We start from the raw sequence: 144,179 nt of genomic DNA, 5'->3' as shown, positions 1-144,179 counted from the left end.
AGTTATAGTTTAAACATAAGCATAACTATAACTGCTGAAATTCTCTGATTTTGTGTGGGCAAAACTTGAACCTAACTATAACATCCTTGTAACCTTATACATTTGAAATTCACAAACTCTAAATAATTTCATTTCATATATGGTAAATTTGCATTCATACAATGCCATAACATAAATTAAGGTAATGCAGTAAGGCACCTTTTGTGTTTTGCCATTGGAAGTAAAAATGGAAATAAAAAATTATTGCACATCCTTCAAAGTTAATTAACGATGTGTGGCATGGAAATCTAAAATCGTCAAACACATTACAAAATTATTTAACATGTTGAATGCCACACTCCTTGCATTGCTGAATTCATATTTAACACACAAAGAAAACAGCATCAACGTACAAACGCGCCGTATATGTCACTTAGAACCTGCTAGGTCATTACCAATTTACATATACTGGTCATCAATCACAAAATATACCTTAATAATCAGTTCACTTCCCCATGTAAAATAAAATACTGCTGTCCTAGTGGACAATATTAGGCAAGCGTGGTAAAGGTATATGTGTGGTAATAATCTGCGTGATAAAGGCACGCGTGATAAAGGGATATGCGTAGTATTGGTCACGCTGTAAAGACATGCATGGTAATGGCATGCGTGGTTCTGTCATACACCTGGAAACCTTTTGCAAGTAGCCTGGTTTCGACATTAATGAAATAGGGTGGGAAAAAGCGCAGAGGAGAGTTACGAGGTTTCAGGACAACATGAATGGTAACAGCCCGGATAGAACATGGTAACAATGCCAATTTGAACACCTCTTTGTACATTTCTAAGATGGGTTGTAAAAGCAGTGACATCTACTTAAAAAAACTCCACGGGGAACCCATTTGTGACTGGTGTCTCGCCTGCCTACGTGGAAGCTAGCACCTCACTCGATTTTTCACACGCTTGGGGCGTTTTGAGTTACTCTCGAACCACTGCAGTTAAACAGGGAATCAGCAGCTGTGCCAAAAAGGAGCTATCCGATTCCTGGTTGGAGGTAATCTTCTAATATATAGCGGTCTGTAAACGTTTCTATTAAAGCAAGAGATCGTCACAACGTAACTCTCAGTGCTTGGAAGCTGCATATCTGGGTTAGTCTTATCAAACAAAGACCCATCCTACAAATCCACTGTAACCTATTAAAATCAAAATATTAACACACCAATTATTGCTAAGTATTCATCAGAAAACTTCAGTTCTCTTTAGTTACTTGTGTACCTTTATCGAGTTTCTATAGGTGCAAAAATAGCATAATTGTGGAGATAGTGCAGATGACTGTGAAAACAAGGGAAGGTGAGAGATTTTTGTATACAATGTGGAAATACAACAGTGTGCAATAAATCTGATCTTCCAACATAGATAATCGAATAGGGCCAGTAAGTTAAATCACTAGCATCACTTTTATGAGAAAATCAAAACAGATCAAAGGACTTCATGTAGATATTTTGACCCAGTACCATACTGAAATAGTCCCACAGAACCTTTGTCCTTTTCATTGGTACGTATACCCGAGTCCTGGCAGTCTTGTAAGGTGGATCTTTGTTTTATGAAAACAAACACAGTAATGTAGATTCAAAGCACTTGGGGTTATGTTATGACCAATCTTGCTAGAACAGATACATTTTCAGACTATTACAGATAGTTACATACTACAAGATTATCACCAGGAATTGAATAGTCTCCCTCCCACTGGATCTCTGTTCCTTCATTAATGTGAACAGATGTGTTAGCCATTCTATCTTGGTTCGCAAACGAATACAACTGCTCGCCACACTTGTTCCCCCGTGTTTTAGGCGCCTCCATGTGATGTCAACCATGGGGTGTGGGCGGTCTCATAGGCACGCATCTTGTTTATGTACTGTTACTTCAAGGAGGTGTAATGTGTTTAGGTCGCCCTCACGCCTTCCTCTTAAGAACAATCACTCTCTCTTTTAGTGTTATTCTCTCCACTTCCCTGACATGCTCTTTAGCCTTTAAGTAGGACCTAGTGCTTACCCTACTTAGTTTTATAAGCCTCCCACAGAGTACATCGTTTGGCTCTTCAACTTGTGGTCAGAGTAAAATTACAAGTGTCCCATCTAAGACCCAGCCCACATCCATGCACAAAATTCCCAGAGTTCTGTGTTGTATATGGCTCAACTTCAACTCCAAGGGAAAGTGATCAGAAATGTCACAGGATGTGTATCTCTTGTACATCTGATTCAGTATCAATCAGTGATTTTTAAAGCACGGCTAATCACCTGTCGGGTCTCAAGGCGCTGTGATGGAGCAAGCTGCACAATCAAAGAGCCAGGTCCTGAGGTCCTTCCTGAACTACTTCAGTGATGCGGTCTGCATGAGCTTAAGAGGTACTGTGTTCCATGTCTGGCTGCGAGGTAGGAGAAGGGTCTTTCTCCTGCTGTGCTTTGTGGATCTTGGGAACGAATGCAAGGGCGAGCTGGGAAGAACGGAGATATCTGATGGGTACATAGTAGGCGAGGCGGTGGTTGAGGTATGCCAGTCCTATGTTGTGTAGTGCCTTGTAGGTGTGAATCAGGAGTTTGTAAGCGATGTGCTTGTTGACTGGGAGCGAGTGTAGGTCTCCGAGGTGGAAGGAGATATGGCTGTGTCAGGGGATGTCCAGGATCAGTCTGGCTGCTGCATTCTAGGTTCTTTGTAGTCTTGATTGTAGTTTCTTGGTGATGCCGGCATAGAGTGCATTGCCGTAGTCCAGTTTACTAGTGACAAGTGCAAGGGTGACTGTCATCCTCGTGTCCGAGGGGATCCACTTGAAAATCTTTCGCAGGAGTAGGAGGATGTGGAAGCATGACGAGATGGCGTTGACTTGGTGGGTCATGGATAGAGAGGCGTCCAGGATGATGCCCAGATTGCGTGTCTGTTTCATGGGAGCAGGGGCGTTTCCCAATGCAGTGGGTCACCAGGAGCCATTCCAGGCAGAAGGGGTGGAGACGATTACGAGGATCTCTGTCTTGTCAGAGTTGAGTTTGAGGCAGCTGGCTTCCATCCAGGTGGCAACTGCTCTCAAGCATTTGTGAACATTTCTCTAGTCCTTTGCAGAGTCATCGGACAGGGAGAGAATCAGTTGGTTATCGTCAGCATAGGAGACCATGTTTAGCCTGTGTTGTTTGATGATCTTGGCTTGCGGGGTCATCTAGATGTTGAAAAGCATCGGGCTGAGTGATGATCCTTGGGCACTCAGCAGTATGGGTCTTTGAGTTCTGACGTGAACAGCAGCAGTCTGACACTCTGTGTTCTTCCGATGAGGAAGGATCTGATCCAATCCAGTGCTTTATCTCGAGAGAGAGAGAGAGAAAGAGGGAGAGCGGGAAGAGTCCCTCAAGCAATCAAAATAGGTGCATAAATCTGCCTCACACATCTGCAAACTAAGTATATTTATGGGGAATCCTCTATGTAGTGACATGCCAATCTCTCTGGAGCCTTCCATGAAACCTGTGTGGTGCACACAAATAAAACTATATCTATAATTAAAAATATATATATTTATAGTTTTAGCGCCCTGCAAACAGACTGTTGTTCTACAGCAAGAGCACATGAGGGATCCAATGCTTTGCATATTGTAGAACTGCCCCATACTTACTTCAGGCCATTAAGCTACTGTGCAAGTTGATGGGAAGAACAAAAGTTTTGTGAGTGTTTCTACGTGCAGAAAAAGGGAAATATGGAGCCTGGTTAAAAAACAAAAAACAAAAAAAAAAAAAAACACACACAGAAGAGCTCTGAATAGGGTTTAGTATACTGACATTTCGAGATGGAGATAATCTATCTTTTAAGGGATATTTTGCAGTGAGGTGAGTGGCTTTTAAAGTTGGATCGGATAGATACATTTTCCACACTAACAATTGCAGAAGAAAGTTACCCTTTCCTGCAATTCAGACGTAAGGGTCAGTTTTAGCAGTTCACAGGTTTGCCATTTGGCTGGTTATCAGCACCATAGTGTTTTACAAAGGTTCGGAGACAGGTAATAGCTTTATTCAGAGAGAGATGTGCGAGGTTGATTATTTATCTGGACGACATTATAATAAAGTCACACAATGGAGAGGAGTTGGAAGCGATTGTTTTAGCTAGGCCTATGCTACTAAATTTGGGTTTCTTGATAAATGTGAAGTAGTTAATCACGGAGCCGAAGAGGACTTTGGAGCTCTTAGCATTTAAGATACACAGTGCAGGCAAGTTTGAAACTGCCAGGGAGAAAAGTTAAAAAGATAAAACAGAAAGGGCCATCAGTTGTTGACAAGAGATATGATATATCCGAGTGTTGACAAGAGTGATTGATTTGCTGTCATCAATTTAATTGAAGTTTCCAGGTCCTCTGCATTACACAGTGTTGCTTCCGAAAAGGCACGTGGTACAGAGAGACAAAGTGGTGATGTAGAAGTGAAAGAGGAGCTTTGATGGTGATTAGAAAATTTAGAACCATGGAAGGGTCATGCTCTGTTTGGAACAAGCCTAAATTCTGTGCCTGCGACTGATGCAAGCTTCATGGATTGGGAACCCATATATAAGTCAAGAGGCAGACGAAGAGCAGAAGAGCTCAGCACATAAACTGCTTATAAATGAAAGCAGATTTCTTAGCATTATAGAGCTTTGGAGAGAAACTCAGTCTAGTTTCATACTGAAAACATGTTCGCTGTACCTTATATAAGTCACCTGGATGGAAGCAGATTACGGGAATTGTTGCAAATAGCATAGGAACTTTGATATTGATTGGAGTAACAAAAAAAAAAAAACAGCTCTAAAAATCAGAGCATATTGAGGGATAAGGCAGCAGATTGGAATTCAAAATATTTACAGTTTCTTCAGCGAATCCAGGAGAATAGGGGCCTAATGATGGTAGATCCCTCATCATCGACTTTGACAACCCTTAAGAGTTATTGCAATTTGGGGGGGTGAGGGGCATAGCCAACCAAGTTGGCCGAGTGGACATGATCCGTTAAGGCTCTGCTGCAGGGCTGCAGAGAAAATGAAGAAACTGAACCCAACATGAAATAATCACCACCCCAATGCAAAGCGGAAGCTGTGGATGACGGAGTGCAGCCAACAAAACGATCACCACTGCATATACCAATGGGTGAGTGAGAAAAAGAGCGACAGAAGAAACAAGCCAGAGCGGAGAAACCTTCCCACTAGCAGACTTGTTGGCCGAAGCAACGTGCCGCAACAGCATTCTGCTGGGCCCCTTACAACCCCGAATCTAGCAGGGAATATACCTCAAGGTAAGCGGGCTGGCGGAGACTTAAGAGCCACCGGGGCCATCCGTATATGACCTGAACTTTTCTGGGGAGCGCAGGGAAAAGGGAGGAGGCTACACCTGCCTTTACTCGCTGGATGCTAGCTGAGGATTGCACTATGGTGCATTGAGAGACAGTGGTTTGGGGGAGGCGCCGCTCCTTAGGCAGGGTGGGGTCGACCGGCCCAATCACACTTTTGTGAATAGACTGCGATGCCTGACTTAATAATGGTGGCTCCCCTGCATGGCTGGGAGAAGGGGCCTCGGCACTAGCGCACAGCAGAACAAAGCAATAAAGGGGGATGCATGAGCTGGTGGCAACAAGCTTGCACCCAAAATCAAGCGCTCAGCACAATCACTGAATACTGTTGCTTGCTGCCAGGAACTAGCACTGCAACACTGGAGAAGCAGGGAAGGCCCCTTTCACAGCTACCCACCCTAAGTTGAAAACATGGGGGCAGACCGCTTCCCCACAGCTCATGGTCATCACAGGTGGCACAGATGGTGGTGATGTACCAGGGAACCAAAACAGTTCGCACACATGCAAAAATAGCTTAACCAAGGCTGCAGTTTGGGGTCCATGAATCATCCTAAGCATATGCTGTTTGGCAGTGCCTACCAGTGCCAATGACTGAAAAGCAGGGACACCTCCTCCAGTACATTTCCTACTTAGCACACATTGCAAGCACCGCCAGGCACTAATGCAATTTCAAACCTTGAAGGAATATATCAAATCGCCTGTCAGAACATAGGATTCCCCACCTGACAATAGTCTCATCTTTTACAGCAGGCAGTGGCTGGGGTAATTCACTGTTGCCTTTATACCTCAGAAAGAATCTCAACATAATAAGGTATCGAGCCACTACACTCCTAAAGTGGCTAGAGGCGAGTCCCTTGAGGCAGGCACAACAATAAAATGGACGTCACTAAGGATGAACTTTTCTCCTCCTTATGCAACTTCACAATTGGGAATATCTACACTGAAATTTGAAGATTTACAAAACAGATCAGAGGGTTAATATTCACATTTACAACCTAGAGGGCGTTGAAGGTCCAGATTTGAACATTTTGCTATAGGCCTCTTCACCAAACTACTGGGCAATGAACAGAGGACTGTCAAGCTGGACAGAGTACACTGTGGGCCCTCTGGCTCCTGGATGGATGAAGCAACTCCAAAGTGTGTGTGTGCAAAGCGGAAGCTGTGGATGACGGAGTGCAGCCAACAAAACGATCACCACTGCATATACCAATGGGTGAGTGAGAAAAAGAGCGACAGAAGAAACAAGCCAGAGCGGAGAAACCTTCCCACTAGCAGACTTGTTGGCCGAAGCAACGTGCCGCAACAGCATTCTGCTGGGCCCCTTACAACCCCGAATCTAGCAGGGAATATACCTCAAGGTAAGCGGGCTGGCGGAGACTTAAGAGCCACCGGGGCCATCCGTATATGACCTGAACTTTTCTGGGGAGCGCAGGGAAAAGGGAGGAGGCTACACCTGCCTTTACTCGCTGGATGCTAGCTGAGGATTGCACTATGGTGCATTGAGAGACAGTGGTTTGGGGGAGGCGCCGCTCCTTAGGCAGGGTGGGGTCGTCCGGCCCAATCACACTTTTGTGAATAGACTGCGATGCCTGACTTAATAATGGTGGCTCTCCTGCATGGCTGGGAGAAGGGGCCTCGGCACTAGCGCACAGCAGAACAAAGCAACAAAGGGGGATGCATGAGCTGGTGGCAACAAGCTTGCACCCAAAATCAAGCGCTCAGCACAATCACTGAATACTGTTGCTTGCTGCCAGGAACTAGCACTGCAACACTGGAGAAGCAGGGAAGGCCCCTTTCACAGCTACCCACCCTAAGTTGAAAACATGGGGGCAGACCGCTTCCCCACAGCTCATGGTCATCACAGGTGGCACAGATGGTGGTGATGTACCAGGGAACCAAAACAGTTCGCACACATGCAAAAATAGCTTAACCAAGGCTGCAGTTTGGGGTCCATGAATCATCCTAAGCATATGCTGTTTGGCAGGGCCTACCAGTGCCAATGACTGAAAAGCAGGGACACCTCCTCCAGTACATTTCCTACTTAGCACACATTGCAAGCACCGCCAGGCACTAATGCAATTTCAAACCTTGAAGGAATATATCAAATCGCCTGTCAGAACATAGGATTCCCCACCTGACAATAGTCTCATCTTTTACAGCAGGCAGTGGCTGGGGTAATTCACTGTTGCCTTTATACCTCAGAAAGAATCTCAACATAATAAGGTATCGAGCCACTACACTCCTAAAGTGGCTAGAGGCGAGTCCCTTGAGGCAGGCACAACAATAAAATGGACGTCACTAAGGATGAACTTTTCTCCTCCTTATGCAACTTCACAATTGGGAATATCTACACTGAAATTTGAAGATTTACAAAACAGATCAGAGGGTTAATATTCACATTTACAACCTAGAGGAGGGCGTTGAAGGTCCAGATTTGAACATTTTGCTATAGGCCTCTTCACCAAACTACTGGGCAATGAACAGAGGACTGTCAAGCTGGACAGAGTACACTGTGGGCCCTCTGGCTCCTGGATGGATGAAGCAACTCCAAAGTGTGCTGGAGAAGCTCCACTCCTTCAAAGTAAAGGATGCTATTTTGCAGGCAGCCAGGAAAAAAGGAAGTTTCTTCCCAAGTCTCCACCTGTTCCCTCTTTCAGAACACTGGACCAATAACTCTGGCCCATCCTGAACAATTCCACCTAATAACAGATAAACTGTGTTGTGAACGCATCCAATATAAATGGACATTCCCCTTTGTGCTGGCCTTTGATTAAAAGAACAAAACCCACCACTGCACGGACCTACCGGATGCAGCAACCCTACTGGAGAGAACCTGGGGTGCCAAAGAACCAGTTGAAGGTCCGACCACGATCGTCAACGCAAAGATGAGGCAATGGCTCCCTCAACAGTGCCCAAGAAATCAGAGGAAAAGATAAGCCACTGTCACTTGCTGCTCTTTTGAGCTGGGACACTTCCACTTGAAACCCTAAGAGACAATTTTTTGATAATAAACAGTGGGTTGCGTTTGAGAGTGAATGTGAGGGGGGGTGGGGGCTTCAGCTGTGATAAAGGGTAAGAGCGTTCTGCAGAGGAGGGGTTCAACAGTGACCCTACCTATCGGCAAGGTCAGTTTGCTTTGTTAACATTATGCTTCTGTTAGAATGCATTCGCAGGATTTGACCTAAACAGCCGAAGATCTGATGGTTTTGAAAGTATTTTCACCAAGTTGGAGATATCATATGTTAATCTCGGTTCAATGTTTTTCATTATTTATCTCTTTTGCTGCATGGGGAAGGGAGTTGCGGGAGTAAGGGGTGGAAGACAGCAATGGGAGGGATGGCACTTTTTGTGGGGTTTGGGACTGGCAGTGGGGAGAGGACTTATTCTGCGTGAGACCCGGGGACTGACAATAGAGAATATTCAGTTAAGATTGTTATGGTGATTACCACGTTCACATGGAACATCAAAGGTCTTAATTCACTGCGAGGCGCCACAAGATGTGGAAATATCTGCATGACCAAAGACATGATGTGATTAGGGTGACCACCCGTCCGTAAATTTCACGGACTGTCCGTAATTTCAACCTGCCGTCCGTTTTCCGTGATGAAAGTCTTCACGGACAGCATTTATCCGTAATTTTAGCCTTTCACCTAAAGGACAAGGGAGGCAGGGCGAAATTACGGGCAGATCAGTTTCCCCAGCTGGGCTGGAATGCAGGGAGTCTCCTGTGCTCTGAGGGAGGGGCAGACAGATAAGAATAAGACCTTCTTGCCAAGGGGTCGCCTTCCTTAAAGACATGCAAATGTGCCCAAATGGTAAATCGGCAAATACAAAGGGGCTTGAAAACCTGCATTGACTTTACTAAAAGGAGTCACTTGAAGTTTTCTGGTGGCAAAGGTATTTCTTTTAGAGAGGTATTGTAAGAGAGTGTTATAAAAAAAATTAATACTAGGTATAAACTGTATATTATTCAAATCTTTATTTGAGAAGCACTTTTTTTTATTTAACCGAAATGTATTTGCGCATTTTGTAGCAGACTTTATTATGATGTAATTGTATTTTTCACAGTTCTTTCAGGTACCTCAGTACCTCATAGTACTAACAGATATTGGCAAAGCCAATAGGTCTCATCTACAAAAGAGTTATTGGCTTTTCTAATGTGTTTTAGCCATTAGCAATGTTGTACACCAGAGTAGCTGCTGTTCAGCATGGCTTAAAGTTAGTGGCATAGTTGTGTGGAGTGGAGTAGAGTGGCATAGGAGCAGTGGTGTAGAGCCAAGTGGTGCAAAGTACAGTGGGGTACAGTGCAGTTGTTTAGAGTGCAGTGGCATGGAGTGGCGTGGGACAGAGTAGAGTGGCATAGATTGCAGTGGAGTAGAGTGGCATACAATGAAGTAGCAGAGAGAGCAGTAGTGTAGAGTGGTGCAGTGGCATAGATTGCAGAGTAGACTCACGTTGCAGGGAGTGCAGTGGCGTAGTGTAGAGTGGTGCAGAGTAGAGCAAAGTGCTGTAGAGTGGAGTGATGCAGAGTAGAGTGGCATAGAGTGCAGTGGCATAGAATGCAGTAGTACATAGTACACTGGTGTATAGTACAGCGGTGGAGAGTGGAATGCTGCAGAGTAGAGTGTCAGTGCAGTGATGTAGAGTGGAGTAGAGTGGCACAGAGAGCAGTGGCGTTGAGTACAGTGGTACAGAGTAGAGGGCAGTTGCGTACAGTGCAGTTGTTTAGAGTGCATTGGCGCAGAGTGCAGTGGCATATAGTGGCATGGGGTAGAGTTATATAGAGTGCAGTGGAGTAGTGTGGCATACAATAGAGGAGCAGAGAGTGCCGTAATGCAGAGTGGTGCAGTGTCATAGAGTGCAGAGAAGACTCATGTGGCATTGCAGTGGTGTAGATTGGTGCAGAGTGGAGTATTGTAGAGTGGTGTAGAGTATAGTGCCTAGAGTGCAGTGGCATAGAGTAGAGTGGTGTAGAGTTGCAGAGTAGAGTGTCAGTGCAGTGGTGTACAGGTTCTGGCAAGGCAAGAGAAAGCCGTGCATGATAACCCTGAATGGTGATCCGTAGAATGGTCAGTAGGAAACAATAAGCAGTGCATTAAGCCTTTCTTAAAAGTCTTTACTGGTAAACCCCATCTCATGCAGGGAGGTGGGCAGAAAGCCAGCGAGCCACCCATTGGACCTGTGCAGCTGAATAATAGCATTCTAAGTCCAAAAGACCTAATCCACCCGCAGTCACAGTTAGCTTTAGAGTGGAAAGAGCTCCTGATGGCGCCGCAGTGACCAAATCAGATGTGTGGCATGTCTGAAGAAAGAATGAAGGACGAGCAGAGGAAGGTTTGCAAAATATTACTATCTTTGGGGTAGCACACCATCTTCACTAGTGCCACATGGCCTCTACAGAAAGCAGAAGAGAAGACCAAAAAGCAAACTGGGCTTGGAGGGACCGTTCGCTCTGCCGAGATTTTCTTCCGGGAAATCAGTGGGAGAATGGTAGATATTAATCACTAGGTATCAAAAAGGTAACTGGTTCCCAGTTCAATCTGAGATCTAAATGTATATAAAGGCAAAAACAGTGCCATATGTCAAAGAAACACTAATTACATTTTAAAATTTGTAAATTGTGTTTGTGCAATTTACATCCCAAATATTTTGAAGATTCTATGTGTACTTGCCACTTAGGGATAACCCAGATCTCTAGTTTGGCTTTTGCTCAATTTCAAAACCATATAAAGACATGGACAAAGCGGGCAATTGCCTTGCACAACCTTGCAAGAGGTCTGGCCCCTGCTCACCCTTCAAAAGCACTAACAGCGGACCATTGCACCATAGGAGTTTGCCAAGGTGGATGGGTGTTGCTTGTTCAACCACTTGACAGTGCCCCTTCTGTTTCGCTCCTGTGTGCAGAGACAACTCTCCAGGTACCCAATACCTTTGAATAGTCTTGGTGGACCCATCTTGTCTGATTTTAGGAATAGTCCCACCTTGTACTTCTCTTCCTTATTTAACCAGTTCTTGGCAACAACCCTTTGAATTACTTGCCGTGGATCTCCCATTTGCTCTCGATTTCATCCTCCTCTTTTATTATTATCTTTCATTGGTAGTCCGGGCTCCCATTTCTGAGATAAATGTAGAGTCCCGGACATACACTCTAGTGCTGTGAGACCACAGACAAGTTATGGGTACATCACATCCTGACATTAGGTGTGAGACTGTCGCCCACACTATCTGCCCTGCCTTGTTAAGTTGAAAGTCCATGGGCGGTTGGGGTAAGCCAGATGTTTTTGTTCAATTTGTTTAAACTAGCATAAGGTTAATTACTTTAATGTTTCCCACACTGTTTGCCAGGGGTTTTAAAATGTTCAGAAACATAATCAAAATTATGCTGTTACTTTCTCTTCAGGAAAGATCGGGTAGATTTGGGTAGGGGTGATGGCCTTGCCGCAGTACTGAAGGGCATTCATTTACTACTGAACAAGGACGTAATGTAATACCTGAATGTAGCATACCAGGAGGCAATCACAAAAAGACCACAGTGAATAAATAGTGCTATGTTAAAAAAGAGTAAATAAATGCACTGACAACATAGTGAGGCATGGCCTCTCTTGCGTGTGTCTGTAAAACAGACGTTTGTTCTTGAATTTTTGTCCTGAATCTTGACCCTTTGTCCTGAATTTTTTACAGTCCTGTCCAGAATTTGCCTCAATGCCAGGTGGTCACCCTAGATGTGATGGCATTGCAGGATACACACCAGCGACAAAATGAGGACCATAGATTGTGTCACAAATCACACCCCGTAATGTTTAAGTCCTCTGCTCACACTAAACCCTATCACCATCTCAGACCATGCCCTGGTAGCACAGACACTAGAATGGGACACTCAGACACCTAAATCTCGGCAGTGGCTCTTCCCAGGAGCTCTCACTAGATACCACCTCTTCACAGATAACATTCTTAAAACCATTAGAGACCTATTTAATCTAAATGACCAGAAAGATATCATCTTATCAAATAACTGGGACTCGTTTAAAGCTGTAATCTGGGGGGAAATGCGCAGCTCTTTTATCTACTCTAAATAAACAGACAGCCCGCAATAGATTAGACCGAGAGGCTGAACTGCGGATAACAGAATCAGCTCATAAACAGCATCCAACTTTTGCACTACAACGGAAAGTAATGACCCTCAGAGACAAACTTAATTCAATCTACATGAACAGAGTGGAGTTCCCGCTTTAACGCCTTAAACAACCTTAAACACACCACCTATGAGCAAGGTAATAAAGTAGGCTCCCATCTGGTGAGACAACTTAGAGTCAAGCTGGAGAAAGATTATATAGGGAACATTTGTAGGAGTCTGGACCTCTAGCAGATACAGAACGAGAAAGACAGGATATTTGGACAGTTCTATAAACAGCTTTATACAGCAGTCAGTGAATGAGGAAGCACAATCAGCCTATTTAGTTGGAGTAGAGTTCCTGCAGGTAACTGAAGCCAAAAACAAAATTTTAGAGGACTCAGTATGAGACAACCAAGTCCAAGCAGCCATTAGTGCCCTGAAACTTCATAAGTAGCCAGGACCAGACGGGTTGGCAACCCAATTTTACAAAACTTTTTGTGCCAAGTTCTTTCAACACCGGACTATGCTATTTAACAATATCCCTGACGCAAAGTCAGTCACTCCTATGAGCACTGGTAAAAGTTTCCCCGAAATCAAAAAAAGACCCCGCCCGCATGTGGCTATGAGCCTACAGCCCTCCTCAATTTAGATTCTTAGAATCTAAGATTCTAGCCACCAGATTAGACAATATCATGCCCGAGCTAATCCACCCAGCACAATCTGGCTTTATCAAGGGTAGACAAATGCATGACAACCTGCTAAGGGTAATCCACTTGGTCCAAAAAGCCACAAAGAAACGCATGCCAGCAATCCTCTTGCCGCTGGACGTTGAGAAGCCTTTCAGCTGAGTCGATTGGCCATTCCTTTTCTTTACCCTGAAATGATTCGACTTCTGTAACTGATTCAGACATGGTGAAGGCCAACTACGCTCAAGCGTGGTCCCAGGTGTTGGTGACTAGAGCAAGTTTGGCTCCCTTGGTCTAGGGAGTGAGACAAGACAGGGATGACCCCTTTCCTAGTTATTATTTGCTCCAGTGGCTAAAATTCGATCCACTCCCTCTATCCACGGCCTTCTCTTTGCTTCCACAGAACAAAAAATCTCCCTTTTTGCGGACGATATACTGTTATCGCTCAGTTCCCCATGGTCCTGCCTAGAAACTCTCCAAGCAGTGCTCCAATCATATGAAAGGTGGCAGGATTTCGAATAAACGTAAACAAGTTGTTCTTGTTAAACCTGACCTTCTGTACACAAGAAATGAAGGAGTTCGAACTTGACCCTCTCTACACAAGAAACACAGCAGTTAATACAAGTTGTCCCATTTCAATGGGCTAAAAAGGAGATAGGCAATCTGCCATTAAAATCACTCCAAAGATTTCGGATGCCTTCCAGGAGAACTATCGCCAACTCTGACAAAACCTAAAGGCTGATTTCAAGAGATGGGCACCCTTATACATTTCATGGCTGGGATGGAGCCACGCGTTTAAAATGATGATATTACCCAAAGTACTATATCTTTCTCAAGGTCTTCCCATCAAACTATAACAAGATTTCTTGCTCTTTCTTCATTCTGTAATAATGCTTAATTTGGCAAGGGCGTAGAGCACGCCTATCCTACAGAGTCCTAAGGCCACCAAGAGACGTGGGATGCTTAGCTCTACCAGATTTTCATCTATATTACAAGGCAGCCCAAGTTCGAGTGATTGTTGAATGGTCACAGCAGGAGTCAGACAAACACTGGCTTCACATGGAGACAGAGGTATCTGGTAGATATATCTGGGATTTACAGTTGAAGCCCAAGATAGGCTTTAAAAGGGCAATCTATCTTAGCACCCCAGCTACCACTACCCTACAAGTACGGGACGAGGTTACTAGAAACGATGGGTGGACCACATTCCCATGGCCATACACCCCAATTCACTATAATCCAGCATTTACGCCAGCAATCAAACTGGGGCCCTTCGATTTATGGACAGAGTGGGTTGCCTCACTATCTCAGATCTCTTTCATGGCTGGGACATTTAAACTTTCAAGAATTGCCAATGGGACTTCAATCTTCCAGACACAAAACGGTATCACTATACACAGTTAAAACATTGAGTAATACATCCAACCATCAGAGACAGTCACTAGAGAGCTTGGGGATGTATCTGGTATAATTATTCTTTAACGTTCTACAGTATGACCTTTCCGCAACCTCTACATGTTGCTTTTTGGGAGCAAGCTCTAGGAGAAACAATCCCTGAGGCACGATGGCGTAAGCTTTGGAGAGACATCCCCAGATTTAAGTTGCTCATTAGGTATGAGGGAAGCACACTACTAACTGCTCTATGATTGGTACCTTTACCCTACCAAGCTAAAACAAAAAACACCTCTTTCCAGACACATCAGATCTTTGCTGGACGGGATACGGATTGTTGGGAGACTTGTCATATCTGGTGTGACTGCCCAACAATTCGCCCATTCTGGTCTGAAATTCTGGCCTAGATTTAAGACATTCTGGGATACCCCATCCCAAACACTCCGGGGTTTACCCTACTCGACTTGTACAATGACTCCCTTCAACACCATTAGCATCTGCACAGAAGAACAAGCATTTGAAATGCAATAGGTCTCACATGTGCTTGAGTTAGAGCTACTGGTGTTGTAAATGCATAACCAGACTTTTCTTGCTGCATAAATTGATCAAACCTGTGGCATAGTTTGGTCCTCTCTGCCACATACTTCCAGTGCCCTGCATGTAACTAAAGCACTTCCATTTACCTTCTTCATCTATCTGCAGCAAAAAAATGAAAATATTGCCATTATTTATTATATTTTGTATTTTATTATTTCGTGCCTCCCCAACCTAGTGTGGGACCCAGAGATACCTAAACAGAAAAATGTTTTGTAAAACGAATGCCCAGCAAACCATTAAGAGGCGCGTTTCCAAGTGCAGTTATAGTAAGTAGCAGCTTGACTGTAATGCTCAGGACAACCCCTAGAGGACGCCATAATAAAAAATAGCATTTGTAAGAAACATCGTCATGTAACCATAAAGTCAGACCCTAGAGAGCATAACAACATGAAAACAGACTGACAAAAAGTAATGCAATGTAACCATATAGGTAACCCGTAGAGGGCACAGTGGCTTACATATTTTCAAGCCTAGCAGGCTTACTACAATACTATCACAAAAAAAGCCCTAAAATCGCAAACAGCTTCCATCTGTAAAACAAAAGTTCCAGCCATGAGAGAGAGAGCTCAAAAAGACATTAAATGGTGAGAGAGGTTGCTATTTTGGCCCCCCTCAACCTAGTGTGGAGACCCAAAGATGACCTAGACAGAAAGAGCATGTCGTGCTGCACGGTTTAGGGGTGATCCCACTGTCGTAGGACCACCACAGGCTGGGGCAAAAATGGTTTAAAAAAAAAAATGCCCTGCTATGCATTATGGGGTGAGTTTCTCCTAGTGGAATGAATATTGTAGTATCAGCTATCCTGCTGTGCCGGAAGAGCCGCTTTGAGGATTTCTGTGTTTTTCTGTTTTAAATACTATATTTTTCAACTGATAAATCCATACATAAGTGGTACTCCTGTAAAGCGATCCTCAGATCGAGGTTGCACTATATGAATCTTCACCTCCTCATTTATAGCGCTCTACTGATCCAGTCTGCGCTATATGAACCTGCAGACACCACAAAGAAACATCGGCATGCCCAGAACGACAACGAGGAAGAAACAACATGCAGCGCGAAGTGGCCAGCCAAAAGAAAATGTAGTGCGCCACACTAAAGTATATGGTGTCTTACAATAATCCATATACGAGGGTTAGTCTCCAAGATGGTAACAAAGCAACCTCAAGATGGGACAAACGTAAAGCATTTACCTACGAAATCAAGGGAATTTTGAAAAGCAGGTCAAGTAACAAATAAAAGTGATGTGTGTGAGATGGGCGTGGTGTAAGCCCACAGATATAGATTACAACATGTTGAGAGACAACGCTTGTGCGCTGCCTAGGCTCAACCTAAAAAGGAGGCACCCTCCCAATCCCAATGGCATGGAAGGCTTTGGCAAGCAGTCACAATGGAGAGGATGGCTGACATTCGAGAATCACAAAAACTGACTACACATGGGGCCTTGTGGTGCAATATATATCCAAAGGTTTGCCCTTGTATGCTTGCCCCACCCGTACAAGGACACTCCATCTCTTTCAGATATAGAGGGCCTCACTAGCGGCATGCGGCCTGCAAACCGGGTATGTAATTGATCCTGAGACCCGGTCCTTCCCTACAACCTGAAATCCACAATCTAACATGATTATCTGCTACACCAAACTCACGCACCACTGTTCACAGGGTTTTGTTGGGCAGGGGCTTTGGGGAGGTTAACGGTAGTGACATTTAAAATAATGAGCAATGTACAAATTATGTCTTAGGCACACTGCATGTCTGTGTGATGTAACACTGTCAACAATTATTATCATTGTCTCATTTTTCTATGCTCAATGTAACCCCCACCCCAACAAAAAAAAAAAAGTTATTACAATTGGTGCTTTGGTAGTGGAATGCCAGTTAGGACTGTAACAGGGGCATGGGCTATTTGGCTTTCTCCATTCAGGATGAGACAGATTTTGTTGGTGAGAGTCAAGTACACCGTATGGCATTAGTCACTCCAATCTGCATGTCTCAGCCATAGTTTCGAGATTTGACAGAACTGATGGAGGAAGAGCTGTGTTTAATCAAAGCAGTGAAAGGACTTTCAATAAGTGAGGATAAAGAGGAGCATCCTTTGGCAGACGGAAGCCTGAACCTTGTGGTCTGGAAAATATCTAAAGACTAAAGCAGTTTGACGGCCCTTTTCAAGTCTCTTGTGGGAGTTATCTGCTCCAGGTACCAAGAAAAAAATATAAAGGCAGCACGAAGAGTGTAGGTACATTAGGGTTTGGAAAGAGATTTGGAAGCTCTGAAGACCTTTGTGGTTCGGTTAGTCATTCTTTTACAGGGAGTTATATGGTTAGGGGTGTAGTGGATGCATACTGTACTACCTGGATAAGATATAATATTTACATACATTTGTATACAAACCGGTCATGATGGGACAAGCTTATGGCTTTCAAAATTTTACAAAAGCAATAGAAAGAGTAAATGGATTCACAAAAAGTAAAAAAAAAAAAAGACAATAGGCATATTTCCAAGGAATTGCTTCCTTCTTGAAAAGGTATGCAAACTTTACACTGAACTGCCATCAGCGTTTGTAAATGTGGATCACAGGACAACTTTCAATACTGCTCAGGCCAGTTTTGCAAGACTGGTATACTGTATTATGGCATTGATAGAGATTCTATGTCAGGTCTGGAGGAGAGGATTATGCTTTAATGTCCTCATTTTATTCAACCAGCAGCCAAGCCAAGTTGAACAAAGACTTAGGGCCAGATGTAGCAAAGGGTTTTTCCCATTCTGTGTCAATGGGAAAATGTGTTCGTACATATGGCCCTTAATTGATCCATCAGTACTTGGGTGTCGCTATTGTCTCCTCTTTATTCGCTGTTCCCGCACCCGAGCTAAGTGCCTTGGCCTTCGTGCCTATAATTCTTTTTATACTTTGCTGCTTGACTGTGTGATTTTTGTGTATTCCTTTAGGTGAGGTTGGCCCCAGTAAATTAAGGGTGAGTGAGGTGTCATAGGGGACATCTCCCTGTCAGCCGTGCTCTACTACTCACACTTTGGCAAGTCTGGGGCACGGCGGTGAGGTCCCTGTCGATAGCCCTGTGAGGCTCAAAGCTTTGGCTGGGAGATTCCCACCCCATTCATACCCTCTATACACTGCCTGGTGACTCGGGTCTAGCCCCATCCACTGGTATCCCCAGTAGGAGCGCCTCCCCCCGACTAACCCTGCAGCAAGAAGTGCCATGAGTGGCACGGAGGAGACCTATGTGGAGGAAGAGCAGGTGAATGCATCTATCTGGGCGGCTGTGAAGCAGGCAGTGGTCCCCCTGGAGCAGAAGCTCATGCAGTTCACGGAAAACTGCGCCAGCTCTGCTCTCCCTCAGGCAGGAAGACACCTCGGGGCCTACGCCCTCACTACCTCCAGGGAAAACCACCCCTCCTGCACAGCCTAACCCCAAACGAAATGGGGCCCCTGATTCTGGCATCGACATGGACGCCTTCATGGCACATTCCCTTCTGACTGGGTCTGACGATGCAGTATCTGCAGCCCCTGGGACGCAACCCCATCCCCTCCAGACCCTACCCCCCCCCCCCCCCCCCCATCCCAGCTACAGATTCCCCATCCTCAGACAGGAACCAGGACATTAGGGTCACATCCCTGGCACCCTTCCGCACAAGCCCACGAGCCTCAGGCGGACGTCCAGCCCCAACAGTCATCTGACATGCTGGACCCAACATCCTCGCTCGGCTGAGTGGAGCCCAGCGGACAATGTGGCAACTTACATCACGGCACGGCTGCGCAAGCCGCTTGATAATTTTTTTTCTTTTTTTAAATAAAAGTCCACAACCCGCTACGGGCAGAATGCCCCAGCCCATCTCTAGCTGACAAAATAGACATCACCCCGGAGGTCATCAAGCGCATGGCCACCTTTCACAGCAAATTCATACACTAACCTAAAAAACGGACAAATCGATCCTGGCGTGCCCACCAGGACAAACTCCTGGACGTGTCAGGCCCTCTGATGCGCATTTTAGACATTGCAGAGGACGTCAAGGTCTCTGGTATCCTCATCTCCCCAGATGTCCTGTCCGTGAGGGCCCAGAGAGTCCTTATCTTTCTGGGCAACGCCAATTATGCCATCTCGACAGAGTGGCGCTGGTCACTACTTATAAAGATAGACCCTAAGCTAAGGGACCTCGTCAACTCAGAGGCAGCTCTGGTCGCGCAGGGAGGTCTTCTTGGGGACCCATTTGTGTGCAAGTTGGGAAAGGTTTGTGCAAACCTTTACGTTGCCGTACAAGGCCCAGAACTCCATCAAGCGGATCTTCAACCCCCAGGGTTTCCCTGGAGTGGGTCGAGGCAGGGGGTGCTCGGTCAGCCACTTGCAACCACCAGCCCCTGGCAGGGGCTCCACTCCAAAGAGAGGACAATGACAAGACCCCTCCAAGTTCAGGTCCTTCTACCCGACTACCCCAGGCACAGAGGATCTCTGAGCAACTACAGGGGCAAAGGTGCTCCCAGTTCCCAAGGTGAGTGTACCTCTAATGTTCCATCAAAAGCTGGGGGGACAGGCTGGGGGGGGGGGGGGGGGGGGAGGTTTCTGTCCAACTGACAGTCTTGCCTCCCATGCATCGGTACTCCAAACAGTACAAGGTTTCTGCACAGAATTTTTCAGCTCACCAACTCAACGCAAACATCTCCCCCCCTCCCCTCCCGCCGTCCCTTAGTGTTTTCTACCAGAGACATGGCTCTTGTCGAAGCAGAAATAGACAAACTCTTGCACAAAGGTGCGATTGTAGAGCCTCCCCATCCCACTGGCTTTATCAGCAATATATTTGTGGTGGACAAACGCAATGGCAGTCAACAGTCAGTAATCAACCTGAAGGAATTCAACGAGTGGCTGATCTATCGCAACTTCGAGAGGGAGGGGAGCTACCTTCTCCAGGACATTCTTCAACCCAACAATTGGACGGTGCGTCTGGACATGAAGGACACCTATCTAATGATCCCAATCTTCAAACCCCCCCCCAACTGCCGCTTCCCCCCCAATTAAAGTGGGGGGGGGTCGAACATTCAAGTTCACTTTGCTCCAATTAGGCCTATCTTCCACACCCTGGTGCTTCACCAAGGTGATGCGGCCTGTGGTGGAATTTCTCCAGGCGCGGAGTCCGCCTCATAGTCTGCCTGGACAACCTTCTCTGTATGGGTCAGTGTCCCAAACTCCTGGAGTCACATCTGCGATTGGCAATAACCCTCCTGGAATCGCTCAGATTCACCATCAATGACCAAAAATCCATTCTCACCCACTCTCAGTCCCTGGTGTTCTTGGGATTCATGGTGGACTCAGTTCAAGCCACGCTAAGCCTTCCTTCGTGGAAAGTCAACAAAATTAAACTTGAAGGGCGGAGTGTTGTGTCCTTTTGAAGATGGACAATGTAGTGGCTGTGCGGTACATAAATCACCTGGGAGGCACTTCCTCCAGAGCTCTTTCAGATCAAGCAAGGTCCTACTGGGGCCATTATCTGGAGAATCAGATTTCCGTGATAGCAGAACACCTACCGGGACAGCCCAACCAGCTGGCCGACTGGCACTCCAGGCACCTGAGGGCGCTGCAGGTTCTTCAGGGGTCCTCTCTCGATAGATTTCTTTGCCTCCCGGCTGGATTATCAACTCCCAAGGTATTTCAGTTTGAGATCGGAACCAGGAGCAATTTCTATGGATGCATTCTTGCAGAACTAGCAACTGGATCAGGGGTATGCGTTTCCACCCCATTCGTCATGATCATACCCAGTCAGCCCAGGTAAGGAGATAGCAGGCAAGATGGTGTTGGTGACACCAATCTGGAAATCGCAAGCTTGGTATCTGGTTCTACTAGAATTTTCTTCGGGTTTTCCAGTCTCTCTACCCATCTGTCCGGGTCTCCTCCGGGACCACAACTGGACTCCTCACACTCTGGTGACGACAGGGGCTCTTTCACATATACCATGGAGGATTAACAGGAATGCTGGAAAGTACCAGGAATTTCAAAACAAGCTGCCTTGCTCCTCTCTAAAGCAAGGGCTGACAGCATCATTAAGCTATATCGGTCAACATGGTCTTGTTGGTTGGGCTGGTGTCATAGCAGACACTTGGATCAGGTGGGGTCCAATGTGGTCCACATCTTGAATTTGTTGGCGTCTTTGGGCAGAGGAGGGCCTAGCATACCAGTCAATAAATACCTTCAGGTCCGCGATATCCATGGGCCATGCACTGGCCGGGGATCATCCAGTAGGGGGAACATCCCCCAGCACAGAAACTGATGAGGAGTATCCGTCTATCGCATCCACCAACAAGGATGTCAACAACGTTTTAAACCTGTTTCTGTCTTGGCAGGGCAACAATCACCTGTCTAGGAAGGAACTGTCAACCAAGCTGGCTACATTGTTATGTTTAGTGTCCTGCAGACAGGTCTCACACGTACAGGCTCTGGACATTACAGGTAGATAATTTACCCCCCCCCCCCCCCCCCAAAAGGGGTTAAGGTTCACATTTCTAGGAGAACAAAACTGTAGTTTCTTATCCTTCCTTTCCAGATTCCCTGAAACTATGTGTGGTACATTGCATCACGGCCTATGAAGCTACGACAGACAAGGTCCACCCACATGGGGAGTCCCAATTACTGATTGCTCTTTGAAAACCCTTCCGGGCAGTGCCCTCCCCCAACATCGCTAGATGGGCTCCTTGGGCGATGCAAGAGGCCAGCATCGATGCCAAGATTTTTGGAGGTCACTCGGTCAGAGTAGCTATGGCCTCCAAAGCATTTTGGCTTGGAGCTCGCTTGTAGGACATCCTCAATGTGGCGGACTGGTCATCGAACTCTACATTTAAGAGATTCTGCTTCAAACCATTCCTCACTATGGCGTCGCTGGTGATGGGGAAGCTTTAAACTAGCGTAGTCCTCGCCTCCGGTCCGGACGTAGAATGAAAAATGATTGTAACGTTAAGCTTCAATTTTATGAAGGACACAGAGGCGAGGATTAACCCACCCTTTATGGCAAGCACATAGTCCCTCCCTCGGATTTCCCATCTTAAAGGTAGAAATTACCTGTAATAGATTTTGAGTATTGGTTAATACTGGCTTTCATGTGTTTGCTCATGTTGCATAATTTATGACTCATATGTAGTTGTTGAAGACAATGATGGATGCAGAGTCATTCGTTGTGTGGTTTTAATCGAGGGATCCGACGGTTCCAAGCAAAAATGAAGACTGATTTTAGTCGATCTCGTCGCAGGAAGAAAGAAGAAGACAACAGCAACAGGAGACTTTGTTGACATGAAGGAGGTTGATTGGTTATTGAGATAGTCATTCCCCTCTCTCTCCCTCCTCCCCCCCCAACCCCCCCATGTACTGATGGGAAATGAAGTCTTTGTTGTTAAACTTGACTTGGCTGCTGGTTGAGTAAAGTAAAGCTTAGTCCTCAGCTCTGTGTCCTTAATATAATTAAAACCTTTCATTACGATAGCTAGGAAATAATTCATTCTTCAGCCATTTTGATACATGCCCACTCTCCGCCTCCAACAGTCATATTTCAGCAATTGTTTTAATCTCTGGCTGTGCATCACAGTTGTTTACTTCAGAAATACGTTTGTAAAAACATGTTGCTTGTTTGACAGATATCCTCGTTCATAATGATTTGCCTAAAATGCATTGTTTTGGGGATAAATGTAGCTGAAATGCTTTCAGAAGTATGACTTTGCTTTTATTACTAGTACTGCTAAGAGAGTAGAAATCTAAAGGTCAAACCTCACCCACCAACACCCTTAAGTGTTCCATCAAATGTATGACACTGCTAAATGTGCCTGTGAATTAGAAAGTGTTTTGTACCATTTTGGTCATATAAGATAAGTAAAGATTCATTCGGACATACGAAATCGTGGCACAGCACTCTAGACCAAGTTAATTATTATAACAAGACACTCTTTCACACTTACAAGTTATCACCCGCTCAAAGCATACAATTTGCAGCAGCATTGACAAACTGTACTAGAATTAACAAATAAACTGTTTTAATTATATGAATAGGTCATAAATAATATAACTACATTGTACATAACAAAGCTTAAGGAGACAGACCTAGCCCTCAAATACTTACATTTGTTGTAACTTATACATTTTAAATTGAACATGGTTTCTGTGCAGCTCCGGTTAAAACGTGTCCTAGCATTTTGTAAAATACCCTTAAATGTAAATAGTTTCACAGTCTTCTTTTTGTTGTAGCTTTCAAATGTTGTGTTGCTCCCGATATCCAGGTGGGAGGAACAGTGCATGACTTTCCTTAGAAGGCCAATTCCTCTGGGAAACAGATGCTAGGTATATAATTTTCAATGTGCCTTAGTTTTCTCAGTGATGCATAATTATTCAATTGTATTAGAGCAAAAGTAATTTTCATTGTGATGTATTTTCTCTCTTACCATAGGATATTGTAATGTAATGTAATATCGGTTTCACACCATGTCGACAGTGCCAATGCTCCATTTGAAAAACAATACAATATGCAGTTTTTGAGATGTTTGCCAGGGAGCTTTACCCTTTACAGTCTGCTCTTTGGTGTGTTTTAATGAAGCAATACTAAGATTTGTACGGACCGGGCTTTGTTCTCTTCTGAGGTAGATATTGTCAGAGCTTCTGCTAATGCATTAATTTTGTCTTGTGCTAGACCATATCTGGTTCTGGCTATTTAATTAGCACAGAAACAGAGCTGTATGCTAATTCTCATTAGCTTGCGTTTTCAGAATTTACTGCCATTTTGATCTGAACTAACAGCTTTTGTGAGACCAAATTAACGCCAACAGCACTAAGCAACACTAGCAGTGAAAATGAGTGGTGGGCACATGCACTTTTTTTTTTTTTTTTTTAATTAAAAAGAATTAGGCATTACGTGCTATTCTAGAGCCACACCTTTCCTGGGGCTACAAGGAAGTAGGATCAGCATGGACTGGTCAGTTGGTTCAAAAGCTACGGTACCCCTGGGATTACTGTGACAACCAGGAATATTCCCAACATCCCAGTGTCCCTCCCTGGCACCAGATAACTTCATCTTTGGTGAGGTTAACTAGAGCAGGCTAGTTTAAGCCCCAAATGAATGATCAACTTTGGCACAGAAATGTTTTTATTTTAACACGGTAATACAAAAAGCTGTATGGGACCAAAAGTGCATCACTTCTGGTACCACTAATTTCTAAGTACACGAAACACTAACTAACCTGTCCGTCCCTATCTCGATTTTAGAGATTAGCACGTACAGCATCTGAGAAGTTGCTGAAGTCAAGAGATGTGAAGATCAATTTGTTGTGGTATTGCCACCCCAAACATTCCCCCAGGTTACTCAAGTTAAAAACGGCATTTTTGTTGCAGGCTGCATTCTTGTTATAGAGAAAAAAGGCAAACTATTGTACTCAGACGTGTTTATTATAAGACTTCAGAGATCATTTCTCAAGTCAAGGCAATGAGTTATTGTGTTAGCCAATAGATTTTTTCCATCTACGAGATAAAAGGATGCACCTGTCACATCCCTGTATACGACCTTTCTAAGAATTCAAGATACCCACCTTCATAGAAGCAAAACAGGTACATGCAATATAAATATGATACCTAAACTTAAAGGCCGCCCACTCTCTGCTACACACATCACAAAATTATGGTTGTCAATTCTAATATGGACTATTCAATACTAGTGATGGCCTAGCAGTTTGGGTTGGACTGCTATTTTTGGTGGGACGAACTGCTTTGCAATAGGCTGATCCCCACTAGCAATGGCACAGAAAGTGTCTCCGAGGAGGAGAAACGCACAGCAGATGATGAGGGCATAAGGTATTTCCAATCGACTTTGTATATTTAATCAAGTATCAATAAACCATTTAAATGAAGTGATTAAAAATCTATTAAAACAATGCATAGTAAATAAGCAAGAATGAATAAAACACACTGCTAAAACATAGCTTTATTTAATTAAAAAAACATAACATTAGATACTACGTATGTACATATTTCACATCTACCAACGTTAGGGTCAATGTGTTGCCAGTGAAAGTAAAATGTTGTGCCTCAAAGACAGTGTACAGATGGGCTCAAAACGGCCAATAAATGGGAGACTCCATATGGATCATCATGTACGCATTTTGGCGAAAGGGGGTCATCCATCATCTTCGAGATTGCAAATCCGTATTCAGAGTAACTAAAACGACCAGCTTCATCCACACCACAGTACCATGCCCCAAGAAAAGGAATAAAGACATTGTACTGGATGGGCAGACTTATCTTCGATGCGGTTTGCATCTCTAGGCTTTGGCCTGAAGATTGATCAGACATATTTGTTGCACAAATGTGTTTTTTGCTTTTCATTCCTGTCGGTCAATACATCGATATGTAGTGCAGAACGTGCACTGAAAGGTTTCCGGAACTGGGTAGGTCGATGTATCGCAGTGACAGACAAGTAAAGTCAACTGTGTCACCTTATGAAGTTTAAAAAAAAATATTTTTTTTTTAAAAAAACACACACAACGCACTCAAGAACTTCGAAGACGCTCCAAATTCACAATGTATGTACGGTGAACAAGATGGCAAACAAACTCATAGCTTACTGCTTCTGCGTTTTGTTTTGCAGCTCCAACTCTGCTAGTAGGCATCAGAAATTCCAGCCGTTTGGCCAAAGTTCAACAGGAACGTGAGAGGGACAGAAAAATCAGCAGAACCACGGGATGCAGGATCTAGATGATGATATAACTTCCATGACGCAGAACAGTTTTCTTCAGCCTCAGGCAACACAGTATTTTTCCCCCAATGTCAATACATGTGGGTCGAGGGATCATAGCTTCTCCACCTACCCAAACGAGACCTGTTTAAACAAAGGCAACACTAGCATCAAATCCTGGAATTTGCAGTTCTCTTTTCTGAAGTCCTGAATCACACAGAAATACCCAAACAGGATAAAAAAAATTGAAAATGAATTTGAACATGAGTTGTGGGGTAGCCACCCACACTTAGAAATCTTAGAACACCATGGCCTTTATCATGGCACAGTGCCTGGCAAGTAATAAACCCAACATTTTAGCAAATATAAATTGACTTCTACCTTTTCGTTTTGCTACTTCGCTTTAGAAAACACTCGATTGGGTTACGAAATAATTACACTCCGAGTAATAGGTTGGAGGAAAAATAGAGTCCTCTTTGACGCATTGTTTACCAAAGCATTGGTGTCCTTGATGCTTCCACATGCCACCACCGGAGGTGGCTTAACCAGTGATAAAAATAGGATAACTTTAAACTGAACAAAACGATTATTCCACTTTGACAAGTATCTCACCTCGTCCACAATGATACAATGGCACAATTAAAAAAAAAAAATCCTTAAATATACAGTTAATTAATTTAGAATTACTAGTGCCATGAAGTGCATGTTTCAGGGCTTTACATACTCATGATTAATTACATGCATTTACATTGATGAATAGCCTCTCTCCAAATGGCTACTGTGCCCAAAAATGTAGTACTGCTTCACAAAAAGAAATTAGTCATTTAATTTGAATAAAAATCGGGACATATTTGTCAAAATATTAGGCATGTATGGATGTGCTAGTGTTACCTTGTTACAGAATGTAGTTACGAGTTCAGATTTTGAGAGTTTTCATTATTCAGCTTAAGAGGTTCCTCTTCTTTGGTCAATCTCAGGTTTTCTTCCTTGAGACGTTCTATTTCACGTTCTAACTCTTGCACTCGGCGCTGGTCTGCAGAAGCCCTCCGGAATTGCTCCTCACTCAACTTTAACAAGCGGTTCTCTTCCTCCTTTGCAGACAAACACCTCTCCAGTTCCAGGTACTCCTTGATCAGTTCCTGCTTGGTCATGTCCTCTAGGCTCTCAGTGTGATACCTTTCATAGGTCTCAGAGAAATCCTTCTTTAAGAACTCTCCTCCGCCATCCAGGTCATCACTGGACATTCCCTCCCCTTCTTCATCAATAAAGTCATCCTCGCTGGTGTCCTCCCTCCTGATAGCAGCTTTTCTAGGTGTGCCATCCCCAGTCTTCAAATCAGGTTCTTTCAAATCATGGTCCTCCATCAGGAACTGAGTGGTATTGTAAGGAGCAATGGGTTGACCCTTTGCAAACATTTCTTCTCGAATCCTTGATGCCCGTAGAGACTCCCTTTCTTCAAGTTGCTTCTTCTCTTCCCATGTCAGCTCTACATAGGGTCGCCAGCGCCTCATTTTCCGATGAGCTCTTCTCCTGCGTTTGCGTTTTGATCTCCCCTCATGACAGTTGTCACCTTCGCTCAAGCTTTCATTTGGCTTAGGGTCTACAGAAGCAGGAAGGCAAGGTCCCCCATTCGGACAGGCCAGCTCAGCAATGTTAGATAGCTTTGGTTGGAATCCTTTCCCAGGTCTGGAATGACTCGCTGGTTCTTGGTCACAGGAAAGTCTGTCATTGGGTCCATGGTCTTGCGGGTGTGCCATAGCAAAAGGACAATCTATGCTGGTACAAGTCAAAGGATGAAAAGGACACAGGCTAGTGGTACATAGGAGTAAAAAGAGAAAGAAAAGTCAATCAATACTAATTAAAGAATAGTTTTGTACAGTATCAACACCAATAGAACAACAAGACATCATACTTGTCATCAGTTAAGATATATATATATATATATAATAATACGTTTATTTTTATAGAACATGTTCAACTGTTGGGGTATTTTTTGTGGTGAACAACAGATGTTTGTCATCCAACGTAGCAGTACTCACTTGCTCCATACTGCAGAAGAGATATAGAAAGATCCTGGAGATCGTGGCAAGATTAGCAGATTGACTTGTTGCTGGAGAAATGTATCAAATGGGGATCCAATTTGAGGCTGTCTGGAATACGGGTATGTGGGAGATTTCCAGGACTCAGCAAATATTAAAACTACCAAATAATGATAAAAGGCTATAAGGATTTTTAGACGCCTAGGTTAGGGACCATGTTTGGGTAATATCTGGCTTTCTCCCATCTTATGTTTACCCGCTGAAGAATGGATTATTATTTTAATTCTTAATCATATAATTTATAGCATAGCACAGATGCCAAGTCATTATAAAATAGCAATGTTTGTGCTCTCATGTGAAGGGCTGTTCCAGGTAGGGCTTCTCTATATTATGTATTTCTGACATGCTCATCCAGTTCTAAGCAAGCCTACTGCACCTACAAATAACTTGTCTGCTAATTCTTATTTTTGGCAAACGTTTTAGTTACCTGTGGGCACTTGGGAAATCAGCGGAGGGAGATTTCCCAAAATATCAGGGTCTCATGACATAGTTCTGCTACGGGCCAAGTACCTCATAAAATTGGCCACACAACCTAAACTAGAAAGTGTTCCAAATTCTCCTCAGAGCCACAAAATGTGTCGCCTTTTTCAATCTAAGGTTTGTTATGCTCATAGAAGTTGCAAGGCATAATACCTGCTTCATTAGTAATAATTTCTGAGTCTTTGTATACAATGGTCCCACCCATAGGGATTCCCATCAATAGTGGGCAAATTCACATCCATAATGGGGACAGACCTGGTCTATACAACTAAGGTGGTTTAATTCTGAATTGAAATTTGGAACTATTTTGCACTGCCAGGACCAATGCATCAGTTGCATATAAACCAAAGAAAGTGTTATGAAGTGGGTACCTAGAGATGCCACATGAATGTCAGACATGAGTTAGTAGGTGGTAATGACTCAGTTGGGTAAACGCAGCTCCCAGGACCAACCCTGCCCACTTAAGGGATTTTTTAAGATGGGAAACGTCTTTAGCCACACTAAGCATTGCCTCTGAGGGTGAGTTTGGGCAGCGTATTATGGCAATCCTACTGTCCTCGCACTTCAAACACCAAGATCCGATTTCAGGCATCCGTTGTAAGTATAGCAAACCCAGAGACAGAAGTCTGCTAGGAAAAAAGCAGGATTCGTCATCAACCAGACCGTGTATATTCACACAATAACTGTTGTAACATCCTGTTCTCTCCTTTTCATCTATCTCAGTACTTATCCAGTAGGATTTGACACTGTGCTTTCAAGAAGGATGCCCACACACATGATCCTGCATATTCTGCCAATTAGGAATATGCCAGTTCAACAATAATTAAGGAGGGGGCTCAGGCACTTTACTACTCATACAGTTCTAAAGCCAGCAAAAATACAGGGTCTAGCAAAAGTTAAATAATCCAGGGTGACCATGAAGAAAAGGCAGGTTTCCTGCATACAGGTATAAGACCATGCATCATTAAACTTGCTGTCCTTGTTTTGAAAAGGGGTTCCCACACTGTCACAGCTATAAAGTTCAAGCCAGCACGTCAATATGCAAAAAGGTTATCATAATCTATTCAGATATATGGATGTAGGAAGAACTCGCTATCGGGGGCTAAACATCTAACGAATTTCTACTTGCAATGTACCAAACCAGGTTGGGAGTTGTCAATGGTTGATACTTGACCCAATCTTCCTAACTATCTCAAACCTCCGAAGATCGACCAGAATTACGAAGATAATCCATACCACTGATGGCCTATTTAGAAATGAATCCTTTCAGATTTAATCTCTAATGAAGTAAAGAGATCAAATCACTCCGCCTGAAAAGCATTATGCCCCCAGCATAGTGACCATCAGAAAGAAAGAGACACAGTTTATCAGGTCCGTTAAGTTGTTAAGGGAGCATGAATACTCCCCCACAAGGCTATTTTTGAATGTGAAATAAAGTTAGCTCCATGTTGGTAGACTAAGAAGGATCTTAGCAACGTAAAGAGACTGTGCAGATCATTTAGGGTTTGGTAAAGGGTGTGCTTCCTCATACATTTTTAAGTCTCCCACCCTACCAGCCCTCATTAAACTGCTGTTATATGATATATATATATTATATACACACACACCCCACCAAGAAAGGATGATCCCATTATGCTCTTATGGCTTATACAGTTTGATCTAGAGAGATTCCCTTGCCCCTCCCAGGATAGGGCTGGGTGAGGGGGCAAACAGAACAGACTAAAAGCAGCCATCACGGTCTCCAAATACTCCTTAGCCATGCCCTGGCAGGTAGCCCAATGCTGTCTGGATATTTTTCCGTAACAGATATACAGCTTCTTCCTCTTACAATGCAGTTCGTGGACAGAAACGCATTGTGAGGAAGGAACTGTGTGTCTGTGCTACAGAAAGCAGCCAGATGCCGATTTTTTTTTTTGCCTAAAAATAAAATGTAAACAGACACTAAACACAAACACACACAGAGCTGGGTCATCGATGTAGAGTACACGTTGGTGTGTCTGTGCACTCAAAAGGAAGCAGAAGGGGCACTCAGATCCGGTTTGGGATTGTTTTCCTTATCCCTAAGAAAACTGACATTGCCTATTTTTGCGTTTTTTACCCGCTTGCAATTTTTCAGAATCCACAATATAGTACACCAATACGTCCGACAGACTACTCCTGTCGCAGTGATGTACACTGTTTGCAGTTTGTTCAAAGTTCCACTATGCCCAGCACCAACAATTAAGCCGTAATTGTTTCTTTCACGGTGTAGGATCAAGCACAATTTGATAAATGAAAAATCAAATAACAGAGAATTTAGGTGAATGGAATATAAGCATTTTTAAAATGTACCAAAGAATCGGAGTTTAATAAAGTTCATTTGTACCACTCCGAATTACCCAAGATTCGAGGTGATTTGGATGAAGTATATTCAAAATGTTTTTAATGGCACGGACATACAATAGGAAGCCTCAAATCAAGAGGAATTCAAAATACAAAACCAAATGACCTATCACACTTACTGGTAAAAATGTGATGAGCAAATAAGTAGCCCAACTATGTGTTTTGCCTATTTATAAAACTGTAACATTGTTACTGACCCAGTGTGCTATGAAGGTGTATCCTTTTACCTAGGATACTGCTTACTTCACGCTCAAATCTATCCTTTTGTTGAAAAGGAGAGCCCCTTCATAAATGGCCAATACTAGGCCATTGTGCCTTTTTCTCTCAAACAATGCATTACAATTTAACTATCAACTTTACCATCTCAGTTCGGTTTTCTGAAGAAAAAAAACTCCTTATTTGGCAACTGCATTTTAGTAGAGAATAGTTTCTTCATTAGAATACAGTAAATGTTATTCATCAAAATATTTCAGTTTCAACCATTAAGAAATCCACATAGGAAATTCATTTTCAGATCACTTTAATAATCTTGAAAATGATGCTTAAAGCCATTAATAAAGTACCACAAATAAAATGTGTTACTAGTAGGAGGGTATATCCCCTTGGCAATTAAATGTTAGTGTGCAATATCTAGAGGGTAGCGTTAACGCTGGTGTGAAAAGATCCCAGGTTCTACTGCACACCAAGTGGATAAACAAGTCATTCCTGTTCTATACCTGATTTACCAAGCGTAGTGATGCTGAGCAAACAGTTAATGAGACCCTATACAGGAAACAGATCTGACGAGAAGACCAACAGCAATTGTTACAGAAAACAAATGAGCAAATTGAGTACAACCATTTGATATACGGTAGGCAATCTTTAGGCTGCTACCTTTGCTTTTTCATGACTTGTGTAAACTGTACCTTTCAGGACACTGCTGCAGTGTGAGGTCTGGGCCACTAAGATTAGTTCCACCTCTGCAGTATGAACTTGTAAGGTCTCTTTAACAGAGCGGTAGCTTCTCTGCCAGATCGTGCACAATATAGCTTTTCTGGGAGTCAGTCTTGCCATCTGAGACTTATGAGATTTATGTACATAGAACAAGCTAGTAAATTCAAAATTTCCTGTAGAGGCCATGGTTGTAATGGACAGAGGGAAAGCACTGCTTTGTTACCTAAAAGTGGCTATTCCAAATTGGTCAAGGATTAGATATGGTTATTCAGTCACTCAGCAGAAGTGATTTCTCCAAGCATGGGGCAAGGAAAAGACGTTCAACAATCCCTTTCCAAACATCAAATCTGATTTGGCCAACAATGGAAGATAACATGGACGTGGGTGCTTGAGGTCAGGAAGGGATGCCTTATCCTAGAAGACAAAGGCGATCATCCATTTCATTATTTATTTACACAAAGCCTCCCTGTCATCTAGCGGGCTTTTAGCTTTTGGGTGTGGCAGAAAGGGTGATCAAACTCCCATTTCTCCGCACCCCCAGACCAAAACCTAGTAAAATAGGAGTACGGAACAGCATTTTTGGTTACAATTTCCTAAATATTTGCTTTAACATAAATTGGCGTAAAGCAGTTCAGTTTGTTTGGGAACATATTTTGAAATGCATATTTTTAGAGCTCTGCACGGCTGTCTTATTAGGGTAACATTTTATATGAGCATTAGCTTGAAATGACTCCAAATAAACCAAGTAGTTGATGCAACTGTCAGTAGGGAAACGAAGTTCTGTCCTCCCCCCCACCCCCCCTCCAGAGTTTCATGAGAGGAGCCAGACACTCCGGGACCTTATCCAGCACAGAGAAACACTACCCAGCACTACATCCCTTACATAAAAAGGCAGAAGGCTCATAACAGTCACAGATACTGAGTGCAAAAGCAAACCGTTGGCCATCTTAAATGAGTAACCTTTTCATTTTAATGCAATTGTAATATTTTCCACTAAACTTTAAGCAACTGCTATATTTACTTACTGAAATAACACTCACTATATTGCATACTCCCAAAACGAAAACAAATGTTTAATTCTAAATGAACAAAATAATTGTAGACACTAAATCATTTAAAAGGACTGTGTAAGCTAGAACTGCCCAGGAGCAGAATGTAATATTTTTACTTAATGTAGTTAAGGAGAAAACAACTAATTAGTAGTGGTCCAGATCTTTTTTGCTTAATGACTACCAGCTTGCAGTTGGCAGGATGTAGGGCATTATGAAAGACCTACAGTGCTCCAATTTGGGGATGAAGAAGCATTGCTGCTGGAGATCTACAGAAGACCGCTCCTGTTTTAGCCTGCCTCTTTCTCAGGTGCTGCTATCTGGGGATGTTGGTGGCACGACGACGTAAGTATGAAGTGGTAATTAGGGAAGGGTGGCTTGGAATAATAAATAGTACATATCACAACTAAGTGTTTAGTTTTCTGGTTTATGAGCTCCAAAAATTATAATTTCCACCTAAAGGATCTCTCACTTTGTTGAGTCAGTGAGCAGGTGCAATCCCACCATCTCATTTAATGCTACAGAATGGTGCTTTTAAGAGGTTGCATACAACCTTCACAAAAGTTCGGTCAGATGCGACTGTACTATACGCAGGTAGGGATGATACCTCGCCAAGAGAGGCTGCTTAATATCCTGACAGCGATGGCTTGTTTGCTGGAAGCAGAGAAGCCTTTGATATAGGAGGGGAACAATGTCTGCTGCTCTGAGTGATGAGGGGCTCAGTGTTACGTGGGAAACCCTGAGATATTTCAACCAATAGCACTGCATTCTGCAGTTTGCAAGTTCACAGGTAACTCATACTCACAGGATGTTTAACAGGTGCAAACAATGTGTCAAAATTATTGCTTCATCTTGCTGTGTTCTAATGTGACTTAAATAACATACTCCAAGAGTATATAAAACCTGGTCAGCTAATTTGTCATATCACATCAACAACCTTTCATTCTACCACTAGAGGCAAAGTCTCTGCATTGACGATAGGGGATAGAATAAAACTGAGCCTGAACTCCATCTTATCCACGCTAGCCGGTACAGTGCACACTGGTGAAAGTGTAAAACGCTACCTATTTTCAGGAGGGATGACGTCTTTAACTGGATAGTTAAAACACTACTCGACAAGGAGCTCATACTTTGACCGGGACAGAGCGACGCCTTCTCAGCACTTATAATGAAACATCCTGGGCACCTGTCAGCAGGGTTACTTTTAATAAGACAGTCCATCTCCCGACTGAAATGGAATCTCTCAAGGGATGTTTTAGATAGAATGGTACAGTCCGAAACTTTTGCTGTATGGATGCTATGAATTTAGACTGTTAGCGGCATGACTTCTTAATAAAGATGGTAGTTTAATAGAAAAGTACCATAGCTTCTCTGCAAGGCAGCTAGCTATACTAGAAAGCATGTAAGACATGCAGCCGTTTACAGACTCAGACTAATATCTTATTGGACACGGAGTGCGGATGCTTTTGTACACTGTAAGGTGTGATGGGCACGGCTCTTATGTTTAGAAGACATCAGTAAATGAAGAAACTCACAGCAGTGCAAGGTTCTTGAACACAGAGCAGGTACGGTACAGGGAGAAGTAAGGCTTCGGGCATAGAAGCGTCAACACAAGCAGCGGCAGGCTAAGCTTAAATCCATGACGTGTGCACGTAATTAGATTTCTATGCCCTTCATATGTACCTCCAATTTTGAATAATTTATAACTGCAGAACTACAGGAAGCAGAATCCACCTTAAAGGCAATGGCTGGGTGAGGTATCGTGAATGAGACGATATCAGGTGTTGAGATTTTAGAAACATTTGCAAGCCTATAGTATAGAAAACAGTTAAGCATGGTGGAGTGAACCACAATGTTATAAACACAATGATCTAGTTCCCCCACCCCCCCATGTCAAACCTGGGCATTTTTGTCTGTCTTTTTATTTATTTTCATTTTGGTACGAGCACCCCCTACACCCCCCCCATTATAAAAAGGAGTACAAGTATCATACAAAGAATAAGGATAATATAAAAAATAAAAATACTATTTTAAAAATGACAAATGTTATGGAGTTATTTTTATACTGAAACAAAAACTCCTGCCAAGCTGAAGAACTGATTCAGTGTGTTGCCAGAGTAAACAAAGTACTTACTGTTGCCAGATACAGGAAATGGAGCCACAGCTCTCAGGCCCATCCTAGAACAGGAATGCTCAGCAAGTGCTCTCCAGCACCAATAAAATAATATAAGCAACATAAATCAGCATTCCAGCAGCATTACAGGTATTATGGAAAATCAAAAGTTCTGTCCAAAAAATATGAGCTTGACATTTTCAGAAAATAAACACATTTTGCTCCCTAATCACAAACTTTTCAATTGTGGTTAAACAAACGAAACCCCCAAAACAAGAGCTTGTCAAGTTTAGAAACTAATCTGGGCCATCAAACACCTCTCAATATCAGCATTTTATTGAGTAAACCCATTCCCCTAGAATATCACCTGTCAATTTATTCATTTACTCACTCATACTACTGCCTCACAGGAATTAATTCTCACTCACATGGTGTTGTGACCAATCATATGCAGGAGATGCTCTATATGTACCTTTGGTAGTCACCAAACGTCAGGATGCCCTCCTTTTCCCAGAGCGTCGATGTGACAAGGGAAACAAAATATGTAGCAACAGAATAGCTACAACATACAGAGGACCACCTAATGTCTGAGAGGCCTATGCGGTGTGAGGTGTTATCAAACGTCAGAGGGTGAGGCTGTGGCTACCAAATACCAGGAGTAGCAGCCAGCAGATGACGGATAATTGTCAACAGATACATACACAGTCTCTTCCAGATCTTCACTTACAAATCATTTACGCACAGACACACATTCATTCTTCTGTCCTCCTTTCACCAATCTCTATTCCATTGGTATCACAGTCTGTTTAAGACACATGGTACTTACGTATACTGCACAGAAACAGCTGCATCCTCATTCACCACACTAGGGCAACAGACCAGGGTGGTAGAACAGGATTTAGCGGTATGAAGACTTGGGATACAAGTGTATTGCTAGGAGGAGTCAGCCCCATCTACATAGTACCCTATACATATTTCGGCTCCTGGGGAGCAGAATAGGAGCTAAACATTCTCACAAATTTGACCCCAAGAAAAGCTGAAAACAGATCAGCAACAGAAAGGCTGCACACTGGGAAGGCTTCCCACTCTAATGTGTTATTTCCCTGGTGTCAAATTTCTGTTTCAGCTCCCTGGAAGAGATGTAGGGCACACCGGGGGAAACTCCCCCAATGATCTCGTAGAGGAACTCAAAGTGGTGTTGAGCTAAAGATGTAGCCAATAGTCGGAAGTCCTTCCGGCCTTTTTTCATCTCCCTGGCATTTAGTAGCACAGATCAGAGACAAATCCTTACATCTTCACGCTCAGGTGTGTAGAAATAGGTTTATCCATTTAAAGATGGGGTACGCAGCCCAGTTTCAGGAGGGACCTTCCACAACTACATTATATATTTTACTCCGGTGTCTAGTGGTTGTTTCACATCAAGGCAGGTTGTGGGTGGAACATCTCCGACTATACCCATGTGCTGAAAGGGGTTCAGGTGTTATGAGATGGGGGGGGGGGGGGGGGGGGTGCAGCCTTCCCCGCATGTATTTATTTAATGTTTAGTAGTTGTTTCAGCTCTCTTCGGGTTTTAAATTTCCTGATCTACCCCAAACGAGCAAAAACATGCTAAGAGCTTAGGATGCGGACAGACTGATGTTAGAAGAGGCCACCACAATCCACTTCCTTTTCACCAAACAGAAACATATTCTGGCGTCTAGTGGACTTGAAAGGAATAAAAGCACTACACAAACAACCAGATTAACGTACATCTATTTGTCTGTGTAACTACATGCCGAAATTTCTTACTGTTCACGACTACCTCGAGGAACATTACTTTCTCTGCATTCATGCATGTATGAGCTAGGTCAATATAGGCGTGCGTATCATTTTAACATGTATGGGTACACATAGGTTAATGGTGCATGAATTTTCGCATATTAGTGGGCACGCAATGGATGTCTGTACAATGATTACTACTCAACGTCTATAAATGCACGATCTATGTCAAGGTGGTTGTACATACCGTGTTATGTGCAAATCTACGAAGTGAGCTCTATAAAAACTGTCAACCCCAATTGCTGTCAATTCTTGTCTTGTTTTCTAACACCTAAGCCACCTCAGTCATAGAAACTGCCCTTTCACGCAAGTTAGTGTAAATTTGTTCGAGTGCATTCTTGCATGGGATGAGGCTACTGACTTCTTGTTATAAAATGAACATGGATTGGTAATAGAAGCGCCAATCTGTCAAATAGCTAAATTGACTCATATTGTGAGGTACCCTCTTAGCCAGTGATGGCATTTTGTCTGCTGGTAGTTTGAAATCTATGGCTTTAATGGTGACATAGCCTCAAGGCCTACAATGCAGAGCGTATGGAAAAATATCAAAACTGGATTAATTTGGCACATGTAAGAATGGACCATTTAAGACCCGCACGATTGGTTAGTGCTGAAATAACCAGAAATACTTCGTCGTTCTTTGCATGGAATCGCCCTAACACTCAATAAAGCGCCTTCGTGTGGACCATACCATTGCAGAGAACGCGGGTAAAAGCCGCAATTACAAAAACAATAATAGTAAGCTTTTCTGTTTTTAACTAAACTTACCTGCTCTTCGGACGGAGACAAGCTTGATACACTGGCTCCAGTCTCTAACAGGACTAAATTATACCCTCGCTGGTAATCCTCCGCCCCCACCAGGATCTTTTATATATCGGCGAAAATCATTGCGCTCTCTGGCTCAGCGCCAGCCAATTCAATCCTTTTCTGGGAGTTGTAGTTCTTAGGGGCTTTTGTTTACCTTTTAAGTAATGGCTTTCTGTTCAAACGTGGACTACGATTTTCCAGCTTTTGTGTCTAAAGTGTTTACCCAGCAGCCCTCAAATCATTGAAACAAAAAGAGGACTGGTATCATTACTGTTGTGCGCTTTCGCGCGATTGTGCTAATTTCCGTCTAGTTTAAATTTATAAAAATGACACTAAAATATAAAACGGGTCCTAAATTGTTGAACTGAGTGTTATCAGAGACCTTTGAGGCATGCTTAAATGGTGGGGTTGAAACGAATGTTATCGTCTTTAGGGCTGTAAACCTTATCGGAGATGTTACCGTTCTAAAACGGCCACCTAGTTTGTATAGTCTATTCTGTGGAGTAGGTGACCGACCCAGCAAATTAATACCGTGGGCCGAGCCAAGGGTCTGGCTTGGCTCGAGGAGCACGAGTACAAGCCGGGGGCCTGTCGTGTTTTAGAATTAAAATTGTGCCCGTTCAATATATATCATTTATGTTTTTCAGTAGAGTTATAATGCGATGTAAGTATATCAGATTATATCATTCTCTTGACTAGCAATTGGAAGCGATAGACTCCAAAGGCGAATTTAGGAACATTCATGGCCATAATTCCCACTGCCCTGACAGCGACGCCAATATAGTGAACCAAGAGGCAAGTGTTGTCTTTTCTTCTGTGGCCAAATGAACTTCTATTAAACCATAGTACTTGAACTGACGTGTTCAAGGTGCTCTATTGCGATGACGAAGGAACATTAGGCGCTGTGAAAAAAGTAAATGCAGAGGTTTACAGAATGTGGGCAAGCAGAAGCTGGATTGATAATAGGTTTCCTGGTGTGTTGTGCAAGTTAGTCTCTAAGTGGTTATCTCTTTCTTCCCTCTTTAAAATCAAAGTTTAATGCTTTGTCTTTCGTTTTAAGGAGCTATTCATGTTAATGGATGTATTACTGGGCAAGAAGCCTTGTTGGAAAAAAATCCAGTTTTAAGGTTAGGAGGCACCATGTACTCCATTTTAATGTTCACATTGTTGGCTTCCTCTAACTCCACAAAGGGCCTGGTATTACCTCAACACCTCAGTAAAGGAATTACACCCATTAGCAATAGAAAAGGCTTGGGTAGCACAACAGAGTTAGGTCTTCACATCAATGTGCAAGGCTGTGATGCAGACAGACTTTCAAGGAGCTCATCGTATGCATTCATTTTGTACTTTCATTACCTCCTGAGGGTTGGTGGTTTTGATCCTTAGGACATTCTATAGTGCTGAGAGTGTGCTTGGGGGGGACAACAGTCTGATTTTGCAACACACTGAAACAAATCATTAGCATTACATGCTCTTTCACAGGACTCCACTAATCTTCAGCATCTTGTCATGTGTAAAATTATTTCAGCGTTAGGCAGCACTGCTGCTGCACAAGAGGGTTGAGAATCCATTTGAATCTGATTTTTGCAGAATCATCAACATGTCTGCTCTGCAAAAGTGTTGTTTGTCCTTAACTTTCAATCTGTTAGTGTCAAGTCATTCAGACATAGACATCAATAAGTCACCTGATATGACATCAGTCTAGAACAAGTTTCTTTTATCTCTATTTCAAGGTCAAATAAGAACAATAGTCAAAATGTAGTCTGAATTGTCATATTTGTAGCTTATTTCTCTAAAAGAGTGTGTCTTAGTCTACCATATTGATGCTCATTGGCTCCTTGAGACATCCTAAAGTTATGTTGGACATTTCATCTTAGATAAGATATGGTATAAAAGGACTGCCACTTAACCACTTTTGAGGGAAAGTCCTTTGCCCTAGATTATTGCGCAAGATGCTCCCAGAGACAATATTGACTGCCAGAGACGCTGCCATACCGCACTTTCTGCTGAAAGCGGATATTGAGCCTGAGTCCGGGAGAAGTTGATGCGTGTTTGCCTTTGGCAAGGAATACAGCCTCCACTGGCTGCAAACAAGTATGCAGGTAGTTCATTATCCCCAAGAAAAGAAAATCTAGACATTAGTTATTCTATTCCATGCTTTCCTAGCGTAGAGCATAGTAAGTAGCATGTTTAGGGTGTTAGATTTTTAGATGACATTTTAAGCATGGTAGAAATGTTAATTTTATTCTTGTTGTTTGCAACATGTGTTGTTGTTGTGTACATGTGTTCTGTGTGGTGGTTTTAGAAAAGCTGGGAAACAGGGTGCATTTATAAATAGAGGCACCCTTTTTAGTGAAAGTATCTTTTCTTTGCATAGATTGTGTCTGTGATATTGGAGAGAATGAAATACGTTTGTTTCCAATAAAATATGTTTGTGTCTCTGGATCCCTGTTTAGGGATTATTAGTAACCCAAAGGCATTGACAGCACTTCAGCTATGTATTGGGAGGGGTTATGCCGGGTTACAAAACCTGTCTTTCACATTCAAGCATTGATGCACTGAACAAAGTTTACGTGTGTCAGCCGTAGGTGTGAAAACAAAGCTTGTCAAGCTGAGCCACAGTCTCAGTTTACCAACAGAACCTTGGGCAATGAGGCTTCATGAAGGCTGTGCTAGTTTTGGGGGTGAGACTTCAAGAGGACCACGACCTGAGCCAGATTCTTTACTCGAACCAGACTCCATCCTTCAGTGGCTTGCCCACCTATAGTGATTTAGCAAGGTCACATGATTTTTTAAGTAAATCAACATTTGACTTCCAAAGACAGCTTCTTCACCCTCCAAAAACACTACTCAACCAGCTCATGATCTACTTATCTTACGCAGTTTTGTCACAAGAGAGGATGTGGTGTTATGGCCAGAGCAGGCGACTTTGGAACTGAGGAACCAGGTTTGCGTCTCAACATCAACTCAGTATCCTGTCCAAACATGAAATCTATTCACCATACCCAAAAATACTATGTCACAATTCTACGAAGTCCATCAGGAACCAAAAGGGGTATATCATTGCTAACTCACAAGACAAAACATCTCACCCTTGTTAACTAAAAAGATACAAATTTTTCCCTTTTACATTTATACATTATAACTCCTCTATAAGTCTTTGTGGAGCTTTAAATAAACGCCTAGATTGTGTCTTTTGAGGCTGCGGGGAACTAACAGTAGCTTCCATGACTGACACTGGTGATGTGGGGACAGAAACACTCAAAGGGTTCTCTGTTGTTTTGCAGCCTCATCTCTGACAGCAAGTAATGGCGAATGACAAGGCAGATGCTTGATATGCAAAGAACCTCAAGTAATGGACTTTCCAGGGCAGTGGGCAGTCACTATATGTCCCTTTCTGGTCACAACCTCAAATGGTGCTGCATCAAAAGGAGTATCAGATTTCAGTTTTATCAGTTGTTGTACCAATACTCGATCTTTGTTGAACACAATATTTTTAGCTCATTGACACTTGTCAGCATACTTCTTCATCTTTAGTTTGCGGTACAAATCCTTTTGACAAAGCTCACAATCTTTTGTAGATCGCTGGTTGATGTATTGGGGTATCCTCAACACCATGGCTGTCCCAAACATCAAGGTGGCAGGACTTTCACCTGTTGTTGAATGAGGCGTTGATCGGTAATCTTGAATAGTAGCATGGAAAACTGATTTCAGGCTGAGCTTCTCCAGGCTAGCATGCTGGACAGCCCTTTTAAGTACGCTCATAAAATATTCAACAGTGCCATTTGCTTGTGGCCAAAGAGGTGTGCTCTTCTGATGCTTCACACTGAGATGATCAAGAAAATCTTGAAAGTCCCGACTGTTGAAAGGTGGAGCATTGTCAGATTTTAAAATTGATGCAACTCCCCATACTGCAAAAATACCTTCTAGCCTCTCAGTGACTTTTTCCTGAGTAATTGATGAGAGATCTTCTACTAAAGGAAAACAGGAGTATGCAACAATTATCACCATCAGGTGATGTCCATTGTCAAGTGGACCAAAGAAATCAACAGCTATTCTTTCCCAGACATGCTTTGGTAAATCTGACATATTCAAGGTAAGTTGAGTGTTTTTAGATGATAATCAATTGCACAAATGACAGGGTTTCAATTCGTATTCAGCTCTTTTGTCAAGATGAGGAAACCAAACTCGACCTTGGAGAGCTTGTTTAGTGGCAGCAATTCCACAATGTCCTTCATCAGCTAATTCAATTATTTGTTGTTGCAGACTTTCTGTTATGACAATTCTCATGACAGTTTATCTCTTACATTTTTGAATTTCTGGTCTCACTGTCATGTGTGAGAGTTTGAGTGTGCTCTTTGCAGGATTGATGTGCAATAACGTCTTTCAATACGAACAGGTCCCTGTCTTTGCTTTAAGATGAAATTAATGTAGGCTTCAGCCGCTTTTGAAGGGGTACCTTGACACTGCAGTGGCATTCATGAAAAGTAGGCAGCAGGGTTTTGTCCTTTCCCCGGTCAGTGCACAGTAGTGTAGTCATATTCCTGTATTTGCAAACCTAAATGTTCAGTTCTAGGAGGCATCTTGGCTTTTGCTGGCACAGGCTTCTGCTGGCATAGACTAAAAAATGCCTTCAAGCATTTGGTGTCCATTGTGTTGGGCAAGGATGGCACCTAACCCGACTGGGCTTGCGTCAACAACAACCTCTGTGTGCAGCTTCAGATCAAAGTAGACTGCTTCAGTGGCATACTCAATTGCATGCATGATGTTCTTAAAACTTTGTTCACATTCACGTGACCAGTGAAATGAAGCATTTTTCTTTGTTAAGTCTCTAAGGGTGGCACTTACTGTGGCAAAGTCACATATGTATTGGGCACAGTAACTGTTTATGCCACGGCATGAACGTAACATAGCAGTATCTTGTGGTGGCTTGGCATTTGACAAAGCTTGTACTTTAGCTGCATCTAGATTCATTCCTCCATGAGAGAAAATTTGACCCAAAAATTTGAGTTTTGTTTGTTGGAACTCACATTTCTTCTCATTCAAGGTTAGAACTGCTTCAGCAAGTGATCTACAACATGTGTAAGAGCTTTAGCATGTTCCATATGGCCCCAAAGACCACTATTTCATTACTGCAATTAAAAGCATTTGTTACAGGCTGTATTATACGTCGAATGGAAAATTTCGTCAGCTGACGATACACACAAACTTAGGGCCTGATTTCGATTTCAGGGAATGGGTTACTTCGCCACAATGGGGCGGATATCCCATCCGCCGAAATATAAATCCAATAAGAAATAATGGGATTTATATTTCAGTCGGACAGGATATCAGTCACTGTTGTGACGGAGTACCCGTCGCCCAAAATCTAAATCAGGCCCTTTAACTTTATACCTGAACAAATCAATGTGAGTAGAAAAGTTAATAGTGTACCTGCAATCTTCTTCTGCTTCAAGTTGATGATACCATTTGTTTAGATCAAGACGAGAAAAGAATTTGGCACCATTTATCGGTGTGATCATGTCAGCAGTGTGTAAACCTGAATGTCATTCTCTTTCGATTGTCTTGTTAACTTGACATGTCAAAGTAGATGCACACAGCTCCTTCCTTGTCTTTTTTTGGGTACCACCTCTATGGGCGAAACCTACGGAGTTGGACCAGTAGATCGCTGAATAATATCATGATTTAGTAATGTTTCAAGCTCTTTTTCAGCAGCTTCTTGCACATGAAATTTGATTTGTCTATGTCTTTGAGCAACAGGAGGAACACTCTCATTAATATGCAGTTTCACTTTCGTAGTCTTAAGTCTTCCTAATCCATGAAACAACAATGGAAATTGACTTACTATTTCGTGATGAGCATTCACTTTATAGTTCACAGATATCAGTCCCATATCAACAGCCATATTGAAATTGAGTAAACAGACACTAGACACAGTACCTTTAAGTACCATTTGTCTTCTTGTGTCTCAAGGTTGCTGCAAACGAACCTGGACTCTTTTATGGCATTGATGCAGCCCACCTATATACTTTAGTCCTTGACTGTGTGAGACGGGGTAATGGAGATAACTCATTGTATTTCTCCTCAGGCGTAATGTTTATCGACGCATTGCTGTCAATAATGAAAGGTATGGAGCATCCGTTAACTTTTAGTGTGATTTACAGACAATGTTTGAACGAATATGTGATTTCCCTCAACAACTTTCTTTTGACTTGTATTTTTCTTTGTAGGCGGCCAGTCCGACATGCACATGTTGTTCTGAGGGAAACATTGACATCGCACAATCGTCCTCCTCACTGTCAATTGACAAGGAAACTGAAGAACTATTGGACAAAGATTTAGATGACAATCAACCTTGTTTATTGTTGGTTTGCTGGTCATCACGGTCCTAATCCGCCAGGGCAGCAGCAGTGCTGCCCTGGGGAATACGACTTTGTTCTCTGCCAGCAATTTCATGACGGTAGCACCACCATGAATAGGCTGGCAGAGAACGGGCGCATGGGGATCGGGGTGGGGGGCTGCACTGCCCATGCACTGAGCATGGGCAGTGCAGGGGCCTCCCTGGCCAGCACCATCACAATGTTCACTGTCTGGTTTGCACTCTACGCACTACAGCGTTGCGGCTGGCTCTATTACAAGCCAGAGACAATGCTGTAGGCATTTCCTGCTATGTCAACAGAGGGAAACTGTGGTTCCACCCACTGACCCAGCGGGAAAACTCATAATGGGCCCGGCGGGGAGGCAGCCACAGTGGCGGCACCCTCCCCGTCATAATTTCGGCGGCGACTTTTCCATCTGCCAAAATCGTAATGAGGCTCTTAGTTTTTCCTTCACCTTGCATACCATTACAAAATGGTTCTCTTTCATGCAGCCTTTGGATACTTGTCTAATGGCGGGACATTTACCTTCATATGGAAACGAAAGTCCGCATCTGAAGCACAATTTCTTTTTCTTTGGAGACATCACTTTGTGACCTTCAGCCTTGTGTTTCTGCTTACTTTTCATGTTCCAGGACTCACTCATTTTTCTCACCTCCGGCCTCCATGTCAGCAGCTTGTTGTTCAGCATGTTCCTTAGCTCTGGCTACCATGAGTACTTGGACCAAACTAAGGGCCAGATGTAGCAAAGGTTTTTACCCATTCTGTGTCTATGGGAAAAAGTGTTTGTACATATGGCCCTAAGAGATTCTCTTAGCATTCCTCGTTTGAAAGAATCTGACAATCATTCATCAATAACTCGCTGATGTATATCTTCTTTATCATCTAATTAACTGAACTTGAAGTGTTTGATGAGCATATCATGTCTCTCAACAAATTTGTCGATTGTTTCAAGAGGCTTCTTTCTTTCCTGACTAAAAATATATCTTTCATAATCAAAATTAGGTATTGGATTGAACTTGAGATTTGACACTCCTTTGATTTGTTGGTACAATTCTTCATCAGTTTGCTGCAGTTTTATTACCTCTTTTACTCCGTCACTGGCAAGATTTTTGAGATATTTGATAATCGTTTTGTTATCTGTTTCTTCCAGGGCATCAGTGAAATCACCAAAAGTTTCAATCTAGGCGGTCCATCTATCATCAATATTTTGCTTTTTGGCAGTTTCAAAAGGCGGAAGTGGTTTAAAAAAGGAAGCTGCCTTACAACCACTTGTGGAACTTACTGATGTAGAGAACAGAGCTCTTTGCAGCACCCTCTGCTGTCTGCTGGGATGTACTTAATCTACACCATCTCTAAGGCCCTGCGATATGCTGGCATCAGGGTCGTCATGCCCACTCTCTGGCTGTGACTGATCTCTTATTTAACGGTAATCAGTGGCTTTATTTCAGGTATGCGTTCTTCACCTCTTTGCATTGTATTTATTGTCTCATACTATTCAGCATTTCTTTGCACTCAACTGTCCTTAATACCTCTCTATATCTGATTTTGTACTGAACGTAGTGGCGCAGTCCCTCTTTCACTGCCTTATTAGCACATTCCTGGCAATCGATGAGCAAACCTCTCACTGAAACTTAAGTTATCTTTAAAATCTTTACACTGGCTGGAGTGGCGCTTCGACTCTCACTTCGACTTAGGCACTTGTGGCATACACAAGCAGTTTGCTGCACTGCGGCAAACTCTCCAGGAGAGCACTGTCGATCATTGGGTCACTTATCCCCTATCTCATCATCAGATGTAACATCCTCCCCATCCCGGGTACTCATAAATGAACAAACCACACGTCTTACACATCTTTATTTCTCTGCGTGTAACTGCAACCTCAACATTCTAAACATTAAATCTGTTCACCACACCTGAATACTTATAGCACAATTCTACAGAGTCCATCAGGAAGTAAAATGGTTCTGTCATTGCTAACACACAAGACATGACATAGAATACTTACAGAAAAATACATACCTGGCATTTTTACAATACATACTTTATCTCTCACAAACCTATGAAGTGGCAGTTGAATGAACCTTTAATTTTTGCAGAATCTCAAGTCAAGGCTCCAGCAGTGTTGCTCCATATGAACTCAAACTTCTCCCAGCTGCACATACAACTTGAACACCATGGATGTCATTTGAAGGTTGCTCGGAGTAGCAGCAGCTACCCCTGGTTTGCCCCTTGAGACTCCTAGTACAGCCACTGTGGCCCCTGAGATTCAAAAGCATGGATAACAACAGAAGTAAAACCGGACTCTGGTGAGCCCTGTTTACTTTCTGATGCTGAACCAGAACAGTTTGTTTTAGAAAAATGTAAAATGTTAAAGTTTGAAAGAGCCATCTCTTGAACCTTAGCAACATTTACAGGAACCTCTGTGGTGTTGGTTCCTCCTAATGTTAAGAGAAGTCTGCAGGGCAAGCAAATAGCTCTAAATTTGACGGACGGTATATGCGTCAGGGTAACACAGTATTTTACTCCATTACCATGATGGAACTACAACCTTCTGCCAAAGTCTAAATCAAACCCTACGTTGCTGATGACGAACCCCTACCTTTGCACAATCAGCAGCAAAGAGATGTTGTTTAAATATGAAGTGCAGTGTAAAGATAGCAAGAATGTTTTTGGATTCCCATCAAAAGTTTGTTCAGAAAGGCCAGCTAGGGGTGGGACTAAACTACTGTAAAGTACTTTAGAGTGCTGTAAAGTTCTGCTTTAGTACTCTGAAGTACTTTGGCTGTATTAAGGCCAAAGAAGTGCGAAATGCAGTATTTTCTTTGATCAAGGCTCGTACTTGGGCATTTAGGGCATTTACTGTTGTCATAAGATCTTGGATTTGATCCATGTCAGAAAACAAGCGAAATGAAAGCTGGCAGCGCAAGCAGACAAATTAATCAGCTTAATGCTTTGAAGAAGACAGGAAGCCACAGAATGAACCTGAGCAAGCAACCGAAATGATATACAGTTGCAAAATGTCAAAATGCACTTCCAGCTGGATAAAATACTGAAAGGTCATTAGATGACCCAGAAGCTATTCTGCCATCTTGGTTTCGCCAGCACATTCCTTGACAATAAAGGAAACAAGCATTTGCAATGCAATGGGTCTCGCGTTTGCCCGAGTTAGAGCTATTAGCATTGTGAATTCCTAACTGGACTTTTCTTGCCACATAAATTGAAAATAAAAACTAAAACAGTTGATATAAGCGAGCCAATTCAAAGCGCCACAGCCCCTGTGAGCATGAGCGGGAAGGAGAGACACAAAAGGAAAAAGAAGTTTGCTTGCAGTCAAATGTATCAGCAAACGTGCAATTATCCATGTAACAGGTTCGATGGCTAAGGTGGTAACAAAACTGCCCCAAGGAAGGACAAACGAAAAGCATTTACCAAGGATGATAAAGGATTTTTGAAAGGCAAGGCCATGAACGAATGATAGTGATGGGCATGCGGTGGGCGTGGTTAAAAGCCCACAGATAGATTACAACAGGCCAGAGCGCTTGCACTCTCAACCTAAAAACTGAGATCATTTGTGCCTGGCAAGCAACCTTCCACCTGGCCCTCAACCTGGTGGACCCTAGAATTAAACACTCCACCTTCACCTGTTCTGGAGGCCAGCAGCCTAGAAATCCTGTTTGATCAAAAAGTATCCCTCAACCCGCAAGTTTACCAAGCAGCTCCAGTTTGATCTACTCTCATTAGCTGTTAAGAACATTTTCTGACATTGAGAAATCAGACCCCACCAATGTCGCGCTTGATATTACCTAGTCTGTTTACCCAAAGTAATACCCTGTTATGAGAGTTAATATCTGTAACACTTTATAGGTGTGAGATGGAATTCCAATTGCTAATATCTTAATAGCAGATTTACGCTCTCTACGATTAAAGTGAATAGACTACCTCATGTGATGCTGTAAAATAGCTGTGTAACAGAATGACTATTACCTTAAGTTTTCAGATTTGTATATCACCACTATGCTTTAGTTGAGAATTTTTGTATTTGTTACATGGTTTATATCTAAAATACATATATAAATACACACATGCATGCATACCTGCATACAACTAAAGGCAAAGCCAGTAGTTCACACCTATGAAAGCTATTGGCTTAATGTTTCACAGCCATGTTGTACCGCAGTACAAATGCTTTGCCAGTATGGCTACAACTAATTTTTTTTAAATGCTATGCTGGAGCCAGGGCTAATGTGCTTTAGAAAAAGTGGATTATGGCTGGGTACATCATAGTCTCTATTTTTAGCCATGTTGCACAGCAGCTACGTTGCTCTACAGCAAGGCTACAATCACTCAAATCTTTATTCAGTTTTTAAAGTGATCAAAATCCACAAATGGTGCCACGGCCTTTGATTTTGGGATGCTAAACGGGTGTTCCAGTTAAACCCTGAGGAAGGGTGGGTATGCCATGACAACATTTGTAGATTTTGAGCACTTAAAAACCTTTGTCTGAGAGACAAGATCTAATGATCGATGCTATATGTAACAAACTGGATTGAGGTATAAAACCTCGATATGGTGTGTTTTTTCCGGACTCTGCACATTTAGACTTCATGAAACACTAAATTTTTCAATTAACTCTTTAACTACGTTTTAGCTACGACTCAAGATAATGTTTGATCGACTGACTGGTGTGTTTTTTCTTTCCTGTAGAGACGGATCACATAATATAATGAATTATTGTCATTAACATTATTTGAACAACATGCTTAGTACATAACGACCAGTTACTTCATGCACCCGGCCGAGCGCCTACCCGACCTAAAAACCCTTCTCACAGTAAAAAAATAAGTGAATCCAAGTCTGTTTTTAAGAGACGTGATCCGGAGCCAAGAATGCTAAACTGGCAATCCAGTGCAGGTGGCTGCTGCATACACAACCTGATACTCGCCAATCCAGTGCAGGTGGCTGCTGCATACACAACCTGATACTCGCCAATCCAGTGCAGGTGGCTGCTGCATACACAACCTGATACTCGCCAATCCAGTGCAGGTGGCTGCTGCATACACAACCTGATACTCGCCAATCCAGTGCAGGTGGCTGCTGCATACACAACCTGATACTCGCCAATCCAGTGCAGGTGGCTGCTGCACACACAACCTGATACTCGCCAATCCAGTGCAGGTGGCTGTTGCACACACAACCTGATACTCGCCAATCCAGTGCAGGTGGCTGCTGCACACACAACCTGATACTCTCCAATCCAGTGCAGGTGGCTGCTGCACACACAACCTGATACTCGCCAATCCAGTGCAGGTGGCTGCTGCATACACAACCTGATACTCGCCTTCGAATGTTCTCAGTGCCAATTTAGTGTCTACCGACCCCAGCAGAACTTGAGGATCTCCTAAGCGGCTCAGGATACAACAAACGTTTCAGACTACCTTCTACTGCTATCCCTGTTACACTTCTTTGTCCTCTAAAATCCATGATTTTGAGCAATTAGCACGTAGAGATGCAAGCCAAGTACTTAACTCTAGACATTACATCAAATACAAGATGACGAGAACAGAACATTTAGCTCTAACCACTGCAAGGAACAACCGAGAGAGTGGGTAAACAAGCAGATAATGGTGGGGTGACAGCACGACAGAACTCATCAGATTACATAAGAGAGCGGACACAAAAGTGGCTGTCCCTGAGCACTACAGGAAAGTTGCCAACAGATCCTACAAATGAGAAAAGTCAGGAAATCTTAGCTATTACTGATGTAGGGCGCAAGACAGGGTTGCTTAATAACAAGAATATAATTTCTTGAATAAGAAATATCCACACATGCCCACCATATACACATTACCTAAAATTTGCAAACATCTACTGGAACCCTCCTGGGTAACCAATTGTGCCGGGTTGTGAGTCCATTTGGCACCTTTGTGTAAATATATAGATTTTTTCATAAACTTTTGTTGTGTGAGACAAAGTCCTTTATCAGGGACACAATGGATATCATCAGGTTTATTCAGAACTATCCAATTCTGGTCAGAAAAGCAACTATAAGTTACAATGGTCATACAGTTCTTATATACCAATATCCCACAGGATGAGGCTTTGAGTATTATCAAAACCATTTTAAATCGGAGAGGACACCCAATACAGGTCCCCACAGAAACCATTATGTCTGTGTTGGGGGTGGCTTTGAAACAAAATGTTTTTGTATTCCAAAACACACACTATGATCGGATCAAAGGAGTAGTGATGGAGGCGGGCTTTGCCCCATATGTAGCCAACCTGTATATTGACCATTTTAAACACCTCCACATTTTTCATGACAGTAATCCTTATCTCAGTAACATAACGATGTGGAGAAGATACATCAATGATGTTCTTATGATTTGCTCAAGTGATGAAACTACCCTTAATTCCTTTCTGGAAGGGCTAAACAGACATTCAAAGGACATATAGTGACAGGGAGCGGATTTTTTTTTCCATAACCATTGAACAGATTGACAATAAAGTATTCAGGGGGCGTAACTTGGTGCTCATGGAGTGGGCAGCCACGAGGAGGAGCTCTGGCCCGGGATCTCCGATAAAGACCCATCATAACGACACTGCCCGACACGCTGGCAGCGAATCCTGCAGGAAAAGGTGTGGAGGACGGGGGCTTGGAAACCGGGGAGGCCCCCAGCCCCGGTTGGGGGAAAAAACGGGGGCTGCACGGCGGTGACTGAAACAACAGTGCGCCGCCAGACTTTAAGATGGCGGTCGCTCTAGTTTAAAACATCTTTGTTCCCCCGGGATGGGCTCGAAATCGGTAGAAGCCCAGCGAGGCGAGAGGTTACTACGGAGGCACTTGGAGTGGGAGCCCTCCCCTCCCCCCCGGGCAAGGAGGAGCGCTGCAGACGAACAGAGCCGGAAGAGGCCGGGAGCTGCCTGACCCCAAAATGGCAACCGTGCCAGGCCCCGGTAAATGATAGAGGGGCCTGGATTAATCGGCGAAGCAGGGGCAGCTGATGAACCCAACATACACGGAGGGCCTGTATCTGTGGCACTGAAGCTCTGAAACGGCCCTGGAGGGCCCTGGCCCCCCAATCTAAAAACAGGAGAGCGAAGGAGGAACAGTCTGCGGCCAGAAGAATTGTGGGGCCACCGGGAGAGATACCTTCTCCCCACCACCGAAGGGAGACGGGACTTGCAGGCTGAAGGACCCTGGTTGCGGCCCTGTTGAGGCCTGAGGCCTGGGTGGATGCCTGACTGGACCTATTGTCCCTTGCCGCATCGCCCAAAGGCGAGCGGCGCGGCATCACTGGGTTTGGCCTGGTTGGAAACGAGGTACTACGCGGTCTCACTAAAATAGAGATCCCTCTCACCCCTATGTGTAATGGGCAAAACTAGGAAGAAGAAGGAAGCGGGGGGCAAGGCAGATGAGCAGCGGACCTGCGCTCCGTCCTCTCCTACTGAGACGCTGCGGATTGGCACGGACGGGGGCCCACCCGGGAACCCCTCGCTGGGTGATATCATGCAGGCCATTACATTCACCAGGGAGAGCCTAGAGACAAAGATAGACTCATTAACGGTTGATCTGGGCCTGCTCCGTGAGGACCAACGTCGCTTAGCGGAGAGAGTAACGGCGACAGAGCAGACGCTGGGGGACCTCGGCCTGGGGCTGACAGCAGCAGAGGCCCACATTACCAAGCTGGAGAAGCAAACAGAAGTTCTTGTGGCCCGTGCAGAAGATGCGGAAAACAGGTCCAGAAGAAATAATATCCGCATCATGGACCTCCCCGAGCAGGTTGGTCAGCGCAACCTCCCTGAATTCTTGGAACGTTCGATCTCTGAAACAGTCGCACCTGAGGGCCTGTCGTGCTTTTTCACCCTTGAGAGGACGCACAGGGTCCCTGCGAGGGCCCCTCCTCTGGGGGCTGCACCGTGCCCAGTGATAGCTCGCCTACTACACTACAAAGACCGGGACCACATACTGGCACAGGCCAGAAAGACTGGAGAAATAAGGCTGGAAAACTCACTGGTCCATATCTTTCCTGACTTTCCCACAGAGGTGCAGAGGCGAAGGACAACATACTCCGAAATCAAAAAGCGTCTCCAGCAACTGAACATCCCCTATGCAATGCTATTCCCGGCCACACTGAGGGTGGCGGATGGCAGGGGAGCGCTTTTCTTCCGCACGCCTCAAGAAGCGAGAGACTGGTTGGAGGAGCGGTGGGACACAACAGAGGAGGGGCCGCTCTGGAACCTGGACCCTGTAGTGGACGCCAAGTTACGAGGGGACAGAGGCGTGGGACCGTGGCGCCCACTCAAGAGGAAGCACGGGCAGAGAGAACCCAAGCTGCAGCGGCGGTGGCCTCCTTCAGCCGGAGGGGAGGCAGCCTGCGATCAACTGGCACGATGAGGGGAACTGAGGGATCGGACTCTGAGGCGAAGTCGGCAGGATCTGCCGCGACAAGCCAGGAACTACCTGCGGTGACACCAGGAACCTCGGACAGCATCATCTGATAGATGGCCCCGGCGATCAGCAGCTGTTACCCAAACTCTCGCCTGTACTCCGGACCTTGCGGTTCACACGCTCTACAAGGCATGTTGCACAACATTTAAATTAGTCCCGGGCCACGGACCTGATCCCACAGATGGCTCGTGAGACCTTATACATTATGTGCCTGCCCACCTAGAATAGATTTATGTTTGGTACGGTTTGGATGGGGAACTGTTCCACCACCTGTCCTGGGGAAGGGGAGTTAAGGGTGTTCTGGTTGTTTATAGAGGGAAATGTTTTCAGCTTTACCTGTAACGAGACAAAGCCCATGAGAAACGCTGGTCTGGATTGCCTGGTTGGGTGCTGGTCGCGCGGGAGGGGATGGACGGAGTGCCTCTGCTATGGGTGACCAGCAAGTTTATAAGGTAATCTCCTGGAATATAAAACAGATGCATAATATGACCAGGCGGTACAAGGTATACTCCTACTTACGCAGACGAGGGGTACACATAGCAATGTTACAAGAGACCCATTTGACGGCTGCTGAGAGTACAGCACTGCAAAGGAGGTGGAGGGGGCAACTATTTTATACTACCTACTCGGCATACGCAAGGGCGGGGGTCCCGTTCCAGATCACTAATACTTTAATAGATCCTGATGGACGCTATGTATTGACCACCGGCTGCTTGGGCGGACGGGATATAACACTGATTAACGTGTAGGCTCCTAACACAGACCAGGGCGCATTCTTCAACAAGTTAACAACCATACTGGCGCCGTACATGCTCCATTCAGTGCTGATAGGGGAAACTTTAATTGTGTGGCTAACCCAGGCATAGACAGGTCCCATCCACCGCTGCGGGAATCCCCAATGAGCTTGCTAGAAAATTCACAGATTGGCAGGCAGAATGGCATCTGATAGACACATGGAGAACACTTAACTCTACCTCCAGGGAATACTCTCATTACTCTGCAGCCCATGACCTCCATATCAGGCTCGATACTTTCCTGAGCACTTCAGAGGTACATACGCAGGCACGAGGAGTAGAATATATGGGGAAAACCATTTCCGACCACAACCCCTTACTGATGCACTTGCCCTGGACAAGAGCCGCCACATGCATACCCACTTGGAGACTTAAGCCAGACTCGCTGACAGACCCCGCTTTTCAGGAACAGATCAGGGACCACATAACCCATTACTTTGAGGACAATGAGCCCACCGCACCTTCACCACAAATACTCTGGGAGGCATTCAAGGTAGTGGTTCGAGTCCGTTGCATGGCGGCTTCTATTGGGATTAGAGGTTCCCTGCTGCTAGACATCAAGATCGCAGAAAGAGACCTCAGGTCATTGGAGAAACTGACACTGGAACACCCGGAGAGACAAGGGGAAGAGCGCGAAGCCAGGGCAAAAGTAGCGGAGCACACTGAGACACTCCGATGCTTCGACTATAACACTACATCGCCAGGGCCCCCACTGACAGAGATAAAACAGGAGCGCTGCTGGCATGGCTAGCTAACCCAGCCAAGAGAGGGACCCTATAATGGAGATCACCATCCCACTGGGGGCTAAGCTCTACCATCAAGCCGACATAAACTCGTATTTCCACGACTATTACTCTGCACTCTACACCAGCTCGTCTCATGGGACGGGAGCAGAGCTGCAAAATTTCCTATCGACACTGCCGCCCCGGGCTTTGACCGAGGAGGATCGTGGAGCCCTGGGTGGGGATATCGAAATATCAGAGATCGGGATGGCTATAGCGGGTCTGGCTCGTGGAAAGACCCCGGGTACGGACGGGCTTCCCATTGAGTTCTATGCCACATGACACTCACCCCCAAGCTGGCGACACTGTATAATGAGGCGTGTGTGACTGGCCACCTCCCGGCCTCGACGGGCAAAGCCTTAATTGTTCCACTGCTCAAGCCAGGCAAACCTCCTGACGAAGGGGGGGCGTACAGGTCCCTATCCATGCTCAACTCAGATTACAAAATACTAAGCAGGGTACAAACAAAGAGATTATTGCCGCACATGACACAGCTGGTTCATTTGGACCAAGCGGGATTCATCCCTATTAGGGGAACCGCCCAAAATATACGATGATTGCTGTCCCTCATGACGTTGGCGATCCCTGATGATCCGGGATCTGCGGTCCTTGCCATAGATATAGAGAAGGCATTTGACAGCCTGGAATAGGATTACTTATACAGGGTCCTCTCTCATATGGGCCTAGGGGAAGGCTTTATTAGCTGGACAAAGCTGCTGTATGCAGACCCCAAGGCGAGGGTTAGAACGGGCACGTGCATCTCGGCGCGGTATTCAGTTGGCAGGTGCACAGGGCAAAGTTGCCCGTTATCGCCACTACTATTCACCCTGGTGATGGAGCCGCTGGCCGCTCAGGCCAGGACGGCTGCCTGGTACCAAGGTCTGATCAGACGAGGTAGGCGTTATATGCGGACGACCTCCTCTTATTCTTACGAAATACCGGCCTGGAAAGGGAGGGGGCGCAGACTCTGCTGGCGCGTTTCGGACAGCTCTCAGGACTACGGGTCAATTGGCAAAATTCATTCTTATTCCCAAAGACCGCGAACGCCGCGCCGCCAGCGGAGCTGGGCGGAGTGACATGGGAGCCACATTGTATCACATACTTGGGGGTAAAAGTATTTCACTCCCAGCCAGGTATCTTTGATGGTAACATCGGATGAGCGGTGGGAGCCTTGAGGTCGAGCTTTGGCTTTTGGGGGTCGCTCCTGCTATCGGTGGCCGGACGGGTCTCCCTCATCAAGATGGTGGCGTTGCCCCGACTGCTGTACTATTTTGCGGCATTACCTCTCTGGGTGCCACATACCTTGTTTAGAGAGCTGGATACAGCGATCACTGAGTTCATCTGGGGGGGAGCAGACGCAGGGTGGCACTGGCAACACTGAAGAGGTGCCCGATTTCGAAGCTTACTATCTTGCTGCGCAATTGCAGTGGTTAGCGAGATGGATGGCGGACGGCAGCGTTGGGGAAAACATAGAGGGCCTGATGGTTCCTTCCTCGGCTGAACTGGCCAGAATCTTTTTTAAAACCATGGTGAGGGGACTAACGAACTCCATGTAATCCGCCGTTATCTGCAGGTGCTGGAGGCGATGCCTCCGTAGGACGGCATTGACTGTGCCGTATTCTTCAGATGTACCGCTATCTTGGCTTTGCTGGCTACCTGGGGTGGGAGTGAGAAGGGGCCTACTCACCTGGATTGAGGTGGGGATCACGCGGCTAGGCGAGCTGTACGGAGGGGGCAATCTTCTATACTTTGCAGACTTTCGGCAGGAACATGACTTCCCGCAAGGTCATTTCCTACTGCACTGCGCACTCACCCGATCCGTGGGATGACACTAGGGAATGGGAGCTGCAGAGCCTCCTCAACATGGCCTCAGTAACTACATGCTGACTACAGGGTGCACACATAAAGCGGTCACTAGGCTCTACAGTGTGACTGAGGAAGTGGAAGAGACCCCACTGTCAGGGTTAAAGCAGAAGTGGGAGCATGATTTGGAGACCCAGATACCTGATGCAGACTGGACACGCATCCTGGAGAGAATGCCCAAAGTATCCAGAAACGCTAGGTTTCAGCTCATACAGTTTTACATACTCCACAGAGCTTAACTCACCCCACTTAGGCTACAAGATCACTTTGGAATAAGGGAAGCAAAATGCCCCCGTTGTGATATGGGGGCGGCTGACTTCCTCCGCATGCTTTGGTCCTGCCCCCGACTAAAGTCTTATTGGGACTCAGTGATTTCAGAAGTGGCTAACATCACAGAGACTGAAATTACCCGCACACCCGCTAGATGCATACTTCACTGGTTCCCACACACACCCAAGAATAAGGCCACTAGTAGATTTCAAGACCTTGTGTACATTTTAGTCAAAAGGGAACTGACGAGGAATTGGAAGTCCCCTGGGGGCCCGCGGCTCCGGGACTGACGAAGGGAGCTTAAGAAATGGACCGAAAGTGAGGGAACGGCGATACAGATGGAACTAAAAAGAGGTCGGGGTCCCCAGAGATGAAGGAGGCTTGGGATCAGATTGTCATAGCATTACAAAGGGAGCACTCGGATTGGGGCAGGGACGCCCCCACGCAGGCTGACACACTGGCAGACTGATGCCCTCGCAGGGGGCAAACCACGCAGCACTTAACAGGAATAGAACGGGTAACCAGAGGAGGTAACTAATATACACCGTGCGGCTAGCGCGGCCGGGGAGGATGACCAGAGGGGATATACCTTCAACACAGGTCATAAGCTGTAAGAGGGAGGGGATTAGTTACATGTTGTTTGAACATTTCACACTCTCCATAAATATGCATAGTTCCAGATATCTGGCGCATTTAAGTATTACAGTGTCCTACGCATCACTTTGTCGATTGGATGCCCTAGGTCATCAGGGCCCCCGCATTGGCGGAGGGAATACGATCTCTAATAAGAACCTACTGAAGAAGAAGGAAAACACAGTGTTTAAACAAAGGCACTAATGCCAATTATAATTACTGTTTTGCAATGAGGTGACTAACTGCTAATACTACTACTATGCAAGTTGAGAATTTGTGATCTAAGCCACTTATTGATGTTAATATGTATCAACATTGCGTATCACAAATAATAACATATGTTTGGAAAAAAAAGACAATAAAGTATTCAGCACTATTTATCATAAACCCATGGAATGTAACACGCTATTACGGTACCGTAGTCATTACCCACATTCTTATAGGTCAACCTCCCATAGTTTTGAATCAGATAATTTGATCAAGAAATTGCTTGAGTGAGGGTACCAAAAGGTTTATTGAAAAGACCCTGAAAGAGAGCATGATTTTGCCCTAGGGAGTTTTGTTTGATATGGCAGTTAAAAAGGTCATCAGCAAACATTGGAATCTGGTGAAGGATTAACTTGACATAAACAGCAAACCAATCTTTGCTTTTAAGGACAGGAATGTTAGGGATCACACTGTTAGGTCCCTTTTGCCTTCCTCTGATGAGTCTACCATTCAGTCACTATGGAATATTTCACCATTGTTTGGCCATTATAAACATGGTCATTGTAAACATGTACGTTATGCATGAAAATTAAGACATTTGAGTATGGAGACAGAAAATATGAACTACAAAGCCACACCAATTGTAACAGTACAATTGTCATTTATGTTATAATGTGGCATGGAAATTGCCAAATGTGTGTCAAAGAAAGCAGAGAATGAAACAGGCCCTGTCTGACCCAAAGAAAACCAAGATCTATTTTCTAAATAGGAACAAGGCTTGCAAGAGCTGGTAAGGGTAGCTTTGGAGAGTGTATATTAACTTAGGTAGGAGGATCATGTTGAAAACGGCTGTCCTACATGCCAGTGAAAGGGGGAGCCATCTCTGGGCTCTAAGAATCTATATTTAGTTAAGCAAGTTGGAGTTAAAAAAGTAGTGTTATATAAAGCTGTCCACTGATGAGTGCACTGCCTTGATCCATCTTTTAATCCCTACCCCTTCCTTTTAACAGGATATACACTGTTATCTCAGTTGACCAGTAGCCCGGATGCATCTATATAGAAACAATCTACCTTCTACACTTTTGTGCCTTGGCCAGTGGCTCAGTGACCAGAGTGAACAATAGAGGGGATATGGAGAATCCCTGTCCTGAACCCCAGATTAGTGGGATGGGTAAAGAGAGAACGCTGTTGACCCGAACCTGGACCCATGTGGATGCACGAAGCACCTTGGCATATCTACAAAAGCAGGGACCAGAGTTTGTCTCGCTCAGTATCTAATGCAAAAAGGGACAATGCTTCGAAGTAAAAACCTTTTCCAAACCCAGCTCATCTGTTCTAGTCAGATTAGGTGTAGTCTTTGCAGACAGTAGTGAGTGTCCTAGCAAAAACCCATTTGACCTCCATGAACTAGGGTATGCACTAACCTGCCCAACCTTCATCAGCAAACGTTTACCAACCATATTAACCTTAATATTTATTAGACATATCAGGTAGTAGGGTTCACATTCCTCCTGTGGTCTCCTGGCCTTTGGGATAACTTGTTTTTTTTTAATAATCTTTATTTGTTTTCTTTGGTTGTTCAGCTTTTCATAAATAACACACCAAACAATAAAATACAAGAAACAATGAGGGAGGCACCGTACATGTCCACACCCGCCCAGTCAAGCACAAGGGGCTTTTGCAGAGCAGCTTCAAATACAGAAGAAATCACAATGATGAACACAGTTACGTCCCACGCAGAACACTATAATTTGATTATACGAAGGGAGTTGCAGCTCCCAATGAAAGTTGGATATCATAGTATTTCAACCACCGCCCCCATACTTTGTGGAATTTACACAGAAATCCTCTGCTTTTGTATGTGGCCCTTTCGGCCACTATACATGGGTTAATTCCTCTCCTCCATTCCAGCAATGCCGGAGCTTCAGGCATCCACCATGGTGCTAGGGTACCTGCATTGGCGCTAGGCAGCCAAACAAGAGGCAGTGCCCAGGAAAGGACAGGAGTGCGATGTGTTCTATTAGATGTGGTGCATCCCTACCCTTTCTGTGTCACACAGTGCAGTGTGGCAAGGTGACTTGCTGCGCTGCGCTGTGTGACTTACCCATGATTGTGGCCCTCGGTGTCTTGTACTGCACTCGGGGTGGCTAGTTGGAAAATAGACTTGATTGAATGGGCCTTGGCTGATGAGCAACACATCAAAATGTCACAGAGAAATGACAAACTCACACAGGATCTGGCTACATGGGGTGTAATGTTATTCAAACTTATAGACCCAGCAAACAAGAGACCGCCTTCAAAGGCAATTGGGGTTTCTTAGTGATTTGAGGCCTCCAATAGATTGATGTTTTAATGAAGTTGGTTTTAGAGCTGAAATGGAGTAATGTTGACCTGCTGTGAAGTTAATGCAATATAGATTTGTAACGCAGAGCAATCTGAGTTGTATGTCTACTGTATCATCCTGTTTGTAATAAAAAGAATAAAAATATAATACTGTGCCTCCCAACTAAGCCAGGAGTATTGGCACACATGCTTCAAACACACATGACAACATTTCTGACCACAGAATACTGTGAGTTAGAAAATACATTCAGGGGAATTTAAATTCTCCATTAGTATGCAGTGGGGGAAGATGTAAGCTGGAAAAAGCAAAAAGTAAACACACAAAAGTTGATGGGACATATGATTGCAAATAGTATAACCATGAACAATCGCTCTTGGAAGCGTTCCAACCAATAGTTTTTTACCCACCATGCCACCCCAAATTTCGACCCTGACATTGAAAATCAGCCTTGGTCTTGCTCCAGTAAGAACAGTCCAGTCTGAACTGGCAAGCCAGGACTTCTCTGAAGTACAACCCAAGACAATGTCAGCCTATTTGGGCTCTTTAGCAGGGTTTAGCTTAGTTCCATTGTGTTGGACTTGGTTCTCTCTGCAGGGTCACCTCCAAACTTTTTGTCTTCACCACTCCTGTTTTCCGATCCCGTTTTTGTTGGCTCTTAGGACTCTATACATTTTACTACTGCTAACCAGTGCTAAAGTGCCTGTGCTCTCTCCTTTAAACATGATTAAATTGTCTCACTTAGTTTACTTATAAATCCCTAGTAAAGTGGTATTGCTGCTAATTAAATGCTACTATTGGGCCTGAATCACCCATTGTGCCACCCACTAAAAGTAACCTTTTCAAACATAACTCAGGCTTGCCATAGCAGCCTGTGTGCAGTTTTAAACTGCTGTTTTGACATGGCAGAAACACATTTTTCCAGGCATAAACCTTCCTTTTTAATACTTAGTAGTCACCCCTAGGGTAGGTCCCATACAGCCCATGTGGCAGGTGCATTGTATTTACAAAGTAGGACATGCACTTTTACGTTTTACATGTCCTGGTAGCAAAAAACTCTTAAATTAGTTTTTCACTACTGCAAGGCCTAACTCTCCAATAGGATAACATTTGGTTATCTTATTACATTTAATAAGTGCTTTTGTTTGGGAACAGGTAGAAAAGTCAAGTTTGGTCTCGAATTGTAATTTAAAACCCTTTTTAATGGTAAAGTTGGAATTTAAGTCACAATTCCGAAAATGCCACTTTTAGAAACTTGGCATTTTCTTGGACTCACCATTTAGTGTCTGCGGCTTGTGTCCTGAGTCAAATGACTAGGTGTATTTGGCAGCTGGCCTTTGTGTATTCCTCCCAGACAGTGTCACAGAGGAGGAGTGGGTGTTAGCAGGAGGAGCCATCCTGACAAGATGGGTGGAGCGGAGCTGTCCCCTACTGCACTTGTACTTGAATAGTGGCCGACTCCTGCACTCGCAATAAATTCACACTAGACTTTTGTCACCCCAGACATCTCAGGCCCTAGAAGAAAGAAAATTCCAGAACTAGATGTTGGGGGAGTTTAGACATTTCTCCCACTTCAAAGCTTGCACCAGGTATAAATATTGGACCCTTAGACCAAGTCTTCAGAACACTCCTGGACCTGTGGGTGCTACAGAAGGACTGCCCTTCTGCTAGAGGACTGTCCTGCTGCCGGTGGCCTGCCCTGCTGTCTGAGAAGAAAGACTGGAGCTGCTCTCTTAATCCCAAGCTACCTGAGTAACGTCAAGGGACAACTGGCTCACCTACTGTCTCAACTATAGGGACGCAACAAACTCCAGAGGCCTCCCTGCAACTGCCCATGCCTGGACCTGCAACCGGACCTGATCCCCAAGAGGCGCCTCCCCAGGTTTTGGGCCCTTGGATGGCATCAGAGTGCACTCCTCAGAATACAGAGGAGGAATCCTGAAGTCTTGTCCTCTTTGCGAATGCAAATGGGCCCATTTGTGCCAAGATCTTGATGCCCGCACATACTGCCAATGCAAAGTTCACATGAACTGCCAGAGATGACCAGCAACGAGAGATCTGCACTTTGTGCAGTAGTACTGACAGCCCTCGGTAACCACCAACAACAATGACCATCCGTGAAGCCCGATCGAATCTTCGTGCTTCAGTGATGATTGCTTGCAATGCCCAGCCTGCTCTTTGTGCTACAGTGACAACTATCCACAGTGCTCTCCCTGCTTCTCATGACCTTCTCCACTGCAAACTGGACCCTTTGCGCCAGACTTTGAGAAGATAACATTTTCAGCAGGACTACCCTGGTCCCTGTATCCAGCACAAGCTCCATCTCATTCGGCCTGAACTTGTGACTTTCCCCTCGTCTAGGATAACCAGATAATTTGTGCTTTTAGGTGCTATACTTACCTAAATCTTTGAAATTTCATATCTCCCATTCTACTGATTGGATTTTTGTGGTCAAATAGTTTATCAAATGTTACTCTAATTTTCTAAATCAATGTAGGATTTTTATTTTTCTTGTGTTGTGTTAATACTATATTACTGTTTAAGTATTGCATAAATACTTTACACATTGCCTCTAAGTTAAGTAAGTAAGTACAGGTTCATTTAGTGACTTTTGTGGTTCACCCAAACAACCATTGTGGCTATTGCTTGAGAAAGGCTCACACCCTCCCTCAACCAGCAACCCGATTTATCACACAGTTGCACAATGAGCAGAGGGCCCACGTCTGGGTATACACTTTACCGCTTAAGATGCTACATCACACACACAAGAGGTAGCATGGTGGGGAAAAACAATAATGGGTTGAAATGCTACCCTGAACAATGTTTAGACTGTTTGCAAGCATTCCTCCCATCCCCTTCTGTGTGTTTGAAAGCTAAAATGAAGCCATTTTCAGTATAGAACGAGGAGGTGGCATGAATAGCTTCAAATAAAAACAAAAACAGGCACGACTTCTGCAAAGGATTAGCCCAAAGCAATTAGAACAAGCAGTGGCAAAGGCATTGGGTTGACCTTTGTTTAGTTTATATATACTTGTGCATAGATTCACAGTCTACCCTCACAAACCAACTTTAATGCATACTTGCCTTTTCTGTTGATCTAGGTGGTAGGCTACTTCTTTGTAAACAAAACTGCAGCCTACAGATTTATTACCATCCTACTTTGGGTAAGCTGCAGATTAAACCTTTCAAGAGGTGAAAACCATCTCAATGGATAATGTAAACCTGTTTTCCAACCAAGAAACGCTAATAGTGGGGCCGAAGTTAGCGCACTTATCACTTGCGGCTCTTTGCGGGGCAGCACCGGCAGCCTGTACTGCAATTGTTTGAGGCAGGGTGCATCACAGAGGAACTGTGAAACCTAAATCGCACAGACCCCCAAGGATGGGCTGGAGAACAGAGGGGAAAAAGCCAATATTTGTATTTTCTTTGTGTCTGTTAGACACATCTAACTTGCTGCTCCCATTGTTCTGGTAAATAGATCCTTTAAACAAGCTTGTGTTCCAAGGACTGCTAATTTTAACCCATTAGCAATGAGGTGCTGCATTTGCATCCAAAAAGCTATCACTACCCGCTCACCCAAGGGATTAACTGTGATTGCCTTTAGAAATAAAAAGGCAGAAAGTCAGGAACTACATTTTATTTTCAAATTCACAACTATGCGCTTTGGCACTCCATAGGATACCATTGTCTTTTTTTTCAGCCAACAGCTTGTTGCATTGTGGGGTTGTAGTTTTGATTTTAACAGTTTCATTATGGGATCAAAACAAACCCCAGCATGCAAATTGCTGCTGGCTTACCTCACATGGAGTCACTTGTTAGCGGTCTTTTAACATTTTACAAAGTTTCCTATTCCATTAAAATAAAAAATTGTTTCACACGTAAAACCAAAAGTAACTCTGCTCACATATTTTGTGAGTTTTCACTCTTTCACACACATCATGTATTAAAACAAGCAGTGTCACTGTGGAGTGCTTTTTTCTTAAGTGGAGTGGGAAGTGTTATACCAAGCTTCACACCACAGTAAAGGTACAACATGGACAGCCGCAGTGCAGCCTCCCATAACACAAATAATAAGTTAAGGGCGGGTGCCAGTAGCAGAATGAACATCACATGATTATCTCACACATGCAGCACAGGTACAGAACAGGTAGCTAGCACAGTAAAGAGTGAATGAGAGGCATTACAGGAATGTTGTATAATTTTCGTAAACAGACATAAACATACAGGAAATTCAAAACTCCTGCAAAAAAGAGCGGAGTGTGTTACAGAATTACCATACATTCATGTACTCATATAGGATGATGAATACTCACCTATTCAGGGTGGTATGCTTCAACATGGGTTTTCATATGTTGCACTGGGAAGCATTCAAGAGTACTAGTGTCCACTGGTTGCTCAGTCTTTTAGTTAAAGGTTCCCTAGTTTGGGTGAGGTTAGGTCACTTATGCCAATATTTATGTACTCACTTTGTTAAACACACAGGCCTGTAATAAAATAAAAAATATTCTAGCTTACGCGTCAAGAATTTTCAATTCTATTAAGGACACGGAGGCGAGGATTATGCTTTCTCTTTCTTTACTGACTTAAAATAGCAGCCAATCACATACAAATAAACAAAAAACTAAACATCCCATGATGCTCTACGCAATGTCACATGGTCCAATCACCTATTGAGACCTCTGTCCATAAATCACATGGCCCTCGACGTCACTTCCTCTTTCTTTGGTCAAGGCAGATATAGTTCAAATTGAAATCGAAACTTCTTACATCAAACTTGTAAACCAGGTATCGGGAAGATCCTCTTCCACAAGATAACATGAACTTGAAGACTCCAACTCGAAGGGAAAACAGTCCCAGCAAAAATCATTCGCACAAAACTTTACATGAAGTCGTGAAATTCAGGTATTCTTCTGATCAGAACCTAAAATAATAAAACAGGTAGGTAATATTCAAAGTACATTGAATAAACTTCAATAAAATTATTATTCATATAACTGACATTAAATTGGGTGGGAATAATAATCATCAATCTCAACAGTTAAAGATTTTGTATTCAATAATAATAGTTCTTATGGGTGGGATAATCCTCGCCTCCGTGTCCTTAATAGAATTGAAAATTCTTGACGCGTAAGCTCGAATTTTTTTTCTTCTATGTCAGGCCTGGAGGCTCCGATTATGCTAGTTTAAAGCTGCTCCATTACTACAGATGCTACATCCAACACAGGCTTGTGATAAAATTTACAAAAAGTATTTTCTGAAGACCAATCTGCAGCCATCATAATGTCTTCCATGCGGGAACCCAGGGCATAAGATTTTGAGGCCATAGCTCCATTAGCAGAATGAGCTCCAAAAAGATTGGTATCTATACCAGCTTCATTCATTAACCATCTCATCCATCTAGCTAATGTAGGTGATGTAACTGGTTTAAAAGGCTTTTGCAAGGAAATTAACACTTGAACTTTAACATCATGTCTAAACCCTTCTGTAACAGCTTCATATTCCTTTAAACAATGAACTACACATAGCTTAGAATTGACAGGATACATTGGATATGATACTGACCTGTTATTCGTTTTAGTCCTTCTTGTTATTGTAAAGGTAACCCCATCTGGAGAATATACCGTACCAGATAAGTCTAACGCTCTGATATCCGACACTCTTTTACAAGAAATGAGACATAAAATCATGGTAAATTTTGCTGAAAGCTGCTTGCGAGATAAATCCCTATTGGCAGGCCAAGAATCTAAGAATTTTAAAATAACATTAACATCCCATAAAACTGAATATTTTGCTTGAGGTGGTTTAGATAGTCGAATGCCCCTCAGCAATTTACAAATTAGAGGATGTTCTCCCACAGGTTTACCTTCAAAAGGTATATGTCCCGCTGAAATGGCTGATCTAAAATTATTGATCGTCCGATATGCTAAACCAGAACTAGCTAATTCCGCTAGGAAGTTAATGATCAACTCAATATGTGCTTCCACCGGATTGGCACCTCTTCCATCACACCTACTATTCCATCTGCGCCAGGCTGAGTCATACCTTTTATGGGTACTACCGGCCCAGGCCTGTTTAATGAAGTCCTCAGCTTGTTGCGAAAGGCCTGAGGAACTCCATCTTGACCTGAAATCAACCAAGCCAACAGAGTCAGCTTCCCTGACAAGATCATTGGATGTTGAAGGCCCTCCGGATTCAGAAGAAGATTCCGACGAGGAGGGATGAGAAGAGGACAGGCACAAGCTAAATGCAGAACTACAGGGAACCAAGGCTGTGCTCTCCAGAAGGGTGTCACCAGAACAAGCTCTGTCTTCTGTCTCCGGACCTGAGACAACACTCTGGCAATCATCAGAAATGGCGGAAAAGCATAACCCCGAATCTGAGACCAGTCTTGGAGAAATGCATCCTTCTTCATTGCACAAGGATCTGGGCGCCAACTGAAAAATTTTGAAATCTGAAAATTGAGGCGGGATGCAAAAAGGTCTACATCGCAACTGCCCCATTCTTTGGTTATCTGAGAGAAAATCATTGGATCTAGTTTCCAGTCGCTGGAATCTGTCAGGAATCTGGAATTCCAGTCCGCTACTATGTTCTGGTCCCCCGGCAGATATTCCACTATATCCACTAATTGTTGTGTCAGACAATAATGCCAAAATTCCTTGGCAATCTCTGCCAAAATTCTGGATTTCGTCCCCCCCAATTTGTTGACATACCTCACTGCTGAGACATTGTCCATCCGCAAAAGTATGCAACAATCTGTCTTCTGAGGGGAGAGACTCTTTATAGACAGAAGGACCTGGGGAGATTGAGCCATCAGTAAAATATCGTCCAGATAAATGATCAGCCGGACACCCTTGGTTCTTAACCATTCCATCACAGGTCTCATTAGCTTCGTGAAGCACCAAGGGGCTGATGACAGACCGAATGGGAGAGCAAGAAACTCTAGACACTGACCTTTCCACTGAAACTGTAGGAATCTCCTGTGAGGAGGAAATATTGGGATCGACAGATAAGCATCTTTTAGGTCCAGTCGGACCATCCAATCCCCTTCTAATAGAAGATCTCTTAACATGTGTATGCCCTCCATCTTGAAATGCCTGTACAGGATACAATGATTGAAATCCTTTAGGTTCAATACTAAACGGTGTCCTTCCCCTTTTTTGTCTACTACAAAAATAGGGCTGATAAAATTGTAAGGATGAGAGAGGGAAAACTGTACAGCGCCTTTTTCTAATAAGGCCTGGACCTCTTTGTCTATAAGAGCTTGATTTTCTAGGGAAAAACACACCTGAAGAGGAGGTTTGAGCTGCTTGGGTGTACTGATAAACTCTAGGTGAAAGCCCATGACCGTTTGGAGAATCCAAGGATCTCCGATGATCTTTTTCCAATTTTGTAAGAACAATGCCACTCTGCCCCCAAGTGTGACTTGAGAAAAATGAATAATGCTCACCTGCGAAACTAGTGTCCTGTATGGCACCTTGCTGCCCTCTGCGAGGGCCTCTTCGGAAGCGGGGCGCCCTCCTCTAGAGCGAGTGGGGTAGAAGGTGGAGTCCTGTTCACCATACCAACCACCTCTGCCTCTGGGGTAATAGTTCTGTGGACTGTTGAATGTTCCTCGGCCGGGCATGCGTCCTCCGTAATGACCGGTCCTGACAAAAAGGCCCTGTTTAAAGACTTTTTTAAGAGACATCTGATCCTGGTCGAGTGATGAAAAGGTGGAACAAAACTTGGCTAGATCTTTAATAAATGACGACCCAAAAAGAAGACCTTCAGCCGAAGGACCCGCTTCAGAAGATGCTAAATCAGATAATTTAGGGTTGATGCGCATCAATATAGATTTCCTGCGTTCAGAAGATATGGCGCAATTAGTGTTTCGCAGCTGACAAACAGCTCTTTGAGCCCAACCAATAAGGACGTCTGTGTCCACAGGAGATCCTGACTCTTTAGCCAAGTAAGCCATCTCAAGAATCTTAGTCAGAGGACCGGAAAGGTCCAACAGTTTATCTTGGCAATTACGTCAAGATCTATCCAATCCTTTTTTAGGATCCTTAGCAAACTTCTTCATAAATGTGACCATGGTGGGGTCTATTTCAGGGGTATCAGAGACTCTACCCTCTAAATCCGGCCTGGGAAACTCAGCTTTCAAACGAGAACGAACCTCTTTATCAAAACATTTTCTGATGTTAGTCTGCACATATTGGGCCACCTCAGGAGGAGGAACCCAATTAGAAGCTCTGGGGTGCATAATTTCTGTGGGATCGAAGTCTAAAACAAGACTTTCTTTGCTTTCTTACTAGGAACTGGAATTTCCGAGTCGTCCGAATCTTCGGAAGAGGAATCTTTACCCGATGAAGGGGAAAAGGAAACATGTTCACCGCTATGCTTCTTACGAAGTTTATCAAAGGCGTCTGCATGCAGACCACTAATATCAGTGTTAGGCTCTTCCAAATTTTTTGCTTTTGCTTTTGCCTTTTTACCTTCTGGTTGAGGAGGCTGGCCTTGTACCCAGCCTTGAGAGCGTGCATAATCAAAAAGTTGCCCTGACAAGGGACCTAAAGCTCTTAGAAGAGCATCATTAACAGACTGTTGGACCCTAGTATCAAGGGCTTCCACTAAATTAACTTATAATTGGTTCCCCAATTCTTCTGTGTAATATTCAGTGTCTCGATCATTCTACTGAGCCATTTTGAAATTAGAAGGGAAAAATATTTAGACAATAATAGAAATATCTGTTTGTAAATATATAATATTCTTGTAATATTCAAATAATATACTTCAAATAACAGGGGGAGTGCAAAAACCCCAAAACAGGCAAACCACTGGATGTGCCCACTATAGAGTGTGGAGGGAGCTGCCTGAAGGCACTCTAGGCAGAAGCCTAATAATAATTTTACAACCCACGTTCGTATTTCATGATCGGGGCGTCTGGGAGCACTGAAGATCTGGAATTGAGATGCCCAGCCACACGGGCGCAGCACTCGACAAGCCGATCCTTCCTAAAACGAAATGGAGTATCGGCTCGAGAACGAGATGCGCGCGCGCACAGGGGTATAAATAGGGAAGAAAGACTGCGTGGAGCACACGCAGAACGCTCCCACTCCTACTCCACAAGATTTGGGCATTCAGAATTGGCAAAAAAGGCCGAAAACTCACAGCGCGTGAGCGCGCTTGCACAAATAAGTAAAGCGCGCTAAATCGCGACGCTAAATTTAACACACAAGCAAGTATAAAGTACATAAATACAAGCAATAAGAATAGTAATATTTAGAGGCACTTATCTGCTGCGAAGCAGCAAAGAAAGAGGAAGTGACGTTGAGGGTCATGTGATTTATGGACAGAGGTCTCGATAGGTGATTGGACCATGTGACATTGCGTAGAGCACCATGGGATGTTTAGTTTTTTGTTTATTTGTATGTGATTGGCTTCTATTTTAAGTCAGTAAAGAAAGAGAAAGCATAATCGGAGCCTCCGGTCCTGACATAGAATTTGATGTGCACACAGGGACGACCAACTTCGCAGGACTTGTCCAAGGGAGGGATTCCCTATACAAGATCCTGTATAGATGGCAATATACACCAGCACAACTACATATGTGGGTCTGCACCAGGTCTGGGGACTTCTGGAGGGGATACGGAGGGACAGGTACCATTTATCACATCCTATGGACCTGCCCCTCCCCTGGACCGGTTCTAGGAGGAATTCCTGAATACCATTGCGACTATTGAGGGGAGATCCCTGGACAGGGACCCCTCCTCGATCCTACTGGGACTACCCAAGAAGAACACAGACCCACTCCATTCCACTAAAGGTAAAAGGATACACTATCTTCTCTTACCAGCAAAACAGTCAATTCTGGGCTTCTGGGGGAAAGGCATTACCCCAAACACATCCATGTGGCTACAGAAAATATGGCAGCTTCTAGCCTATGAAAAAATAGCATACTGTATGCAAGACGCATCAGTCAAATTCTACCACAATGTTGGACCTGATCCTAGAGTATCTTAGGCTAAGCAGTAGGGACTTCACATGCCCTCGCCACCTCAGGGCACTGGGCCTACTATCCCACTATAGATAGCAGACTGATTAGGACATGTGACTGTAATGGGGTTGCTAGAAATTGGTTTACTGCTTCTTTCTTTCAGTACAAAGGCAACGTAGTGGCATTGGGTTGAGGGGAGAAGTTTGGGGGTGCCTGGAAACTGGTTTACCTCTTCTTTCTTTCGGTAAAAAGGCAACGTAGTGGCATTGGTTTGATGGGGGAAGTTTGAGGGTACTGTTTAATACCACCCAAGGGAGATTTTTTGGTTATACAGGTGGGTATACCTGCCTTACTGTTGTATGAGAAAATAATAATAAAAATGTTGAAATTAAACTTTTATGTGGATGAGCTAAAAATGTTTGTACTGGGGACTCTCAGCCACATGATTAAAAACAGGGGTGCTAAGCAATGATTCCTACTTCTCTTTTCCATCAAACTGTTTTGGTGCTTGAATATTGCCCCTTTGGGCTCAGGTGTCTTACCCAGGAATATAGGTATCTCACATCAAAATTGTGAAACAAACCTTGCTTTATAGGGCATGTTCACCATCTTCAGAAGGGGGAGGGGTGATGGGACAGGCCTGGCAACAGGATGTTGGCAAGCTTGTCAGTATGCTGCATGTTTCCCAGGGCAAGTCGTAATTGATGCTTGCACCATGAAATAGACCATGCCCATGCTGCCAAGCCACACTACCAACTGACTGGGTGCAGGCAATGGGAGTGTGTTGTAAATGGCCATTTTTGCAGGGTTATTCCCAAACGTTTTGCCCTCTTTCTCCTATTTTTTCAGATCTGTTTTGCTGGTTTATTGTCTTTGCACACTTTACCACTGCACATCAGTGCTAAAGTGCAAGTGCTCCCTGTGTACATTGTATTGGCAATTGGTTTATCCATGATTGGCATATCTGATTTACTAGTAAGTCCCTGGCAAAGTGCACTAGGTGTGCCCAGGGTCTATAAATCAAATGCTACTAGAGGGCCTGCAGCACTGATTGTGCCACCCACATGAGTAGCCCTGTAAATATGTCTCAGACCTGCCACTGCAGTGTCTTTGTGTATAGGTTTGCACTGCCAATTCGACCTGCAAGTGTACCAACTTGGCAGGCCCAAACCTTCCCTTTTATAACATGGAAGTCACCCCTAAGGCTGGCACTAGGTAGCCCCATGGACAGGGAGCAGTGTATTTAAAAGGTAGGACATGTACTGGTGTGTTTTTAGATGTCCTGATAGTGAAATACTGCCAAATTTGGTTTTCACTATTGCAAGGCCTATCTCTCCCATAGGATACCTTGGGATCTTTTAGGTGCAGTTTCCCATTGGAAGCAGATAGAGATATGGAGTCTGGGGTCTCTGAACTCAGAATTTAAAAATACATTGTCTGTTTGAAAATGCCACTTTTAGAAAGTGGGCATTTTCTTGCTTAACCATTCTGTGCCTCTGTCTGCCTGTGGAATCTAGGTCTGACAGTTGGGCTGTTTGTAAATTCCCTCTAGACAGAGACAGAAAGGGAGCTGAGGTGTATCCTGCATATCCTATTGAGTCTTCCTTTGCTTGAGTGGGGAGGGAGGAGCTGACACCTGCACCTGAAGGGCTGTGTCTGTCCTCACACAATGCAGTCTCCAACCCCCTGGAGTGTGTCTGGGGCCAGGCCTGGCCAAGGTAGGATCTGTTGAACAACAGAGACTTTCCTTTGAAGTTTACCTACTTCAAAGGCAGAAATGAGTATAAGTAGTGTACCCAAAAACCCAGACTTTTAGAACACTTCTGGATCAAGAGGAACCTTTGCCAATGAGAAGAGCTGGAGGAGGAGTACTGCCCCTTTGTTTTTGTTTTTTTGTGTGCTTTGCTAGGTTGGCCTGCAGTTGCTGCTTCTGCCTTAAAGAGGACAACGACTGAACTTTGCTGTGTATCCTGCTTGTGAAGTTTCTCCAAGGGCTTGAGGAAGAGCTTGCCTTCTGTGGAAGTCTCAGGGATATCAAAGACTTCAAGTTCATCTGCCTACAGCACTGAGAACTTTGTTTTTTTGTGCTGCAACAGAAGAAAAACCACCACAACGCCACCAACACCGCCGCTGCCTGCACCGTGACTTGGCGCTGCCACATGGAGCCGTGCCCTGCTTCGCACCGCAACCCTGGTCTCACCGACGGCACCACCTGATGTCAACATTGAGTGGCTGCTTGCACCGTTACCTGTGGGCCTGCACTCTGCATCACCTTGCTCACACTGCAGCCTTGGTATCCCAGACGACATTGATCTACACTGACACTGACACCAACACCACTGCCTGCACTGCGGCCTGAGGACACAGTTCATGAGGTACACGTCGAACCTTCCCGCTTCACACCGCAGGTTCACACCGAACCCTGGTCTCACCGACGCAGCAGGACGCCATCAACGAGCCGCTGCCTGCACCGTTACCTGTGGCCACCGCACTTCACATTGTCCCGCTTCGCACTGCAGCCCCAGTGAAATCAATGGCAGCGCTCCTGATTTCCTCATCAGCTCGGAGTTTGATCTGCAGCACATGTGACTTCAAGGGCCCGACGACCAGTTCATCGACCTTCAGAACAGACGCCTGCTGACGCCAACAACGCCGCACTTCAGATCTTATCGCACAGATCATGATGCCCTACATTTCCAAAATACTGTTTGTGGGTCTTCCTGACACTTTTGCTGGCCTGCAGCCTCGCGGCCGACCTGAACTGTTGGATTTGTTGTTCACAACGCCGTGATCCCCCCAGACGGAGCTATCAACTTCAAGGAACTGTACTTTTAAGTTAATTCTAGCACAATTCATAACTTTATAATTGTATGTTAGATTTGTCTCGTTTTGGTCTTGTTTTACACAGGTAAATATTGGCTATTTTTCTAAAACTGATGTGGTGTCCTTTTGTAGTTTTTTCACTGTATTACTGTGTGTTATGTGCAAATGCTTTACACAGTGCTTCTGAGATAAGCCTGACTGTTTGTGCCAAGCTACCAAGAGTGTGGGCTGGGGTTGCCTGAGCTGGGTTTCTCCCTTACCCTGACTAAAGTGAGGGTCCCTACTTGGACAGGGTGTAAACTGACTGCCAACTAGAGACCTCATTTCTAACAGAGTGCATAGGCCATGGGACTGCAAACTATATGCCTAAACACCAAAGCATCTCCTGTCTCACTGCAAGCACCGGTTGCGCAGTGGTAATGAGATGGTGACCGCTGGGTCCCATAATTCCTTGCAGCCCCATCTGTGTTGCATCCTGTTCGGAAAAACAGTGCTGTGGAGGATTAAAGGAAATAGCTCTTGGCTCAGTCTGGACCTCCCCCTCTTCCTCAAATGTCAGTGACTGCCTCTTGATTTATAGCTGAGGTACTAACTTTTACATAAAACGTGTATTTTGGATTGCTTCACTTATGCACCTTTTATTATATCGCAGGTGTCTATGGCCTTTATTAAAATTTGTGAACCACACCAGGTACAGTAGAAGGTATGGTGTCTGACACCCATCGACAAGGCTACTTCTTGTTTTCTCGTTGTGTTGACTGACCCCAAGATGGAAGTGGAACCTGCATCACAGAGCACTAGTACTGTTAAATCCAGTGAAGGCACGTAGCGGTATGGATTTCTCTACTTTCGTTGACAAGATTGTGGTTAGTGTTAGGCCAGTTTGATGTCAGCAAGCGACTGGTCCTCAAATTGTCACACTGGATTCGGTGGTTTGATATCTCCATTGCTGCCTTTGCTATCCTTGATGATGAGTGCATGAAAGGTCTCCTATTGCAGGGAGTCCTTACCTACACCTTAATGTGTCCTAGCCTTTCTAAGTCAGCCACTGGCATCAGTGAGGGCCCAGGGACACTCTGACAATGTTTTTTTACTCCCAAAAAATGTGGACCACTAATGATACATGTTTCAGTCCATGCAGCAGAAATCTGAAGAGTTGATGGATGTTTTCAACGCAGTGGTGATGCCTACTTCCAAATAATGTGACTTTGTAAAATAGTGCTCACGAAGCTCTCAAATCAGAAATCTTTACAGGTGCCACATCCAGATTCCTCAGTCAGCATATTAAACGAAGCCCGTCTCCCAGCAGCATAGAATCTGCATTCCCACTGCACTGATGCTCGCAGTGGTCAGACGAGGGTGGAGATGGGAGTTTAGACAAAGGTGCTGTGTGGAAGGAGTCCTTTAATGAGAAGGGTACAATGATTACTCAACGCTTATAGACGAGTGTGAATGTAGATAGTAGACAACTAACATGTCTAGGCCTAGTTATAATATTGTAGCCATAAAAACACACCTTATCTAGACCAGTGGGCATGGGAATCTGCACAGGTTTGTATTCGGTGAAACCAAAGGTTACTTTCTTATGCTCAATCTGTCACCATCCACGGCTTCCTGATCATCAGTTATCCTTTACTGAGTATCTATGAATTAAATATGAGGGGCTGGAGTCAGAGCACAAATAGCGTCCATGCGCCAAACAGACGTACTGTTCTTTAGTGCCAGAGGAGCTCCGACTGCATGATGAGTTATATGTGAGGGCAAGAGCTCTGCTGTGGAGCACGAGGAGGGAGCTTGATTCGACGTCCCCACGTATGTAACTGACCAGCACTGGTAAAGTACTGTGGAGCATGCAGGATGAGGGGGTCATTTCATGAAGTGTACATCGGGACCACGTGTGCCAGTCACACCTTTGTGTTTAAAAGGTTCCCACTCAAGAGTGGACCGCGAGTAAATTCTCTATGCTTCCGGCATGAACAGCTCCTAAAAGCATTCAGAGATACTTCCACTACAACAGCGTGATGGCGCAAGTGACCCAGGTGTCTAAAATGTTCCCCTTCCGGTTGACACTGGGGCCTCCAGCATTGTAATGATCAACACTAAACGTATCAAGCTGCCTTGTGGCTTCTCTTTGGGTATGGCTGGCACACACCGTTACCCTGCAGAGGTCGCCTTTGTTCTTCACTCTCTCACGAAGGGCGCCAGGACTATTTGTATGTGTAGATCATTGATACCATTTCAGAAGCAGGATCTATAATGATGCTTGGTCTGCTTCAAGTACTCTGCCTATCTAGTGTGAGTACAGTGACCTCAGAGGGCGCAGGTTTAAATGATCCCAGAAGGATCAAACTGCACATCAACAATTTAAGGGCAACATTCTAACATACATATGTTTCAAGTGTCTATGCTTTCTTCAAATGCCTCCTCTTGACAGATTTTCGGAGAAAATTCCCACCTACATCAAGGACATTTTTAAAATGCAACCACCAAAAAACTTTACATTTACGTTCTTCGGTCCATCAATTCGGCATCTGTAACCACCAGAGAGAGAAAACTCACGCATTTCTCCTTTACCTGATGTTTATGTTAGCACATCAGACTATATTAAGCATCCGGAAAGATTTAGCCAGAGTATCAATACATGAATGGTGGGAAAGGTTAAGCTTCATTATGGGGATCTCGAAACACAATGGCACAGCTATGTCCTTAGATTTCCTCTAAAAGTTATGTAATAAATTGGATGAACACCTGGACAAAAATAAAACCACCCTAAATAATACTAACCAGTAAGTCAGGAGTATGTACTCGTCAATATCCCTTTCTCTCTTCATCAATAACTTTATACATAGCCAACTGTTAGTCCTGGTACTTTATGCCCACACTTAGTGCGTGCTAGTCTCTAATACAAGGCTCTTCTCATAATTTTTCCTTTCTTCTATTATCCAGGATAGGATTTTGGAAACGCTACTTCAGTTTTTAGGTTGAGCATAGCAGCGCACAAGCGCTGCTTTTCCCCGATGTGTTGTTATCTATTTGGGCTTTTAGCCACGCCCACCTCACGCCCATCACTATCACTAGTTTATGGGCTTGCCCTTCAAAAATCCTTTGTTATCATTGGTAAATGCTTTACATTTGTCCCTCCTTCCAGCGGTTTGGTTACCGCCTTGGACATCGACCCTGTTACATGGCTAACTGCACTTTTGCTGATACGTTTGACGGCGAGCAAACTTTTTTTTCCTTTTGTGGGTCTCCTTTGCGCTCATGGCATGGCGCTTTGAATCGGCTTGCTTATGTGAAACTGTATTAATTTTCATTTTCAATCAATGTGGCAAGAAAGGTCCGGTTAGAAGTTTACAGTGCTAATAGCTCTAACTCGAGCAAATGCGACACCCATTGCATTACAAATGCTTGTTACATACTGACAATCCATAGTCCCTCCATGTGCCATGTGTTTCCAGGCAGAATACAACCTGGATCGTAATCAGCGCCTATCGATGATCTATTTAACATTGCATTCAGAATTATGGAGTAATAAGTGCATCGAACATGAATAGGGCGTACACGCACAACACTTTAAAGTCTGGTGCCTTTTATAGTTACGTTTTGATTTATGATGACGTTTTTCTTTGTTTAACTGATGTACCTTTCCATGTGCTTTTTGATATATTTATGTTTGCATATTAAAGAAATAATACTCTTTGTGCTGTTGGGTGTCTAATGTTGATGTCTCCTCAGTTGCTCGTGTCTTTTAGTAATCAATACGGACAGTAATTTAGGGCATCCCAAACTGAACTATTGTGATTGTGACTTTTGTATTTGGCAATTCGGTGATCAAGAAATAGTGGCACTGTGCACAACTTTGACCCAAGTAAATCTTATGTTCTGAAATTTTATGGACGCATTCTTAAAGGAAAGCATGAGGCCTGATCAATTTATCAGCACTTGATTGTATCTTGGGATGGTCAGGTCCTATGCAAGATGCATAAAAGTCTTTGCTTCTATAAGTGCACTACTGAAAGAACTGACCAGAAAAGGGCACTGTAGTCAATGGTTTAGAGACTACTGGGCCAATGTTCATGCCATCCAAACTTGAATTGCATAAACCAGCAAAATGCGGTGCTTTGATCCTTCACGGTGTGCTGACATCATAATGGATCCTATCCCAGTGTGTTCTGGTGCCACCCTTGCCAAAGAGAACATGCCTCCAAAACACTGTCAGAATCGTTGCCTTTATCAATCGTATGCTGACCAAATTCAAAAACATTTACAAGCTGGGAAAGAAAATGTGACAGTGGTTTGGGCCTTTGTGTACATCTTACTGTTCTGAAATTGAATAAAGCTTACAGTTACCACTGATTATCCCCTAACCATGTTGGAAAATCCAAGGCATAGATAGCAATACAAGTTGAGTGATGGCAGTATGCTGCATCAGAATTATTGTTTTAGGTTCATCTACAACCCTGAGAACGATCACAATCCAGGTCGTTTCTGCTCTCACCTCTCTAAAAAAGACACATCTTAAAAGCCCCTGATTGCTGAAGAATATGTGCAATACCTTGTAAGACAGTCAAGACCTGAAGCAATGTAGAACAAGATCATATAAGTTGTGCTGAAAGAACCTATGCTCATATCAGCGATCAGACTTATTCGAATTGCAGCGCCGTACAACTCTTGAACATATCAAGAAGGTGCACATGCACAGTAATCTTAAATAACTCAAGGATTGTCACAGTGTGCCTAAGGCATGCTCCTGTGGTTTACATTCTTGTACTCACTAGTCAAGAAGAAATGTAACGAACTGTGGCCGGGCAGGCCCGAAAACGTCTCTATCAGCGGCATCAGTATCCGTGTCGGACAAGACCGACACGTCAGTTCCGCGTTCCCATGTTGCCATGGGACCGCTCTCGGCGTCGATGACGCGTTTCCCTGTTTCCAGGGAAACGCTCGAGGACTTCCGGGCCACCAGAAAAGGGGAAGGTCCGCGATCAGCGAGGAGAGGGAGTGGAAGGAGAGAACGAGGACGAGTGGAGTTCAGGAACTGAGGAGCGGAGCGACGAAACAGGCGTGGAAGCAGCCGAAGGAGGAGCCACAGACGGAGAAGGACCGGAGCCGGAAAGCCGAGGAGCCAGCCACGACCCAGGAGGGTCGTGGCTTACAAAGGTACGGTCCATCCTGGGAACAAGAGAATTTAAACTTAAAAAGACACTGGGGAAGGGAAATGGGGAGTTGGGGGAGGTAAAAAGGGAAGGGGCACAGGTTTACCATTAAAAAAGAGACTGGCTATCTTGCACAACTCGGGAACACGGGGTGTTCACTAAAACCCCGTCACCACTATCTTTTATCCTGTGCACTATCACCCCAGCACACTACCCCTATTCCCCTACATCCCTTTCCCCTTTTCTATAAGAAGAGTAACCCCAGAAATCGGCCTGTCACTTACCTTGGCATTCTTCTGTTTTCTTTGCCGGTAATCCACTGGAGCCACCCGAATTTCCCAAGAATTCACCGACCTAGGAAAGAAGAAGAAGAAGGAAAACAGAGTTACAAGGAGAGAAGAAACCATAACCCCAAAGAACCCTAGTGTAGACTGTACACCTTTGTTTTGAACCAAAGAAAAGGAAAAGAAAGAACAAAATAAAAAAAATCCTTTCTTTGTTTACCGTACTATCCGGTCTCAGTCTGGTTTATACCGTTCAGCCTGCCACAGTGGTGTCAGAAGTGGGATTTTGCCCTAAGGCTAAGAACGGTATAGACAATGAGTGAGAGCCCTACTCTAGAGGACATGATTAAACAGCTGGCCGAAGGCCAGCGCCATTTACAGTTGGTATGGGAGGCACACCAGCGAGAGGCTAAGGAGGATAGGGAGGCCTTACAGTCCGCCCTAAAGAGCCAAGCTACTATCTTGGCAAACAACCAACTGGTGCATGAGATGGAGATGAAGAAGTTAACAGAGACAATAGCCGCCAGTAAAGTGCACCCTAATGTCCCCAGTTCAGTTCTACAAAAATTCCAGGAGGGGGAAGACCCGGACTCTTTCTTTACCAACTTCGAAAGGGTGGCTTCCTCCGCCCAATGGCCGGAGGAAAGATGGGGACAATACATCGCCTCTTTACTCACAGGACTTATGCAGGCGGCTTATCAAGCAGCTAATCCGGGTGGTACCACGTCTTACCAAGACATAAAGAAGAGCATTTTGGAACGGGTTGGCCACGATACGGAGTACTATAGAGTAAAATTCCAAAAAGTAAAATGGGGACAAAATGAGGACCCCCGAACCTTTTACTTTTGGGTGAAAGATTTAGCACTTAAGTGGTTAGGCCCGATAGGAACCAACGGAGAAGACGTCATAAAGACAGTCATTCTAGAGCAATACTTGGACTCCCTACCCACCAGTACTAAAAATTGGATAAGGCAACATCCAAAGGTGGATACAGAGCTTGCCATAGATTTGGCCTGTGCTTTTCACAGGTCCACCGACGTGAGACCACCACCACCTCGACTAAACATAAAACCCCTCGCACCACCACCAAAACCCGTCCCGAGATATTCTGTGGAGGAACCGAGTCCCCGTAAACAAGGGGAGGGTCACCCAATGCAGGGACCCCAGTGTTTTAACTGTGGAGAATGGGGTCATATAGCCCGCGTATGCCCCAGGAAAGTAGAGGGAGTTGAACCTATGGAGATAGGACTAACCCGACGCAGAGTCCTATGCACTGGAGGGGGGCATGCCAAATTTAAACAAATCATAAAAATAAATGGACGGTCCCTCTCTGCCCTCATAGACTCGGGTTGTAGTCAATCCGTCATTCGACAAAATCTAATAGGTCCTGTGGATAAGAACTCCAGGCAATGGGTTACCATCTGCTGTATACATGGCGATAAAGAGCAGTACCCCCTTATGGTAGTTGAGCTCGAGTGGGGGGAATATAGAGACTTCCTTCCCATGGGAGTTATGGACCAACTGATTGAAGAATGTATTATCGGCACAGACTATGTACATTTTCAACAACTCTTAGATTGTACCCAAACCCAGACGGAGAACCTCGAGTGGTGGAAGGAAGCTCCTTTTTTTGGTAACCCCATTGAGTGTCCCCCACAACGCAGGAAACTTTCCCGCAGGGAGAAAAGGTACGAGAGATTGAAATTTCAGGCGACCAAAGAGAACAACCACCCCATAAGAATCGTAGCCGAGAATCGTAGCGCACCCATAAGCTTCCGCCAACATCAGAGAGAGGACCCTACCCTGACTCATGCTTGGAGTACAGCGAAATCCGAAGAAACAGATGAGGTGGGTCCCTATTTCCTAGTGAAAAAAAATCTTCTTTATAGGGTTACTACTACCAGGACAGGGGAACGCAAACACCAATTAGTAGTCCCAGAAGCCTATAAGAACCAAATACTCTTTATAGCACACAATCAGCCGGGAGGGGGTCATTTCGGCAGAGAAAAAAACGAGGAATATCTCCTCAGGAAGTTCTACTGGCCAGGGGTTTTTGCACATATTAGGAAATATTGCTTACAATGCCCTAGGTGTCAACTCACAGAACCAGGCAGGCCCAGGAAAGCACCCCTACTACCTCTTCCTATCATTGACATTCCATTTAGCAGGGTGGGGATGGATTTAATTGGACCCCTCCTTCCCTCATCTAGAGGACACACCTATATTTTGGTTATTGTAGACTATGCTACAAGATACCCCGAAGCCCTCCCCCTAGCAAGCATGACAACCAAATCAGTAGCACAGGCGATGGTAACGGTATTCACTAGGATAGGGTTTCCCCAAGAGATCCTCACGGACCAAGGTACGCCATTCATGTCGAACCTCATGAAACAAATATGTAGGGTACTAGGAATTACCCAAATAAAAACTTCAGTTTATCATCCCCAGACAGACGGACTAGTAGAACGCTATAACCGGACCATTAAAACACTATTAAGGAAGGTTGTCGATGACTCGGGGAGAGATTGGGACCAGAAATTACCATTAGTCCTCTATGCTATTAGAACCCACGAACAGGCCTCACCGGGACATAGCCCGTTCGAACCGGTTTTCGGAAGGCAACCCCGTTGTCTTTTAGATATGGCCGTAGAAACATGGGAGGAAGAAGAGGAAGAGGAAGGAAGGCCATTGTTAGAATATGTCCAGAAACTGAAAACTCACTTAAGAGACCTATGGAAAGATGTACGGCAACATCTGGAAAGGGCCCAAGAGACCCAAAAACAATATTATGATAAAGGAAGTAAATTACGTACATTTCTTCCGAATGATCAAGTCTTGATAATGCGACCCACGTCTGAAAAAAAATTATTGGCTAGATGGCAGGGACCCTATAGGGTTATTAGAGCAGTCTCCCCCGTCACCTATCTTATAGAATTAAGTATCAGCCCCCCCAAAAAAAAAATTTACCATGTGAACCTCCTCAAGAAATGGGAAGCAGTAGAGGAGGTTGGCGACCCAGTAGAGATGGGCCGTCTTGTGTCTACCAATAAGGAGTTAGGCATAGAACTGTTCCCCTTTGAAAATCACGGAAAAGAAAATATGCCCTCTGTCAACACCTCTCTGACAATATCAGAGAGGCGGCAGCTGTTCTCCTTGTTAAACCAGTACCCACATTTCTTTTCGGAAATACCAGGGAGAACTTCCCTGATCTTTCACAAAATAAAAACACCCCCAGGACAAACTATCCGACTGCGACCTTATCGTATCCCAGAGGCTAGGAAACATGTCATAGAAGAGGAAATAGAGAAAATGATGACCTTAGGAGTAATTGAACCCTCTAGTAGCCCTTGGAGCTCTCCGGTAGTCCTGGTTCCAAAACCGGACGGATCAGTCCGATTTTGTATTGATTTTCGCAAACTCAATGCAATATCCCTGTTCGACACATATCCAATTCCCGAGTGGATGATGTCCTCGAGAAGCTAGGGAAAGCCAAATATTTGTCTACGTTAGACCTTACTAAAGGATATTGGCAGATTCCCCTTTCCCCAGAAGATAAAGAGAAAACGGCCTTCTCTACACAATCCGGTCTTTATCACGTCACAGTGCTACCCTTTGGTCTCCACGGAGCCCCGGCTACCTTTCAGAGATTAATGGATAGATTACTAAAACCTTTTCACACATTCTCGGCAGCCTATCTAGATGATGTCGTCATTTTTAGCGACACCTGGTCGGACCATCTACACCATCTCAATCAAATCTTTACCACACTGGCAGGAGCCGGATTGACGGCCAACCCCAAGAAGTGTATATTAAGAAACACTGACATATTGTATCTAGGCTATAAGATAGGCAACGGTACCCTACAACCACAAGTAAAGAAAGTTGAAGCCATTAACCAAGCCCAAACCCCCAAAACGAAAAAAGACCTTCGTTCCTTCCTAGGTTTAGTAGGTTACTACCGTAGGTTTATTCCAGGATATTCCACTATTGCAGCTCCCCTGACTGATCTGTTATCCAAACGTCATCCTAATAAGTTAGAACCCTTTACGAAAGGTCAAAAGGCTAGTTTTGAGCGTTTGAAATCCTCTCTTACATCGGATCCTGTCTTACAATGTCCTGATTTCTCTAGACCTTTTCATCTGTACACAGATGCTTCTAACGTGGGACTTGGGGCGGTACTCGCCCAGCCTGATACGGAGGGTAGGGATCACCCGATTGTGTTCACAAGCAGGAAACTTCTTTCCCGAGAATGTCATTACCCTATCATTGAAAAGGAGTGCTTGGCCATTATGTGGGCGGTGGAGAACTTGCAATATTACCTTCTGGGCAGACCTTTTATATTGTATACCGATCACGCTCCTCTTACCTGGCTTGCCTCCCACAAGGATTCCAACTCTAGAATCCTATGATGGTTCCTTGAGCTACAGCCTTTTACCTTCCAGGTTTGCCATGTCCCTGGGTCGCAACAGGGCCCTGCGGATTACTTGTCCCGGTTCCCCTGTTCTTCTCCGGTCCTCGATCAGGACCGATCTTGGGATGGGGTGTGTGGCCGGGCCGGCCCGAAAACGTCTCTATCAGCGGCATCAGTCTCCGTGTCGGACAAGACCGACACGTCAGTTCCGCGTTCCCATGTTGCCATGGGACCGCTCTCGGCGTCGATGACGCGTTTCCCTGTTTCCAAGGAAACGCTCGAGGACTTCCGGGCCACCGAGAGAGAAAAGGGGAAGGTCCGCGATCAGCGAGGAGAGGGAGTGGAAGGAGAGAACGAGGACGAGCGGAGTTCAGGAACTGAGGAGCGGAGCGACGAAACAGGCGTGGAAGCAGCCGAAGGAGGAGCCACAGACGGAGAAGGACCGGAGCCGGAAAGCCGAGAAGCCAGCCACGACCCAGGAGGGTCGTGGCTTACAAAGGTACGGTCCATCCTGGGAACAAGAGAATTTAAACTTAAAAAGACACTGGGGAAGGAAAATGGGGAGCTGGGGGAGGTAAAAAGGGAAGGGGCACAGGTTTACCATTAAAAAAGAGACTGGCTATCTTGCACAACTCGGGAACACGGGGTGTTCACTAAAACCCCGTCACCACTATCTTTTATCCTGTGCACTATCACCCCAGCACACTACCCCTATTCCCCTACATCCCTTTCCCCTTTTCTATAAGAAGAGTAACCCCAGAAAGCGCCCCGTCACTTACCTTGGCATTCTTCTGTTTTCTTTGCCGGTAATCCACTGGAGCCACCCGAATTTCCCAAGAATTCACCGACCTAGGAAAGAAGAAGAAGAAGGAAAACAGAGTTACAAGGAGAGAAGAAACCATAACCCCAAAGAACCCTAGTGTAGACTATACACCTTTGTTTTGAACCAAAGAAAAGGAAAAGAAAGAACAAAATAAAAAAAATCCTTTCTTTGTTTACCGTACTATCCGGTCTCAGTCTGGTTTATACCGTTCAGCCTGCCACACGAACACAGGGTACGCCGAGGCCTAGAAAGAGACAGTGTGCAACAAACATTTCAAGATGTTTCCCCATCAGATAGAGTAGCTGTTGACTTCTACAGTCGCATTGCTACAGGTATTTCCGGATGGCGCTGGAAAAACACTACAGGATCCTAGAAGAGATACCCACACCCAGCATTGATGCAAAAGTGATCATTCCAGTATTAAACATAATTTTCAAGACATATGGACAATGGACCTTCTTTGATTGGCAAAGAAAGACATAATGGAATTTGCTCACTAGAAGGGGTTTTGGGTTTGCAAAATTGCTCTGCTGTGTTCTCAGCCAGTAACGTCATTGAGTATTTCATGGCCATGATCTAGAAAACCATGCAAGATGCCAAGTTACCCAGTTTCGAAGATACTGTACTATATCCTTGGAGGTTATGGGGCTACTGGATTGCAGAGATATATGGCAGCAGAATGACTGTAAAAGATACTCATGGATCTGTATACGAGAAGGAGAGCCATACTTTATTGCTATATGAAGGTGAGGAGGCTGACACAGGATGAACCAATTTTGAACCTGCATCCCTGTATTATGACAGATGTGAAAGAATTCATGCTCATGGTGTTAAGAGATGGGCAGACGTTGACAAGAAACTCTTCTTATTTCCATTCACTGGATGGCGTCTCATGTGTTGGGTCCTCATCAGAGAATGAACATGATGCATATTTTGAAGAGCTACCTAAAGAGAGCACATCTCTAGAAGATTTTAGTGTGATCACTTCTCTGCACACTGTTATCACCCTGGGTATCATAATTTGTCTTCAATGCCACCACCTTCCACTGCTTCGGTCCCTGTCACAGGATAGAGGCCGATTCAACCTCATTACCAAGTCAAGTGACCTGACATACTCACGACACACTTTTTAACATACAATATCAGCTCTCATGACTGTTTTGTCTTCCGTACCATCATCCTCCCTTGTTTCCTTTCCGGTCACAGAGCTAGCTACATACACAAACCAACACAAAGAGGTTAACGCACACTAAAAACAAACATAGAGGTACTCATATATTACTGCAAAACCCAGATATGGTCAGACAGCACACAAGCAAGCACATGTTGAGATTCAGGAAAATGAAAGGACAGAAAAAAAGGTGGATGTATCGAATCAGTTTAATGATTGTTTAATCTTTAGAGACAATGATGATAAAATCATATTTTAGTTAGCAGAAAGGTGTCAAAGCGTATTTAATTGTTGTTCTCTCCTTAGGGAACCTATTTCTACTTGGTGATGGAATATGTGAGGGTTAATATCTGTTCAATGACTGTCTTCTTTTAAACAAACACATTTTGGGAACAAAACAGTGTCTCTGCACGTCCATTTTAGTCATTGTCTTTTTGCAGTAATTATTTGCAGCAATTCACTATCTGACTTCTTTAATATTCAAACATAACATATATAGGTTTGCCTGTTGTCCTACGTACACCGAACATTGTGGGGGCCTATTCACAAACTGCATTTTGTAGTATATTAATAGTACTACGTAGTACTACTAAAGTACTACAAAATTCTAATCACAAACCTACTTCACCTCTCCTAACCTCTCTGTGAGAAGAGCCTCACAAAGGTTTACTACTCAGTAGTAAATGTGGGCGGGACCGGGGGATTGGCTGGAAAAAGGGCATACATACAACTACTACACTGGAGGGGGTTAAGGAGTGGGTGGATTGCTATTCACAAACTGCATTTCTAAAGTTACTTTAGCCATAGTGGGACCAAAAACAGTACTAAATTGCTACAGCTCAGAGCTAAAGTAAGTCCAGTACCACACATAGTTAACCACTGGTACTGCAATACCCTCCCACCATATATAATGGATTTAAAGACTTAACACACAAACCCATAGGAAATAATGTTAAATGAAATTATTTACAATAGTTAACATATAAATAAATATAATTTAATGTAAAAATACATATACAAATAGTACATATTTTTTTGTTTGATTATAAAATATTTTAATAACATTTTCGCATTTAAAATTAATGTAATAAAGAATGTAGAGTTTGGCGGGCAGCCCAGCATGGCAACTCCTCTGAAGGTACTGAAAGTTTGCATAGAGGCCACCCTTTTTCATGTGCCTGCTCAGCAAACATTTTTGTTTTACAAAAACAAACTCCAAACGGGGGAGTTTGTTTTTCCAAAAGAAAATACTAATGACCCAGGGTGTGTGGCCACGTTTCCTTTTCATCTGTTGGAAACCACTAGGCTTTCCCTTGTGGTCCTGAGGGAAAAAAAAAGTTCACCGAACCATTTACTCTAAATACAACAGAGCAGACGGTCTCATGTACTTACACTGATGAACTGAGTCCATTGGGCCGTCAGTGTAAGCTATTCACTGGGGGAGCCAATTGGGCAACAGCGATGAAAACATGATGGTCTGCCTGACACTAAATAGAGAGACAGGGCCATCGGTTTGGCGGACAGGGTGCTCCACCACATTTGTCCCACACTCTACATGAGGTCCTGACTCTTCAATTGAGAAGACAGGAGCATAAATGCAACGATTATGGGCAAATCTTTTGTTTGCATTTGTGGCACGCATGAAAAGAAAGACAATTTAATTAGGTAAAGCTGTAAAGAAGAAACAAGAAAAGAAACATGGTAGAGAGAGAGGAAGTTGGAATATCTCCAGGAGGCATGCATGGAAGAAAGATCTAAAGGCAGTAAAAGAGAGAACAGCACAAGGAGCTGTGTAGGAAACTGTTGTACATGAATTATGAAATAGAAGTCCAAAGTCCCCAGTCCTGAGGATCTTGTGTTAAAAACAGAAACAATATTCATATTCTTCCAATTCATGATTAACCCTCTCGGTTTTTCCATCTGATTAAGGATGATTACTGGTCCACTTGCTGCGCATAACCAAAAGGCTGGGAAGCACAGCATACCAAAATTGAGAGGTGAATTGGGACCCTCTATCTGTAGCAATACCACTAACAAGCCTGTACAGTCTTACAATCTCTTCTAAAAAGACACTAGGCAACCGAAAAGCAGTGATCAGAGTAAGCAGAGCTATAAACTGACTCAATTTAGTAAAAGAGTCCACCTACACTGAAATGACAGAGTTCCCATCTGACTTGGGTAAATCCACAGTAAAGTCCAGAGAAATATACATTCAGGGTCATGTGCGAGTAGGAAGCATCAGAAGAAGACCATTAGGCTTGATGTGAATTGGGTTTGGCAAGTAAACAAATAGCACAGGGTAAAACATGTTGGAAACATTCTTACGTCAGTAAGCCCACTATGCAAAATGGACAACAAGAACTTTGATCTGTGTAATTTCAAGATGACATGCCACAGTGGCCTTAGGACACATATGTAAAAGTAAGGAAGGATTTGGTAGGCACATATAGTCTACTGTCATGGGATAATAAATATTTATTTTTTCCTTTTATTCGGATGCTCTTATATCCATGTATCACTATTGAGCTTTTGTTGTTCTTTTTTGACTTATTTGAGACAAGTTCTAGTAGCTGAGCAGGCAAGGAAATAGCAGGAAGAATGAGAGGAACTTAATTTTCTGTTCTAGATTTTCTTCTGCATGAGATAAAGTATCAACCTTTCCATGATGCTTTCCAGGGCGATAATGACTAGGGACATTGAAGCATGAAAAGAAAAGCATCCAGTGAGCTAGTGTGCACGCTGGTGATTTTTACATTTCATGGATCCCAAAAAAACTAAATTCCTTTAGTCATTCCACATAATCACTTTATGTAGAACCCATTCCATTTAATGTTACCAATATGCAAATGAGTCTATAATGGCAAGTAATTCTCTGTTGTAGATCATATAATGCTGCTCATTATTGGCTAAAGTTCATGAATAATAAGCAATGAAATGCATCTGCTGGGTGCCAAGATTTTGTTGTGATAGTATGGCTCTAATGCCTTCATTAGAGGAATCTGCTATACAATTAATGGTAAAGAATGATCTGGATATTTCATGATAAGGACTGACGTAAATGCAGTTTTCAGAATGTCGCAGCCTTCTTTTTGTGTTGGACCCCATCAGAGAGTATACATTTATGAGTAAATAATGCTATAGTTGATACCACTGCAGACAAGTCATGAATACGTTGATGGCAAAACTTAGAAAGCCCCAGAAACCATTGCACCAGTTTGATGGTGGTATAAACAGGCCATTGTTGTACTGCTTGTACTTTGTGAAGATCCATTTCAGCATCAGCAAGTAATGAAATATTCCTAGAAATGCTTGTCTATGTTCTGTTAGTTTGTAAAAATAAATTAGAAAATCATATTGATTAGATGATCAAATGCTGCTGGTGCGCTGGCTAAGCCAAATGGTATAAATATTTATGGTGGCCATATTTGACGTTAAAAGCAGTTTGCTATTCATCCTGCACCTTTAGCCATATCAAATTGTAAGTGCCAGAAGATTTTATTACAAGAACGGAGGCTCCTATTATGCTTTCCTTTCTTGCTTTATTCAAATAGCAGCCAAGATGAAGAAATAAAAACTACACATCCCATGAACATAGGGAAGAAAGAAACAAATGATGTCATATCAAGGCAACCAATAATAAACGAGAATGCATAATAACTATCTTCACTACGAACAGCAAGTCCTCTTTTCTTGCTGCTCGCAGTCAAGATAAGTTCTATTACCTCAGCCTTATATTCTTTTCGTGTTTTCACATTTATATATACATATATTCATATTGTTTTTTATGTCGCTAATATTGTACTGTTTTCCGCTTATTTCTGTGTCTCCATATGTTCCTTGGTTTTTTAAAAATTTGCCTATTTTGTGGGAATTTTATCGGCGCGCTCGCGCCTCTCGGGCCGAGTCGAACGTTCTTCCGAACGTTCGGTTCTCCCGCGACGCTCCTGAGGTAAGCGTTCAGTTCGCGCTTACCTCGGAGCCGTTTTGCCGTGTTTCTTCCGTTGCTCCCTCGCGTCTTCAGCTTCTTTAGAGACGCTTCTTCGGAGCCCTCGGTCGAGTGTGCTTTGTTCCTCGCGTCTTTCGAGGAGGTTTTCTCTTCTCCTTCCGTCTCAGGAGGTTTGGCCTGCCACGCCCCAAACTTTTACTGGTTGCTCCTGCCTGGGCACACCCCTTTCTTCTCACGCCCACCGTGTTTGCTCAGTTTAACCCCATGTATGCTAGTTTATTTTAACTCATTTCATAGAAGCAAAGACAAATTTAGTCAAATAAATTACCTGGTATCCTCAGTCTTTTATTATTATTCCGAATGGCTAAAAAAGTGGATGATTCGTCCAGTGAAGTTCAAATGGATGATTTACGCGCTGATTTAAATTCCTTTATTCAGAATACAGTTCAACAAGCTGTATCTTCTTCCATGTTACAAATGACTAAAAAATTGGAATTATCTTTTAAAAAATTCTCCCCTCAAACTTCTAGTACTTCGGAACCTGGGAAAGGCAAAAAGCGCAATTTTTCAAAGTTACAAACGATTGATGAATCTCCCCAGTTGGCTGGTCCTTCCCCCCGTAAGGAGTCTACAACGGTGGATAAGGGTCCCTCTCCTCTGAATATTGTTCAGCTGAGGGATACTGATGACGATATGGATGATGGGGATGATAATGATGGTTTCCAGAGTTCTGATGACTTCTGGCAAGGGCCTTTGGAGAAGAGGCAAAAAACTTCTCTTTCTGATTCAAGTACTCCAACGATTAATGACATTACAGTCTTGGATGCTTTGGGGGAACCAATGTTTGATCCAACGTTAATTCATCATCCAAACTCCACGGAATGGTTCCCGTCTGATCACGTGGCGGAGTATGTGGCATGTCATTTAAGGCATTCTTTGGACAAAGCCACAAGAAATAAATTACGTTCGGAATGCCCTTGTCCCTCTCTTCAGTCTAGCATTACGGCCACACCTATTATAGACCCTAATATGGTACTATTTTTCTCTAAATTTGGAAAAGATCCAAAAAAGGGTGTTGACCGTGCTTGGTCAATGTGCCAAGACAAATTGTTGGATTTGGTTGGTCCTCTGACCAGGATTTTGGATTTGGCTGAGGATGCCAGGTTGGAGGGATCGCAAGTTGATCCTGAAATTTTATCTAATTGGGCCCAACGTGCGATTTGTTTATTGGGAAACGCTAATACGGCTATCTCTCAAGAGAGGCGTAAAAGCCTACTATTAAAGATTGAACCAAAATTGGGCAGTTTTGCAACCAGGGAAGAGGGGCAATAGGCTAATGGATTTCTCTTTGGTGATACATTTATTAAAGAACTTGGTAGATACGTTTCTACTTTTCAAACGTTGGACAAGGCGCAATTTTCAATGAAGAGAATTTTCAACTCTAGGGTTTTTGGCAGGGCCGGTAAAGGAAGGAGCCGCTTTACCGGCCGCTTCGCCTCCCGTGGTGGAAGTTTCCGAGGCTCTTCCTACTACTCTTCAGAGTTCAAGCCCCAGTTCTATCCCCAAAGAGGGAGAGGTTTCAGAAACAGGGGCTACCGCCAAAGAGGAGGACAAGTCTCAGGTAAGGAATTTAAATTTTGGCCATCTTCCCGTGGGTGGTCGGTTAGCTCTTTTTCTTCCAAACTGGGGTCGTATTACCGCGGATCCTTGGGTTCTTCAAACCATTCAAGGGTATTGCATAGATCTTTACCAGTTTCCCTATCAGATTTCCCCTCCAAATCCTCTAAGGTTTTCCCTCGAACAATCCCATTTAATGAAGTTAGAGATTTTATCTTTAATAACAAAAAATGTAATAGAAAAAACCTGACTACACCCTTCGGGTTTTCTCAGCACCATCTTTTTGGTCCAGAAAAAGAACAAGAAATTTCGCCCTGTAATAAACTTAAAATTGTTCAACAATTTCGTGGTCCACAATCATTTCAAAATGGAAACGATCTTACAACTCAGAGACATTCTGTTGGAGGGCGATTGGTTTGTTCGACTGGATCTGCAGGACGCTTATTTTGCGATTCCTATTCATCCCTCTTACAGGAAATTCCTACAGTTTCAATGGGAGGATTCGATTTTCCAGTTCAAAGCCCTTCCTCTCGGACTGGCTTCGGCTCCTTGGTGCTTCACAAAGGTGATGAAGCCAGTGGTAGCTTCTTTGAGAGCTCAGGGAATAAGATTGATCGTCTATCTGGACGATTTTCTCATAATGGCCCAGAGCAAAGAGTCTCTGTTGCAACATTTACACATTGCCCTTCAGCTATTACATTCCCTTGGTTTTCTGGTGAACATGGAAAAATCTTCCCTGTGCCCCTCGACTCAAGTGGAGTTTCTAGGTTTCCTCATAGATTCCAAAACCTCGTCCCTGTCTCTTCCTCAACAGAAGGTGTCTCGGATAAAACACGAGCTACGTCAGGTCCTCGATCTTGCCTATCTTTCTTTACGTTCTCTAGCAAGGATTGTAGGACTTTTAGCTTCCTCCATTCAGGCCATATTTCCAGGCCCATTGCATTACAGAGCTCTGCAAAGATTAAAGATTCATCATCTTCGCAAAGGCATGCAGTATTCGGATGTGGTTCAGTTAGATCAAGATTCTCGCGCAGAGATACAATGGTGGCTCGATCATCTGGAGGCCTGGAACGGAAGAGCGATTTTCTCTTCGGCCCCAGATCTAGTATTAGAATCCGATGCAAGTCGGACAGGTTGGGGCGCAAGATGTGGCAGCGTCTCGACTGGAGGCGTATGGTCAGAGAGGGAGTCTGCCTTGCATATCAATTGTTTAGAGATGCTTGCAGGTTCCTTTGCTCTGAGGACCTTCGCGAAAGACAAAGTAGGTTGTTCTATTCTCCTAAAGATGGACAACATTTCCTCCGTAAAATATATAAATCATCTAGGGGGAACGAGATCCAAAGCCCTGGCCGATCTAGCCAAAAGTTTTTGGGAGTTTTGTCTTCCCAGAAAATTGTCTGTCACAGCACAATACCTTCCAGGGAAGCTGAATACCATAGCGGACTGGTGCTCCCGTTACCTAAAAGATTCCAGCGATTGGCGTCTTCACCCCTCAGTTTTCGACAAACTTTCGTCAAAGTTCGGTGTCATGTCAATAGACCTGTTCGCTTCACGTCTAAACACGCAGCTCCCTACTTTTTACAGCTGGAGACCGGACCCTCAAGCTCTGGGTACCGACGCTTTTCTCCAAGACTGGTCTCCCCATCTCAATTATGCCTTCCCTCCGTTCGTTATGATTGCCAGAGTTTTGGCTCAGGTGCGTCGTCAGTATGCTTCACTGGTTTTGATAACCCCTTTCTGGCAAACTCAACCTTGGATCCCTTCGGTTCTGGAATTATCAATAGACTTTCCGATCCGAATTCCTTCTTTTCCGGACCTACTTCTCAACCCGGAGGGTCATCCTCACGAGTTGGTTCTCAATCATTCTTTAACCCTGGTAGCGTGGAAGGTTTCGGGTCAGCCTGGAGAACCCCAGGAATTTCGGAGGAGGCTGCCCAGTATATCCGTCACTCTTGGGCCCCAGGAACTTCCAAGGCCTACAGGTCCGCTTGGATGGTCTGGTGTGGCTGGTGTCTGGACAGGAATTCAAATCCCGTTTCAGCCGATATAATTCTAATTATAAATTTTTTAGCATCTCTTGCCTCTCAAGGGAAAGCTTATAGAACGGTAAATACTTATAGATCAGCCATTTCTGCGGAACACGTTCATATTGATGGAAGGCCGATTGGAGAACACCCTTTGGTGTGTCGTCTTTTAAAGGGAGTAAGATTTTCTAAGCCCCCTGCTCCTAAATATACACATTTATGGGACGTCAATTTGGTTTTGAATCTTTTCAATTCTTGGCTTGATAATGATTTACTTTCTTTGAAGTCTCTTTCTGCAAAATTGACTATGTTGTTATGTTTGGTTTCCTTGAAGCGTGTTTCTGATGTGAGAGCTCTTGACGTTTCTTCCGTCCAGTTCTCTCCTTCCAATGTGTCTTTTAGAGTACATAGAAGAACTAAGACTCATATTTCAATAGTTCATTACCCGTATTTTCCTTTGCATCCTAAATTATGTGTTGGGAACTGTTTAAAAAGTTATATTGCTAGAACTGCAGATTTAAGAACGTCCTCCTCTTCCCAGTTGTTGATTTCCTTTGCTAGACCTCATAAACCGGTCTCCTCTCCCACTCTAGCTCGTTGGGTTAGGTGGGTTATGTCTCTTGCGGGCATTGATACGAACACTTTCAGAGCACATTCTACCAGAGGTGCCATGGCTTCTAAAGCCCTTAGCACTGGAGCTCGCTTGGAGGACATTCTTAGATCTGCAGATTGGTCTTCTGTTACCACGTTTAGAACTTTTTATTGCAAGCCTATTACTTCGGTGGTTGATTCAGTTGTTAATATGCTTTAAACAAGCATAATAGGAGCCTCCGTTCTTGTAATAAAATTCAGATTTTCCTAGCTTTAGTAAAGGAAAATCTAGATTTTATTAAAGATACGGAGGCGAGTATTATCCCACCGCTTTTATTAACCCTCCCTTTCTTTTACAGTGCCGGTCTCTCCTGCACCTGCTACTTCATCCTGAAGATATTGCTCCTAGATGTTCTAGCCTGCTTCGAAAAGTTGCTCCTTCTGACGCTCCTCAAGTTCATCGGTTCATGTTATCTAGGAACTGTGATTTCCGATTCTCTTCTCTGGACTTTGCTAAAGACCTTTTCTCATTATTAATGGCCTTTTCCATTATTGTGGTTATTGTCCCTTTATTTCGTCAGTTTTGACCTGCTCTTGCAAGAAAAGAGGACTTGCTGTTCGTAGTGAAGATAGTTATTATGCATTCTTGTTTATTATTGGTTGCCTTGATATGACATCATTTGTTTCTTTCTTCCCTATGTTCATGGGATGTGTAGTTTTTATTTCTTCATCTTGGCTGCTATTTGAATAAAGCAAGAAAGGAAAGCATAATACTCGCCTCCGTATCTTTAATAAAATCTAGACTTTCCTTTACTAAAGCTAGGAAAATCTGAATTGTGAACCATGTTGCTTGTTGAAAATGATCCAATAAGAAGGAAATTAGAGGTAAAGGCTGTTGATTGTGAATGGTGATGGTATTAAGTTTGCAGTAGTATACCCAAGTTCCTAATTCCCCATGAGGTTTGAGATGAAGATGATAGATGCCCCATCAGTGGATGTAGAGTGCTGAAAAATTCCCGAGCAAAAGAATCTTCAGTGTACTTCGTCATTTCTTCTTCTTGTCGATAGGGGCATATATTCCACCATGGGGATGCAACCACTCGGATTCACATCAAGGGAACAATCATATTGCCTGTTAAGTGGTAAGGTATTTGCTCTTTTTACTTCAAATGCATCCAGATCATCTTTTTTTTTAGCTGCTACTGTACATTAACTAGCACCTGATGGCATAACACTAGTCAATCATAAGGAGAAATAAAAGTAGTGGTATTGTTCAGCTGCTCGAACTGCAGATTATGATGCTGGAGCCATGTGATGCCTAAGATGATTGAAAAAGCAGAAGCATTGATGTGCTCGCAGACCAATTATTTCACATGGCCAGAGAAGCTTGCAAGATTAAGCAGATGAGTTTCGTGCATAACATCCACTGATGTTATGTGAGTGCCGCTCTCAGTACAAATTGATTGTGCTGTTTTCTTACAGGACAAGGAAACCTCATATGTCTGAGCAAACTTGGTATCCATAAAGATACCAGAGACTCTGTAATCATACTCACAGGTCCTTTAGGCACAGATAATATAATGAGTAAAAAAAAAATCTGGAGTAGGCTCATAGCGTTTTGTGCTCAGCTCCTGCCCACCCCTCAGGACCGAGCAAGGTAATTTTCCTGCAGATGCAGACATTGCTTGCGAGAATAACCAGCACCTACACCGTAAAGATATAAGTTCTCTCTATGCAACGTTCTTTTTCAGCAGGTGAGGGTCTCTTTCTAGTACTATCTATCTGCATGTGTTCTTCACCAGGAGTAGCTACTACTGGGTTCCCTGTAAGATTTCTGGGAGCATATATGATTCTCTGTTCTTCTTGTCCTTCTCGTTGATGATTGGTATGCTAATTACAATTTGTAGTACTAAGCTGATTAATGGTTTAGTTTATCGTTGATCTATTTACTACAATAGAAACTATGTCTTTCAGCTCTTCACATATCCTGTGATAAAAGCCCGTAGCAGCCACTCTTCGGCCCAAGCAGCCTCTGAACACAGTCCCTGGAAGTGTGCTAATTCTTTATTCCCCTGGCTTGGTTAACCACCGACATGTACTTCCTGGCTATTGTGTTGCTTCTCAAATGTATAAAGAAACCGAGCTCACAAGATAGCATAAGACTGCAGACAGAGGTCATCACGAAAGGATCAACAGAGTTGCCCATGTAAGAACATCTTTAGTGAAATGAAGCATGAATGAGACCTTGGTCATATCATGGTGGAAGAGCTGCAGCTTAGCCGGAAATTTAATTTAGACTGTCCCAAAAAAGTAGACAAGGATGAGGCAAATGCAGTGGGTAAGCAGCAAGGTGAGCAGGAAGCAGATCCATAAAGTGGCCTCTGGCTGGGTCAGGCTGTTGTGATACAACGGTACCGAAGGGTTAGTCTGAGAGGTAGAAGGTGGCAGAGTGGCTTGATTTTGCAATCAGTTTACTCTTTCATGAAGTAGGTCCCCTTCTGCTCCGGTTGTTTTCAGTTCCCTCTGCATGCATTACACCACTTTCGACAAGACAGTAAATTACCTTGTAGCATGTCCATTATGGCCTCACAATCTAGCATGATCAGAGTGGAGAACGGCTCATATTATTCTCAATTTCCTAATACCTCAGCCCTATTTGTACTGCAGAAGTTGGGTGTGCTGGATAAGAGGAAACAGGTGAAACAGGTTTATGGTAGATAGATAAATAAATATTGGTCCAGCAGCTCAGGTAAGTAAGTCAGCCCTTAAACTCCCAATTTGTAAATCAACAACACAACCTACGTTTCATTCTGTCATGATGTGATTGACTGCATACCACCTTGGTTCAACATGGTTGACCATTTTCTATTATATGCTAACTTTAGCCCTAAAACTGTACTGATTTTATGGATGCAGGCATGAGAGGTGAAGTACTTTGACAGGGTGGGTGGTGACTTACAGGGCAGCCTCAAACGTTCCTGTACACCATTGGTTCTGTTAACATCATAAACCATGCTGCCAAAGGCCGAATACTTTTTAAATGCCCTACTCCTGGGTGGTAATACTGGAACTTTATCAGCAATGTTACCAATTACATATTTTTATAATATGTTTATGTTTGGGTAGTTATCTTGAAATGTGTATTTTTGAAACAGAAAAATGTTTATAGAAAATAGAAATTCCAAAACGTAATTCTATTTTTGACTGTAGAAAAAAAGAAGAGAAAATATTTAATTATGTAGTTAAAAATGTAGAATTTTACACACAAAAAACAAACCTTTGTGATGGTCAAATCGCAAAAAGACAGATTATTAAAGCTGTTCTCTTTCAGCTAACAATGGACATTGATTGGAATTATAATGTTAAGCTTTTGTTCATCTTTCATGAAGAGATTACTGATAAAATAATAGACAATGGTTGGTGCCAACGGAGCCATGCAATTCTGTGGGTCATGTGTCTACTGAATTATCATAGATTTACCACCCTTTCAACATAACTTTCCTCATCATTTGCAGCATAAACACACATTTTTGTAACACATAGATCAGTACTACAGTAATACTACCCATAGTACTGCAAATTGCAAATGACAAACCAACAGCCTAAGACGTTTGCCTCTACATCTGCTACGTTCTCCATATGGAATTTGCTGGCCAGGAAGTAAAGAAATTATTCTGAAATGTGAGAGGGACCAGTGGTGTGGAGACAATTGTGAATAATCACTAATAAATGAATGCAAGCGGTTTAGGGAAAATTAAGGCATGTGTTGGGAGGAAAGTGGCTATACAAAATAAACACACACAAAAGAGAAAGACAATATGCAATTCACAAATTTGATTTTAAAGTTTCTACAGCCCTACAGTTGGTGTCAAAACAGCTGTAAATGTACACCAGTCCAGCTTTGGAATAAATCAAGCACCACATGTAGCTAACTACTGCGAACGGCCTTTGCCGTGTACAGCAGTCTGGTGTAAGAGAGTGAGTGTGAAAGTGTCTCTCTGGGTGTGAGAGTATATGTCTTGGTGTGAGAGAGGGTGTAAGAGGGTGTGTCTAGTTGTGAGAGTGAGCGTGAGATTGGTTGTGAGAGTGGGTGTGAGAGTGTCAGGGTAAAAAGGTGAATGTGCGAGTGTCTGTCTGGGTGTGAGAGTGGCTGTGAGAGTGTCTGCCTGGACGTCACAGTACATGTCAGAGAGCCTCTCTGGGTAGGAGAGTAGGTATGAGATTGTCTGGTTGTGAGAGGGTGTGTCTAGGTGTGAGAGTGGGTATGCGAGTATCTGGTTGTGCGAGTGGGTGTGGAGGTGTTTGGGTGCAAGAGTTTGTGTTTGTGTCTCTCTTGGTGTGACAGTATCTCTCTGATTGTGTGGGAGGGTGTGACAGGGTGTGTCTAGGAGTGAAAATGGGTATAAAGTAAAAATATATATATATGTATATATATATATACATATTCTCACCGGGGGCTGCACTGGGCCCCGCAGATGAATCCGTAGATTTCCCAAAATGACAAAAAATAATTGTACAATATTTTAAACCTTTATTTCATGTTATCTGACATATAAACACATCCCATGGGGTCAGGAAACCTCTACCCTGACTCCTTTATTTCATTTCCAGTCCCCATTTCAGCCCGAGGGACCGTTCCCCGATGAAGCAAAATGGCAGCCGCAACTTTCTTTAACATTTTGCACCCAGCCAATCAGGTTCTTTCTTTCGCTCGTGACTCCGCTGATCGATTCGCAGAGGGTCCATGTGCCCAGATATCTATATTTTGTGCCCCTTAATATCTCTAAAACCACTGAACAGATTTACACCAAATCAAAAAAGTATGCTTTCTGGAACAACACCTACCTTTCTGCCAAATCTGGTGTAAATCTGTCAAACTGATTTCCTACAATAGGTGTTTACAGAATATTGAGAGAACTATAAGGGTGTATATCATTTTGACAGAGATTGGGTATTTCATAGATATTGGTACTTTACCTGTACTTGTTTTTCTTGAAGATTGCTTTATTCTCCCTTTCACCTTTATTTTTACACCAAATTTTTTTATAGGTAGATGTTTGAGTTAAAAGAAGACAACATAAGAAGGAAGAGGAAAATATATGATACTCCATTTAAACGTGTCCTGCCAGCCTAAATTCTTGAAGAGTAACTCCTCTTTTTTCATTAGAGGATGGGGCCTATGAACCCTTTTTAAATCACACTCACATTTGCACTTTGTGCTTAGTGGAAGGCTTGTTGCCAAAACGCGTCAGCATATTTTTCTAGCACTCTCACCTTTGAATATGCACTGCACTTTTAAAATTGATCAATTAAATATGAGCCCTTCTTTTGGACTTCAACATAGTCAGTGGTGCTGCCTTTTTCTTCACACCAGTTAGTTAAAATGATACATTAATGTTGGATCATGCGGCGGAGGGAGAGAAGTGACTTGTATATTGTGTTTGGTAACCGGACAACATTGGAAGAGAACCCAGATGAGAACAGGGAGCTTTTCCGGTTTGCTTTTTTCGTTGGTGAACGAGTCCCTGCTCTGCCCAGGAATGCAATATAGGAAAACGCCGGACATCGACCAGTGGGTGAAAGGAGAGAAGGGAACGCGATAAGTGTGATGGGGTGCAAACCATAACTGGATGTCTTGGAGGGGCGTTGTTGGGGAGGGTCTCACCTGAACTGAACCTGTAGTCTCAAAGAGTGCTGTACCATTTAGCTCGCGCGGCAGTGATTACTGCTGTTGACCTGCACTATGAGTAAAACTGGGTATTATCCCGAACAGAAATAGGATAGAATCAAGAAGAAGGTATACTGAAACCCCCAAAAAATATCAACATTTAAAACAAGTGGACACAGACTTGAATCCCCTGAGTTAGCTGGTATGCTATTTGCCAAAGAAAGGGCTTTGTATTAGAACTTAATTAAATACAAATTAACACGGGTGTGTGAGTGCTGGAAGTGGAGCTACGTAAACAGAGGAATTAAAAGATAAACAGTTATGGCGAGCAGACTTGAAAAAAAGAGGAAGTATCTAAACAACTTTTTGATGAGGCAGACAAGGGGGCTTCAGACCCTGGAACAACGAACAAGAAAGTGAACTGTTCACCAACTAAAATGATTAAAGAATTGGAACACGCATGTGTAAAAGAAATAAATAAGTGGTGGGAGAAAGCCACTGTACAGAAATATATTGAAGTAGCAACAGTGCCACGTGGTCTGAAAATCTTTGTGCTAACTACCTTAAGGCACATGGATCCAGACTTACTGCAACATGGCAAAATTACTCAGTGGAAGGTTCTATGAAGTTAATGAGAACCCTGATAACTCAGGCTGAACGAAAATTGGGGCAGCTAGATATACAGATAAGAGAAATTGAAGATATATTGGAGTCTGATCAGGAGAGATCAAGAAAGGACTGAAAAACATGAGAACGAGATACAGATTAAGAAAGCTAAAAAATTAACTTGTAACAAGATTGATTATGGAACAGGGAGGATTTACACTTTTGCAAAAAAATTGATTCCCCTTAAAAAAAAAAAAGACATTTGATGGATAAGGTATTGGAGAAGGGAATATCACAGTCCTTGTAAAGTTCAGGGGAAAGTTCAGGGGACGAAAAACGCCTGATGGAAGGGTCAAGATTGGACTTCCCAGGAGAACTTCGACTCCTTCAGATGCAGACAAGGAACATGGACAGAAGGAAACAGGACAAGATGTCACTGAGTACAAGTGCACCAGACGCTCCAAAAGGAAAAGGAAGGAGACAATACAACAAAAAGGAATAACTTTAGTGGATAGGAGTCGGGTCATAAATCTATGGACTAACAATCTAGAAAAATATCACTTAAATGTGTGAAATAAAGGCCTGATGTTTGTCCCCATAAATCTGGGGAACTTCTCAAATGCAAGGATTAGTCTGTATAAATTTTGTAGGAAACTGAAGTTGAAGAAATACTTTGATTCCATATGAAAGCAGAGAGGTACGTCTGTAGTAATAACAACAGCTGAAGAGGAGGATTTAAGAACACCAGTAAGTTTGGAACAGGAATCACTTGGGAATTTAATGACCCTAGAAGTGGATAACTTGTCAACAAAAGATCTTTGCGATCTGGCTAGACTGAATACGGATTGTGCCCCAAAGAGTGGCTGTAAACCAAGATCAATATTTTGCCCTCAGTTATCTCCAGGGAATTAGATAGATACTTTTCAAGAGATAATGGTAGAAGAACTGACAAAAATAGCCATTAATGAAGGAAATGCATACGGATCAACAAAGAGAAGGTGCAATGGCAATATGAGCAGGGAGGACTGGAGAGCTTTGAAAGAACTCCAAGTAGATCAAAGTATTAACATTAAACCCTGAGACAAAGGAGGTAACATTGTGATAATGGATTGTGCCAAATATATCAGGGAAGCAATGAGACAACTTAAGGACAAAGAGAATTATGAAAGAGAATTATCAAATGTTAAGTAAAAATCCCACGGATGAATATGCAAAGGAATGTTGATTAAAATTGCGAGATTGTCATGAACGTTGCTTGATTGATGACACTGAATATCATTATCTGAGACCATCCTGTGACACCAACGATATATTTCCTGTCTAAAGTACATAAAAATGCGAACACTCCAGCAGGCAGGCCAGTATTGAGTGCCATGGGGTCCTTACTAGAAAACTCTTTAAAATTCATAGATATTTTCCTTTTTCCATGTGTACCAATGTATACTAAAGACTCAATGGATTTCTTGATTCGAATAAATACAATTCCGTGGAAGGAGGGATATCTCATGGCCACAGTAGATGTTGTTTCAATATATAAATCGATTGAGCATACACATAGATTGGAAGCATGGAGGTACTAGTTTACGATCTCGGTCACTGAGCCTCGACATGTTATTGGAGATGCTGTATTTCTGTCTGACACATATCAACTCCATGTTCGATCAAAAACATTATTTGCAGCTACGCAGAACAACTATGGGAATATCATTTGTGCCCACGTATGCAAATCGGACTATGGGCCACTGGGAGGCGGAGACAATTTGGGTAGAGGAAAAAAAGGAAATCTTGGAACACATTATATTATGGGTGTGGTTTATAGATGACCTATTCCTCATATGGGATGGTGATGAACAAGAACTAATCAAATTTCTCAAATCCTGGGAAGATAACCCTCAAAAACTGAGATTCACATATGAGATCAGTGCTGCAAGCATTACATACCTAGACATCACAGTATACATTGAGAGGGAAATGGTGTGTACATGTATTCACAGGAAACCCACCAGTTCTAACAACCTATTGCATGTTAATCGTGGACACCGACAGGCTCTGAAATGTAGCATACCATATGGCGAACTGTCACATGCAAAAAGAAATTGCTCAGAGGAAACCGAATTTAATCATGAAGCAAAAGAGATGTATGATAGATTTAGAGCTAGGGGATACCCAAAGAGTGTCCTGGCAGATGCTCTTAGGAGAGCATCATCTTGGCGAAGAGAAGATTTGTTGACTCTGAAACAGATTGAACCCAAAGAAATGGAGGAGTCATCTTATCGATACATTACAAAGTTTGGTCAGTCCAGTTTGTAAGTGAAGAAAGTCCTGAAGGGAACTGGCAAATATTGAGGTTGGATGGGACCCTGAAATCAATATTACCAGTACAACCTAGAATAACTTACAGCAAGACAGCCGCACTAAGAGACTACCTAGTGCATAGTTTCATGAAAGATGTCTCAGACACCAAATTCAATTGGCTGGTGAATAGTCAGAAAGGATTCTGGAAATGCCAAAGATGTAAAGCATGTACATTCAGACAGAATCCAGTTGAATTTGTATCAACAGCTGAAAGGCTTGTAATAAGAAACAACACCAACTGAAACACCATATGTAGTGTATGTTCCACAATGTGGCCGTGGAAGGAGATATATTGGAAGCACAGTCAATAAACTCCAGCTATGGATTTTACAGCATATTTGGGCCATACAGAACAAGGGCATTACATATGCCATAGCCAGACACATATGAGAGGAGCATGGAGGAGATAAAACAGGATTGTGCTATTATGGAATTCATCATATTGTGAGAGCACCAAGAGGACGGGTCAGAGAGCTGGCCCCACAGGCAGTCAGAATCCAGATGTCTCATCTAAATTGGAACTGAAATCCCACAGGGTTTGAACTGAGATGCAGAGTTACACGTGTTCCTACGGTGGGTTGGAGGATCATTCACTCAGGATTCTGTGATCCTGCAAGAATGGGATCTTAGTGAATGAAAATGATACAAGAATATATCAGATACTTGAATGGATGGGGAACACAAAGAGTCATGTATGGAAAAGATATGGGGTGGAAGCACTAGGAAACCATCACAAATATGCTGTATATATGTATTCCTTTGTAATTGCCTTCATATTTTTTGTTGTTATCATTTACATTTTTTCATCTCTCTTTTTTTGTGGTGGAAATTTAGGCTTTTGGGGTATCGCAAGATATATGACTAATTGACTACATTTAAGGGACAATCTTGAAATTACTTGATGTAAGAAGAATTTATATTTTTTTGTCCAGAAGTGAAGTTAGTACTTTATGTGAAAGGAGTGGAATTCCAGGTCGGTGTGATCTAAAAGAAAAGCAGTGAGTCCTGGAGTACTAGATATGAAACCCTTTAGAGAAAATTATTTTAATACACATAATTGGTGGAAATGAATCCATACTTTGCATTCACATAAAAATATCAAACTGATTTCCTCTAGTACTTAGAAAAAAAAATTGTATTTTCTATCACATATAATTTTTTAATGTTAAGGTGAATTAAGGTTGAATTAATAATAATTTTTTATGTGTCACACATAGTATTTTTACTATGTTTATGCGTGGGTGTTTGATGTCTCTTTAAATGGGTTGGAGCACTATGGGTAGCATAGGCTATGAGGAAGATCTGTTGATCGAAACGCGTAGCCATTAAAATTTCCTTTGCGTCTGAAACTTTGGAGTGTGGTCTTTTCAATGCCTGTGAGGAGATGCATTTTCTTTGTATTATATATATATATATATATATATATATATATATATGTATATATATATATATATGTGTATACAAAAAAGTAAAATTACAAATTTAAAAACAGTTAAAACAGTCTATCAATGTGAAGAAGTTTGAAATTGAACGCTAAAATTAATAAATTTGAGTCCTTTGCTCGATTCGTGAGAGCAGCACAAGTATAGCAAACAATGTAATATGGACGCTTGTTGGCCTCAATTGAAGCACTAATAATTGTTGACAAAAAATTGAATATGCATTCAGAGCAAAAATGACGGCCTAATTTACTGGTAGATGCACCTTACGTATGTCTTAGATGCAGCTTACTCCGGCTTCGTTGCTGACATAGTCCTCCAACGGCCCAACAAAAGTTTACATATAACACTGCTTGGCCATTTTTAAAGTGGATGGGGTTATGTGGTTAATTTTTTTCTTCATCACCACCAGGTAAAATCTGTTATTTTAAAAAAACAAAAACTTGTTAAAAGTTTAACGGGTAGCCGTCATGTTTGACTTAGTGGTTAGTCAAACTTTTAACACATTGCCATGAACTGCTGTGACAGTCGTTTCTGCCAATGATAAGAGATGTCCGCAGTGCTGGCGGACATCTCTAAATGGAGAGTACCGGTACTCTGTCAGGGCAATGGAGCATTTTGCTCCATCAATCTTCTATAGTAAATTCAATGCTCCACGCTCTAGATAAGGCCCAAAGTGAGTAAGTGACATGCTAGAGTCAAGCATATCACTTCATCTTTTAGAGATAAAACCAGATTTTGAAAAGCCCCAAACGCCCCATTGAATTAATATTTTGATGTATTTTTTGTTTGAAATTAAATTATTTCATAATCTGAGTATTTGTTTCTGAATTTCTGTGTATAGTTTTCAAGTTCAAATTGTAGGCATTTCTTAGGCTCGGTCCGGCTTCTAGTAGTGATTCAGTGGGGGTTCCCAGAAGTTAAAAGGTTAAGAGGCGTTGCTCTACATTGGTCTGAGGAGAGGACAGTTGAGATGAGTCATATTCCAGTCAGTGACGGAGAGCCCAACCCGATGTTGCTCATCTTACTACCCAGGCGCATGAAATGTAACTGAAAGAGAGCCAGTAAGCTGATTTTCAGGCCCTTCATGAAATGCATGCAGTTAGACTTTGACCCTGTACTTGGAGTCTACCTTTTTTTTAAATATGCATAATTTCTCAAACTAGAGAACTGGCCTGGCCCGCTGCCACCGCTAAGAATTGTGTAACCCTCTCTGGCACCGAAGCCTGCCCCTGCCACGGTGGACTTGCCTCATACAAGTCGGGTTTCGAAATCATTAAAACAGGCCTCTCTGAAGAATGAACTCCGCCCTGCCATAGAAGTATAAGGATGAAGTGGCTTGTAATTCTCCGTTACACCAGCTGATGGCAATAGTGCTTTGGTCAAAGGCGGGAAAAGGGCTTGCGGGTCTGTGTGGGTTTTTTTTGCTTCAGGAATAATGATTTTCGTTTAGAAATGTATATACTGCTACACATGAAGAAAACGAATACACTCTAGATTTTGAGAATCGGGGGCCAGTAGAGCAAGGCTGACATATCTATGTGTGGATGGGAGAAAAGTGTATTGGCGCGCGTTTTTTTTTTTTTGTTGTGGAAACCAAGCGCTGTGAAAGAGTAAAGGTATGTTTTTAAATGAAAATATTTGGTGGTGCGGGCGGCTGAAGATCGAATTACATGCGTGCCAGGGTGGCGACTGATTACGCAGATGGACACACAGTTAACTGATAACAACGTAGCAAGCGCCAGTAAGGGTGAGCGTAACACTATGATAGCACAACATGGCGCATCGCTAGTGAGCCAGGTGTTCGGCAGCAAAGCCGTAACCCACACCTACATAAACCTCGCGCACACACCTAAACTAAGCCTGGAAATGCACAGCCGTACACCTTAGCAGAGCGAAACAAATGCCAAAAATTTGCAACACAGTCATCCTCTCACACAATGCGCCACATGGACCAGTAACTGGGTCTAGCTGTCCGTGGTCCAGGATGCAGATACCATCACCAAACAATACACTTATTTACCCAGGATTCATACAAGTAATGGGAACGCAAAGTACACATGCATTTAACAGAAAACAGGCAGTAATAAGACTATAGTGCCCAATCACACACATACCACGCTTCACATGTGCGTCACTCTCCAGCAGCACGTGGACAGCAAAGTACCCTACAAAGGCATGCATAGGCGGTACATCACATGCTAATCATCTGAGAGTGTGCTGCAACGGTAGTGCAATATTCATGCTCGCCTGGTACTGAACTGCACGTGCCCATCAGTTCGTACCAGCAGTAACCACACTCAACTAGGATGACCACCTCACCCCGGGTCATACTGACTCAGGGCCTGATTCAGAAGCGGGCGGATGGGTTACTCCCTCACAACGGTGACAGATATCCCATCCGCGAAATCTAAATCCCATTCTATCCCATGGGAATACAAAATCAGGCCCTCTGTCTCAGTCCTGAACTTTTCACCTTCAAATCATTGTTTTCAGGTGTGTTAGAATAATACAGTCAGTGGAAACAAAACAAGACTCTACCACTCAGAATGCACTAGGTTATCCCATGATAGTCCATGACTAGAAGCAGTATCCATAATGACCTTAAGGGAAGCAGTCACCCTGCACGCAACACTTTGTGCAAAGACAGTCCCCAATGCGGTGCTCAAGTACGGAAGCCCAGACCAATCATAATGAGCTATTGTTCTCTACTTCGTTTAAGTGCAAAAAATCGAACCCTGTCTATTTCTGCCATATTTTCCTGAGGTTAACCTAGGCAAATAGTAGTAACTATTGCCCTGTATCTAAAGTCTACAGATTCCTACTGGTGAAGCACATTGCCGGTTCCTTGAATCATTTGGTATTTCAATGTGAACCAATTGCACAAATTTTCACAAAGATCCTTGTTCAGATCTTCCTAAAGTGTTGGTGTGGAACCTGAACAGAAAGAAGCAATGTAAAATGTATTAGTATCTCAAAATTATTAAATCAGGAGCTACCGTGCTATGCTAAGCTAAATAAATTACATGATATTACTGTTAGATACTCAAAGCACTGCCAGACTAAAGCAACTTATGGGGTCTCATTGTGCCATGGAAATTTATCAAGATGATTTGGAAATGGCGAATTTAAAAACAGCCAGCAACATTTATGACTACTGGAATTTAAAGAAACACTCAAAAGGGTCAGGGCTTCTCTCCCAAGGAATCTTTGGACTACCAAACCTTTTCTGCTGTATGATTTAGTGTGTTTGTTGAGTGCTGGTCCCAATACATTAAAATTGGAACATATAACAGAGGCATGACTAAGTTCGACGCACGATGCCATTGTAAATCTGATTTTATACTCTAACTTTGCCCTATCGTGACCAATCTGCCTCGAACTTTGTGTAATCAAAGTTTAGAAGACATTTCAAAAGTGTGCCAACCTTTGTAGAGATAGGTCACAAACTTCTAAAGTTATAAGGGAGGGAGGGTCGTCACTTGTTTTCAAGACGTCACTGTAAAGGGATTTCTAAAAGCTGAGGAGAGTTTATATATAACCCCTTCTCACCTTAGCCAAAGGCGAGCACAGAAATAACACCCTAACTCGGGCCTAGCCACGAGCAAGGGCGTACAAGTGTACCCTCACCCACATGCCTGGCGCAAGAGCGAGAGGGGAAATAACCCAGCGCCTCACATTGCGTCAGGGCTGGAGAGGCTCTAAGCTTCACTCTTCTCATCTTGACCGAGGGCAACGAGGGTAGTGGGGATGACTACAGAGCAGAAATATACCATTCCCTTCCCCGCCTCACCCTTCAACCCCATCTTGCCCAAATTGCGAAAATACACCTCTCCCTTCTTGACTATTCGCAGGGTGTGGGCCTTCGTGGAAAAAAAAAAAACCCAGAGCCCAAAATATTGTGCACTTGGAGGGGAGGCAGGGGACACACCGAGGGTCTGGAGGCAGAGCACGGGGCCCACAGAGTGGGTACAGGTGCAAGGCACGACTGCACACACAGAGGCAGCGGAGGCGGGATGCTGGGGCCCATAGAGGGGTTAGCAGTGCTTGAAATGGAAAAATAAAAGTGGAGGCACTCTGTAGCAGAGTACCTGCTTGTTTCTGAGAAGTGCCGGTACTCTCCAATTAAAAGTATTGCGTTTTTCTTGAGAAATGCAGGTACTCTCCCTCTAAAAAAAAACGTGCCGGTACTCCGTATCGGACAGTACCGGTTCATTTAAAGCACTGGTTACAGGACAGTCAGTCACCCATGGGGGCACATCAGGACGGGGACGGAGACAGGGCTGCATTGCAGGTGGAGACACAGCCAGACTGCAGGAGATCGGGGGCGCATAAAAGGGCGGGCAAGGGTCATACAGTGAAGTGCACGGGGGTAGAATTGCTGCAGGGGCGATGCAGGGAAGCACACTGATAGGCTGTCATGGGGGCAATGGGGCTCACAGAAGGAACACAGCGCACGCGGGTGGGGAGGCACACCCAGAGGTGCTATGGTCCGACAGGCACACAGAGGGTCAACAGGGCCGGAGCAGGGCAGCACAAGAGCTGCTAGTAGGCCTGGGTAGCGGAGGTGGGGAACATACATAGAGGTTGTAGGATTAGCGAGGGCTCGTGGGGCAAGACGGGCTGGCGCACAGAAGGGCTGTGGGGAGTGCGGGGCACTGACAAGGCACGCAGAGGCAAATAGAGGGACTATAGCGGGCAGAGGGACACAGAGTGCCAGTAGGCTCGGATCGGGGTGGCAAATAGGATGCAACTGGTGTGGGGCTACATGCAGGCCTTTAGGGGTGCAGCATAATAGAAGCGATGCCAATACACCCACCATCATACAAATACACAACCAACATCATATAACACACTCACCATCATAAGTCCAAAAACCAACAATATATATGCCAACCCACTCACTATTATACGCCAACACTTAGTATTGTACGCCAGTGCATGCACCAACACAAACCTACTGCACACATCGTACGCCAACAAACTTTTATAATAAGTCCCATATAACCACTACCATACTTACATACAACCAACATTATAAGGCATTATAAGAAAAACGACAAAAAAAACTAGGAATTTCCCTAGAAATTTTAAGTTGAACGCAAATTAAGGTAGTCTAATATGTAAATAGCGCAGTTGCTATAAAAATGAAAACACTGTAACATCATAAAAATCACGATCTAAAGGGACCATACAGTGTAGAAAAAATAGGCTCCTTCAGTCTCCGATGGAGCAGGCTGAATATGTAGGTGATCATGGATCTTGGCTGTCCTGCTACAAGTTGATGAGGGGGAGAAGACGAGAAAAAAATCTGCATCCTTCTGTAGATGAACCAAATAGTACAACAGTTTTCAGTCTGAATTGTTTTAAATAACGTGGGATTCGCTTTAGCTTCAATAGTGACTTAAAATAAATGCCACACTGTTCAGATTTGCACGAGTATGATTAGGTTAAAACAAGAATATATCAGCGGCATAGTTTCAAGAAACTTTGTTTATTGTGTATTTTTTACACTGGTCTAAACAATTTAGAAACTGTTAATATGATAGTGAGTAAGACGGTGTTCAAGTACTATCCAATTAGAAACACCCATTATTCCATATAACATCTATTGCAAGTACTTACTGGGTTATTAAGTTTCCATGTGCTGAGCTTTACGTACACTCAGTGATGTGCAATAATGTACATCCACCCTCTGCATTGAAATGGGACATTGCATAAACAAGCCATGAAGACCCTTCATCTCTTTTCTCATTACTCACAGTAATCGTGTAACCGGTGCGCTTTCGTGCACGGAGCTGTATGGAGGTGGAGAGCCAAGCACCTAAAAAAAAAAAGACAATATAAAATAGCGCCAAGCAACACCTAGTTTGAATGTGGTATATGCCCAAAAATAATGTGCTGTCACTTTAAAATCTCCACTGGGATGCATCACAGTAGGAGGCTAATACAGTCCTTTGTCTGCCACAGATTGGCTATTCGGGCTTTAAATGCAGATGGGATGACTTGGCAGAGTGGACGAATGTTGTAAGGACACAGTTGTGGAAAGTAAGTGTTGGACATATTTTGCATAATCTCATCATCAATTTTTAGTTATTGAAAACGTTCTGGATTGCAATAGCAACAAATGACAATGCAACAGATTTGGAGAAAATATTCACCCAATCTGTCCATCACCCCCTTTCCAAAACTGTATGCACGCTTACCCCAGCTCTTGTGTCACATTCTACCTTCTATACTTAATAGAAAAAGTAGGAACATCTTGAAGACACAAGGCAGTGCATCTTCAGTCTTCCATGTACAATACTGTATTGGAAACTGAAGCCTTATAAGCATATTTTGTCCAGCAGAAAGGTGCCAAGTGCTGGCACGTTCTGTCAACAAAGGGCCTGATTTAGGCTTTGGCAGATGGAGTCGGGGATGACATTACCTCCCCACCCTGACAGACTAACGTCTGCGAAATTTAGAGATGACCAAAGGCCAGAGGTCTTCTCTGTGCGCTGAAAGGAACTGATGTCACCCTTCATGGTACAACACGTTTGATGGATGGCTGACATCGGGTTTGACAGCCGTCCACCACACTTTTAGCAGTATTTGTTTCTAAAACTGGGAGTTTGTTTTTGAAAAGCAAAAAACAAATGCACCCCACCCAGGGATTGTTCTCCTAGAGTGTGGGGGGTAATTTTTTTTGTGTCCCTTACTACCAAACAAACTGGCATTGAGGAACACGAAAAAAAACACATCACACCATACACTCTAAATGGAGTGGGTTTCCAACAATGGCCCCCTGTCCACCTCTGTACGAGGCGCACATACCGGGGTTTGGCGGAAAGAGTACTCCATCAACAGAATACTCCTCTGTCCACTAAACTTCAAATCCAGCCCTAGATTAGCCCTCAAGCTCTTTGTTAGCACTACAGTTTTGTGCGAACAGTGTGGCCATCTTGGAATGGTGAAATATTAATATTAACAATGGGCATGAACAGAACTATATTAACTACTGCAATATACATTCTTCCCTTTTACAAATTTAGCTACCCCTCACAGAACACATTTAATGGTCTAGTGGGAGGGTTTGTGAGATTTTGGTGTTTGATGGTTGCCTCTAACACTGTTATGGGGGAGGGACACGTTTTTCTCATCCACACCATAAAGGTTCATCTTTATTGATATACCCTTCTTTTTCCTGCTCAGTCAATTAAAAGGTTCATCAGCTGTGATAGCAGAGTTGTCAGGGCAATGACTGAAAATAAAAGGAGTATCAATAAACTTACTTTCAGCAGCTGGGCTGGCCTTGAATTTCTGGGTAACTTGTGGACATCTCAGCTGGGAAACAGGAGCTATCCTGGTGGTGTTCCCATGCTGAAAAAAAACACATGCAGCTTGTGCTGCCATATGGAAGTTGACAGAGTTTGTATTACTCACTTGCCCTCACATTCTACATGTCACATAGTCCTTATTTACTAACAGCATGCTACACAGTAAAATGTATAGATGTTGCTAATTTGGTCACAGTTTACCAAAATAAAAATACAATGCACTGGTAGGCACATTCTATGCATGTTGGTTAGCCTGACATGGAGAGCTTTAACTGTGCAGCAGTAACAGTATCATACACAGTTACACACACTTTACACTTCACAGACTGGTTTGTATTTTAATGAACACTTCGCAAAACCCCCAATTAGGACGTGTTTTGGCTGTATTTTACTCAGATAGAAGTGTTAGGTTATTTGCTAGTCGCATAGATACAGATCAGTGCTTTCACTGCCCAGAGAAAGCTACATTGTCACATATTATTGTTGCTACATGTCCTGAACAGGATAGATACTTGGATGTTGCCTATTTATGGATTATGAAATATGGAATATATACCATTTGAAACATTTGATGTAGCACCTAACCGCAAGGTTTCTAGTGCTAGGTTTATTCCAATATCAATAACCATGGCCCACATTTGTTGTACATCTGTTTACTGGTTTTCAATTTACAAGTCACAAAAAACAGGAACTGCAGAAAAATCTCACATCGTTTTATAATGGTACACATAGTCTCCAGTAGATAGGTTGTAAGGCATTACACATAAATGTGTATAGCAGCTAGTGTCTAGCCCTGAGGTTTACCTAGTAATAAAGAAATATTTGTTAGGATATAAGTGACCTCAATAGAAATGAAGTGCAATGCACAGCCAACATGGTAGTGACAACAATAATAGCATGGTTTGTGAATAGAAGCAAACATTTCTAATTTAGTAACAAAACAACAGTTAACTTGAATAAAGAACAACAAAAAGCTTGCTAGCCTGTCCCACCTCCTCCACACAGCAATCAGTATCGTTTTGGACTGCGAACACTTGAAGGTGAGCAGGATATGCTAATAGCTCTCAGAACAGGAATGGTACGTACAGGGAAAGGCCACACAACTGTCAGAGATCATGTGGCAAGTTGGATTGTGTCCAGGCCACAAGAGCTGGAGGTTCATGTGATGGCCATCTTCTGGTAATGAGACGGTTTGGCTATCAAAAGGCCGAGGTCTAAGAAACGGGATGTGGCTTTGTGTTTTTTGTCTCTAGTATAGAGACCCAAGAGGCACACCTCCCATGTGTGAGGTATAGGATGCTCTGTGCAGGCAGAGAGATGGGATATGACTCCCTGCTAATATTGATTGAGAGATGGGCAGGCCCATAGCATGTGGAGTAGGTTCACATTAATCAGGGAACAGCAAGGGCAAGCAGTGTCTGTACAACTGACATAGTTGTTGATTTTAGACAGAGTGAGTTAGGCCCTGTGGACAGTATAATATTGGATGAGCCTAAGCGGGGCATTGCAGGGAATGTTTGTTGGGCTTTCCAGCAATGCAGACAGTTCCTTTTCTGTGCATGGACTGGAAAGTTCTTCCTCCCAGTGATGGCGAAGGGATACAAGCGGTGGTGCAGCATGTGTATGTAGAGAGTCAAAGAACCAGTAGATCAGGCGTTTACCTAATCGCATCACGTGAAGGTATTGCATGGTAAGATGTGTTTGATGCTGTTGTGTCATGTCACTCCATTTGTTTTGCAGTGTCGTAATCAATTAATCAAAGACTGCAATGAGAGAAGAGTCTTGACACGGTAGAGGTTGCCCAGAGTGTGTATGCTCGCAGCGTGAGAGACGGCTAGTTCCATTATTGAGGTTGCACCTTGTCCCCTGGGCGTACCAAGCAAAACCATCGCCAGAGCATAAGGAGTTAAAGATCGTGTAATAAAAAAGCTTTGTCGGAAGCAGCAGCTTGCCACTTTCATGAGAGTGGAGTCTGGTGTAGGTGTTACCGCAAGGTAGTATTGTTCGAAGTTTGGGACAGCAATGCCTCCACGATATGTAGGCAGGTGGAGTTTCGAAAGGGCTACTCTGCATCGGGATTTGTTTCAAATTAAGTGTCTGATTGACCATTCAAAGGAGCGAAATAAGGGTTGTGTAACATAAAAGGGAAGATTGGTAAAATAATATAAAAGTCGAGGGAGTGCTACCATTTAGAGGAGGGCTATGCACCCTGCCACCAACAAAGGCGGCGCCGCAGGAAGGAAATTCGGAATTTAGGAAATGTGATGGTGTGCATGAGGTTGCCATCAAAAAGGTCTAGTGGTGAATGATATACCTGGATCTCCAAATAGCGAAACATGGTAGGCTGCCAAGGTAGTTGGATTGAATTGAGGACAAGGTCTGGGTTGGGCAGTGTGGATGTAAAAGGGAATGGGCACAACTTTGTCCAGTTGACCCTCAGGCCAGAAAGGTCAGCGTAACGATTAAGTGGCATTGCCTACATTATTTTACTGTGGGAGAACCTTTGATATACTCATTTATGGAAAATGTAGGAGGTTCTTCAATTAAGGGTTGTTCTCATTCGGCACAGCCCCTCAAAACAAGACTGAAATCTGAATGAAAATTGACATGTGATGTAAATGAGCTTCACTCATGGTGTTTAAAACTAGAACAATTATTGTTAATTGATTGCACAAACAATGATCTGTGTCAGAACGTCAGATGTACTAAAAGTCTGTTTGCAAAAAGTAGCCGAAAATCGTGCAATAACCTTTTTCAAACTAAGACTTTGTGAAGCGACCTATATACTGATAGGTTGTGTCACAAAAGTACCATTCACAGGGGGTTGCAAAACGACCTGCCTAATGCAGTTTGTGATCCTTGTCAATGGCAGGCCCCACCTCTCTTACCTTATCTTGCTGTCTGGAGCAAGGATGATGAAGGCGACCTTCCTCAGCACTGTCCTCCAGAGCGACTAGAGGACATAAAGGAGATGCTAGGTACTAGTACCCAATAGAAGCCCAGAAGAAAAGGAGCCAAGGTTATGCCTAAGACAGGAAAAAGAACAAGGGATAAAAACCCTCTTAACAAAAGCAAATAATACAACAGAGAAAATAAACAATTCAAAACAAGTTAAAAGCCCGCACAAAAACAAGCCCAATGTATCCTGCAAGGAAGTAAAAAGGCACTGGAGTGCAAGAGGTGATGGATACGATGAAGACTGACTCCCCAAAGCCTTGCTACGTGCTGAGAAGCACTTTGTATAGCAACTAGGGCTGACAACCCCAAACATGACCTGGAAACACTTTACAGCCCTCTTGTAGTAGCATGCCCCATAGGAATAGATTGAACGTCCTGTAGCAACATTTTCCTTGACATGCGCCCTCCAAACACTAGATACCCTAAACCTCCTTCATGTTCCACTTTATCAATTTACCAAAACTCAAAGGGTGGAACATACGCGCCCTTCTCTTACCTAATGAACCAGAGGTCTGTGCAACATGTCTTGGCCTGCTGTCGGTGCAGCACCTGAAACCTTTTAAGAAAATGCAACCCATCACTTGGTGCCTGCAGGTCCCATGCACTCTGGAGGTCACAGTGAACTGCACTCCACGGTCCGCAGAGCATAGCAATCCTCTATGATTGGCTGCAAATACAAACACAAAGGGGGTGGTCTGAAAAGAACAGCAGACCACCATCAATGTTTTTGCACTTGCAAATGGAAAACATTTTTTAAAGGACCTTGTGTTCTTTAAAAGAACTGGTGCATTTGGGACTACTGACCTCAAGGCTGCCAACACAAATCCCATAGGAGAAGGGATTCCAAAGGGACCTCATCACTGACGCAAATCAGTTACCACCGTTGTTGAACTGTTGGTAACTGGTCAATGATTTGTGCCCAAAATTGAGATTTGGAAGGAAGGCTTCCTTTACACCCCTTCCAAACTGTGATTCAGTATGGGTTGCAAAAACCATTTTACGAGTTGAAAAAACTGCTCCAACTCATCAAATGGGTTTTGTACATTTGGAAAGGGCATTTGGCAGATGCAAACCGAGTGATTTTGAGAATTTCAGGGTTTGCAATCACACAAATCATTTTGTACATCTAGCCCATACTTGTGTACACATTTTGAATTCATGTGTGTATGGTCAGATATCAAAGTTCAGTGTACATGTCTTTGGATTGCATTCATAACCTCACCTACCATATATTTTATAATCCACAAACACTTTATTGGCTTCTAGTGTTGTGCGATTGTCATTTGATAGTCAAAAAACAAATGTTCAAAACCTCTTTAGTTTTCAGTACACCAATGTCCTGCACCTACGACAAACAAAGAAAAGGCTTACAGAAAGGTGAGGCAGTAATTTCCTCTGAGAGTTCTAATATAGCAATTTATCAGCAACATGTTAGCTGAGGGCTATAATGGCTGTTATAGGCCCGCTTCCCATGCCACAGGCAAGAGCAGTGGAGAGATCCTTTAACAACCATTATAGCCTGAGGCAGAATAGCTTCTACACTTTAGGAGTAGAATGTTCTAAAATTAACTAGAGAAACAGAAATACAAGCATCAGGAATATTGGAGCAGAAGGTCTATGCCGGCCATTATTGTACCTGAGCCACATTTTCTTTACCAGCTCTCCTAGCATGTTCTCACATAGCACTTAAATCCTTGATGTGCAGCTCTTTTATATGAAAAAGAGATCATGTTAGCAAATATGAAGAATCAAAATAGAATATTGAGTGCAAAATTAAACACATCTAAAAAGCTGGTAAATATCAGGTCCAAAAAAATATTAGAATCAGTTTAATACAATTCAGTTATTCTTTAAAAAAAAAAAGCCAGAGTAGCTCGGAATGCGTAGAAACATGCAGAAAGATTCCAGCTTATCTATAATTACCCAAGAAGTTCAAAAATAAACATGTTGCCTTAAAATCTCCTTTCTGCTTGTTACTGTGAACTAGAAATACAGAGCACAAGAAAGAAAAGCACCATTTTGTTTTTCTTTAAACAGCTGCATTAATTGCGCTCCGTAGCCCTACTTGATTTCCCCTTTACTGCTGACTCTGCCAGCGGGCATTGTGACGTCAGACCTCAACTGTAATAACTTATTACAGTTGCGTTCTGACATCATTTTGTTATAATAGGCGTCTGAGTGTGTCACAAGTCAGCTGGTATAAAGAAATTAGAGGTGGAGTTTTATACTGGGATTGCAGAGGCAAAATCAAAAGTTTGGGATTTTGTATATTTAAATGTATTTTCAAGCTTCAGTGATATATACAGAAGTAGGCAATGGTCAGCAGCAGTACCTGGTTCCCTGACACACAATGTGGACAGCAATAATACAAGCTCAGTTGCACCCACATAACCGAAGTCTGAATGAGTCTCTGGTACCTAGTTTTGGTTCAGGATGTGTGTGTCCATTTTACTTCACCTTAAGGGTTTTGTGGAGGGCGCAGATGTGTGTTGTGTCTTGCATAGCATGTGTCTCCTGAGTGTTGCACATAATCCCGATGATGCTCTTATCAGATCAGAATGTATGTCTAGATAATTTCTGTGGTATATGGCAGCTATAGCAGAGACCACTGATGATGAGCTGAGATTTATCTTGCTCCTTGTGAAATATTTACTGAATCTATACATAGATATTATATATATTTTAGGAAAGTACCCTCTTTTTGACATGGTTACCCCCACTTTGTGTCTGCTGTCAGTGTGACTGTGTTCACTGGGATCCCGCTAACCAGGATCCCAGTGAATGTGCTCTTGTCCTCTAAATGTGGTTGTTCCTGACTTTGTGCACCCCACAATTGCCATACTGGTGCCCCCATGGAAGTCCCTAGTATATGGTACCTAGGTACCCAGGGCATTGGGGCACCAAGGGTTCCCCCTGGGCTGCAGCATGTAAAATGCCCCCCATGTCTGCGGGCTTGCCATTGCAGCCTGCGTGAAAAGGTACTTGCACCCTTTCACTACAGGTCACTGCACCAGGTCAATGTAAGTCACCCCTATGGCAGGCCATCCTAGCCCAGAGGGCACGGTGCAAGTACTTGTGTGTGAGGGAACCGCTGCATGAGCAGAGGTGCCCCCACAAACTCCATCTCCAATTTCCTGGACTTTGTGATTGCGGGGAAGGATTTTACCTGTGTACTGGACATAGGTCACTACCTATGTCCAGCTACACAATAGTAACTCCGAATCTGGGCATGTTTGGTATCAAATGTGTCAGAATCATACCCCAATACTGTTGCCAGTATTGGCTGCATGATTCCATGCACTGTGGGGGCTCCTTAGAGGACCCCCAGCTTTCATCCTACCAGTTTGCAGGGTTTTCCCAGGCAGCCTGCGCTGCTGCCATCCTGCAGACAGGTTTCTGCCCTCCTGCTGCTTGAACAGCTCAAGTCTAGGAAATCAGAACAAAGGATTTCCCTTGGGAGTGGGAGGCAACACCCTCTCCCTTTGGAAATAGGTGTTACATGGCTTGGGAGGGGTAGCCTCCCCAAGCCAATGGCATGCTTTGAAGTGCACATTTGGTGCCCTTCTTGCATAAACCAGTTTGCACCAGTCCAGGGACCCCTAGTCACTGCTCTGGCGCAAAACTGGACAATGGAAAGGGGAGTTACCACTCACCTGTCCGTCACCACCCCAGGGGTGGTGCCCAGAGCTCCTCCAGGTGGCCACTTGATTCTGCCATCTTGAATCCAAGGTGGGCAGAGGCCTCTGAGAACATCTGAGTGGTCAGGTCAGGCAGGTCAGGCAGGTGACGTCATAGCCCCTTCCTGATAGGTGGTTACCCTGCTAGGTGGCCAATTCCCCTTTAGGGCTATTTAGGGTCTCCCTTTTGGGTGGGTCTTCGGATTTGATGTGCAAGATTCCAGCAGGACTCCTCTGCAATGTTTAATTTGACTTCTGGCCACTGGAACCACAACTGGACTTCACAGGAACTTAGAATCTGCAGCTCCAATGACAACTACACTCTGCAACATTGTTTCTCCGGCTCCTTCCAGCAACTGCAACATTTCCCCAGCTGTGCATCCTCTAAGGGCAGCAGGTCTTCAGTCTGCACCAAGAAGCAAGAAGGAATCTCCCTTGGAGTGAAGGAGTCACTCCCCTGCATCCACAGGCACCAACTGCATCGACGACCAGCAGCGTGGAGCCTCCTGAAACTCTGCTTGGATCTCTACCAGCTTTCCAACTTGGGTCGTGGTGAATCTTTGCCTCTTTTTCCAGGACAGTACCCCTGTGCACCACGATTCTTGCACCTACCAAGGCTTGCACTCCTCCCTGCAAAGCACAGGTTCCTGCCTGTTGCTCTAGCGACATGGGACTCCTCTCCAGGTGTGCTGTGTGGACCTCACTGCGACTCTTGTGCCTGCTGCCTGTGAGTTGCTTATAAGGGATGCATCCTCGACTTCTGTCTCTCCGCACTCCTGAGGGTTGCCTGGGACTCCCCTCCTTGGGTTGAGTCCCCTCAGACCTTCCTGGTACCCAGCAGCTCTCCAACTCTTCTTCTGCAACTCTTGCCTTTGCCAAGGCTTGTTGGTGGTTTTTGGATGGACTGCAACTCTTCTTCCAACGTCGGACATCAACTCCATCACTTCTGAAACTCTTCTCCTGCTCCTGTGCTGCACAGCCGACTCCTGGTCTTCACCGTCGACCTGGTCCTGCACCTCCAGAAGGGTGGGTAGTGGCGCCTTCCCCAAACGAACACTCCAACTGGAACTGGACTTGGTCCCCTTCATTTGCAGGTCCTCTTCTGTCAGGACCCATCTTCTGTTTCTTCCAGTCTTGCTTGGGTCTTGCACAGTCCTGTTACAAAGTTTACCTGTGGGTTTGGGAAAAACTAGGTACTTACTTCTTCTTTCCTGGTTGCTGGGGGGGCACTCTGGTACTTACCCTTTTGGGGTTCTTGTTCCTCCAACTCCCCTCTACAGATTATACTTACCTAGGTGGGGGTCTGCCTTTCGCATTCCATTTCTTCAGTATATGGTTTGGCCTGCCCCTAGGGTCTCTATTGTTTACTGTCTTTTCACTGTTTTCTATTGCTTTCTATGCTCATTCCTGATTACTAAGGTGTATATAATACTGTGTTCACTCACCTGCTAGTAGCGGACTGCCTATACAGTATTTTAGTATTTGTGTTACTATAATAAAGTATCTTTATTTTTGTAACACTGTGTGGTTCTTTCATGCGTGTAAGTGCAGTGACTATAAGTGGTGTTGCATAAGCTTTGCATGTCTCCTAGATAAGTCTTGGCTGTTCATCTACAGCTACTTCTAGAGAGTCTGGCTTCCTAGACACTGACTACACCTCCCTAATAGGGGATACCTGGAATAAGGTGATAACACCATATGTGCTCACCACACACCAGGCCAGCTTCCTACTATATATCTATATATATATATATATATTACACACTTCTCTTCCGTAGTTAAAAGAAAAAGGCAGCACTCCACGGCCATAACGAGTTTGATCATATTTATTCACCTACAGGGACGCGTTTCGGCGTTGCCGCCTTCCTCGACCTGTGAGCCGCCATTTTGGCTCAGTTTATATACTCCAATCACAATGTGCTCAATTACCATATATCGTGCAAGAACTGTTTTAGTCACAAATATTCACTACATATTTAAAATGAATAACAGTTCAATACTTCATCTATATAATACTAATATACATTTACCTTTCATGTGTCAATTCCTCAATATTTGTAAAATGTATTATACTATCCCTCACCAATAGTCCATGAACGCAATTAACACTGCTCAATAATTCATCACAATTATATTTCAATGATAATATAAATACTATTGATTCATCTGTGAGAAGCTAGCATCTTTATATGCACTTATTTTCTATGTATATATACACATATAGAGATAAGACAAATATTCTCCTCACTCCTTAAATATATTGGTCTTCTTGAATTTTCTTTTTTTCCTTCAATATAAGTGAATGTACATCTCTTCACTACTATTCAGCCCATTAGGTTCTTTGGTGTCAAATGCCAATATATATTTGGATTCCAATTTCCTTAAATGTTTTTCTTTATCTCCTCCCCGAACGTCTTTCTTTACTCCATCAATAACACTATATGTTATTTCCTCTACTTTACCTTCATGTACTTCATGTATATGTCTAGCAACTGGATATGGCTCATCTCGATTTAAAATTGCCCTCAAATGCTGCAAGATTCTTCTATGTACTTGCAATTTTGTGCTGCCTACATACAATTTAGGACAGCTACATTTTAATATATACACCACGTGATCGCTGTTGCAATTATATTTACCTTTGATAGTGTGTATGATTTTTTCTCCTTCTTTAATGAAGCTAATATTCTCTCCATTCTTACAGGCTTCGCATTTTAAGCATCTATAAAAGCCATCTTGTGGTTTGAACCAGTTTGTGTTAGATGTTACATTTCTCACATCACTCTTAACTAGAATATCTTTCATGGATGTTCCTTTTCTGTATGTTATTAAAGGTTTGTTCAATATTTGTTCCCTAATCACAGGGTCACTCTTAAGCATATGCCAATGCTTTTGCAACAACTTTCTCATCTCCAAGTGTGCAGTGTTGAACGTAGTTATGAACCTCTTTGTGCCCGATGCTTTGCTTAATCTCTGTCCTGTTCTGTGACGTGTCCTAGATGCTCCTCCATCATGACCGGAGAATATATATATATATTTTACCTAGTGACAGTCGCCATCTCTAGGTCGTAATAGTTAGGACCATGTTTCGATAGTCGAAGCATTTTTGACTTGCCTATATCTTTGGCATCGTTTGACGAATCTTTACAAAATTTTCCAAAACAAAATGTGTCAGTGATTCTTGTTGTGCACATAACGTTTTGGGGTGATTTGTCAAGCGGGGGCCAAGAAAAAGGGGTGGTCAAAAAAGTTGTGTTTCACATGTTAATTCCCATAGGACCTTTGAATGCAACTACAGCCGAACCTCTGGATGGATTTACACCAAATTTGGCAGAACGCTAGCTTTCTATACGCAGATTACGCTTTTGGTTATTTGGTGTAAATCAGTTCAGTAGTTTCGGAGATATTAAAGGTACTTAGATATCTGAGTTTGCAATATTTTTGCAGTGAGTGCGGCATAATCACGAATGCGCGCAATAACTGGAATGCTGTGATTGGCTGGCCGCAACCTGAGTAGAAGTTTCGGACGCCATTTTATGTTACGGGTAACGGTCCCTGCGTCTGATAATTGTAGTGAAAGTTTATGTAAGGAGTTAGGGTGGAGGTACCCTGACCCCTGGGGTGAGATGTATGAGAATTTGAGGGTCATGTTATAACCTTAAAATGAATATTTTTAAAGATGCACCAATTTACAGACCCAGTGACACCCTCAAGCACCTATTTGCAGACCCACTGACACCCTGATGCACCCATTCGGAGACCCAGTCATACCCTCACCTACCCATTCACAGACTGACGCACCCATTTGCAGACCCAATCACACTCTCATGCACCCATTTATATGGGTTGGCTGTACACAGAATTGGGTTGGGAGGTTTATAAGAGTTAGCCGCAGGGACTGGCCACCAACCCCCGCTACACACACCCAAATGCCGTGCGTAGCTTGGGGTTTGGTGGTTATAGAGGTGGCCGCAGGGCCTGGCCACAGACCAGGGCCTGCAACTAACTGCCGCCACACATGGCCAAAGGCTGAGCACGATGGTGGTTGGATTAACGTATAGTAATGGAAATTACTTTACATTAAAAAAAACATAGAAATTCACTGGAAAAAACAAAAGTTACAGGGACTTCATAGTTTAGAAATAGGATTTTTTTTAAACATAGAAATGTATTGAAAAAGTCAAAGATTAAAGGGACATTATAGTTAGGCTCATATTTTAAACATACAAAACCATAGAAATTAACCTCTTATGGTTAGAGTTATCTCAAGTAACTGTAAATCATGCCCTAAGGTAACGATCACTAACGCCCTCAACATGCATTGCTAATTATCCCACAAATTGCAGCACTCATGACATCTTTGATAACATCATTGATAATATCAATGTAATATTTGCAGTAACATTTAGCATAAAAAAACAGCAAGGCAGGGACACAAGTTACTTTAGAGCACAAATTATAGTTACTTACGAGTGACCTAGCACCACCCAGTCTCTCATGAATAAGGCCAGTTGAGGTCATATTATATTTACACATATTACAGGAAGCCTAAACCACAGCAGAAAAGCAGAATAAGAAAGCGACACCAAAAGTAGCAGATTCTAATGTTTTACAATGAGGATAGGATTGCCTCCAACTAAGAAAGAAAGGAAGTGGAGGAGCGATTGAGAAAGAGACAAGAGGTTGGAATTTAGCTACACGTAGAACAGATGTCCTAGATGTTTCTGCTTTCAGCTATGCTGTAATTTGACGAAAATTATGTCTTTCTAAATTCCTACAGTGCACAAATTTTTTCTGCCACTGATCACATTCCATGACCCTGCGATCAAGCCAACACCAGCTGGTTTGCAGCATATATTAATATCGCCACAGACTAGTATTTGTGCTTTACTTGGAAACTGTGCCATTTGGTTATTGGTGCTAAACAAAATTAGAACTGACTTTGCTGGTAATTCAGCTTGTATGAGTCTCAGTTTGTAATATTCCTGGGAGCCTCTAGGTGATGCTTTTCAACAGTGGCCAGATATCCTGGTAGTTGGTAAATATGTGGGTAGAGCCTTCCTCACCATGCAGCTTGGACATCTATCAGCTTCGCAGCGGCTGTATTTGCTCAAGTATACTGATGTAGAGTCTCCAAATACAGAAGACAAGTTGCTTGTGAAATTTGCTAACTGAAATAATGCCCTGGTTTTTTACATACATATCCTAGATTCCATAGGTAATATTGTACCTTCAGAGGACCTGCTGCTTGGTGCTGAATTGATTGCAGGTTGATTTTTTAGTAGTTTGCTATAAGTCTGATTCACAATCTTAGTGCTGAAGATATTGCTATTGAAGATTGTGTCCTGCTATTGAGTCTTTATCCCTTGTGACTTAAGTGTGACTATCAAGACCCACCATGGTTGAAAATATAAAAAAGTACTGAAAGTGAATAATATTCTTGTTCTGAAGTTTGGCTCAAGACAACTTGAGAACAAGTAATAGTCAATATCTGGGTGTTATCAGTGTTTATGAGAATAAAAGGTATAGTCCTGATCTGTTGAAGCTATTGGTGCTACAGTGATTAGATCCCATATTCCCATGAAACGATGATGCGCATTCCGAGTTCTGGAAGCCAGATTGCATCTTCGGGTAGTAGGCCTGTCATTTTGGGTAAGTGGGATACTCCGGTGCTCGTAATAATAACAGGGCTGTTATTTTAGTGCTGGGTTCTTAAAGAAAGGTGGCTGACCCTTCCAGAGACAAAAGGACTCTGAGTCCCCCCAAAAAACGAGATATTTGAAACAAGCTCCCTCAAACAAGAAGCTTGTCTAAATATTCTGTGAAACGACTGAATAAAACACTCAGGGGGAGCTACTTGTACCCTACTCATCCAAAAGAAACTGTCAAGTCAGTATAGATAATCATTACAGTAATTCATCAGCTAAATAGTTGGTAACAGGCAGAAGACGCAAGCCTTCAAGATGCAAATTCCAAACAGCGCATCTCATGTATGCAGAACTTTAGGTACTGTTACATAATCATAGTGCCACTCAATACACCTTTCATCTGAGCAAGGGGAGTATATGAAGTCACTAAAAGTTAAGTTAGTTAGAGCAAACAGTAGCAGAAGGATCAGGAGCGGTGACACGGCTAGCGAATCCGCAAACCTGTCAGAGCCTTTTGTGGGTTACAGGTCACCAGAAGTCATGCAGGTCCCCAATGTTTGATTTATAAGCACCAGATGCACCTCCTTCGTTTTAGAAACTGTGCCTGCAAAATCGTTTATAGGCAACACCAGCATATAGCGCCACCTTGGCGCAACTTCCATTACCTACTTCATTGCCAATACTTATATCGCTAAAGCACACAAAGCCTGTGTTTTTTATGTATGAAAGTATTTTGCAGAGGTAGTGTGGGGCCCTCAAAAATACACTACATAGGGTTTATAGCCCAGCAGCCCCCCAGTAACAGTCCTTGGACGCAGTGGCGGCCGGCAGCTTTAGGAGGGAGGGGGGCGGGCGGGATACCCACACACACACTCATTCTTTCACACACAGACACGCACGCACATCCATTAACAACACTCATACCATTCAAACATGCACGCACGCACCAAACATTCATTTTAAAAGATCGCACACACATGCACGCAGGCACATCCATTAACAACACTCATAACACTCAAACATGTACACACGCACCAAACATTCAATTTAAAACATCACACACATACATACACACACACACTTACCTTCATCCTCCAGGTCCCAGGAGGGTTGGGACTGCTGCCTTCCCTCATTGGCTGACCTAAGGGAAGGCAGCAGTCCCAGCCTCGTCACAGAGTGGGATGGGGTCAGTGAGACTGCTGACCCCACCCCACTCTGTGACGAAGTGTCACTGATTGACACTCGCCCTGGGCACTTCAGGGCTTAAACCTGAAGCGCCCAGGCAGAGTGTCAATTGGTGACGCTTTCCTCATCACCCAGGGGAGGGCCTCCAGGCACCTTTGCTGAGCAGAGGAGGTCACGCCCATAGGAGCTGTGACCTCCTCAGCCCAGCAAAGTTCAGCTCAGGCAGCCAGGAGTGTGCACAAATCGCGCATGTCTGCTCCTGGCTGCCTGAGCTGAACATGGAGAGTGTCTGTCAGGCTGACCTTTGTTCAGACTGACAGACACTCTTCATGAGGGGCAAAAGGTGGGGTGGCGTGGCCCCTCCGCCCTAAAGGACTGGCCGCCACTGCTTGGACGCCATTCGGAAGAAGCTTACCAAGGACAAAGTGCAGCACCACTTTTCTTGCCCCCCCCCCCCCCAACGCCACCATGTGTGCGCCGTATTTAAAATATGGCACACCATGGCGGTAGTCATGGGGACTAGTATAATTTTTTATGCTAGGTTTGCGCTTTGCAGGATTAGTGTAAAAAATTATGACCCTAATCCTGAAAAGCACCCAGAGGCCCATTAAACATAATGGGGGCCTCTTTTCACTGCCTGCTCTTAGCAGGCGTTAAATAATGCTGATTAAAATGACAAAAAGCAATCTCATAGATTGCTTTGCGACATTTTTTCGGCTCCTCTAGCTCCGGAACACCCCTTTGCATACATTATGCCTTGCGCAGGCATAATTTGGCGCAAGGGGTTACAAAGTGGTGCAATGCAAGCATTGTGCCACTTTGAAATATGGTGCAGCGTTTTTGGTCTTCCAACGCCACATTAGTGTAAAAAAATTACACTAATGTGATGTTGGAATGGCGCTAGGCCCACATAGATCTTGGCCTTTGTCTTTTGGCACCTACGATTAGTGCTTAATTTGTAAAAATAAATAAATAAACAAGTTGGTGCAGGCAGGACCTTTTTTTTCTTGCACTGCTGAAAGCCAGGCTTGTCAGGGTGTCCTAGTCTTTGCTACGCCTCCTGTTCTATTTTTCTATCCCAAAACTTCCTGTCTCTTTACCTCACTCTTGCAGGTTATTTTTCATCTTTGGAAGAGTTTGACAAAAAGTGCCCGTGCCCACTTCCTGAGACCACCAGCACAAGATAGGCAATGTAGAGCTAAGTGGTGATTTGTCTAAGTGAGCTATGGCAGATGCTCACGCGAACATCGTACATCATGTCACTGCCTTTGTCACTCTGAAGGTCGGTTTAGTGAATGTTTGTGTCATTATCACTGTGTCCTTTCCTGCGAGGGTCTATGGTGTAACTCTTCCTGTATGCTGCACGGCACCCTCTTGATTATTTGTGTCGTTATTAATTGGAGCAGGGCATTGAATTTTACCCTCTACTATACTTTCTCACATGTATGCTTCGAATCTATGCTTTTTAATCTCTATTGCGTCTAAGTTTTTGAGCAGGGAGATAAGAACCATAGTTTTTAAGCACGTCACGTCACCAAATTTGATGCATTCATCATATCTTGCAGCCTTTCCCAGCCAAGCTGTCTGTCTTACTACAAACCGCGAGCTAGCTGGATAGACTTGTTGAGACTCATCCACCCACCCATGACTGCTTCACCAATAGCTTCTTAAAAATGTTTAGAATATATGTAAGCACTGCTTAATTTGTGCCAGTGGTTGTTGCTGATGGTCATTGGCACTCATTTTTGGGAACCAGAGCTTACTTTTTATCATCAGGTTTTGACCCAGAGGAAGAGATAGCAAGGCAGAAAATGGAGAAAGGAGGAAGGTGTAGATCAAGCAGGGATGAAAGAGAACCTACAAGAATGAGATAATGAGACCGGAAGTGTGGGGTGGTGGTCGGGAGACTTGTAGAGGAATCAGAACTAGGCTGCTTTGGTAACTGGCGACTCCAACATTTGGTATCACTGGGGGCGGGCGTCTATTACTTAACACATTAATCACTGATGGGCTCAATGATCTCATGTTGGAGCCATCCCTAAGCCAGCCCTGAAAGGGGTCAGTGGGGGTCTGCGTGGCACATTATAAATATTGGATCCCCTCTGGGTCAGTGGACCCCTTGAGGCTCGTCAGCATGTGCAGCCACACTGCAATCAGTCGCTTCAAGCACACTCACCAGGCAAAGATGAAGACTTTATTTGAAAGATATTTTACATTCAGCTACATCTCCAAGAAACATTCACGGAATAAACAAAACAAATAATTTTAAGTATTTCTTGTCAAAAGGAGGACGACGTGCGTAGCCTGTATATCACCAAATTTAATCAATTAAAGGAGCAGTCAGCATTCTTCAAAAAAGATACACTTACCACACATATACGAAAGGAGGTGTTGCAGTACAGCGAAGGGGACAAAAATACACGAAACACAAAGACCCCTTTACACAAACAATTCATCTGAACTTAGCCACAGACTGGGCTACTTTTGATTTCCTTAATGTTATTTTTTAGCAATTATCGTTACATACATATGAAGACCGCTGTAAGCAATACATCACTCCTTTTAATGCTGAATAATAATACAGAAGAACAGATTTTTAATCCAGCGTGATGAGGCTGCCGAGGTGGACATTTTCATGTGTTTTATGCATTTTAAACGACCACTCTGCACAGTCAGTAAATGAATATGGCATCTTGTCCCACTGTTCACTATAGAATGCCTTTCCTCCAAACACATCCCACACACACACACACTTCCCAGTTGTGCGTCATGCAGCCTGACCTTCTCTTAGGTTGGAAGTGACGTACTAAGATCAGGGCCTGATGTATCATTCTCAGGTCGCAAAGAAGTAACTGCAACAAGCTGGTGGATTGAGAATAGTTTTGCACTGCAACTAATGTAATAATCCATTAAATGTAATAATCCATTACAGAGCAACACTTAACATTCTGTAGGATCTCCAGAATCTCCGCCCCATTAATATTAATTAGGCTGGATTCTGTTTGATAAACCTACTAACAAGGCAGGGGATGGAGGCCTTACATCCCTAGCTCTATATATGCTGGCAAAACTAACAGGTTTTGTCAATGCTTTTTGCTGATGCTGCATAGCATCTGCAAAAAAAAAGGGGGCACAATGTTGCCAATGAGTGTGAGCACTTCATAACGCTGCTGATGGTCCTGGCATTCCATATGCGTACGCACGTGTCACCACATTCATTGTAAACTTACAGATTGATACGGGTGTCATTCCATGCACTATTTTTTTTACCGTTCCAGGACGCTGGACACCAGTTAGAAAAGGAATTTTAAATAAGGAATTTTTACTTGTGCAAAAGCACTTTGTTTTGTTACAAAACTGAAGAACCTGGTCGCCACCAAGCCCACGAAAAAACGTAGGAGCCAATAATGTTGAAAGACGTTTGCATTATCAGAAGACAATGGAGGTCGGGGGCGCAAAAGAAAGTAGAGCTGGGGCGCAGTGGAGGAGCTTGATGTTGGCTGGTGGGGGAGAGTGCAGATGGGGGAAATAACAGAAGAGCTTCCGGGTGTGGCGAAGAAGTCGCAACACGGAGCAAGCGGGCAGTTGTCTGGGCAGGAGAAGCAACATGGGGGTGAGAGCAAGAAACAAATGATTCTCTGAACGTAGGCAGGAAGCAAATGAAATTGTAAAAGCTAACCAATGCTAAGCCTGTGAGCCAGATGTAAGCTATTTGTATGGTCTTCCAGAGGTGTTTTAGGAGAGATCTGATATGTCTAAATAACTCCTCCTGTTGTTCTAGCTCTCAGAAGAAAGATGTTCAGTTTGCTAGTCACAGAAGGGGAAAAAGCGCCCGGTAAGTGGGCACACACTTTGAGAGGGCGATAGAGCGGGGCTAATGCTTCTCCAGGGTGGCTCGTTTCTAAGAATCATTTTCCCAAAATAGTTAAAGATCATAACAAAGGTACGTTTGTTTTCTATTGTTAAAAATAAAGGAGTGTATAAAGCCAGATCAAAAAGGATTACAATGAAAGATGCAGGCCTCACATTTTGTAAGGACCATCCGTTTTATGCTTAAAATAGGAGTTTGAAAAAATTCTAATTAACAAATTTGTAGAATTTGAAAAAACCCAACAAGAAAAAAACAGCAAAAACCTAAATTGTGCGGTAGGCAAACCTCGGTGATTTTTCCTTCAGACACTTTTTTTGCATGATCTTTAGTTATTTTTGGAACGTAGCCAATTTCAGGCTGTTTCAACTCCTGAATGCTTTCCGTTGTTAAAAATAACCTGAAAACAAAATAGATGGAAAGATACAAACTCTCTACCACACCGTTTATCGGAAGTCTTCCCTCCAGCGCCATGGCATACGTTTCACGCTGACGAAGGCGCGCGGACATTGGCAGGGCCTCAGGGCGTGACCCTTATCTCCGGGGCGTATCCTGTGACTTCTGAAGCACAACTGTGTGCACAACCCACAAACACCCTGGTTACCAAAACAAGTGGCCCTGACAGCAAACATTGTCAGTTTGTGAGGAGGACATCGTCAAAGTGAAAGCGGAACCAGTGTTGGCAATGAAAGTCACAGGTGAACCTATATTTATCCAAATACTGTCCTTACGGGACTGAAAAGGAACATTTGTAGAGTGGCTCAAACTATGTATAGGGTCCTTGGTGTGGTGGAGAGCGAACTTCGCTGAGAGGTTCACGTTATGGGAAGTGTACCTCGGGCGCACGCCGAAGGGGGACTCCTACACTGCAACGCAGCTGCAGTCGGCGCTGAGAGACACCACCATAATTATCTACCTGCCCTGTAGGGAGAGAGCACGGAGGGACTTTCATGCGCCCCAGCCAAAGGCCGAAGGGCGCAGTGTAGGAGTTTGCACTGTGGGGGTTACGAACAGAAACCATACTTTAATGGTCTGTACAATCGGTGCAGGAAAAAAGCTCCCCACCAGCCACTTTCAAGAAGCGAGAGTGTGTTTTTATACTAATATACTCCCTGGCCGCTGAAGTTTATGCCATAATTTAATATAATTTTCAGATTTCAACATAATGTTTCTTGCTCAAACAGATCAAGTTACAAAATGGGCCTCGCATTTCAGCAACAGACACTTTACACAAGTTACTGGTCACATCTCAGCAGCTCCTTTATGTAACGAAGGATTAAAGAAATGTGTGCCAAGGTGGACTAGGCCAAGGGCGTTGATGTGTGGGAGGAAACAAAAACAGTAGATCAGGAAGGGGCCAGTTATTCAGAAATAATACAGTTGGCAATTTCCTGCTAACACGATGCTACTGCTAGGCGAGGCCCTGAGGGTTCCTGTCTATCACACGCGATGGAAGTGTGGCCCCTGCCATCTATACTTAAAATGCAATTCAAACATATTTGTGGACAGAAAAATTCCTTCTTTGTCGGTTTTGTTTTGCACTTTATGTACATTTGAAATTACACCACACTGGTCTCAAAGCAGCGCTGAAAGTTTGTAGGATCCCCAACCATTTGTTTTGAGGTCTGGTGTCTTGAATCTTAAAGTCCTTGTTGGTGTGACAAGTTTATAATACAAGTGTATGCTCTGCAATGCTTTCACTCATTGGAATGGGGTGCGCCCAGGGGCTCATCAATGTGAAGACAGAGTAAAGTCGAAACTGAAGTCAAGTTTTGGAACATATCAGATATGTTCGCAAAAAAGAAGATGCACGTGTTGTTAGAGGAATTGAACTGTATTTATATAGCGCTTACTTCCCCTGGCGAGGCGTTGAAGTTGCCAAGATGTGTCCAGCGAACAAGAATCCTTCTAAACTTAGCACTGTGAGAAGGAGTACAGGTGTGCTGGAGTCCAAGCGTGGACCAGTGGCGTAACAAAACCTTAGGGTCTCCTTGCAAGATACAGCGACTTCCTCCTCCCACCCACACGCATTCACCCTGATGCCCGTAATGTTAACGTATCTCATTCCTGCACTTCACAGCAGCAGGAGTTTCAGGGATAGAATATAAGCATGCCACGCAGCGGTGGGAACAGCAAGGCAAACCAACATGTGATTTCAAAATGGGGTTCAGAGTCTGTCTCTGGCTGCACAAAAATCAACACACCTCTTAAGGAAAATATCTTCAGAGGGTTATTTGTGAGGGAAATGCAGGTACAAACTAAATAGATCCGAAAATAAATGCTTACTATTTTGTCATCATCACTGCCATCACCGCTTGATTAACATGCATTAGCAAAGCCAATGGGTGTGGGCTCAGCAAACTGATGTGATGGTTAATTTTTATATTGTTTTTTTTTTTAGTTTGAGCATAGCAGCACACAAGCGCTGCTTTTTGACGTGTTGACATGTATCTGGACTTTTAACCACGCCCATCACTACCACTAGTTCATGGGCTTCCACTTCAAAAATCCTTTATTGACATTGGTAAATGGTTTACATTTGTCCCTCTTTGGGGAGGTCTTGTTACCGCCTTGGCCATCGCCCCTGTTACATGGCTAATTGCACTTTTGACAAAAAGTTTGACTGCGAGCAAACTTCTTTTTCTTTTATGTCTCTCCTTCGCACTGATGCTCACTGCAGCCGTGGCGCTGTGAATCGGCTCACTTATGTGAAACTGGTTTACTTTTCATTTTCAATTTATGTGGTAAGAAAAGTCAGGTTAGGAGTTTACAATGCTAATAACTCTAATTCAAGCAAATGTTAGACCCATTGCATTGCAAATGCTTCTTTTTTTTCTTTACAGCAAGCAAATGCCCAAAAATAAAAATGAGGACAAAAAAGAAAAAAAAAAATGTCAGCACCTAAACATCTTGAGTTTCAATGCAAATCACAGGAAAATATGTTTTGCTGGCTCATGAGCGGGCACATTGGCTTTGAATTTAATGTAAGCTGAGGGCATAATTTAAACACACAAGGATAACACCACCATAAAAAAGGATAACGAAAGGAAAGTCCCATTCTGCATTTTACTTTTTTATTAGACAATAGTAAACCTAGTTTGGTGCCACTGATGTACCATTGGTTAAGAAATACTGCCTTACTTGGATAGGGTATTGCATCATTACTAAGGGAACCATTAGGTCTTGGTTTAAATCCTGGATCTCTGTTCATCAGATTGTGCAATCTTGGGCACTTTATTGAAACTTCCAGCACATTGTTTACACCATCTGCCAAAATACAGAGTGCCTAGAAGTAATTCAGTCTGAAATTAAGGTGTAAACTACCCATATATTAAATGAGCAGATTAGCCAAACTTAATTGATGGGGCAGAGGTGACTCCCCTTCAAGACAACCTGGAGAAAACCGGTGCCACACCGTACTTTCTACAACACTGCTTTAGAAAGAAGATAGCTAGCAACCAGGTTTTAAAGACTGAGCTAAAGACAAGTTAATTAAACATTTCAACAGTGCTAGCAGTTCTACTTCTCTCTATCAGTAAATCTTATATTTGTTTTTCAGAAAGGTGTGCGCCTAATAAAAACACTTAATGTACAACAAAGATTTATGCAAACGTTCATGAAGCAACAATCGATAATGTCCCAGACCCTGCAAATCCACAATTCAGTTTCTCCAACATAGTCCTGCAATGTTCATCTCGTACCTTGCCAATCTACACCAACTCACCCATAGGGGGCGCATGGTCTCAGTAATTCCTGTTGACTATCCCAAGCCGCCCACGTCTTTCATCATCTTCAGGGAGGCTCAGAGTTGAACTCATTGAAAGCAGCATCAATACAAATCAGTGGACTGACAATTGACAATTCTAGGTGAAAATATCCACACCTTATGTTATCCAGTGACTTAAACCTGCCTCCCACATTTGGTAAGGTAGAAAAGCACATACCTGCATCTCAATCAGATCTTTTCCCAAAGTACCAAACCCCTACTAATTCAGGCATGGCTATCTGACATGATCCAGGACGAGTTACCCATCCCCCCCACTCAGCTGACAGTCAACACAAAATCACTTGGATTCACCCTAAACCGACCACCTCTTCAAAGCATACAGCACCAAGAAACATGTGACAGCTACTTACCAGTTATCCCTCCAGAAAGAAGTGAGCTGTTTCCTACCCCCAAACCAATTTCAAACCAGTCCATGCCACAACCTAGTCTCACATGGCTAAAGACAACAAAATGCTTAACGCTCTACCCAACCCCACAATGAGCCCCTGAAAAGCATAATGCAAGCCCCCACCTGTCTCATCAAAGATCCTAAGAAGTACAACCACATGACTACAATACTAAAAGAACTACACAGGCTACCCCTTTTAACCCACACAGGGCTCAAAAAATCTACTCAACCACTCGCTATGGCCAGTTTTATTTTGTGGGGTTGAGCTATTTTTAGATTCCACTCAACCCTTCTGGACAATGGACAAAGAACAGGTTTTCTGTTCAGTCAGAAACTGAATTAGGAATTAAGATGCCTTTACAGCTTATTCTTGTCACATTTGCACTGTGTTCAGAGACAGAGGTCAAAAGTCAGTTTGTCTTCTTGCAATGCAAATACTTTTCCTTGTGACTGTAGACTTCCAGGATTTTGTAAGGTGAACTGTCTGACCTATGTGAAATGAAAAGCTTTTGGCATCAGGTTTTTCCTAACACACTTTCACATAACTAAGTCAACATTACACATATTTCATAATATATTTAAGTAGTTGTGAAAGACATTTTTTTTTTACTTCTGTGTGATGAAAAAATATTTTAATAGAATGAAAAAAAAGTCAGAACACTTCACTTGGTGATGTGCAAATGATAAATGTTTTCTGAAACCCAATTTTCACAGGTTATTGTTAATTTACTATATAGTTTTATCAGTAAAGCTGCAAGTTATTGGGAAGGGTTTTGGATATTTCTTGGAAATTTACTGTCTGTACTGACAGTACGCTACCACATCATACTTTAGCAATATATTTATTAAAAGTGAGTGTTTAAATATAAACTGAGAAATACTCCTGCCCTGATGGAAACGCTATTAGTAAACTAAGAGGCAAGTCATGCATGGATCATGTGTATCCTATATATATATGTGTGTGGTCTTCTGTCAGCCTCTAGTGTCGGCTGTCTCCTGCAGGAGGCCCCCAGTAGCGCTTTCTCAGTGCCCATTGGCAATGGATCTTTGTGGAGAGTGCCTCTCCTCCCCCTCTAGTTGCTGATGCTACATCCTGGTTGGGAGAAGTAGGCTAGGTCCACTTCCAACACGCCATGTCAGGAGAACATCCACCTTGAGTGGAGATGGCCAAGCATCCCATTGCCAATTTTGGAGTGCTAGGTAAGACCATCCTACAGAACCCCCCCATCAGAAAATATTTCACTGCAGCATCAGGTGGCCAGACAAGTGGCACACATGCAAGAGCTCTAATGCCCCCTATAAGAGGTGAACATTGAGTCAGTTGGTGGGCATGCCACAGTTGACCTGGCAGTCAACTCCTTATTCTATCTAGCCCTGCCCTTCCTCACTCCCAGGTGGCACCCTGTTTGCATTTGATTAAGACAGCAACCCCGTCCTTAGTTTAAATAGGATCATCACCATCTGTATCAACAGTGGCAGCCATGTTTGGTAGTAAAAGTGCCATCATTTCTGCAACTCTCATAATAGCTTTTATTTTTTTTCCACACTTAATAACAAAATTGATATGGAAATACCATGAAATATCATTTCCAAGATCATAAATTGGCTTGGAACCACAGAGATGTGACTTCATTAAACCCAAACCCAGATTAGCTTGAAACTGGCAATATGGATGGTTGCTAAAACTGGGTAGGCTTGGTCGGTGGCTCCAGGGCAATGGAGTATCCTGCCTAGGAAAGGAAGACTATATCGACAACTATATTGACATCTGGACGTCCACATCTAACTGTCTGTTGTCTGTAATCTCATGCTAACAGCCACAATTACCCTATTTCAACCTATAGCTCTGCAAGGAGCCCATCCAAACGGGGCAGGGACCACACTGCCTGACACACCAGCACACAATTCACCCAGGTGCACTGTGGTAAACACTCACTTCACTTGAAAGCCTGTAGTATTCACCATTGTTGGTACAGCCAGTGCTGTGTATCTCTAGATGTTTTTCAGAATGTTTGTCCTCCTTCAGTTGAGAGTAACACTTTTAATGCTGTACGAAATCTACAATTCTCACTGGCAAACCGCCCTCATCAAATGTAAGACAGTGTAACTAAAGTCCTTAGGTCATGTACCTCTTATGTCAAGTGCTCTGACACCTACTGGATCTACATGAAACTAGAAATGAATATAAGTTAATTCAGCATTTCTCTAAGTACCAGCTCACTATAACAAGTCTAACTAGAACAACAATATAAAAAGTGAAGAACAATACATGTTCCTCTTACGACTTACGAAACACTCTGAAGTTAGATTTTTCAACTTATATTTTGCATATGTTCTGTCCAAATATATATTGGCATTGCTATTGCCAATTATGTAAAGTGCTGATTTTCACAATTACGTAGTTCATGTAAAATCTTAAATAAAAAAACTCCATTTCATTCACAATCTTTCCTCCCTTTGTCATACAACGCATCTTATTCTTTCATTCCTCTTACCTTCACTGCCTCTTCTTATTTCATCTCACGAGTCTTCTGAACTCCACCTCTTCCTCTGAATCGTTTGCCCACACGTCCCTGTTCAGCTATCCTTGTCCCCCTTTCTACTGCCTCTCACGTTCACCCCTCTATCATGTTCCCTCATAGCTCTCTCATTTGTTCACTCTCTATCTTCCAGTCTGCCTTTGACCTCCAGTTCTATCATTCATCCCCTCCTTTCTATCTCTACCCACCTTACATTCACTTCTCTGCTTGCCTCCCACAGCCACCTCTCATTTTCATCTCATCCCTCACATTTGCAGACCAGTCTATTTCCCACTCTATCCTCAAGACCGCCCACTTTCACGTTCATCCCAAACTCTGACTGCTAATTATGTAGCTTTCTTCTTGCTTCCGGCTTTATCCCTCTCACTGTCTCACCAAGCCAATGCCACTTTCACCTCAATCTTTACCTATGAAATATTCTCAATACTATAGCCGTCCACTTTTCTATCGCAATCTTTGATGCTTATTTTCTCTTATCACTTTAGTTTCCCCTCAATCCTACCCTCTCTTTCTCGACATGCATATTCCAATTTTCTTTATAACGCTTCCACTTCAGTGTTTACCTGTTTTACTATTACCTTTATCTTCCTTTCAGCCGCACTTAAGTTCCTGTTTTATTGCACCATTACTTTCTTCTTTTATTGTTATGTTTTACCCTGACTTTTCCCATGCCATCTCTCCACTCATTCTAATACATCCCATCAATCATCTTACCTCCATATTCATCTTACCGAGGTTCTCTCCAGCCCTCTTTGTTTGCCTTCTGCTCTCTCTATGTCTCTAGCTCCCTTTCCTCGGCATTTCTTACTCATTCTAGGTATCCTTTCTGTCACGCTCACTATCGAGCCCTTCATTATTTTCCTTTGTTAGCACTTTAATAGTCATGTATTTCTTTTTATTTCAGCTTCTTTCTAACCGTGCATGTCTTGCATTTTATCCTCCCTCTTTTTTTTACTTGCTCTGTCCCACCTGCTTTTTTTCTGAATGCTAAGATCAAAGTTGAGGAGAATGCATATGATTCACTTTACAATTTACAACAGGCTGTAGCAAAAAAAAAAAAAAAAGTAGAAACAGACCATGTCCAGCAAGTAGTTTCCTTTACACAGAACACGGCAGCACATGGAGCTGCACTTCAAGCTGTCCTGATGCAATGCAGACACGACACAGTCTGCAGCTATGCAAGCTACCCTTAAATAGAAAAAGTGAAGGCTACCCTTAAATAGAAAAAGTGAAGCATGGCCAATAGCATATAAATACAAGTGTCAGGTCTCGTAGTTTGGGAAATCCTGCTGTACAGGGTGGAAGAAAAGTGAATGGCACAATAACAGACCAATGGATGAAGTGGGTTGCCAATTACCACACCTGCCTTTACCACAGTTTTTACAACGCATGGCTTTACCACCCAGGTAAGTATAATGGAGCTAAGCGTTACATACATACATATATTTGGGGGCAGACCTCCAAATCCCACCTTTTTTTTTAATTATTAACCCTTACCACCCAATACCCTTACCACACCTAAGGTCTAAAAACACCCTTACCACCCAATACCCTTACTCGTCCCTAAAATCATCCTTACCACCCAATACCCTTACCCCATAAAAATACCCTTACCATCCTGCACACCTACCCATCCTAAAATACCTTTACAACCCTATACCTTTACAACCCTATACCCTCACCCATCCCTAAACCCCTTCCCAAACTTAAATATAAACCCTTAAATGTATGCATGTGTGTGTGTGTGTATATATATATATATATATATATATATATATACACACACACACACACACACTTAAAGGGGAACACACCCCATACTTTATTTTTTTTTATAGAATGACATGCATGGCCACCCGGGGGCTTTTTTTAAAGCAAGCTAGGGAGCCTGGGCATGCTTTTTTCTTTTCCTTTTGCCACACTTTTGCAAAGTTTATGCGCCTAAGGCAAGGATATGTTTGAAAGCGTTGTTGTGGGAGTTTGGAACAATATAAGCAGAAGCGACACTTGGCAAGCAGTCATTACTACAACAATGTTGTGGGACGTATAAATAAATGCTTTCCTGGAGATATAATCCAACTTGTATAGCCATAGTTATTGATAGTATCAGCAAGTAACAGATGGGGATGCTATAGTATATAAAGAAACAGCCAAGGCCCTTGGAGTTACAACAGGAGAGGGGGTAACAGGATGGGGCCGGTTGGGAAAGTTAAAAGTGGCTATGACGCAGCCGGTATTTACTGCATCATACAGTTTTTTTTTGTTTTGTTTTTAAGAGTAGCCGAAGCACAGCACAAGCAGTCAATTGCTAGCAGAGAGACGCCAATTAAAGTTAATTAATCAGTGCTTGGTCCATGCGCCACTGTAAGACAAGGAAGTGATGCATGGCAAACGCTGCCCAATCAGATGTGAACAAAGAAGAGCGACAATGCTGTAAACAAATGGTAAGTAATGGACTGGTTCCAAGCTGATTACAGAACAGGAGTCTGGCAAGCTAGTGTGCATGTGCTAGCACTTGCTCATGGAGGCGAGACCTAAAAAGCACTCTTTCTGGGCCAAGAACTACCTTTCTGCTAAATTTGGTGTCATTCTATCCAGCACATCTGGCTGTGGTTGTGTTCAAAATCCCCAAGAGAAAATGTGTTTCCCCCCCCCCAACCTTCCTCATCCCCCACTTGACGCATCACCCCAAAACTTTCAAGACAGCAACTGAACTAACTGTTGTATAGTTTTGGAAATTTCATGAAGATTTGTCATACAGTGCCAAAGTTATTGTCAAAACAAAACAAACACCCTTCCTATGGAAACTGACCAGCACGTAATGTGTGTATGAGATATATATGTATAAAATATATATAAAAACCACACAAACATTTATACCTACCTTAAATAGACTTTCAATGTGTCTTAAAGGCATATGCATGGTAAAGGCACTGGGTGCTAATTCTGCATTGTAAAGGCTATTTCCCAAGAAAAGGCTGTCTGAAAGCCTTAATCTTCAAGAAAATGTTGACAATTAAAATAGAAAACTGATTGTAATCATGGGCTATAGAGTACATGACAGAACCAAGAACAGTGGGAGGTAGTCAGTTGGTGTACGCATAATGTTAATTCCCCAAAACATGGCCTTAGGTTATTTTCCCTTCCACCATGGACCCAGACTTCAAGGTAATTTCTAATACTATATTTAACTTTAAAAGTGCAGTTGATTGACTTCAGGGCAGTAACCCTTTCACATTAACCACCTTTGCAGTGTAATTCAGCATATCCACAAGACCTTTAGTCACAAGACAAAAACTGATTTGAAATTACCTCACTACGGCTCCATCTCCCAAATTACCAAACTGGACTTGAAATACTAAATCTCCCTTGGCTGAGGTTACAGCCACGTTGACAGAATTATCACATTGATGTAAGAGTGGGGTATCCTAATATGTAACAGGTGTCATTTTTGCTCTTATATACGATAATCCTTTTCATCAGTTTTTTTTAATTAATTTGTGCCAAATATATTCCACCTTATTTCATTTAGAGACAAAATCATGGTAAAGCTCGGGACCAACAGTTGTTAATGATTCCCAGATAGACGTTTTACATGCTTTCCCAGAGGACAATGGTATAACATGAACAGTGGAGACGATAGACTGGTCTTGAAAATGGTGAAATGGATGCCAATAACACCACCTTTTACAAAACGAACTGTTTTCATCTTAATGTGGCTTATCAGACGTTTGATGACACAAATAGGCATGAACGCATGGTGAGGTATTAGTTTTCTCTACTATTCACTAGTTCTTCCTTAAATGAAAAAGAAAGCTAATGAACTAGACTGAAAAAGACTACAATCTTGACAAAAAAAATGCATTGTAAAAGAAGATGGACATGTGACAAGTTACATGCCCTGTGTCTGAGGACACTTTTTTTTTTTTTAAGTTGCCTACCAGACAGCTCAAGCTGTCTGTTGGCAAAAACACAAACACCTATTGCCAGCTTACAGTGAGCTTAGAATCTGCCTATTGCTTACTGTTAATTGGCTTTACTGTCACTCATGTGCTTGTTTTTAATTCAGTAGCTTGCATGGGCTTTACCTTTTCTTCTTTTTTCCTTCCTCTGGGGCACCGGATGTATAACTTATCTCTTCCATTGTTTTTCACGCAGTACTATTTTCTTTTGGATTAAGCACAACAGGACATCATGTTTTCCAACTGTCTCCCTAATATACTTCTCTCCCCAACCGCACTCAGTTTTGGTCAGCCGCGTGCTTTTCCCCCTACCCTCTCCACATTTCTGTCACTCACTAATTATATCACCGCCCTGCGTTGCTTTACGCCAGATCAGTAGTGATTCCTCCAACTATGTCTTTTGTAAAGGTCCTTCCACCCATGCTGACAAAAAATAAATAGATAAAAAAATAAACTTTTGCTCCGCTTATTTTATTTTATAATCCAACTTGCTAAAATATTTTTAAAATGTAAAAGGCGTCATGCATTTATGCATACAAAATGATGCAGGTGCAACATTTATAGCACTTTATTTTGTTGTATTCAGCATGACTAAAACCCAACAGCAAAGCCATCACAACCCAAAGGTGAGATGTATTGGCTATGCCAATGCTTGCTAAAAATCTACCTCTAAAAACTCTCAGAGACTATCATGAATACTTGGCTCAAAAGTGGCTTAACTCTACAACGGGCAACATGCACTCTTTCTAGGGGAGAAGAAACGTATTTGGGGGCAGTCAATGAGCAGGCTAGTTACTAATCAACTTGCAAATTATTTTCCCTCTTGCACTGCTTTGTTGCCAGTTGATTTCCATGTAAAAACACTGCTTACATCTCCACAGACTGTACTGGTTAAGCAACTAGAATATCTGCATAAATGTTTACGGAACTATCAAGAAGTTATAGCACATCTAGGAATATATAACTTTATTGTTTTTTTATTAGACTAATAACTTGTATATAGCCCCAATCATTTAAAACAAACTGAAGGTACACACACTTGAGACAATGTAATACCTAAGGCATAAAAAACAGATTTGTGAGAATCAATGTAAGGACGTTTGAAGTATAATAAACAAGCGTTTGGTTCGGTGGTTTGTAAATAACCCTGCAAATAACATGGTCAACTGTGACTTGTACCAACTTTTGAGTCCAATGGACTAACCACAACAGCTATGGCCTCTTACCATCCAAAGCAGCTGCAAACTGACCCGAGAGATGGCTTAACTCACTCCAAGAACTTTGCAGGAATGTACAATCAGGACCCAAAGCTGAATTGATGCACTTTAAAAAGGGCCAAGAATACTTAAAGTTTAGTGCTTAAATTGATGTTCTCTCTTCAGTTTTTAAACAAACACTGATAGCAGCCTTGTTTCTATAGCTACTAGTGCAATATCTTGGTATCTGGCCTTTTATCTTGCATGCCAGTGCAACAAAATCAAAGGGCAGCTTGATTTCTGCAGGTAGTAGTGCAATACGTGCCTCGGTACGTGCCATTGCTGGAAATAAACTCCATTAGACAAACACTGGGGCCCTTGTAAAGCCAAATGCAACAGGACGTGTTTGACGCTTATAAAGGGAAGTTTTAAGTGATATCAAATGAAAGCTTTCAAATTCTAAACATTCGGCCACGCCACATACCAAGTTTTTTATTGCCCTAAAAAACAAATCTGGAAAAAGTAAGTGGCGAGGTGCGACGTTAGCTGATGGATTGGGCTACATTTCTCCGATAGAGAATTAGCTACTTGCATACTTATTGAGGAAACAAATGTACTCATACTACTGCCTCAAACCCAAGGACTACCAATAACAAATATTCTAATGTATTGTTATTATGTTCAAGAAATATTGAGAAAATAGCAGCAGTCATGTATTTTGTGGATGCTTCTGCCTTTTCAAAGCAAATTCAAACGATATCACAGCTCGATATATTGGTTAAAACTAATTAAGGAAAGTAGCAGTGTGTCACATTACGACAGTTATGCTTTATAGTCAAATGATGTGACAGTTACATTTCTTTATTTCCGAAAGGTGTAAGACTGCCCGTCAAGCGGCTTTCTAAAGCAGTAGACTAACACAACGGTATTAAACTGTCACATCACTTGAACTGGCCTACCGGAAGAACTATATGAAAATCGTATGTCCACCGTAACTTTATTTGACTTACTTGAACATAACATTCAATAATACTCAGAATTAGTGCCTACATACTCATTTCAGCCATTAGCGATTCAGTTACATTGAGAATATGCTGCTGTTGAACAGTATCACAGCTTGGACCAGCACATGGGAAACCCCTTTTTTTTTTTACATCATACTGCTGTTTTATATCACAAATGCAATAGTAAATTCAGACAACATACTGACAAAACAAAAAACGCACACCACGAGATGTATTTATTTTATTATTCCTAAAATTAAAATATGAAAGAGTATTGGGCTTCGAAGGGCACAAAAATTCTCCCACACAATACCAAGCCGTTTTAATACCTCTAGAAAACAAACTATATTACAGATAGAATTATTTGTAACATTTATTGCAAATCCAACAAAGATTAGAATTTGGCCATCGTTCTTTATCACGCTCCAAGAACAAGAAAACAAGTTTTTCTTTCAGTGGCTGATATTTAAAATCAATTTCTAAATTATTATATATATTTATATATACACACACACACGCGCGCGCTCATACAAAACAAGCGAAGCATCCCCTTCCCCCCCCCTCCCCCCGGTTTATTTTGAGGCACAGAAAGTTGGTTACACATAATTAAAATACCAACAAGGGTACACAAAAGTGAAAAATTAACAAAACAAAAATTCAATTCCGTTTGGAAGGTGGATCGTTGTATCTTTTTACAATGATCAAACATGGTGTAACTTGGTACTTGCATGATGCAACCGCATACTAAAGAACAGAGGAAACATACTCATTTTCCAGAGTAAATTTGCCCAATTAATTTTTAGTTGTCTTTTCTATTTATCCCCAGTTTAATCTTTGCAAGTGCAGCGAGAATTCGATTTCACAAAACCAGTGCAAAAAGAGCATTCAACTACCCTTGCAGGACCAGCTTTCATGCAAGAACACCACAAGAAAGTTAATTATTTCACAAGCGTGTGACCTAAACATCATAGTCTTGAATATCACTGTAGACAATTGCCCTTACAGAAGCAATATTTCCAACATTTTTTACCACAATGATAAGGGTGGGCTCACCAACAGAACAAATATGGCTGGGATAAGCCGAACTTGCTTAAATTCGAGATCGGATTGTCACTCGTTTTTTTAGTGCCAACCCAAACAAGGTCGATCCATCTTCCAAGTACGATAAGCATTGTTGGCATGGGCTTTTTATAGAAACATGTAAATACTGTGCTTCACGAAGGGTCAATAACAAGGCAACCTTTAAGACAATCATGATGAAAGAAGAAACCCAAGAGATCCAGACCTCGTGTGTGCTGGAAATACACCATCCAAAAAAGGAATACCGTGGGAAAAAGTTTTCTTACTGGGAGAGTGGCATCTATTAACTTTGGTAAGTACTGCAGTAGTTCTAATAGGAACAGACACTTGAAACAAAAGTGAGACTTGAGTACTGTCGGTCGTAAAAGGAACACTGTTACTAAATTTCCTTTTTAGTAAGTGCAGCTGGAAAAATAGAAAAGTATAAGGAAGATGTTGGTTCCTGAAGTATATACATATATATATATATATCGTTTATTCTTCTTGTTCAAAGTCATTCCTAGGCCTTGGGGAATTCTCAGTCACCACAGCTATTTAGGAGGCTGCTCCCCTTCTCCTGCAGTAACTGAGTGTTTTGAGCTCTCAGTCTGTCCAGTTCTTTCTCCAGCTCTCGGATACGGGTATGGGGACGCTCATGGGGCTTAACCTCTAGGTGAGGATCCCCCTTGTGAAGCTGAAGAGAGGACCCTCGGGGTAGGGCATGAGGACTAGGGTTTTCCCTCAAGAGATGTGGGTCTTTCTCAGAATAATGTTCACTATGTGGGTGGGGGTCCTCCCTGGGGCGCTGTAGGGTGTCATCTTTGACAGGTGAGTGATGCTGCGGCCCAGCCCCTGGATGCCTGATGTGGTGCAGAGTGTCATGGTTCGGAGAGTCCTTATGAGGGTGCCGGTGATATCCCCGGGCACCCTGCTTCCTCAGCCGATTGTTCTCGTCCTCCATCCGAGATAGGCACTTCTCCAACTCCAGGTACTCGCGCACCAGCTGCTGCTTGCTCATGTTCTGCAGGCTCTCGGTGTGGTAGCGCTCGTACGTCTCGGAGAAATCCTTGAGGAGGAAGCCCCCGGGGCGCAGGCCGGAGCCAGGGCCTCCGGTGCCATCGCTGCCCGGGCCCTCAGCCTCCTCCTCGGGGGGTTCCTCTTCACTACTCTCCGTGCCACCCCCGCTTCGCAAATCGGGCTCGGCTTGAGCATGGTCGTCCATAAGAAACTGGGTGGTGTTGTAAGGAGCCACTGGTTGGCCCTTAGCGAACATCTCGGCGCGAATGCGAGCAGCCCGCAGGCTTTCACGTTCCTCCAGCTGTTGCTTCTCCTCCCATGAGAGCTTGAAGTAGGGCTTCCAGCGGCGCTTCCTCTTCGAAGGACGGCGCCGATGCTTCTTTTTCCTCCATTCTTCGCCGCGGCCAAATGCAATAGGGACGTTTCCATCACAATCGCCGCCGGAAGGGGGCGCACCCTCACCCTTGCATGGCCTGCTAATAGATAGCGCTGCGAGATCGCTATGCCTCTCATCGCCACTAGGCGGCTTCGACTGCTTCTCCAGTCCCCCTCCCACCTGCGGCATGCCTACGCCCCGCCATGTTGAGACTGGCTCAGAAGGCTCTGCCCACATACCAACCCCTCTATTACAGTCTCGCTCTTGCCTCGCACTCTGATCTCTATGGCAGTTCTCGTCTAGCTGCTGCGCTCTATGGCATTCTCGCTGCGGTTTCTTCGACTCTTCTCTATGGCAGTTCTCTTCCTGTGTCATTTCCTTTCTATGGCAGTCCTGCACTTGCTTTTCGCTGCAGCGCCACCCACCGTCCACCTCCATTGGAGGCGCATGCGCATTGTCTCCCCCACCTGCACTCACAGGGGAAGTTTGGCAGTTGTCTGACAGCTCGTGTTCTTCCATCTCTTGGTTTGTGGAGAAATTTCTGCAGCGACAAATTCCGGCGGCTGCTGATTCAGCAGCGTGCTATGCTGTCAACTCTTCAGGTCCCTCCTTCTGTTTGCCACGTCTGCTGTAGTAGCTTCCAGGGCATTCTCGGTATCCTTGGAAACCACCCCGTGGGATGTCCTGTCAGGTGAGGTATGGACACTATCGTTCCCTTGTGTCGAAGTTTGTTTCTCCTTCAATGCAACTAGTACAGCTGTCAGACTGATCCCCGCCCCCTTACCACCCTTCCTGCTATTCCTACAATCCTACTGCTTCGCTTGCTAACTCCCAACTGCTTACTACAGCGCTTGGTAGCTCATTATATAGCTGAATCCGCGTTCACCCTGCGCAGGCGCTAGCTTATCTCTTCCTGGGAGTTGTAGTCCATCAGTCACCCTACGTCTCAATAATGCAAACCATAAGCACTACAAGTCCCAATAGAGACGTCCGACGGTCTGATAGTCAACCAATCAATGGGTAGACCGTTAAGGCCCGCCTGTGTAGAATCTCATTGGCTGTTGGTTTTGTCCATATCTTCACCAGGGGAGGGTCACATCAATCAAGTGCTGATGGCCAATCATAGCAAAGCTTGATGCGTTACAAGGCGACTCCATTTTATCTGTGTGTTGAGAGGATCGAAGATGATTACATGTCGAGCGCTAGAAACGTTGAATGGGGATCAGTGACAAGAGAATTAAGATGCATGTTATGGATTTATTTTCAAAATAAACTAATTCTGTTTAAACTAGTTTTCTGTGCCTTCCATCGTCGTCTAATGGAAACTTCGTCACAAGGAAAGTAGCCCCTGCCATCGACCCGACACCAGTAAAGAGGGGGCCCGATTATCTCCAGCCACCTTTTAATTTGCACGAAAGCATGTTACGCGAAAAGAGCCGAAATCGGTGATGTGATTGAATTTAAACATATTGAAACGCTTGGCCAAAGGATACGTTTTTCTTCTCTTACAACATCCCCATGGTTTTGCGAACATGGCGGTTATTGAAGCAAAACAAAACGAGTGCTGTCTTAAAGAAATCGTTGCTCAAAAATCAGAAGTTTGGAAATATTATGAGCACCTTTGGCCTTTCACACTCACTATTGTATGTGTTCGGAGCCGCACAAGTGTACATTGAAGGGTGGAGATGTGACTGCATTTTTAATCATGGACCCAGGACACGAATTCCCGTTTTGGCACTTGCACAAAAAACTTCAACCGTTTGCTATCTCTTCGTCGTTTCAAATTGTATTCTGTAAACGTGGAGGGAAAACGGTATACCGTGTGGTCTAGTTATAGCTCAGCTACACACCCTCCCCTTCATCCCATCCTGGTTTCCATAATCCGGTCTCAATCAAGCTACACGTACACCAACCATATCGTTCATAGCTACTAGAAGCTCTTTCTACAATCAGTTGATATTTGTAAACGCCCCTACCCCTGGAATACGTTTAGAGCTCTATCGTATATCAAAAATAATCCAAATATTACGTTGCTTGTTTTGACACCAGTTTTGATTAGGCTCTTTTTACTGATTTTGATCGTGGATTCAAGGC

At 43.4% G+C, this 144,179-nt stretch overlaps 2 protein-coding genes across 10 annotated transcripts; both read right to left on the bottom strand.

Annotated features, from left to right (window-relative positions):
* Window positions 1-25,043: 25,043 nt before the first annotated feature.
* LOC138299578 (protein HEXIM1-like) lies at window positions 25,044-142,700 on the bottom strand. Of its 9 annotated transcripts, none has more exons than XM_069237964.1 (9): window positions 142,563-142,700; window positions 112,309-112,446; window positions 109,376-109,489; window positions 107,864-107,925; window positions 82,861-82,928; window positions 82,641-82,710; window positions 77,451-77,520; window positions 26,703-27,620; window positions 25,044-25,955 (listed from the first exon to the last, which is right to left on the bottom strand). In XM_069237964.1, the coding sequence occupies exons 7-8, from the start codon at window positions 77,456-77,458 to the stop codon at window positions 26,720-26,722; spliced, it is 909 nt and encodes a 302-aa protein (XP_069094065.1). In that variant the 5' UTR covers window positions 77,459-77,520; window positions 82,641-82,710; window positions 82,861-82,928; window positions 107,864-107,925; window positions 109,376-109,489; window positions 112,309-112,446; window positions 142,563-142,700; the 3' UTR covers window positions 25,044-25,955; window positions 26,703-26,719. The 9 variants fall into 9 exon arrangements, with proteins under 9 accessions (XP_069094065.1, XP_069094066.1, XP_069094059.1 ...); XM_069237965.1 differs by having other exon boundaries at window positions 109,376-109,463; XM_069237958.1 differs by having other exon boundaries at window positions 25,044-27,620.
* Window positions 139,860-142,604, bottom strand: LOC138299577 (protein HEXIM1-like). The gene has a single exon (XM_069237957.1). It carries the CDS (start codon window positions 142,602-142,604, stop codon window positions 141,231-141,233), a length of 1,374 nt encoding a protein of 457 aa, XP_069094058.1. The 3' UTR covers window positions 139,860-141,230.
* Window positions 142,701-144,179: the final 1,479 nt, after the last annotated feature.

The sequence above is a fragment of the Pleurodeles waltl genome, chromosome 6 (assembly GCF_031143425.1).
Source record: "Pleurodeles waltl isolate 20211129_DDA chromosome 6, aPleWal1.hap1.20221129, whole genome shotgun sequence".
NCBI lineage: Eukaryota > Metazoa > Chordata > Amphibia > Caudata > Salamandridae > Pleurodeles > Pleurodeles waltl.
Note: the sequence above shows the minus strand (reverse complement) of the source record. Positions and strands in the feature narration are given on the sequence as shown.

Bases quoted from the DNA above. Each gene is read 5' to 3' on its own strand.
- LOC138299577 (XM_069237957.1), bottom strand. From the start codon at position 142,604: ATGGAAGAACACGAGCTGTCAGACAACTGCCAAACTTCCCCTGTGAGT.